The following is a 121,896-nucleotide window of genomic DNA, read 5'->3' on the forward strand; positions in this document are numbered from 1 at the left end:
GTTCCTGTAACCTCAATAAGGATTCTTTAAAATACAGCCAGCTTTCCTCGACTCCTTTCCCCGTCATGTTATTCTCCCAGGGGACCTTGCCCATCAGTTCCCTGAGGGAGTCGAAGTCTGCTTTTCTGAAGTCCAGGGTCTCTGTTCTACTGCTCTCCTTTCTTCCTTGTGTCAGGATCCTGAACTCGACCATCTCATGGTCACTGCCTCCCAGGTTCCCATCCACTATTGCTTCCTCTACTATTTCTTCTCTGTTTGTGAGCAGCAGGTCAAGAAGAGCTTTTTCCCTAGTTGGTTCCTCCAGCACTTGCACCAGGAAATTGTCCCCTACACTTTCCAGAAACTTCCTGGATTGTCTGTTAACATTTACATGAATTGTAAATGTAGTGATAGCACTCTCTTAATTTCTCTTTGAGGTTTGTGGTAAATCACCTGCAAATGGTGGGAGATAGGCAACTGCCTTTTGTTAATCCATATAGCTAATTACCGGTGATGTTTAGGAAATAGAAGATCACTTCAAAGACACTATTGTTCACTCAAGGACTGCATGTTATCAGGAGGATATCATAGCCTGCCAGTAATCTCTATAAAAATTCTTGGGACCCGATCCTTTCATCTCAAATGTGCTTATGCTTTATCAGGGGAAGCTTGAGCCACAAGATTGAGGTCTCTAGTTCCATTCTGGATCACCCTGATATTGCACATGGGACGGAACCTATGGACTAATTCTAAAAGAACTTTTTGCAACTGTAAAGCTCACCATCTCTACTATGAAACTGACCTAAAAACTCTATTTATACCCATATGTGTAATGACCTTTTTAACCAAAATTCGCTCTCTTTTCTTTTTAAATAATTGTTAGGTTAGTTAATAAGAATTGACTGTAAGCATGGGTAAGATCTGAAATATTTGGGTAAGATCTGAAATATTCATTAACCTGGAGGGTGTGTCCCATCCTTTGGGAATGGTAGAACTTTTTATACGATGAACAAGATTTTCAGTAATCCTCATCATATTTGACTTGACTGTCTGGGAGAAAGCCAAAGCCTGTATTGCTTTAAGGAAGCTGTTTTATTCCTGTCTTGGTAAATCTAAGTATTAAAATAACCATCAGTTTTGGGGACTGTCTGCCCCATTCTTTGCAGTTTGCCTTGATTGAGCAATCTCAGCATGCCCCCCCTCGAACCGCAGTCCCAATAGGATAAGAAGAAATGGGCTTAAGTTGCAAAAAGGGTATCTTAGGTTGGACATTAAGAAAAACTTCCTGTCAGGGTCGTTAAGCACTGGAACAAATTCCCTAAGGAGGTTGTGGAATCTCCATCATTGCGGATTTTTAAGAGCAGGTTAGACAAACACCTGTCAGGGATGGTCTAGAAAATACTTAGTCCTGCCTTGAGTGTGGTCTACTGGACTAGATGACCTATTGAGGTCCTTTCCAGTCCTACACTTCTATGATTCTATGATTAACACTTCCCTAAAATCAGTTATTCTTTTAAAATCCCCACCCCTAACACAATACACAAAACTAAGATACCAAATAAATAAAAAAAGGAATTTTTTAAAATTTAGTTCAGAAATAACCCCTGTTGGCAAGCCCCCATCCCCAATCCCTTGGCGAGAGCGTTAGGCGAGTGTGGCAAGCCCCTCCCTTCCGGCCAGATTTCCGGTCATAGTGCAGGAAGCCCCCAGCCCCGCTCCCTCGGCCGGAGTGTCGGGCAGAGCGTGGGAAGCCCCTGGTCCCGATCCCGATCCCCGGGACGGATCACCAGGCGGAGCATGGCGAAACCCCCGGCCCCTATCCCCCAGCTGGAGCACCGGGCGGAGCGTGGGAAGCCCCCGGCCAGAGCGCCAGGTGGAGCACGGCAAGCCCCTGGCCCTGCTCCCCCGGCCAGAGCTCGGCAAGCCCTGCTCTCCCAGCCAGAGGGCCAGGCGGAACGAGGCAAGCCCCTGGCCCTGATCCCCCAGCCAGAGCGCTGGGTGGAGTGCGGCAAGGCCCCCATCCCGCTTCCCCGGCAGGAGCACCAGGCGGAGCGCGGAAAGCCCCCGGCCTGGCTCCCCCGGCACTATATGTTTGCCCACCCCTGCACTATATATTTAAAAACTTCTGTTGCCTAAACTTCAGGTTTTCTCCCAGCAGTTTGGAGTACCATCTCCCTTTGTGGAATGTGTGAAATGATAGAAAAAGCTTGTGTTGCCTGGGCACTGATGGGAGCCCCTCACCCTGACCAAGTTAGTTTCAAAATTTTCTAAAATAAAAAAAATAGCTTTACATTTTCAACTTCCTGTTGTGCCAGAAATTATTTCACTGGGGTTAGCCAGGTTGTGTCCAGGGAGCTTCTGCCATCTGAATCATCCCTCTCACAATATACTGGAGTTCAGTTTGTAAAAGTATCATTTTATGTCCTTGTAATTTAATAAAGATTTTTTTCTGTGTTTCTGCAGCGAATTATTTGGGACGATAACCCGCTGTGTCTTGCCCTGTTCTACTGGCTGCAGTACCTCCACAGATCACGCACAGTGCAGTACAAGCCTGGGCCAACGAACCTTTGTGGACTGTTCCAAAAGGAAGTTTTTTGTGAGGAATTTCTGGTTGAAGTTCTGGAGACAGCCAACAAGTAGATCTAACACCAAAACCAGATGAACTTGTGGCTAAAGGAAAGGTATTGTGAGACGCAAGAGGAAAGGCTCAGACTGGCTTCACACCTCGAGGACAAGGTTTCAGTACAGGAACAGGCATTTAATTCACAGTTCCTGGAACAGGAATGGCTGCTAAGGGAGGAGGACAGAGCTCAGCAGAAAGAACTGTTCCTTTGCCCCATGCAGCCCTCCATATTTATCCCCTCCCTGTGGATGCTTCCACCCCTCCAGTAATTTCATAAGTGGTCATGTCATTGCATGGCACTAAAATTCCACACCTATCCCCAAGCACCCCCATCCCTCCTGGCAATCATTAATCCCCTGTACCACCTATCCCAACAAGAGCATTCATAAAGGTACTATTCCTCCTCTCCCACTGGGTCATGCAAATCCATAATGTGGGAGCACCAAGCACCAATCCTATTCAATTTATTCATAAATGATCTGGAGAAAGGGGTAAACAGTGAGGTGGCAAAGTTTGCAGATGACACTAAACTACTCAAGATAGTTAAGACCAAAGCAGATTGTGAAGAACTTCAAAAAGATCTCACAAAACTAAGTGATTGGGCAACAAAATGGCAAATGAAATTTAATGTGGATAAATGTAAAGTAATGCACATTGGAAAAAATAACCCCAACTATACATACAACATGATGGGGGCTAATTTAGCTACAAGGAGTCAGGAAAAAGATCTTGGAGTTATCGTGGATAGTTCTCTGAAGATGTCCACGCAGTGTGCAGAGGCGGTCAAAAAAGCAAACAGGATGTTAGGAATAATTAAAAAGGGGATAGAGAATAAGACTGAGAATATATTATTGCCCTTATATAAATCCATGGTACGCCCACATCTCGAATACTGTGTACAGATGAGGTCTCCTCACCTCAAAAAAGATATTCTAGCACTAGAAAAGGTTCAGAAAAGAGCAACTAAAATGATTAGGGGTTTAGAGAGGGTCCCATATGAGGAAAGATTAAAGAGGCTAGGACTCTTCAGTTTGGAAAAGAGGAGACTAAGGGGGGACATGATAGAGGTATATAAAATCATGAGTGATGTTGAGAAAGTGGATAAGGAAAAGTTATTTACTTATTCCCATAATACAAGAACTAGGGGTCACCAAATGAAATTAATAGGCAGCAGGTTTAAAACAAATAAAAGGAAGTTCTTCTTCACGCAGCGCACAGTCAACTTGTGGAACTCCTTACCTGAGGAGGTTGTGAAGGCTAGGACTATAACAATGTTTAAAAGGGGACTGGATAAATTCATGGTGGCTAAGTCCATAAATGGCTATTAGCCAGGATGGGTAAGAATGGTGTCCCTAGCCTCTGTTCGTCAGAGGATGGAGATGGATGGCAGGAGAGAGATCACTTGATCATTGCCTGTTAGGTTCACTCCCTCAGGGGCACCTGGCATTGGCCACTGTCGGTAGACAGATACTGGGCTAGATGGACCTTTGGTCTGACCCGGTACGGCCTTTCTTATGTTCTTATGTTATCCCTGACTCCTGTTGCCTGGGTGCATCCACCTCCAGCAGTTATAACTCCATTTTCTGGCCGAGCATACCCATTCAGCAGCCCCTCATTGGTCCATTCTGTGGGAAATGGCTCACCTTTGGCTTCACAAAGATTGTGGAGAGCACAGCAAATCACAGTAATGTAGACAGCATTGATGACAATTGAATCCAAACAGTTCTGTAGACCCTCTCCAAGGGGATTTTAATCTGCCAAAAGCACATTCGCTACCATTCCACACCTGCTGAGAGTGTAATTAAACCTTCATTTGCCTGGGTCTCTGAAAGCAGGGTTCAGTTCCATTGGCTGAGGCAAAAGTGTGTATGCAAGTTTCCCCAGAATAACAGTGGGGGACAGTAACTCTGTTTATGACAATGTCATTTTGTGGGAATAATGTCCCAGCTTGTCCATGAATGTAGACTCCCAATTGGTGATAAACTCTGGCATTGTGAACTATCTGAGTACAACCCACATTGACATTCATAATTGGTCTTCTATGGTCCATAAGGACTTGCATAACAATGGAGTTGTTGGCAGTTTATGTACTCACGTGTCCTTGAGGAGGACAAACTATGTGCACATAAGTCCCTCAATGGCACCAAGTGCACTTTGGAAACTCCATTCTCCCAAACCCAGAAATTATTTCTGTAACATCTTTTATTCCATCCACTTTGCGGTGAACCACATGCCTGATTGTCTCAGAAAACTCCATCACCACTTTACCCACAGTTGAGTTTCCAACTCCAAACTGATTTGCACCAGACCTGTAGCAGGTACACAGCTTCCAGACAGCTATAGAAACCTGCTTCTGTACCGGCAAGACTGGCATTGTGTGTTTGTCTTTATGCTGGAGGGTCAGGGTAAGCTACTCACAAAAGTCCAGAAATGTGGCTTTCTTCATGCAGAAGTTCTGGATCCACTCCTAGTCATCCCAGGTCTACTAGACAATGTGATCCCACCAGTCTGTGCTTATGAGTCTGTGCTTGTGGCCTTGCACCAGAAGCACCAGTGTACGCAGGGGACTCAGTGGCTGAACTGAGTGTCAAGAGAAGCATCAGCCACTTTCAGTTTGCCAAGTGAGGGTATGCCTCCTGCTCCATCATAAACTGTGTCAGGTGTCTTTGGTGGGTCAGAAAATTCTGCCAAAATCTCATGGAAGCACTTCCTGTTTCCTGACCCAGGAGTGAGACCGCAAGCAAGAGAAATTCATTAAAAGGTGCTCCTCCATGTTGCTGGCTCTGGTAGCTGGAAGCACACAGACCAAAATGACCACTCAGCAGGCTGTGTTGGTGGGCTGTTTAAACATCCTGAAACATGCAGGCTATGCAGTAGTAAAGTTTTCTGACAGTGCGCTACTGTCAAAGGACTTGAGGGACCACATTTCCAGCAGGTCCTTGGGAGTCCGGGATATGGCTGGTTTGAATCAGGTCTACTGCAGTGTGGATGCCAAAGACCCAGGTTCAAGTCGGGTTAGAAAATTCTTAATGTAGAGTTAACAATCAGTGTAAAAGTTCTAATCCAGAGTCAGCTGACTCAAGCCCCACTAATCCAGGGTTTACATAACAGTGTAGACATACCATACCCATACTGTCTTTTTAGGACATAGCTGTATTCATATTTCTGTGAAGAACAGACCACAGACTATTAGAACCAGATGAATCCAGTAAAAACCTGTTCTCAAACAATTCCCTGAATTAGAAACCAAAGTTAGATTTAGCCAGTTCTCAACTGCTTGTTCTTTTTGTTGGTACATGAAAGTGCAGTACACTCTGCAAGGAGATCCACTGGCAGAATCTGGCCTTTAGGTTTTGTCTACACTGGAGAAATGAGGTGTTTTAGCAAAGGTGTTCACTGTTATGCTTCAGTGAACACCTTTAAACATCACAAAGCATCTAGTGTACACAACGACAGTTGTGTTGACATTCATGTGACAATATGAGAGGGGTAGCCGTGTTAGTCTGGATCTGTAAAAGCAGCAAAGAATCCTGTGGCACCTTATAGACTAACAGACGTTTTGCAGCATGAGCTTTCGTGGGTGAATACCCACTTCGTCAGATGCAAGTGACAGTATGTGACACTTCAGTAATGATAGTTTAGGTGTGTGACTGATGAACACTTCTAAAATTAATCCTAAAAAATATTTTCCTAGTGCTTACAATCCAACACTGATGGAGCTAAATTCTCTGACAAACAAACCTCTCTGGATTTGTCCTCATTATTTACAAAGGTGAGTTTTTTTCTATAAACTGGAGTTGTGCCAGTTGGAAGCAACAGAGAAGGAGAAAGATCTGGGTGTATTAGTTGATCACAGGATGACTATGAGCCACAAATGTGATGCAGCTGTGAAAAAGGCTAATGGAATCCTAGGATGCATCAGAGAAGATATTTCCAGGAGCAATAAGGAACTGTTATTATCATTGTGCAAGGACCTGGTGAGACCTCATCTGGAATAATGTGTGCAGTTCTGGTCTCCCAAGTTTGAGAACATTTAATTCAAACTGGAACATGTGCAGAGAAGGGCTATGAGGTGATCAGAGGAATGGAAAACCTACCTTATGAGAAGAGACTCAAGGAATTTTGCTTATTTTTCTTAACCAAACAAAGGCTGAGGGGAGATATGACTGTTGTCTATAAATACATCAGAGGGATAAATACCAGGGAAGCAGAGGAGTTATTTCCATTAAGCACTAATATTGACTAAAGAACAAATGGATATAAACTGGCCATCAACAAGTTCGGTATTGAAATTACATGAAGGTTTCTAACAATCAGAGGAGTGAAGTTCTGGAATGACCTTCCAAAGGGAGAAATGGGGGCAAAAAACCTAACTGGCTTCAAGACTGAGCTTGAAAAGTTTATGGAGGGGATGGTATGACAAGGTTGCATACTATAGCATGTGGCCCAGCTGTGACTGCTAGTAGTAAATACTGTAATGATCTCAAAGGGGGATACGAAATAGGGAGGGCCCAGAGTTACTTCAGATAATTCTTTCCCAGGTGTCTGTCTGGTAGGTCTCACCCACATGATCAGGGTGTAACTGATTGCCATAATTGGAGTTAGGAAGGAATTTTCTATCAGATGAGGTGGCAGAGACCCTAAGGGTCAGGGAGGAGTTCACTTTCCTCTGCAGTTTGGAGTATGGGTCCCTTGCAGGTATAAACTAGAGTAAAGGGAGGATTCTCTTTTACTTGAAGTCTTTTAATCAAGATTTCAATACTTCAGTAACTCATCCAGAGGTTACGCATCTATTACAGGAGTGGGTGGGTGCAGTTCTGTGGCTGCAATGTGCAGAAGGTCAGAGTAGAAGGTCACGATGGTCCCTTCTGGACCTAAATTTTATGTATACGAATGAATGAAATGAATTTAAACCACGAAATATGCAAGGTGTTCACCCAGAAGTAAATCACGTTAGCTCTGTTATTAAATCTTTAGGTTTTATTGCATGAATATAAGAACTTTAAGTTAGTAAATACAGAAAGGAATTTTAAGATGTGAAACTATCCATTAATACATGCAGCAGCCTACACACCCATGTTTACCTACTATACAATGGTTTGTGCAAACAGCTTTGAAAAGTATCTACACATCTGTTATTTTCCTTTCATTTTCACTAATAGTCTGGGGCTATCACAGAGGATTTATTTATGAATTCTTAGAAACCAGATAAAGTTCTTCGACATTCTTTCATATTAATATAAAAGAAGAAATTATTCTGTATAATTTCCTCATACATGGTTGATCCATGCTCATTCTAATTAGTGGAAATACTTTAACTGAGTTCAGTAAGCATTCTGTCAGGCACATAGGGAAACTATGTCCGTGAATTTTGGGATTTCACTCTAAATGAACCAATGCACACAGGCATTCTTAACTTTGGCAGTTCCCTGATTCCTGAACGTATTATGATGCCATCTCATGTAACCCACAATAACAGTCTGTCTCTTTTTCTCCAGATCAGACCAGACAGAGAGGTTTATGAGTCTGCTATAGACTTCAAGCTGATTGTTGTAGTGCTTTATGTGAGACAGTAATGAATCCTGCGTTTAGATACAGGGATCCTGGGTTCAGTCCCCACAGATTGCCTTAGGTCATGTCTATGCTATAAAATTCAGTTGACCTAACTTACATCAGTATATGGCCATTGTGATAATGACATCACTTGTGCATTTCTACATGTTGCTCTTGGGTTGGTGGTTTGCGTCCTCAGGAGGTGCACTTGTATTGATTGCACTGATGGCTTCTGAGGGCCAGTAACAGTTGAGGTAAGCAACGCAGTGTCTACGCTAACACTTCATCGACCTAACTATATGGATATTGATTCTACACCTCTTGTGGAAGTGGAGTTATTAAATTGCTGGGGCAGTGACTTTGGTGGGATCAAAATTTTACTGCAGAGACTTACAGTTAGGTTGATGTAAGCTGCCCTGTGTTGACCTAACTGTGTTGTGTAGACCAGGTCTCTACAGTGCCGTCATTACAACTGAGCATCAGTGTGGGGTTGAGCTACTCTAACCAGTAGGAGTATATACATAACCCACGCTGAAACAGCATGGCTTTCTGTCCCCTTCCATTGACTACATTGTGTGCACAGTTATGAGTCTGGTACTGCCTCCGAGCACTGTAACTTGCACCTTGAGCCATTGTAGTCTATGCTTTCCAATCTATAAGTCTGGGATTCAGCCCCCCCTCAAGGGGCATTGTTATACTTAGCATTCATTTAATATAGATTTTTTCATGAAATAAAATTACAATTTCAGCAAAGTTTAAGATGGGGAAATACTTTAAAGAATTATATGACTATTCACTTCAGTCCTTAAATTAATTCAAAGCACAAAATATGCAAGGTGTTCACCCCGAAGTAAATCATGGTAGCTGTATTATATCGCCGTGTTATTCTGTGGGTTTTATTGTGTGAATGTGAGAACTTTAAACTAGTATATGCAGAAAGGAATTCTAGGGTGTGAAACTATCCATTAATGCATGAAGCAGCCTATACACCCATGTTTATCTACTGTACAATGGTTTGTGCAAACAGCTTTGTAAAGTACCTACAGATCTGATATTTCCCTTTCATTTTCACTAATAGCCTGGGGCTATCACAGAGGATTTATTTATGAATTCTTAGGCCTTGTCTACACTACAAGACTATTTCGAATCAACTTAGTTCGAATTTGTGGATTCGACCTTATGAAGTCAAATTTGTGTATCCATACTAAATACACTAATTTGAATTTCTGAGTCCACATTCACGGGGCCAGCGTCGACTTTGGAAGCGGTGCACTGTGGGAAGCTATCCCACAGTTCCCGCAGTCCCCGCTGCCCATTGGAATGCTGGGTAGAGCCCCCAATGCCTGCTGGGGGGAGAAATGTGTCGAGGGTGGTTTTGGGTAAGTGTCGTCATTGAACCGTCCATCACAACCTCCCTCCCTCCCTCCTTGAAAGCGCCTGCGGGCAATCTGTTCGTGCACTTTTCTGGTCAGTGACAGCGCGGACGCCACAGCACTGCAAGCATGGAGCCCGCTGCGATCATCGCCGTTTTCTCCTCCTCGCACTTTATCGTCCACCTCTTCCACAGTCAGCTGCTGAGAAATTGGGCTACTTTTCAATGGTGCTGCAAGCACTGGGGGACCATAGGGGACGTTTTACAAACATCAAAGTCGGGTGGCCGGGCAAGGTTCATGATGCGTGTGTTTTCAGGAACTGTGGGCTGCTCAGACGCCTGCAGGAAGGTAGTTTCTTCCCGGACCACGAAATAACTGTTGTGGATGTGCAGATGCCTATAGTCATCCTCGGGGACCCAGCCTGCCCGCTAATGCACTTGCTCATGAAGCCCTATACAGGCGCCTGGGACAGCGACAAGGAACTCTTCAAATACCAGCGAGCAGCAAGCAGCGTGACCTGTGACTGTTCAGTTTCTTTACAGAGAAGCTGAACCTGCCCCTGTTTCTTTACCCAGTTACTGTTGACTCTCCTCTTCGGTAACATACCCCGTTCACCCCGTTACCCCCACTTCCAGCACACGTGTAAAAATAAAATACATGTCCCATTATTACTTAACAAAGGTTTCTTTATTCATGACTTTTCGTGAAAGGGTTGAAACTGGGACGCAGGCTGTGCTGGGTAGGGTGTGCGGTGATGTAAAGACCGCCTCTAAACTCAAGGAATGACAGGCTCCTGCTCCTAGAGCGGTCCGCAGTGCCGGAATGCTTCTTTCAACGGAGCCTGCCATCCCTCTTTATGGAATTCTGTGTGCGGGCGGATATGTGACCTTGTGGTGGAGGAGGACGGATACAGATTCCTCAGCTGCGTGACTCTGCGGTCCAGGACAAGGACCGCTGTATAAGATCTGTAACCGCCCTCCCCGCTGCAAAGTCACATCTCCCCGCCCACACAGATCCTGGAAACCACCTCCAAAAACCGACCAGGGTGCCTACTGACTGCACCGTGTGTGTGACCCGCTGCTGATCCTGCCCCCGTGTCTGTACCCTGGGAAAGGTGACTGTCCTATGCAATTAACCACCCCCTTCCCCACGCCCCCCATTCAAACACAGTCTTCTTTGAAAAAACATAACGGAAACAGTAATTAACAGCAAAGCATTTTTATTAATTAAGTAGACAGTTAGGGGATGGGACTGGGATTGGGACTACTGTGAGTCTGGAAGTGAAGGACTTCGGCAAATGTAGGGTATGAGAGCTTTTGGGTACTTGAGCACTGTGCTGTGGTGCAGTGACAGTATTCACGTCCCCGGCCGCCCCTCCTCCTGATTATTTTCGGTGAGGGGGGTATGGGACTTTGTGGCAGGGGAGTGCGGTTGCAGATACACTGCAGGGTGTCTCTGTCCTCCTGCGGTCCTGCAGAACATCCACAAGGCGCCTGAGCGTGTCCGTTTGCTCCCTCACTAGTCCAAGCAGCGTTTCAGTCGCCTGCTTGTCTTCCTCACGCCACCTCTCCTCCCGTTCGCTGTGTGAGCGCTGGCACAGAGAGACGGTCTCCCTCCACTGGCTCTGCTGGTCCGCCTCTGCTAGGTAGCAGCCCATACATTCCTCGAACATCTTGTCCCTTGTCTTTGTCTTTCGCCGCCTAATCTTTGCCAGCCTCTGCGAGGGGGATGCTGTGGCAGGTCTGGAGACAGTGGAAGCTGTGAGATGGGAAACAGGGAGTGAATTCCTTGCAAAGATACATTTTTGCGAACAATTAACTGAGTCTAGGCTGTCTCTGTGAATTCTGGGTTGAGACCCATGTGCCTGCTGGGGCACAAATCATTTTCGCAGTGGATTCTGGGTAAATGTCGCCAGTCATTCCTTCCTCCAGGAAAGCAACGGCAGACAATCATTTCAAGCCCGTTTTCCCAGAATTGCCCTGGCATACGCCATAGGGTGGCAACCATGGACACTGTTTTGCCTTTTGTGTATGTCACCGTATGTGTACTAGATGCCTCTGACAGAGGCGGGCCAGCAGCGCTACACAGCAGCATGCTTTTGCTTTTGCATGACAGCAGAGATGGTTACCAGCCATATTGTACCATCTACCATACCATAAATTGGTAATAAGATGGTAATAAGATCAGCATGGTTACTTGTCCTTTTGCACTGCACCATTTGCTGCTGTCATAAGTGCCCCTGGCCGAGCAGCCAGGGGCGCAAAAGCAAAAATTGGGAATGACTCCCTGAGTCAATCCCTTCTTTTTGGTATCTAAAAATAGAATCAGTCCTGCCTAGATTATGGGCAAGTGTACTAGAGAACCACTGTAGCAGAGAGCACAGCTGCTCTGTGTCAGATCCTGCAGAAATTATGAGCTGTATGCTATTCACAGGGGGTGCTACTGCAACAACACCACCTGTTCATTCCGTTCTTACCCCAGCCTTCCTGGGCTACCATACCATTGTCCCCCCACTTGTGTGATGAAGTAATAAAGAATGCAGGAATAAGACACAGTGACTTGTTTGTGAGAAATGAGTGGAAGGCAGCCTCCAGCTGCAATGATAGTCCAGGCAGGACATTAAGGAGTGTGGATGAAGGAGCCCATCATCCCTCTGCTAGTCCAGGGGCAATTGAATCTTTTATTTACAATGAAGGGTGGGGGCTGATGGAGCTCAGCCCCCTGTTGCAATGATGAGGACGGTTACCAGCCATATTGCACCATCTGCCATCAAAAATTAGGGACAGGCGCCCTTGATCGACCTTACTGATGCTAGTCGGCATGGTTACCAGCCCTTTTACACTGCCCCATGTGCCAATAGGCTGATGATGAGGATGGATACCCATCTTTTTGTACCATCAGCCATCCATAGCGTGGGGGGAGCAAGGATGTTGGTGTTGAGTGCTGCACCATCGCGTCTATCTGCAGCATTCAGTAAAGATAGGGTGACATGTAAAAGAGTCAACAGAGGATTGTTTTCACTTCTGGTGGTGGGTGGGGTGTGTGCGCAAATTGCCGAACTATGCCCTGACCCACCGCAGACACTGTGTTTGACCCTAGAAGCATTTGGAGCTCATCCAAGAATGCAAATACTTTTCGGAGACAGCAGGAACTGTGGGATACCTTGCGTCCTCATTCCCCCCTCCCTCCATGAGCGTCCATTATATTCTTTGGCTTTCCGTTACGCTCGTCACGCAGCTGTGTGCTGAGTCTGTGCTATGCTGTCTGTCCGTAGATTTTTTAAAAATACTTTGGACCAGGCGTAAAATTACAGTAATTACCCTAATTAGATGCAGGAGTCTCCGAGCGAGATCCCCTGAGGAGGGTCACTGAAGGAGATAGAGAGCGCATGCTGCGTGAAAGCTAGACCAGGGCCTGATGCAGCCGTGCTCGGGGAGGCAGTGCTCCCTGAGTACCTCATGAAAGCCTTGCGCGGAAAACTGTGCTACCACGGAGCACCCAATAAGGCAGCTCTCCCCAGGAACCTCCTGCTGATGCTTTTCGATTAACGCAAGGAGAGCTTCGTGGAGATCTCCAAGGATGATTTCTGTTCTATCCCCATATCTAGAGAGACCTCCTTTTCACACAGTTAAGATTCCTGTTATATTAAGAATAAAAGTTAACATGGTTAAAGCACTTACCGACTGCTCCTTCCCCTGATTCAGGGTCCGGGTTAATGGCCGGGGAGGGTTGTTGGGGGATCTCCGTGACGGTGATGAATAGATCCTGGCTGTCGGGGAAACCAGCGTTGTAAGCGCTCTCGCCTGCCTCGTCCTCCACAAACCCTTCCTCATCTTCCCCGTCCGCGAACATCACCGAGGAACTGGCCGTCGACACTGTCCCATCGTCAGAGTCCACGGTCACTGGTGGGGCAGTGGTGGCAGGCTCCGTAGCGTCCGTTTGCCGCTTTGATTTTTTGGTAGCCTTGTCTGGGGTCCTTGATTTTCACGCGGCGCTGCGTTGCATCCCGCCTGTATCCTCTGTCTCTCATGGCTTTGGAGACCTTCTCGTAGGTCTTCGCATTCCCTGTTTTGGAGCGCAGCTCCGAAAGCACAGACTCCTCGCCCCACACACTGATCAGATCGAAGAGTTCCCAGTCAGTCTATGCTGGGTCCCTCTTTCTATTCACAGATAACATGAACTCCTCTGCTGGAGAGCTCTGCATCGTTGCAGGTGCTGCGGAGCTCGCCCCGATGTCCAGCCAGGACGTCAGATTCAAAGTGCCCAGGCAGGAAAATGAATTCAAATTTTCCCGGGTCATTTCCTGTGTGGCTGGTCAGAGAATCCAAGCTCGGACTGCTGTCCAGAGCGTCAACAGAGTGGTGCACTGTGGGATAGCTCCCGGAGCTACTAAGTTCGATTTGCATCCACACCTAGCCTAATTCGAGCTAGCCATGTCGAATTTAGTGTTACTCCACCTGTCGGGGTGGAGTACCAAATTCGAAATAAAGAGCCCTCTAGTTCGAATTAAATGGCTTCGTGGTGTGGACGGTTGAGCGGTTAGTTCGAATTAACGCTGCTAAATTCGAATTAAAGTCCTAGCGTAGACCAGGCCTTAGTCACCAGATAAAGTTCTTCCACATTCTTTCATATTAATATATTAAAAAAAGAATTATTCTATATAATTTCCTCATACATGGCTGGATTCATTCCTCATCCTAATTAGTGGAAATACTTTCACTGACCTCAGGAGGTATTGTATCAGGCACATATGGAAACTTAAATTGTCAAATAGATTTTGTGGTTATGGGGAAATTTTATTTCTCTGAACTGCTTATTTTTGCAAATGTATCTCTGGCAAAGCTGAAATAATTTGAAGAACAAAATGCTTGGGGAAAGAAATGTCACTTGTCTGTTTGTAAAGCATTCCCCTGAATGTGCAGGCAAAGCAATGTCATAGGAGTCAGATTAGCAGTGTTGGTGGCTGAAAAGGGGAACATGAGAATCAGTATAATGTCAATTAAAGTGAGGAGTTTAGTGTTGAACAGATTAATGTTTGGGTCACCTATAACAGAGATGATATTTGTCACAGTTCAGGACAATGACATCAGTATTCTCCCGCATGGTCCGCCAAGGACACCCACTTTCAGGCTCCCAGCTCCATACCCATTACCTCTCTTGGGTGGAAACATGCGTTTGTCTCCCTCCTGAATGGGTTTTTTCCACTCTGCACAGTTTCCTACTTTCAGTGTGATATCTCCAGCAAGCCAGACTGCTTAAGGAGGCCACTGTCTGTGTTTTGCTTTGTCTTTATGGGGTATAAAAAGTATAATTTTGAAATCTGACCCTAGTGAAGCAAATACACAGCAGCTTAAATTATGTCAGCCAATAGGTAAGAAGGCTTTTAGAAAGGTCAAAATGGATTTGAGGAGCAAATGGCAAAAAGTGACATAACAAATGAGATTCTTTAAGTCTTTCAGATGTGAGTCATTTGCAAAATAATTGTTCGGTCTTCTGGATCAGCCGGGGTAAAAGGAACAATTAAAGGAGAATAAGGACATTGTTGAGAAGCTAAAGGATTTCTTTGAATCCAACTTCATAATAGGACAGAGCCCTATACCAGCTCTATCACTTTCTGGCAATAAACATGAGGTACTCTCTGAGATTAAGGTTTCAGAAAAAGTAGAGATGCTTGAACAAATTCATAATTTCAGTTCCAATGAGCTCAGGGATGGGCCCAGATGGGCCATCCAATATTTACGAAGGAGATTATGTTTGATGTGGTTGAACTGCTATTAAAAATATCCAATCCCTCACTACAAACAGCTACTGTTTCAGTAGACTGGAGGGTGGCAAATGTTGTAACTATATACATAAAAGAGGTTCTAGTATTGATATGGGAAATGAGAGAGAAGCAAACATTAAATCTGCACCTGGCAAATTGGTGGAAGCAATTAAAATATATAATAAGAAAACACCTGGAAGATCATGGACTGATAGGATCTAACCAGCACAAATTCTGTAAAAGAAAACTGTGTCTCACTAACCTCTTTGAATGTGTCAAGAAATTAGTGGATAAGAAGTGTTTACAATAAACAAAATGTATTTAGATTTCCAAAAGTCTTTTCTCCAAGGTTCCTCATTAGAGGCTACTACAGAAATTATTTAGTCATGGGGCAGAGGCAAAGTATCATCAAGGATAGGGCCGCCCAGAGAATTCAGGGGGCCCCTTCTATAAAAAAATTGCAATACTATATTCTTCTGGGGGCCCTTGCGGGGCCCACGACAAATTGCCCCATTTGCTCCCCCCTCCCATGGGCGCCCCTGGGAAAAATAAACCTTCCGCATTTCGGCACAAACCCAGTTTTGAGAAAACTTTTTTACAAGGTATCACTGGTTCTCAGCATCAGCTAGTGATAAAAGGCACTAAAGCTCAACAAAAGGGTTCGACAAATATTTTCTGTCAAAACTTTTTCTGGATCGAAAACTGTGGGTTTTTAAAAAGCAGAAAAAAATCACGGACAATGTCTGCTTTCCTTCAAAATTTGTTGTGGTTTTTTTGATTGAAAAGCTGAAATTAGTCTGCCAAAACCTGAACATGGTTTGAGGTTTCAGAAGTGTGTGGCCAAATATTTGCTGCTTGCTGTGTTTGATTGTTTAAAGAAACAATAAAAAAATTCTGCTTAAAAAAAATCCAAAACTTTTGAACCACCTCAGCTTGTAACCAAACACCTGAGCCCATCCAGGCAGAGATTTTTCCAGGTTTCTGATACTCTGCTGGCTTCCTTCACTCATATCTGTCTCCATAACTTTGGGTTCATTTAGGTTAGAACATAAGAACAGCCATAGTGGGTCAAAGCAAAGGCCATCCTGCCCAGTATCCTGTCTACTGACAATGGCCAATGCCAAGTGCCCCAGAGGGAGTGAACCGATCAGGTAATGATCAAGTGATCTCGCTCCTGCCATCCATCTCCACTCTCTGAGAAACAGAGGCTAGGGACACCATTCCTTACCCATCCTGGCTAATAGCCATTAATGGACTTAATCTCCATGCATTTCTCTGTTTCCTAGAGACTGGCTCCATGGGGTCCCTCACAAACTGGAGACGGTTACTGTGGGTTTGTCTTTAGTATAGCTTATGTACATACTCCATGAACTGAGCATTTGAGCTTGTTCCAGAATCTGGGATGAGCCTATGTTGTCAAAACTGAAATGCTCAAAATAGCACATGCATGTGAATGGACACGGGGTGCTAAAATTAAATTAATCCAGGGGTTCTCAAACTGGAGGTCAGGACCCCTCAGGGGGTCACGAGGTTATTACTGGGGGTCGTGAGCTGTCAGCCTCCACCTCAAACCCCGCTTTGCCTCCAGAATTTATAATAGTGTTAAATATATAAAAAGTGTTTTCAATTTATAAGGGGGGGGTCGAACTCAGAGGTCTGCTATGTGAAAGGGTCACCAGGACAAAAGTTTGAGAATCACTGAATTAACTCCTCTGAAGCCTCAGGGAATGCAGGGGAAGGGGGTCTCCCTTGGCAGGGTTGGGAAGGAGGTAGGTGGTGTAGGATATTGCTCTTCTCATGTGATCCCTCCCCCAGTGGCTAATTTTAAATGAAGCTACCCTCCCCTGACATGAATCTCCCTATGGCACTGAAATTAAATATAGACTATAATTTGGCATTTGAGAAGTGAAAGGGATGGTAGCCCTAATGGAAAAGCTAACAGCTTGGCTCTTCTGCAAGCCTCACACTGCTGAATGAGCTTTAGGGTAGGGAAGGCTGTGCCTCCCCAAACAGCCTGGCCCTTTCCCCTATCCAACCTCCACCCACTTCCTGCCCCCGACTGCCTCCCTCAGAATCCCTGACCCATCCTGCTCCTTGTCCCCTCACCGTCCCCCAGAGACCCCCCCCACCACCACCCTGGGACCCCACCCCTGCTCCCTGTCTGCCCCAACCCCTATCCACCCCCTCCCGCTGAGTCCTGACAGACCAGCTCCCCCTGGAACGCACACAATCCAACCCCATTCCTGGCCCCTGACCGCCCCAACCTCTGCCCCCTCCCTGTGCCCTGACTGTCCCCAGGACTCCCTGCCCCTTAGCCAACCCCCTTGGCCCCAGCCTCTTACCCCCGGCTCCCCCTCACACGGAGCCTCAGCACGTCGCTGAACAGCTGCAGCGTGTCTCCGGTGCGGCCTGAGCTCCGCCCCGCTCAGAGCTGCGTGGTGAGGGGGTGGGGCTGTGAGCTCCAGGCCAAGCGGAGGGATCTGAGCTCAGGCTGGAGCTTGCAGCCCCGCCCCCTCACCACATGGCTTTGAGCGGGGCGGGGCTCAGGGGCCCCGCCGGAGGCGGGCTGCGGCGCTGTCTGAGATGCCGCTTGATGCGCTAAGGCTCCAGGAGAGGGGCGGAGACGGGAGCCTCAGCTGTTCTCTTGGGGGCCGCTGCGAAGCCCGAGGCAAATTCCCTCCCCCCCCAGGCGGCCCTGATCAAGGATCAAAACCTGGCTAGGAGAGAGAAAGTAAAAAGTAGGTCCATGTTTCCTCATGGCAAAAAGTTGAGAGTGGGATGACCAAGCTTCTGTAATAGGTCAAGTGTAGTTTAATGTGTTCACTAATTATCTGGAAAGTGGGCTGAATAGTAAGGTAACAACAGTTGCTGATGACACAAAGTTATTTAGATTAACCAGGAACAAAAAGAACTGTGAAGCATTTCAGAGATAATGAAACAAGCTGGGTGAATGGGCAACATGATGGCAAATAAAGTTCAGTGTTGATAAATGCAAACCAATACGCAAAGAGAAGGGACTGTGTTACCTGGAAAGTGTATGTTATGAGATGTTCTAGGATAGAGGTTGTTATTTTACAGTGGGGTATGTTGTTGGGTGAAGATCAAAAGAACTATATGCCATTGGGTGCCCAGAGACACAGAGACAGGGACTTCTGGGCAGAAGCTCTACCCAGGCGGCTTGTTTGGCACTTTAATTTTAAGGTTATTGTGTGGCTCCTGAAGACAGAGGGAGAAGTACTGCAGAGTGCGCTAGGTTGTGATCTAGAAGAAAAGCACTGGCTGAATTTTATCTGATTAGATTTCCCTAGATTTCCCTAGTGGAGTAAGGCACTCGAAAGTTAAGTCAACCCAGTTACATCACTCAGGAGTATAAAAAAATCCACATCCCTGTGCTACGTAGGTAAACCAACCTAATCCCCAGTGTAGACGGGGATGGATTCTTCCATTGACCTAACTACTGCCTCTCAGGGAGGTGGATTAACTAAGCCAACAAGCGCTGACCCACTGTAGGGTTTCCAGTGTAGACAAGCCCTGGAGAAGAAGAAGTGTTACTGATCACTATTGTTAAGGTTGTGTTATGTTTAGTCTGGTTCATTAAAAGCTTAGAGTCTTTTCAAACACAGGAGATGGAGGAGTAGTCAATCCATTAGTGGGGGGTTGTAAGAGATCTGCAGGGCCACTGGAGCAGAGTATGGCAAAGCAGTCAGGATCTCCTGATCTTCACAGGCAAGTGTCCTCAGAGGAACCTTAGAGGGGTGCAAAGGCTGTAATAGCAACCCAGAGACACCAGTGTGGAACAAGGTGTGTGTCCAAGAAGGGTCTGGTTGTGATGAATTTGTGCACTTTACAAGGGTGTAAATAAAATGTATCAGTTCAAGACAGGGACCTTCGCATCACTGCAGATGGCTAAATAAAGACCTTTGCTCAATGTGCAACTGTGTTCAAGAGGGTATAGATGGGAAGGCAGATTGAGAGCTTTGTTCTCTGTGTCTCATAACACAAGTGCTGCAGTAGCAGGTGCTGAGGTAGCTCAGTTGGGAGAGCCTGAAGATCTAAAGGTCCCTGCTTCAATCCCAGACTTCAGCAGGCTCTTTCATCCTGCTTTGTGCGGTGGTGGGCTGTTTCCTGGAAACACAGCAGAGCTTTTACCCAATGCCTGTCTGAGGATTGGTCTTGCTTTGAGCAAGGGGTTGGACTAGATGATCTCCTGAGGTCCCTTCCAACCCTGATATTCTATGATTACCTTTATGGGGGGTGGGGGTTAGGTTGGATATTGGGAAAAACTTTTTCACTTGGAGGATGGTGAAGCACTGGGATGGGTTACCTACGGAGGTGATGGAATCTCCTTCCTTAGAAGTTTTAAAGGTCAGCCTTGACAAAGCCCTGGCTGGGATGATTTAATTGGGGATTGGTTCTGCTTTGAGCAGGGGATTGGACTAGATGACCTCATGAGGGTCCCTTCCAACCCTGATATTCTATGATTCTAACAATGAGACAGTCAATGAAATTAAAAGGTGACACATTCTACAATGATAAACCATAATATTTTGTCATAAAACTAATGATTCGACTCTAGAATTCACGGCCACAGGAATCCATTGAGACCAAGATCTTACCAAGATTCAAAAAGGGATTGGGCATTTCAATAGATAACAAATATCCAGAGTTATCATAACATCCAGAGTTAACAACAATGCTGGAGGGGATATTGAACTTCCTGCTTTGGGGTTTAAATCAGCTTATCCCTCTTCTACCTACTGTGGGGTTCTTACACCTTTCTCTGATAGTGGCCACTGTCAGAGACAGGATATTGGAATAGGATCTCAAGTCTGATACAGTCTGGCAATTCCTGTGTTACTATGACAAAGCTGAATACTGGAATATCAGCTACAGATAATAATGCCTGCCTGGTAGTTCACCCCAAAATGCTCTGTATCACTTAGATCAAAGACATGGGAACAATAGCAAGAAAACTATATTGGAATGACATCCCCAAGTACGACCCATTAACAAATAAATTATTGCAAAATACCTGATTAAAAGCAGTAAAATGGTCTGTACTTACGCATTCACTTTGAATGGAATCTTATCCTCTAGCTCCTTCTAAAACCTGCAGCAACTGTCCAGTTCATAGATAATGTGAGAAAAATGGGGAGAAAGAGATCTTATAAAATGTGAGCCGTAGCATGTGGGTGGAATTTAAGCAAGCAAAGATGTTCAAGACAAAAAGGAGGAAATTCTGTTCTTGTTTACACTGATGTAACACGGGGGGTGGGGGGCTTGGCAATTTACCAGTTTTACTTTAAAGTACCACTCCTGTAAACAAACAGTACTTGTAAGCAAAACAAACATAGGATTATTTAAGAAAGAACATAGATTTAACTAGAAACACGAAAGAGTGGTGAATACAAATGTTCCCAATACTAGATAGATACATATGAACCAGTCCCTACATTTATTAGTAGTTATCTTTCCTAACTAATCAAGTAGGTTGCCCTCACTCTCAAAGTTCAGTCTGTTGCAGAGCTGGCTGGCTTCACAAAAACCAAGATCCAGTCACGAAAATACCCCTGCTCCACAAGTGGTTTCCTCACTGAATGGATCCAGAGCGCCTCTCCCCACTCTGTGTTATACTGAAATAGTCTGTTGTCTTTATTCATAGACAGAACCATGCTTTGTTGCAATGTTCCTTTTTTAACCTCCAAGTGGTTTCAGTTGTTTCCAGTTGTCTGTCATGATTTGCCATCGGAAAGTCTTGGGATGGATAAACGCTACACAAGCCTTGCATTGTCTCACTGCCTAACAAGGGAGGGTGACAAATTCCTCTTGCTGGAATGAGTAATCACTGAGACCCATTACCTCTGGTAACTAACTTTCATACCCAAGACCACAGAGCATACCTTCAACATAGTTATGCATTTCCTTAAATACTACCTGTACCTACATCTCACAATGATTGTGAATCCTGACAAGTTATGAGCTTTCTGCAGATACCATACCTGTTACTGCTTATAGATAAATACCCTGCAAAACAAGTGTCTGCTGGAGTGAGTTTATCAGGCCTCAGATTAGAGTTGTTTTCAGAGAACAGGGGACCCTTTGCCAAGGAGGAATGGGGTCACACAGTGTCCTGTCAAGGGAGCAAAATGGTGGAAATGACATGGGGGTAGGAAGACATGGGGCCACAGAGCCCCTGGCATGGGGGGAGGGGGTAGTCCGTGCAATAGAGGGGATGAGAGGATGGCTGCCAGGGAGTTGTGGGGGAATGGAGGGATATCAGAGTCCCATGTATGTGCAATGCACTCAGATGACATAAGATATGAACCGTGTGACCTGCTGGTATGGGTCATGGCAGAGCTCAGAGAGAAAAGGGTTTGGCACAGGTTTGGACTTGCTGAGATTCAACAGAGGTTTGCAGACTATCACACAGAGTAATCATGATGGAGAAAGACATGTGGAAACTGATGAAACCTTTGTAAATTCTCATGGCAAAGACTGGTCCAGCAGATATCAACTGTGTAGCACCGCCCACAGCTCTCTCCCCACACCTCCTTGCTCTCCTGCACACAGCTGTTCAAAGTTGATTCCTCACACCCAGCCCATTCCCCTCCTGCAACGCTAATTTCCCCCCATGAGTGTTCTGCAGTTCTGCTGACTCAGGAAAGGTAATTTTCTCCAGCACAAAGGTGATTATTGGCTCAGACACCAGGAGGAGAAAGACCAGGGCAGGTTGATCATCCCACACTGCAGGGGACATGGTTGGCCCTATAACATGGTAGGGAACGTGTTAATGAGTGTCTGTGACGCAGCATGTGAATCTGCAGTGACAACAATAGAAGCAGTGTAAAGGGGACCCTGTCTGGGCTGCCCCGCTCTTTGATTTACAGAGGAGCTTCATTATGTAGCCTAGTGTGCACTCAGACTAAACAGGACCAGGGAGGCATGAATCCCAAAGAGTTAATTCACACTAGAGAAATCAAACTGGTTTAAGCCCCTAGAAACATTTCCAGGAAACTTTGCATCCACCCACAAAGCCATGGCAAGTAATTTACAAAAGGTCTAATAACTGGTTAGAGCCGATGGCTTTCCAGCAGGTCTGATTGCTGCTTAAGTCTGGGTCAGTATGAACTGGTTTAGTAGTAGAGTGGAAGCAGAACAGCTGAAACAGTTCAAATATACTGGCACCATTCACCATCACAGGCAGCAATGATTTTAGCTGATTTCTCACTTCTGAGGGTAACAAAGGCAGAGAGGGCAGTGCTGCTGCTGGCGTCCTGATGCCGCGTGGGCCTGTATGTGCTATAATGTGTGCTGCAGTGGTGCCTGCTGATGTTATCTCTGACTGGCGTAGGAAAATGTCCTACCGTGGAGGAAGAAATAAGGCTGCCATCCCTAGAAACCTTCGGGAGAAGATTGCAGTGTACATCCATGAATGTTTCATTGAGATTTCTCAGGAGGATTCGAGGGACAGCCCTGCATACATAAGAAACTGTTCCCGCCTCTCCAACCCTGCCTAACTCTACAGGAGAATGAAAAGCTGATAACAATGCTACCTCTCTTTGTTGTACTCATACCTTCTAGTACAAGTACATTAATGTAATGTTGGTAGCTCTGTCCTGCTAAGTTGGGGTGCCATCCCTGTAATGGGAAATAAATTTACACACTTACCAAAGATCCTTCCACTACATTGGGATCACCCGTGAGTGACTGCTGGGACTAAGTGAAATGCAGTGGCATCTCAAATGGGTCCTGGCTCCTGGCATAGCTGGACTCCCCAGTTGCATGTCCCCCATCATCCTCCACTTCCTCCTCCACTTCCTCTGCATCCTCATCAGTAGTGTGGCTCGGGCTCTTTGGAGGTATCCACAGTGGTGGGGAGGGGGGCATTTCTCTTCCAAGTTGTCCCACCTAGCTAAAGAGGGGAGTTTGCTGCTTATCACTGGAGTGACTGTTGGCCTCCCTGGCATTCTGCTATGCCTGCTACAGTTCCTTTGCTTTCACACAGCACTGTTGTAGCCCTTCTCCTCCATCCCTTGTGCAATATGCTCATAGATGATGACATTTCTATGGCTGGCCCATAGATTACACAGCCTCTTCTCCCCACAGGCTCAGGAGATCCAGTATCTATTCCAAGCCAGAGCACCTCTGGAGCTTGTAGCTGCAATGGTCAGTTGGGCAGTTTCACCCAATGGTGGAGAGCTACTATGTGTGCTCACCAAGCTGGGCAATCAGGAAAAGCCATTTAAAATTTTTGCAGACTTAAAAGAGGAGTGGGTCCTTCAGTGTGTGTGACCCCCATGCAGTGGAGGTAACAATTGTGACCAGAGTGTACAGTGTTGGGCATCGTGGGACACCTGCTGGAGGACTGTAAGAGGTGACAGATAATCATAGAAGATTAGAGTTGGAAGAGACCTCAGGAGGTCATCTAGTCCAACCCCCTGCTCAAAGCAGGACCAACACCAACTAAATCATCCCAGCCAGGGCTTTGTCAAGGTGGGCCTTAAAAACACTCTAAGGATGGAGATTCCACCACCTCCCTAGGGAACCCATTCCAGTGCTTCACCACCTTTCTAGTGAAATTGTTTTTCCTAATATCCAACCCCACTGCAACTTGAGACCATTGCTCCTTGTTCTGTCAGTGCAGTGTCTTCACTCATGCCGCGTCAACCTCAGTATATTGATCATGGCTCAACACTGGGGAGCTGGTGTTACTATGTCGGCATAACAGGGTACTTATATCAATGGAAGACAAATGTACATGTTTGCACACACACAACTAGATTGATACAAGGTCGCTTATGTTGACCTAACTTTTTAGTGTAGAACATGCCCGAGATGGCCAAGAATATAGAAACTCCAATTCAGGATTAAGAGGAAACAGCTTTCCAGCCCTGCACTTTTGCCATGTGATCACTTCACCCAGGTTTCAAAAGTAATGGTGTGATGATGTTTGCAAAAACATTGTCAAGGAATGGTTTATTCTTGTAAAGATTTTAATTAGATAGTTAAATGCTATTGTAAATAAGGTACTAAAAGTTTCTTCTGTTAAACACCAGATTGTTTAGACCACATACAACTCCTGGAGAGGACGCATAAGCCAGCTTTGGTACCAGAGAGAAATGTTCATTAATATGCCTGTCTCAAGACTTTCAAAGGGAATTGGTGGGTTTATAACAAATACTAATATCTTAAATCACACTATATATAATGGAAGAAAAGGGAAGTTGATAGTAATAAATATAAATCAGAAGCTAAGAATTGTAGAAAATTAATAAGAAAAGCAAAGGGACACACAGCAAAATTTATGACCAGCAGAGTTAAGGACAATAAAAAGGAGATTTTAAAATATTAGGAACAAAAAGAATCCTGACACTAGTTCTAGTCCATTACTAGATGGAAATTGTAAAATTATTATTTTATTATTATGATGATTAATCATAATAATAATGATAATAACTCCTGATGTGGAGATTCAGAGGCCTGAATCTGGTTATGTAGCAATAAGGACAGCATAAGGGTGCTCCAGTACCTGATAGATTTCTGCTTCAGGAATCATGGATAAGGCTAATCTAGTCCTATGGGCTACAGGTGTCAACCCACTGACATCACCAGATTTTCAGCCACTCAGGCACTCTCCTTTGGGCTATATCAGCCCTGTCTTTGCCTTGCAGTTTAACAGTAGGGGCACCCCACTTCAAATTGTTCCCTGGTGATACTCAGCCCCTGACACTGGCTGCTCACTGAAATCCCAAAGCCTCTGCCCCCAAAGGAGCAGGGTACCACAGTTTACCAGTTTTACTTTGAACAACCACTCCTGTAAACACACAGTGCTTGTGAGCACTTAATAATAATATAAAAACAGATTTATTGAAGAAGGAATAGGATTTAACCAGAAACATGAGAAAGTGGTGGAAATAAATGGTTCCAATACAAAACAAAATAATAAAATGTGAACCTGGGCCTACAATTAGTAGTAGTTACCTTTCCTACCTAATAAACTAGGTTCCCCTCCCCCCAAGTTCAGTCTGTTGAAGTGCTGGCTGGCTTCACATAAACTAGGATCCAAACAGTCATGAAAATACCACTGCCCTACAAGCAGTTTCCTCACCGAATGGATCCAGAGTGGCTCTTCCCCCTATGTGTTACATGGAAACAGTCTTTGGTCTTTATTTGTAAACAGGACCATTCTCTGTCTGTTGCAATGTTCCTTATTTTAACCCCCCAGTGGTTTTGATTGCTTGCAATTGTCCCTGATAGTTTTTCATTGAAAATCCGGGGATGGATCAAGGCTAAACAACTGAGCATTGCATTACAGCACTGCCTAACCAGGGAGGGTGACAACTCCCTCCTGCTGGAATGAGCCATCACTGAGACATATTACCTCTGGTGACTAACTTCCACACCTAAGACCATACAGCATACTTTCAGCATAGTTACATGTTGAAAGTTAAATGTTGCCCATACATACATCTTGGAATGATGAAGTCCTTATGCACATAAAGGGTTAAAATCTATGTCTGGTGCATGTATCTCAAATGACATCAGAAGAGTGAAATTTGGGGGAAGCCCCGAGCCTCTGCCCCCTCCCCTGCCTGTGGGGCTGTATGTGGCTCCCAACTGATTTTCTCTGGGTCAATGGCACTTGATAGAAAAAAGGTTCCCCACCCCTGCTGTATAGGCTCCTTCCTTCCCCAAAGGTTCCTCAGGTCCTAATAAACCTGAATCCTTCCTTCCAACACCATCATCTCATCCACACATTGAAACCCTGCAGTTCTGCCTCTCTAATTGGCTCTGCAGGTGAAAATGGAAGCATATCAGAGATTTGTTTGATCGTATTAATGAAGCAATGAGACAGCTCTTCATGGTGGCTGATGCTTGGGTCTGGTGCCTGGGGTGTGCATTCTGGGTTGATTAGATAAATTGCTAAGCAGACTATATCTGCCAGCCGTATCCCTGCTGCCTTCATTGAAGGGGAGTTGAAGGGTTATTTCACCTGCTTCATTGCAGAGGCCTAGTTCTATGAGTGTTATTTGTGCTGCTGGCAGAGGGATTCAGAAAGATTTTTACTCCAATGATGTTCTAACTTTCTGCCTGTGCACTCCATCTGCTGAAATTCATCTTTGAAGCATTGTGGTCATCCCAGTTGGTGTGGAGGAGTGGGCAGCTTGTGACCAAGGCATCTGATAATGGACATCTGGTAATTGTGTTAAGTCATCAGCACTATGGCCTTGTAATTGTGGGGCTTGGGCTCTTAGGGTAATTTGAAAACCTAGAGAGTTCAGGAGTCTTCAGGGGTGACGGGCTTTGATTGTTTGCTGCTGAGGTGGGAAGGGTGGAAGGCTCTGACCTCTGCCTGGATGAGGAGGTGATCAGATCTGGAGTGTGGTACACTTACAAAAACTCAAATTTCCAGTCCTAGACTGAAGATATAATTGAATGTACATCTGCGGGAATGGGATAAGCTTTCGTGGGCTACAGCCCACTTCATCGGACACTGTAGCCCACAAAAGCTTATGCTCAAATAAATTTGTTAATCTCAAAGGTGCCACAGCTGCTACTCTGAAACCTGCGGGTATGGGGTTGGTCCAGAGATTGCCTGGGAGAGTCCCATGTGGACAATGAGATCAAGTACTGTAGTACCATCTGTATCGTGTAAATGAAGGTAGATGTGTCTGAGGACAAGGAATATGGGGAATTACAGTATCATACCATAGGTGCCGACTCCGTGGGTGTTGCAGGGCTGGAGCACCCATGGGGAAATATTGGTGGGTGCTCTGCACCCATCGACGGCTCTCTGCCTCCCCCAGCTCACCTCCGCCTCTGCTTCCTCCTCCCCCTTGAGTGCACTGCGGCTCCACTTCTCCCCCTAGCTCCCAGCGCTTGCCACCATGAAACAGCTGTTTTGAAAACAGATTGGGTTTTCAAAAGCACTGGTATAATGTCTGTCTAAGCTGAGATAAGGGAACTTTACAGGGTGGACCCCTTCCTGCACTCCCTTCTCCTGTGGGAGAGTTGCCGGATTGAAGCCTGTTTGACAATGTTTTTGTGATATTGAAATTCTTTAGATATGTGAGAGTTGTGTGAGGTTCACACAAAACTGAAAGTGATTCTAATTTTTTTGGGTGGCATTCACAAGGGGGAAATAGCCAAACACATCCAACATTTAGGTGACACAGGCATTCACAAGACACCTACTCAGCTGCTGCCTAACCCCTCAGGCACATACATTCCCTAGGCACCTAAGGTTACACCATTAAAGTGCCCAAGTGCCTAAACTTTGGCAGCTGGGCCTGCACTCAGACACCTGAGTCCTGACATTGCCCAAGCAGCTTGGCACTGAGTATATGCCCAATCCCCAGCAGGATTCATAAACTAGGTGGACTCCTGCCTAACCTGACTTTGGGGCCTGATCCAGCAGATGTGCTCAGATGAGGTGCCACCCTTATATGTCCTTAAAGTGTAGTACTTGCTTAAATATCCTGCTGAACTGGGACCTTGGGATCAGGGACAGTTGAACCCAAGTATCCCAGCTTTCAAGTTTGAAATGTCTTTTTGTTTCCAAGTTTTAGCTAATTAGACTGAAAAGTGCTTGAGGCCAAATAGAAAGGTGTGAGAGAATCCACAGGTTATAGTCAAATTTCCAAAATGTTAGGGTTTGCAAAGAAATTCTGCACCTACACACTCAGCACTCCATGAAAGGACTCCAGCTCCTTCCATGTCCCTGGCCAGCCCTGCCCCTATTTTTTTTTCTTTTTACTGAAACAGACACAAACCGAGAGGTGGAAGATTGTGTCTTGAGAACAACTCCTGCTGACTGAGATAGACAAGCAGATTCTGAAGATCCAGAATGAAAATAAATCACTAAACTCTCTGAAGAGATTTACTCTCTCAGGGAGCTGATCAGGGAGCTAGAGGGGAAGTATCAGAAGCCACTGAGTAAATTCCTGCAGATGAGACTGTGTTAGAAACATCCCAGATCTCAAAACAGGGAGAGGACAGCTTCTGAATTGTAGACACTGGAGTCTAGCAGTCAGAGATCGCAGTGTAGGCATGCCTGAAATGTGAATGACTATTGATCTTTGAAGGGTTACAGACACATAGATATTGGAGATGGAAATACCCCATTCAGCAAGGCCTTTTCCACCACATTAGCAAAATCCTTTACAGGATCTCCATGTGTGTGAGTGTCAGGTGGGACTGAGATTCCTTTACTTCATTTCATCCAGTTTTGCACATCATTGTCTCTTGCCCTCATTTTTCATCCATTTATTTTTCTGTCTCCCCCTAAATCTCCTTTATTCCCTATCACAGATCATTCCAACTTGTGTTCCCAGTTCTCTTCCCTGAGTTTATCCCTTCCCCTTGGACTTCCCCCTTAGTTTTTCCCTTCTCAGGATTGCTTTGTTTTCACTCTTTTCATCAGTTTCCCACCACCATAACCCTTTTCCCAGGCTTCTCTGTTTACTTTTGTTTTACTTCATTATTACCTGGGTTTTTCTTCTCTCCCCAAAATACCATGCAGCCAGCCAATCTTTAGTATCTAAAACTGAAGATTTTATTATGGAAGAAAAGAAAAGAAAAGAAAAGAAGAATGTTATTAAAGAAGTCAGATACATACGTTAGACTTCAGAGTCCATAAATCAGATTCTTAGCAGTGAGTTTGCTGACTATTAATTTTCCTCTGTAACACGTCCACAGCTTGGATGGGTCATTCAGTCCCCAGACTAGTTTTGTTCAACATCTTTATTAATGATCCGGATGATGTGATGGATTACACACAGCAAGTTCACAGACAAAACTAAGCTGGGGGGAGATGTATGTTGGAGGGTGACCTCCTGATGTCACCTCCTGAGATGACCTCCTGAGGTCCCTTCCAACCCTGAGATTCTATGATTCTATGATAGGGTCCAGAGATAAACTGGAAGATTGGGCTAAAAGAAATCTGATGAGGTTCAGCAAGTACAAGTGCAGAGTCCTGCAGTTAGAAAGGAAGAATCCCATGCACCGCTACAGGCTGGGGACCGACTGGCTAAACAGCACTTCTGCAGAAAAGGACCTGGGGATTACAGTGGACGAGAAGCTAGATATGAGTTAGCAGTGTGCCCTTGTACAGCTGATTGCTCTTGATGGGCCTTTGAACAGGCTAGATAGTGCTGATGCAAATCTGTCTAGGGGTGTCACCCAGAAACACAGCACAAGTTTGAAATACAGATATATCACACATTTGTAATTCACAGTACGTTGATGATACAAACATATAAACAAGATTATCACACTTGGCAAATCATAACATTTTCATTGATAAGGCATATCTGGTAAGATTCATTTTAAATTTATAACACTGGTATCAATAATATCATAAAGTGTCACAACATTCCTCCCCGCCCCACCTCCCAGCAGCTCCTCCTCAACATAGCATCCCTTCCCTGGTGACCAGGCTCCCTGCTGGTACAGAGCCTCCAGCTTCTCCCCAAAAATCCCATATCCTAATTAATTAGTTTGGTGTCCCTGCCACCCCCCACTTCTGCCCAGCTGGTAATTAGACCCCCAGATCCCACAGCACTTCTGTCCCTGACCTTCCATCAGTTCTTATCCTGCAGCCTCCACGTCTGGCCCTCAGGGTCCATCTGCTCCTCCAGCTGCTCCAGGGGTTCTTCAACCCCTCCCCCTTCCCATTCCTAGGGCTGCTGGGAGGGAGGGGGCAGGAGTGCCATAGAGATGAGGTATTGGTGGTTGGGGGGAGAGGTGTTCTCCAGGGTCAAAGAGATGAGCCAGGGGGTAGGTAGATGAGAGTCCTCCATGATCACAGACACTAGGATGACTTTGGCTTGAGAAGCCCATTTTTTATTCTCAGTGGGCTGTTCCCACCATGCCTCAGTGCCACTGTCTGACTTCCTGCGCCACAGAGGACAGTGACAAACAGGCTGAAAAATTCATTGGGTCAATGAGATTGGCTTCTCTACCTCAATCTCCCCCTGCTCTCTATGGTCTGACAGGTCAGACACCCCACAGAGGCTCCACGGTCATAGAAACTGCAGGGTAGAAAGTCTGCAGGAAGGCAGGAGACTTCCAGGGTCATAGGAAAAAGGAAGTGTGAGGCTAGAGAGGCTAATTTCACGTTCCCCTGAGTATATCTCCCCCCCTCCCCCTGCCCTCTCAGGTACTAAGTCTGATCTGGGATCCTCCCACCCAGAACCAGGGTCGGATTCTCTCGCCAGGGACCAAGGCCAGTGGGAAGGTGAACAGTGGGCTCTCGTCACCAGCATCGAAAAATGTCACCTGCCCCCTTTCACAGTCTAGACAAACCCGGATCCTCCTGGGGTCCCAGCTCACAGGCAGAGGGGTGCGAGGGGAAGTGAGAGCCTGGAACTGATCCCAGCACCGCTCCACAGCCCAGATTCCCTGCTCAGGGTTAGGGCTGATCCCTCCCTTCCTCTTCACAGACTCTCTGGCCACCCCCACAGCCCAGGATCCCCTATTACCCACCTCCACCCCCCAGCAATGTCTCCCTGAGGTGAATCCCTCACACCCCAACACACAGATCTCAGTGTCAAATCTCTCAGGATTGTTGGGCAGATCCTGTCGTGTGTCTTCCCATCTCACACTTTTCGAATCCTCAGACAGGACGAGTTGGGGATGAGCCGTTTTTGGATCCAGAGTCACATTCACTGGGGAGAGAGAGAATCAGAGCGTTAGGGGCAAAGCTCAGCTTCGGGGGAGGCTGGGACCTTTTCTCACACTCCGCAGCAGCTCTGTTCTTGCTTGGACAGTCCTGGATCTCAGGGAGCTGCCTCTGCCCTAGGCACCTGAGACTGAGCAGAGATGTCACTGCAGTTCCTCAGCATCAGCAATGGGAGCCACTTTTGCATCTTCTTATTTGGCTATCGAGCAGTGGATCCCAACATGGGGTTCGTGAACCCCTGGGGGTTCACAAAATGTTACAGGGGGTTCTCGGGGAAAAAAATCCCTAATGGCAGAGAGAGTTGTCCATAGGGACCCCGGGCAGCCTGGGGCCAGCAGCCCAGAGCATTGGGGACTTCCAAGAGCTAAGCAGATCAAAGCAAGCACACCTATCATACTGAGATTTAAACTTCAAGACTCCTTATGTGAAATAGAAAGGGAGGTGGATATTTTTTGTTGTTTTTAAAATTAAATAGTCTGCCAGTGTTATTTTTAAATTATTATGAAGAACAAGTTAAAGCTTTGTTGTCATGTGCATTGTTTGCCTGGAATGCTCAAGACCTTAAGGTTTGTGTAGGATAGGCAGCAGGTTTAAAACAAATAAAAGGAAGTTCTTCTTCACGCAGCGCACAGTCAACTTATGGAACTCCTTACCTGAGGAGGTTGTGAAGGCTAGGACTATAAGAGTGTTTAAAAGAGAGCTGGATAAATTCATGGTGGTGAAGTCCATAAATGGCTATTAGCCAGGATGGGTAAAGAATGATGTCCCTAGCAGGGGCGGCTCTAGGAATTTGGCCGCCCCAGGCAGTCATGCCTGCGGGAGGTGCACTGGAGCCGCGGGACCAGCGGACTTCCCGCAGGCATAACTGCGGAGGGTTCACTGGTCCCGTGGCTCCAGTGGACCTCCCGCAGCTGCAGAGGGTTCACTGGTCCCGCGGCTCTGGTGGAGCATCCGCAGGCATGCCTGCGGGAGGTCCACCCGAGCCGCGGGACCAGCGAACCCTCCGCAGTCATACCTGCGGGAGGTCCGATGGACGTGCGGCTCTGGTGGACCTCCCACAGGCATGACTGTGGAAGGTCCGCCGGACCTGCCTGCCGCCCTGCTGGCAAAATGCCGCCCCAAGCGTGCACTTGGCGCGCTGGGGTCTGGAGCCGGCCCTGGTCCCTAGCCTCTGTTTGTCAGAGGATGGAGATGGATGGCAGGAGAGAGATCACTTGATCATTGCCTGTTAGATTCACTCCCTCAGGGGCATCTGGCATTGGCCACTGTCGGTAGACAGATACTGGGCTAGATGGACCTTTGGTCTGACCCGGTACGGCCGTTCTTATGTTCATGCTGTTTCACATCTGATACTCCTTGATGTAACATAGGAGCCAGAAGCACCAGTATGGGTGGAGGGTGACAAGGGTCACATGCTGCCCCTACGTTGGCACGCGGGTCCCACCCCTTTTTTTCTGGCAGCCCCTGTGGGCCCCCCCCCACTATTCTGGCAATGACCCCCAGGTCCCGAGGTGTGTGGGGGATTTGCCCCTGCACCCCTTTTTTCTACTGATGCCTCTGATAGGAGCCTTGTCTTTTAACAGGCTTAATCAAAAGTGATACAAGCTACAAAAGTAGATCTTGGAAGAGTGTTGCCATTTTCATAATGTAATAAAAATACTGTAATGATAAATAATAATTAATAGTGTGTAATAAGCATGCCATACAAACAATTTTTAATTTCTAAGATCACTGCTTTTATAATTTATGCTGAGGTGAGGGAGAAAATCCCTGGAAATATCATTTTTAGGAGGGGGTTCACGAGGCTTGATATTTCAGTGAAAGGGGTTCATGGGTTGTTAAAATTTGGGACCCCTGCTGGAGCTCCCTTGTTCTGTAGCTGGGGCTGCTTCATTCCCAGTGGCAGAGACACAGCAAAGAAGGCACAAAAAGCTTTGAATTAGGAGGGTCCAGAGATGCAGGTGCCAGCTTTGAACCCCAAAGGGAAGCTCCCTCCCAAAATTGCATCCTCTACTCCCAGGCCACAGAGCAGAGATGAAGATGCAGCACTGGGGAAGAGTCAATGACTCCAGGCCAGTGAGCAGGAAGTGACATTGAGTGGGGCAGCCCCTTCCCCAAACCAGAGAGAAGGGAGGACTGCAGGTGGCAGCACTAGAGAGACACCATCTCCCCAACCCACAAAGCAGCTCCAGAGCCCAGCCCTGTCCAAAGGAAAGGTAGGATGCTGGAAAAGTGTCGGGGCAGAGTCTCCCGCCAGGTGAAAGGAAGAGGATGTGACAGACATGAGGAGAGAGATCTCTCCACTGATTACCCTGGATTGAATATTGGAAAGGCTTGTCAATGACAATACAAATTCTCAGATCACAATTAAGGGGTTCTGGAGCTGCACAGAGAGAATGCGTCTGGTTACTGGTGTCGGGGAGAGTTGTTTTCGGGGGAATTTTCTGTGAATTGAAGAAAAATCTCCCCCAGGGCTCACTCTTGGTGTGTGATCCCAGAGATCCTACCTTTCCTGCTCTAGCTCAGGTGGCAAAGAGTCTGGAGGGGAAAAGGGTCACAGATATTAGAGCACAGATATCACAGATATTAGAGCACAGATATTACAACACCAGCCCGGGGAGCTGCTTCTCTGCCCTGAGTGCCTGAGCCCAAGCAGAGATGCCCTGGCAGTTCCTCCCCCTGGCTGCTGGGAGCTGCTATGGGGCTGCAGAAACTGCCTATCTCCCCATTTCCCAGCTGCATCTCCCTGCTGGGGCTGCTTCCCTGAGGGTTAGAGAGGAAGGTCTGAACCTGAAGTTGCAGGGAGGGGAGTGGGAGGAGGGAGGCAACAGAGATAAACCCAGAGGTAGGTGTACACTGAGCCCATTCTCCCTGGCCTGGGAGAAGAGAAGGGGGTGGGGCATTGGGGAAGAACCACTGAAGACCAGAGAGTAGTAACCAGGAGGTGGCATTGGGAGGAGTAGCCCCTTCCCCAGCTCAGAGAGAAGGGAGGAGGTGGCAGCATCAGAGGGGGACTGTATCTCTAACACAGGAAGAAGGAACCAGCTCAAATGGGAGATCTCAGCCCAGCCAGCTGAAGAGAAAGGTGGAATGCTGGTGAGGAGCAATGGGAGACAGCCCCTCACATGGGGGAATGCAGAGGAATGTGGCAACCCTCTCCAGGGCTGGATGAACTTTTTGTGGACCCAGCGCCAAACATATTTATGGGTTCCCATTGGGGAAATAGGACATGTGATGGGGAGCAGTCTGCAGAGCGAGGGGCCGGTTGGGGGCAATGCAGCACAGTGGGAGCGGCCCCACTCAGCCCAGCACAAGGGCACTGTTTACAAACCCACAACTGCTAGACACACACTGGCCCACCCAGCCCTGCGCTGCCAGCATGCCCCTTCCACAGTGCCCCCCTGCCCAGTGCCCTGCCCTGATGCCCAGCACCCCCTCACCCAGACACCTTCTCCACAGATCCCTATGCCCAGTGCCCCAGGACCTGCTATGCCCAGCACCCCTTGCCCAGAGACTCCTCCCGCCAACCTCCCACCACAACTGCACAGCACCCTGCACACCATACCTGCTATCCAGATGCCCCACCCACAGATCCCCTAGAATCATAGAATATCAGGGCAGGAAGGGACCTCAGGAGGTCATTTGGTCCAACCCCCTGCTCAAAGCAGGACCAATTCCCAACTAAATCGTCCCAGCCAGGGCTTTATCAAGCTTGACCTTAAAAACTGCTAAGGAAGGAGATTCCACCTCCTCCCTAGGTAACCCATTCCAGTGCTTTACCACCCTCCTAGTGAAAAAGTTTTTCCTAATATCCAACCTAAACCTCCCCCACTGCAACTTGAGACCATTACTCCTTGTTCTGTCATTTCCTACCACTGAGAACAGTCTAGATCCATCCTCTTTGGAACCCCCTTTCAGGTAGTTGAAAGCAGCTATCAAATCCCCCCTCATTCTTCTCTTCTGCAGACTAAATAATCCCAGTTCTCTCAGCCTCTCCTCATAAATCATGTGCTTCAGCCTCCTAATCATTTTTGTTGCCCTCCACTGGACTCTTTCCAGTTTTTCCACATCCTTCTTGTAGTGTGGGGCCCATAAGTAGACACAGTACTCTGGGGAGGGATAGCTCAGTGGCTTGAGCATTGGCCTATTAAACCCAGCGTTGTGAGTTTAATCCTTGAGGATGCCATTTAGGGAGCTGGGGCAAAAATCTGTTATGGGATTGGTCCTGCTTTGAGTAGTGGGCTGGAGTAGATGACCTCCTGAGGTCTCTTCCAACCCTGATATTCTATGATGAATCCTCACCCTCACATCCCTCAGTCTGCTGGCAATGCTCCCTACTGTCCAGCTCCCTCATCACAGCTGTACAGTGCCCCATATTCCTGATCAGATTCTGTGCATAATATTTTAAAATTCTGCAATTTTTTTTTACAATAAATAAATGTGGAAGCTCCACCATGGCAGCGGGGAGCACAGGCCACTGGCTGCATGGAGGTGAGAGAATCCCCGGCAGCCTCCCCCACTTCCCGGGACAGGGACTTGGCGGTGAGGCTGCACCTGACCCTGACACAGCACAAGGGCCATGCCTGCCACAGAAACACCCTGGGACCCTGCCCCTTTTGCGCCAGGCACACCAGATGTGGACAGGGACACTCAGCCTGACAGCAGGATCCAAGTGCAGAGGGGCTCAGTGTGCGGGATCCAGATGGGGGTAAGAGGGTTCTGTGTGGGGCAGTCTGGGTGCAGGCAGCTCAGTGGGGGATCTGGATTCACAGAGTGGTTCCAGGTGCAGGGGCAATGGGAGTCTGCAGGGGGGACCAAGTGAAAGTGGTTGGAGCGCAGTGGGGGTGGAGGGTCTGGGTGCAGCGGGGGTGGGGATCTAGTTGTAGGTGGTTGGCACTCATTGGGGTGGTACAGATGCAGGGGAGGTGGGGCTTGTCAGCGTGAGGGTTTGATGGGCCTGCTTAACAGGGGAGCCCCAGCTGCTGCCAAGCGGATCTGCATGCTGGGCCCTCACTTCCTCCCTCCCCTTCTCTTCCCCATCCCATGCCCCTTTCCCACTGCTCCATCTCCTCCCCATCCCACCCCTTCCTTCCCCACTGCCTCTTTCCCTCTGCCCCCTTCTCTTCCCCATCCCATGCCCCTTCCCCACTGCTCCATCTCCTCTCCATCCCACCCCATTCCCTTCCTTCCCCACTGCCTCTTTCCCCCTGCCCCTGCTTTCCCCATCCCCTTCTCTTCCCCATCCACCACTCCATCTCCTCCCCATCCCACCCCATTCCCTTCCTTCCCCACTGCCTCTTTCCCCCTGCCCCTGCTTTCCCCATCCCCTTCTCTTCCCCATCCCATGCCCCTTCCCCACTGCTCCATCCCCTCCCCAGGCTTGGGGGCCAGGGGGAAACTGCACCCCAGCATGAGCCGGCGGAGCGGGCTGGGGCCAGGTCGCTCCACTTTATGCCACCCAGTGATTGCAGGGTGGGCCCGACCCCGTACTCATGGGGTGGCGAGAAGTAGAGTGACCCGGCCCCAACCCACTCCGCTTGGCTCCCGAACTTTTGGGGAGGGAGGAACTTCCCGCCAGCATGAGCTGGCGGAGCCGGCTGGGGCTGGGTCACTCCACCTCCCGCCGCCCAGTGAGTGCAGAGCGGGCCTGCCCCCTGCCTGCTGCAGTCCTCAGGAGGTTACTCAGGGGAAGAAGTGGAGCAGGGGCAGGGCTGGGGCAGACCAGGGGTGGGAAAAGGTGGGGCGGGGGAGGAGCAGGGGCAGGGGCAGCTTTCCTGGCGGGCTCAGCTGGCCAGGGGATCGGGATGGCTGGGGCCCCTTCTGACTCTGGGCCTGGCACCATGGCACCATGGTAAACCTGGTACTGACATCTCATCTGAATATTTCAAAGGCACATGGACATGTATGGAAATGCCAGGGTGAGCATTAATCATGTTCATTGGTCAGTGAGAGTGTTTCTTTTCATCGATGGGTGCATGGACTCAGTGCAAATGTTGCTGCCAAGATTGTTTGTGTGACTTCATCTTGGGATCTCCTCGGTATTTCATGCTTGTGTTTTTAATGTTTAGGGTTGTGTGTCATGGTCAGTGCTGGTTTGGTTTGTGCCTTTAGCTATTTGTTTATAAAACCGTTCTCATAATATTTTTTCTTTTAAATTAAAGTTCAGTAAGTTTAGCTACAAGTTCATGTTTTCACAGGATTTTTCTCTTCATTGAATGGTAATCTCCAAAATCTCACCTGGTCCCAGGGATTTCCCTCTTCTTGTCTCTACTTCAGAGGGCAGCACATCTGGAGAGGGAAAGGATAAAAGAGATGAGATTTCATGTTGTCATAGTTATAGCGACATCCCCTCTCTTAACTGTCATATCTCTGTTTTAATTATCAAAGAGAAACAGTTTCAGACAGAGACACCCCCAGATCTGTCTTTAAAAAGCTAATCTGAAACATTCTATTTTCTTTTTCATTCAGCCATCTCAAATCAACAGAACCAATATCCAATTAAGTTCTGTCTGTTACAGCTCCATTTTGTTTCTTAAAGCTGTCCCCTTACTCCATTTTGTTCTTGTTCTCCTCTGTGGCCGCCCCTCCCTGGCTGTTAAGTTGTTTACCAGGGCCTCTGCCCTTCTCAAAGGGAGGGCCCCCTAAGTTGTTTAACAAAAGCCATTGCCCTTCTCAAAGGGATGGCCACTTATGCTAAGTGGGACCACTGCCCTGTTCAAAGGGTTAGTCCTGTTATCACCTTGTTAAAACCTGGGCTTGGTGTAGGGTAGGCTCTGTCCAGAGCTGCAAGACCATTTGTGTTTTTAAGATCCTGGGCATGAGTCATACCTCTGGGCTCAGGACTAGTCCAAACATGCCTCTGTGGCTACCTGCAGTTTTTCCCTGCTTGCTCTCCTCCCTGTGAGAAGGGGAACCAATCAGAGTTACTGGCGGGAAGCTGCCAGGGTTTGCCTTTATAAACAGACATTTTTTGAACAGACTTCAGAAAGGTTCTTGCATTGCTGCCTGGTCTGATCAGCCAGGGGTTCTGGGGGTCCTTTCTCCGCTCTCGTTTTATTTTTGAGCGTACCCCCATTTTTGACCCCCCCCCCCCACGAAGAACGAATTGCTGCCTGAGAGATCTCCTGCCACTAGAAATAAGTTTGTGCTGCTGCTAAGTTCTGCTCCTGTGGGCTTTGCCTTGGACTGTTTTCAGCTCTATCCACTGCTGCAGTCACCGCCCCTTTTGGAGCTGTGTCCTGGACACACGCCACTCAGCCCTCTGGAACTATCCTTAGCATAAGGTGCACCCATTAAGTTAAGTTTAGCATTATACTTTGTAAGTTAGGCTTAGAGAATTGTTGCATTGTGTTTTAATTTGTGTAGTCTTGGTTAAGTTAGCTCATAGATAAGATTTTGCTGTGTTCTGTATAATTGTAATTGTCTGTCTTCCCACTGCAAACACCCCCCCCCCCAGCTTCTCTGTGTCTTTCTACCTTGTTACACTCTCTCTGCTGCTTAAGCTTGCAACCTGTTTGCTCTGTCTCACTACGTTTAAATCTCTAGCATAAAACCCCATTGGTTACTTTCTTCCTTTCTGGTACCCCTCACATTCTACATTTACACCACTGTGACACATTTTTACCTGGAATTGTTTGTTATTTAACACATTTTATCCATAACTGTTAGTTGGTTATATGCTGCTGTGACACACCTTTATACATAGAAATCACTAGCTACCTGTTACATTTATACCTCAGTGTTAACTGCTTACCCACTGTATTGTATCCTACTGTATTGTACCCCACTATTGAAACCCCCTTACTGTTCACCAAAAAAGAAACCCCTGCCCAATTGTCTACCTTAACAACCCATACCCCTCACTATTGAATTTTCCCTGTTTTGTATTTTCTTAATAAAGTTTATTTTGCACCCCACCTGTGTGGTAATTGTTCCCCAAGATCCCATATACCTGCTGGCAGGGACATGGCGTCACGAACAGGATCTTGGGGTAACAATTACTGCCATCCCTGTCCCTGGAAAGAGGCCAAGACCTCTGGGACAGAGGAAGACCAGACCAACCACCTACAATACCACTTGCTGCAAAGTAAACAGCAGCCTGAGGCCCTAGAATGGGTCTGTACTATTGGCAATGGCCAGAGCTCCAGGGTGTATACCACCCACCTGGGGCTCACTGATGTGGGGTGCCTCCTAACCTGCCACCCCACATTCAGGGCCAGCCCTGCTGATTCCAGCCTCCGGCCAGTCTGCACTAAGGCAGGAGAGCCAGCCGCAGATTCAGATCCCACCCGCCTCTGGAGAGAGGTGGGAAGGGTCATGAAAGCCTGCGGGGGGGCCCCATCTAAGCTCACCCCTGAACCTCGAATTTTGCAGGGGTCCCCCACCCACCAGATATTAACAGAACTGGTGCAAAAGCTGGATGAAATTCGAAAGCCCAAGAAACTGTGGCATGACATATATAAGCCCCAAAAGGTAGCCACAGTTACCTATGAGATCCTGGCTCAGGCCCTTGACAAACTAACTGTTTTCCATGGGGCCCTAATGACCTCGGCCAAGGAGGCCACTAGCCAGCCTAGCCAGGAGGGACCACCACTGACCCCAAGCCTGCCCAGTCCCAATAAATTCCCTGAAAAACCACCCCCATATACCCGCCCAGAGGCCTCATCTCCCCTCAAGAAAACCCCACTATACCCAGCCCTACCTTCAGCCCCTCTAGAAGCCCAAGCCCATGAACCTGCACCCACTGTCACCTCTGGTGAAGCCCTACCAGTATCCATCAGTCGTATAAAGATTGATGACCAGGGCAACACCACACAGGTGACAGAACTCCGGCCCCGCTCCAAAGCAGAGATGAAGGAGTTCATCTCAGACACCGCTAGGGGGGCCAATGAGCCACCACTACTGTGGCTAGGCCGCCTGGCTCTGGAAAATGGACAGGAGTTAGTGGATAGGGAAGTATCAGAGGGGTAGCCGTGTTAGTCTGGATCTGTAAAAGCAACAAAGAATCCTGTGGCACCTTATAGACTAACAGACGTTCTGCAGCATGAGCTTTCGTGGGTGAATACCCACTTCTTGCATCTGAAGAAGTGGGTATTCACCCACGAAAGCTCATGCTGCAGAACGTCTGTTAGTCTATAAGGTGCCACAGGATTCTTTGTTCCTGGATAGGGAAGAGGGCCTAGTATTAGCCAGGACCAGTAGCTGGTCCAGGGGTCTCTCAGGGAGCCTGGTGATATCTAACACTGCATGGCCCCTGACTGCCCCAGCCCTGGCCTTCCTCCATTTACAGCACTCCCTTCAAGGGATCCAAGTCCCCAGAGGAAGTGTCAAGGATATCCCTTCCCTGAGATGTGCCATCGCAGGGGGGTCCATCATGCTGTGGTCCCCTACCCAACACCCTCTCGGACTTACTCAGGCCCAGATTAACCAGGTCAATGCTTTCAGGCATGTTATTGACCCCACCGAGATACCCATAGCCGAAGCTGCCATTGACTTAGCCATGGATAGCAGTACCACCCCTGACACTGGGGCAGTTCTGTGGCTAAGGGGGTATGCTAGGCGCCCCATTGGGCGACTCTATGAAGCCCTCGAGAAAATAAGATGGCCCTCAGCCCAAGCTCTACCCATCAGTCCACCCCCACCGCACGCCAGTCCACCCCCACCACATACCAGTTCACAACCCAGGTCCCAGTACTCACAGCATTCATTTACAGAACGCAAAATTTTTGGGTTCTTATTGTACAAGGGCCTCACTAAGGAGGTTGTACGTAAGCTCAATAGTGAGCAGCAAAGAGCCTTGGCCATAGCTCTGGGATGGGAAGAGCGCCCAGAACCTTCCCAGCCAAAAAACGAATAACGGCCGGGTGCTTGGCGGCGGCCAGCACCCGGCCAGGGGACCCCCGTCCCTATTATCCGCTAGTTTTTGACAAGGGTCTTGTCATCCCCTTTTTGCTGGACACGGGGGCACAGGTATCCATTGTACCCCCTCACGTCCCTCACACTCCCACAGGACACACCATTTACGTGCAAGGCCTCAATAGCACAGAGCCCCGCTCAGAGGTAAAGGTACATGCACACATAAACCACACACCAATAACATTTCGGGCCCTAGTGGGACCCATGCCCCTCCTTGGGGTTCAGGAGCTACGGCGTTTTAAACTGGCCAAAGCTGTGCTCGATGCACTACCAGTCACCCTATCGGGTGCCAGTGCCCCCCACGAGCCTGAACTGCTCAACCCCACACCCTGGAAATACAGACCCATACCCACAGCCCCAGAAGGTCAACCACACATTGCCCAGCTCATTGAGACCCTGCTTAAAGATAATAAGATTCGGCGGGTGTCAGCGAGCAAATACTTGTCCAGTGCATGGGGAATCCCAAAACCACACAAGACCAATGAGTATAGAATGGTTATAGATTATCGCGCTGCTAACAAACACACACGGTCAGTAGCATTCGCTGCCAAATGGGATATCCCCACTATAGAACGCATCCTACTGGATGACACTAACCAATGGGCCTGTACAATAGACCTAAAAGATATGTTTTATCAAATCCCCCTCTATGACCCCAAGGGACTGTTAAACTTCGCTTACCAGGGAGCCCAGTATCAATGGCAAGCATGTCCCCAAGGGTACAAAAACTCACCTGCCTGTGCCAGCGAGGCCCTAACCCGCACGTTAGAAAAGGTACCATCCCTCCCCAACGTCCATGTCGTCTACTATGTGGATGACATTCTCATAACTGGTCCCACACCGACTGAAGTACAAAAGGTCACTGAACAGGTCCAGGACGCTTTATCCACCGATGGGTGGAACCTCAGTTTGTCTAAAAGTGTCCTCACTGCTACTTCTACCTTTCAGTTTTTAGGTTTTACTGTAGAGAAGGGACAGCTACGCCACTTAACTTACCACCCACTCACCAATTCTTTCCCCCTGGGGGTAGCTCCCCCCAGACGTGAAGTACAGCATGTGTTAGGTGTAATTAACTATCACAGACAGTTCCTCCCTGCTGCTTTGTTGCCACAACTATCTGTTTTACAGCGATATGCCAGGAACGTTAAAACCCCTTGGACACCAGAAGCCGAGCAGGCGGTGTCTTCCCTGGCTGCCTGGTTGGGCTCTGGGCCCACCTTGGCTCGGTGGAATCCCACCAATCCTATTGAGATTACCCTCACTGTGTCCTCAGACCATGTGGCTGCAACTGTGTCCCAAGAGAACCTTCCTGTCCACAATCTGGCTCGGAAGCTGTCAGGACCCGAATATCGTTATGGGCCTGTGGGCATTGCCATGCTTGCTGTCCAGTGTGCTCTCCCATGGGGTAAATCTGCCACAGGCACCCTAAGGGGGCCTCATGTGGAGCTTCTCCCATACCTCACCTTCACCCCGGCCCCCCAGTTCCAGGGAGCCCCTGCTACTTGGGAGCGACTTGTTTCCTCCTCCACCACAGCTCCCACTGAGCCGGGGGCTATTGGCCAACTAAGTGCCTATGCCCCTTGGATTGTATCTGATGGGGGCACATCGCCTTCTCCCCGAGCAGAAATGCTGTGTGCTACCTGTAATACCCTCAAAGTTAAACTCTTAGATTTTTGCAGCTCAGCTCAGAAGGCCGAAGCAGAAGGCGTCCTGTTGTCAGCCTCTCACATTGTGGCAGCCCGCCCGAAAACACGTGTGGTCCTGGGAGTGGACTCAAGCTACTGCGTGTCCATCCTGGTGGGAGAAGGACGGCCCACCGCTCATGAAGAAATATGGGCACAGGTTACTCAACTGGCAGCACAGTCCAAGCTGCCATGGTTTGTTACCCATTGTCCTTCACACAGGTCTGACAGTAACCCTCTTCATTCCAGCCTGGATCTACAACTCCGAGAATATAAATGTAACACATCCCAGGTTAACATTATCTCTTGCAGCGATCCCTTCATCACCTGGCTCCATAAAGAGTGGGGGCACCTGCCTGCCCGTGCCCTACATCAGCTGTTGACTGACCGAGGGAGACGAACATCGAGTGTGTCTAGGCAGCAGTGCACCCAAGCTGTCCAAGGGTGTCTGAGCTGCCAACAGGCACGAGTCACTAACAAGCCTGTCTATGCTCATGGTGCTTATAGCCCTGAGCACTTTAGCCCGGGTAAAACCTGGCAGATGGACCTCATTGGCCCCCTCCCGGGGGCAAAACAGTATCTAATGTGTTCTCCCCTCAGGCGATCTACTGCACCAGCTGTTTCTGTAGCCCTTCTCCAGGTAATTGCTGCCTGGGGGGCACCCGAAGAGATCCAGACCAATGGAGGGCCACCGTTCACCAGTAGAGCTATAGACCAGACGGTGTCCCAGTGGGGGGAATCAGTCGCCATGATTGCCGCCCCGCCTCGAGAAAACCCCCTGGTTGCCTGGTTGAGAGCCTACGCCCTACAGGAGGTCCTCATCGGGAACCTGTCAGATGTCCCCCCATCACACGATTGCGTTGCCTGTACAAGACCAGAGGCCTCAGAGGGAGGGTCCCCCTTCCTCTGGGAGTTCCTCCCCCTCACGAACCTGACTCCACAGCATCCAGCTTCAGCCGGCAACGACACAGACTGGGTTCATCGGCCTCTGTTCACGTGCCACACCACCAGTGACGCACTCACTATCCTAGCCAGCTACGCCAAGCAGAACCGTCTTCTGATCCAGACCAACCTACAGAAGGACTTTTGTGTTGCCTTAGAGGACCCTGATCCTCGCTTTAAGGGACAATGTTGCCTGCACCTTCAGCCTGGGTGGAACTACATCTCAGCCGTGGCTGACCAACTGTCCTCCTTCGCCATGCAGATTCGTAAGGAGCGTAAGCAGTGGGATCCTGGGCCCAGTCCATTGAGCAGTGGCTTATTACTGTTGTGTTTATTCTTATAGTCCTTTTTGTTGGGGATGGCAGTGGTCAAGCAGCTAATTCGTAAGGTTGTGTCAGCCCTGCCTTTGCAGGTGAGGTATTCCTCCATCCCCTTGGACAGCAGCAAACCACCACCTCCATACTACGAAGATGACGACTTGTAAAACACCTATTTTTTTTTCTCTTTTACCTTTTTTTTGGTCTTTGCATGGGACATCCCCCTCACAGCCCATTCGGGTCGGCCAGGGGGGCATGTCTGTTACAGCTCCATTTTGTTTCTTAAAGCTGTCCCCTTACTCCATTTTGTTCTTGTTCTCCTCTGTGGCCGCCCCTCCCTGGCTGTTAAGTTGTTTACCAGGGCCTCTGCCCTTCTCAAAGGGAGGGCCCCCTAAGTTGTTTAACAAAAGCCATTGCCCTTCTCAAAGGGATGGCCACTTATGCTAAGTGGGACCACTGCCCTGTTCAAAGGGTTAGTCCTGTTATCACCTTGTTAAAACCTGGGCTTGGTGTAGGGTAGGCTCTGTCCAGAGCTGCAAGACCATTTGTGTTTTTAAGATCCTGGGCATGAGTCATACCTCTGGGCTCAGGACTAGTCCAAACATGCCTCTGTGGCTACCTGCAGTTTTTCCCTGCTTGCTCTCCTCCCTGTGAGAAGGGGAACCAATCAGAGTTACTGGCGGGAAGCTGCCAGGGTTTGCCTTTATAAACAGACATTTTTTGAACAGACTTCAGAAAGGTTCTTGCATTGCTGCCTGGTCTGATCAGCCAGGGGTTCTGGGGGTCCTTTCTCCGCTCTCGTTTTATTTTTGAGCGTACCCCCGTTTTTGACCCCCCCCCCCACGAAGAACGAATTGCTGCCTGAGAGATCTCCTGATTATCAAGACTGTACCAAGCCTTCTGATGTTCTTGCTGCTTCTGCCTCTGTTGCTGCCTTGGGGGATGGTAAGAATCCCTCTGTGAAACTTTCTGTACTTTTATTTTATTATTTTAGCTGCTGGCTCTGTCTCCCCAGCACACAGACTCAAGCTAAACCTTGGTCTGTGTCTTAAAACCTCTCTTACACCCTGCCCCCTATCCTGGCTGCTGGCTCTGTCTCTCCAGCACACAGACTCAAGCTAAACCTTGGTCTGTGTTTTAAAACCTCTCTCTTAAACTCTGTGGCACTCTGCCACTAGAAATAAGTTTGTGCTGCTGCTAAGTTCTGCTCCTGTGGGCTTTGCCTTGGACTGTTTTCAGCTCTATCCACTGCTGCAGTCACCCCCCCCCCCTTTTGGAGCTGTGTCCTGGACACACGCCACTCAGCCCTCTGGAACTATCCTTAGCATAAGATGCACCCATTAAGTTAAGTTTAGCATTATACTTTGTAAGTTAGGCTTAGAGAATTGTTGCATTGTGTTTTAATTTGTGTAGTCTTGGTTACGGTCGCTCATAGATCAGCTTTTGCTGTGTTCTGTATCATTGGAATTGTCTGTCTTCCCACTGCAAACACCCCCCCCCCAGCTTCTCTGTGTCTTTCTCCCGTGTTACACTCTCTCTGCTGCTTAAGCTTGCAACCTGTTTGCTCTGTCTCACTACGTTTAAATCTCTAGCATAAAACCCCATTGGTTACTTTCTTCCTTTCTGGTACCCCTCACATTCTACATTTACACCACTGTGACACATTTTTACCTGGAATTGTTTGTTATTTAACACATTTTATCCATAACTGTTAGTTGGTTATATGCTGCTGTGACACACCTTTATACATAGAAATCACTAGCTACCTGTTACATTTATAACTCAGTGTTAACTGCTTACCCACTGTATTGTATCCTACTGTGTTGTACCCCACTATTGAAACCCCCTTACTGTTCACCAAAAAAGAAACCCCTGCCCAATTGTCTACCTTAACAACCCATACCCCTCACTATTGAATTTTCCCTGTTTTGTATTTTCTTAATAAAGTTTATTTTGCACCCCACCTGTGTGGTAATTGTTCCCCAAGATCCCATATACCTGCTGGCAGGGACAAGTTCAAGGCCACCCAAGGAGATATGATGTGGAAGACAGATTTCCTGTTCCCTCATCCTCCAGACCCCAGTTGGTTTGTCTCATTCTCCTTTTGCATTTTGTCATAAATTAGACAGATCTTCCAAAAGTTTTAGCATGAATGTAAGTTTACACACTTTGGCCTGTTTGAGATCTGGAATACTGAGACTTTTCAAGGCCCTAATCCTGCATTGTAAGCTTTTTGTGTCTATTTACTCAGTATCTGTACAGAGCTCAGCAAAGTGGGGCTCTCGTTCTTCATAGACTGAAATACAAACAACAAAATTATTTACAGGTGTGGAAATTGAGGCAGGGAGAGGATTGGCTCAATGGGCCTGATTCACCCCTGCAGTGGTAAAGAGACAGAAGGGAAGCAATTTGTGGGTCTCCTATTCTTGGTTTCAGGGGCTAGCGCAGACCTTGGGATAGGCTATAGAAGTCCTGAGGTCTAGCTACAGTTGCTCCTCTGTTTCACTGGCCCTTATATGGATTTGACAGGAGCAGAATATCAGAGGCACATATTTACCCTGGCCACACCCCTCTCTCCCTACTCCACACCTCTCTCCTCTGCCCTGCCCTCAACAACTCCACTTTCCTCGCTCTCCCAGGAACACTCCTCCTGCCTGTGTAACCCACACCTGCTTGGTGTAGTGCTCTGTCTCCCTCTAGTGGCACCTAGACCATCTAGAGATTGGTGAATCTGCTACATTCATGTGGCTTTTAGCTCATCCAATAGAGGCTCATACACTCAACTTGAGAAATCCCAGGTTTGATCCCGACGACCAGGGTCTGTCAACATTATACCTGCAGCTGCTGTGATGTAGGCACAAGAGGCTCCTGTGCCGGAGGGATTCTCCAAGGTGTGCACCTTCCCTACAGTCCCTTTGGCCCGCACAACCTGCCAGAGCACAATGACAGACTGGGTCCACATTTCAAAAGTGCCTTTAATTTAGGGTCTACATTTTGGGTGCCGATCTTTAGGCACTTAGAGTCTGGTTCTCAATGACATTGGGCACCTGCAGATCGTACTGACTGCAGCTGCAGCTGTGGATGCTAAACAGCACTGGAGCAAATGCCCTGAAGTTCTGTAGTTGGGAGAGAGAAACTGAGGCCCTACATTTTGCTGTATTTTTACATTAATGATTGTACCAAAGCTAATAGAGCGAATCAGTGTGAGAAATCCTCATGCCTGGGCTTCTGCAACGACATCTAAATAGTTTGTCTACTTTCCACTTTTTATTACATAGATATATAACCTAATTATGATCAAAGAGTCAGAGCTCAATGATACACCCTCATTTCCCCTCCTAGATCCCTTCTTGGTACCTTTGAATTTCCTCAGAGTCTCCATTACAGCAATATTTTTCTGGGCAAAATCATTTATTCTCTTTTCCAGCTCAGGAGAAATCTCCACTGGCTGCTGGAACTTCCCCTTCTCACACCTGGAGAGAGAGAGAATTTCACATTATTACATTTCATTTACTAACTCACTATAATTCCTTGCTACGGGAAGTTGCTGCTCTAAGGGTATGTCTACACTACGGGATTATTCCGATTTTACATAAACTGTTTTTTTAAAACAGATTGTATAAAGTCGAGTGCATGTGGCCACACTTAGCACATCATTTCAGCAGTGTGCATCCATGTACCAAGGCTAGCGTCGATTTCCGGAGCGTGCACTGTGGGTAGCTATCCCATAGCTATCCCATAGTTCCCGCAGTCTCCCCCGCCCACTGGAATTCTGGGTTGAGATCCCAATGCAAAAACAATGTCGCGGGTGATTCTGCGTAAATGTCGTCACTCAATCCTTCCTCCATGACAGCAACAGCAGACAATCATTTCCCACCCTTTTCCCCTGGATTGCCCTGGCAGACGCCATAGCATGGCAACCATGCAGCCCGTTTAGCCTTTTGTCACTGTCACCGTATGTGTACTGGATGCTGCTGACAGATGCGGTACTGCAGTGCTACACAGCAGCATTCATTTGCCTTTGCAAGGTAGCAGAGACGGTTACCAGCTATAGCACTGTCTGCAATTGCAAATTGGCAATGATGTTTATCAGTCCTTTTGCACCATTTGCAATTGGAAATTGGCAATGATGGTTATCAGTCCTTTTGTACCATCTGCTCCTGTCATGGGTGCTCCTGGCTGGCCTCGCTGAGGTTGGCCGGGGGTGCATGGACAAAAATGGGAATGACTCCCCAGGTCATTCCCTTCTTTATGTTTTGTCTAAAAATAGAGTCAGTCCTGCCTAGAATATGGGGCAAGTGTACTAGAGAACCAGAGAGCACAGCTGCTCCATGTCAGAGCCCCAGAGATCCTGCAGAAATTATGATGCCATTCTAGGGGGTGCCCCTGCAACAACCCCACCCATTGCTTCCCTCCTTCCCCAACTCTTCTGGGCTACCGTGGCAGTGTCCCCCCCATTTGTGTGATGAAGTAATAAAGAATGCAGGAATAAGAAACACTGACTTTTTAGTGAGATAAAATGATGGGGAGGCAGTGTCCTGCTGCTATGATAGTCCAGGCAGTACAGATTCTTCATTAGACATAAAAGGGAGGGGCTGATGGAGCTCATCCCCCAGTTGCTATGATGAGGACAGTTTTCAATCCTTTGGCACCGTCTGCCGAGAATGACCAGGAGTCATTCTCATTTTTGCCCAGGCACCCCCGGCCGACCTCACTGTGGCCGGCCAGGAGCACTCACGGGATGATGAGGACGGTTTTCCACCATTTTGTACCATCTGCCTTCAGGAAAGGAAGGGGAGGGGATGCTGCTGTTCAGCGCCACAGCACCATGTCTACCAGCAGCATGCAGTAGGCATACGGTGACATTGAAAAAACATTGAGAAATGATTTTTTCCCCTTTTCTTTCATGGCGGAGAGGGGGGGTAAATTGACGACATATACCCTGAACCACCCGGGAGAATGTTTTTGACCCTTCAGGCATTGGGAGCTCAGCCAAGAATGCAAATGCTTTTCGGAGACTGCAGGGACTGTGGGATAGCTGGAGTCCTCAGTCCCCCCTCCCTCCATGAGCATCCATTTCATTCTTTGGCTTTCCGTTACTCTTGTCACTCAGCACTGTGTTGAGTCCCTGCTGTGGCCTCTGCATTTTTTCAAATGCTTTGGCATTTCGTCTTCTGGAACGGAGCTCTGATAGAACAGATTTGTCTACCCATAAAGCGATCAGATCCAGTATCTCCCGTACAGCCTGTGCTGATCAGCGTTTCATGCTGGGCAAACAGGAAATGAAATTCAAAAGTTAGCGGGGCTTTTCCTGTCTACCTGGCCAGTGCATCGAGTTCAGATGGCTTTCCAGAGCAGTCACAATGGTGCACGGTGGGATACTGCCCGGAGGCCAATACTGTCGAATTGCGGCCACACTAACCCTAATCCAACATGGCAATACCGATTTCAGCGCTACTCCCCTTGTCGGGGAGGAGTACAGAAATCGGTTTTAAGAACCCTTTATATCGATATAAAGGGCTTTGTTGTGTGGACGGGTGCAGGGTTAAATCAGTTTAACGCTGCTAAATTCGGTATAAAAGCGTAGTGTAGACAAGGCCTAAGATGCCTGGAATTAAAATTCCTCCACTTCCCCCAGCCTCAGAGCAGGTGCAGAACAGGCCATGGCAGTACAACATTCCCCGCAAAGGCCCCATTCATATTCTTCAACTCTGGCCTGAAGAGAGCAGATCTGAGGATAAAAGAGGAATCAAGTTTTGATGGCCAGTTCTCTCCTTGGTCTCCATGCACTAATACTGGTATGTTTCCATCTCTCTTGTGTGCATAGTGTTATGGGACCTTTCTTCAGGAACTAGACTGAGACCTCAGTTCCTCCCAAACCAGCTCATTCCACACAGGTCTCCAAAGAGTCCTCAGGTGGTAAAGAGACTATTGATCACTGCTAACCGGTGCATGATTTTACCCAGTGCCCTGGGGTGAAAGAACCATATTCCATCCCCAGAATCCTGAGGCAGCCTGTCCCCCAATGATGTAGCATCTCTAGAAAATATTTCAGATACATTTTTCCCACAGAATAGATCATTCTAGAGGCTTGTATAACAGGATTTGAACCTCAGGATTAAAGTCATCAGAGAGATTTGTATCCAAATGTGACCCTGCACCACACATTTTGCTGTAGAGCCCTGGGGAGATGTGGTGTCCAAGCCCTTTCCCAACATCGTAAAGCACAAGGGGGAGTGATTGAGAATCACATACCTGCTCAAGGTGCTTTTGAAATCCTAGAGGGGAGAGAGACAGAAAAACAATCTCAGTACCACCTGCCACATTCTGGGGAAGCCAGAGAAGGGATTTTGCAAATATGGGAAAAGAGGCAGTGCCCTGGCCTCAGGGCCATGCACTGGCTGAGCTAATGTCACCTCTAACATAAATGAGTCTGTAACTCTTCAAAGAGCAACAATAATTCACATTTCAGGAATGCACACACTGAGTTACACTGTAATCTCTGACAGCTGGACTCCTGTGCCCATGATTCAGGAGCTGTCCTGTCCCTTTGCATGTATCTGGGATTTTTCTAACTCAGTCTCACCTGCAGGAATTCACTTGCTGGCTTCTGACACTTCCCCTCCAGCTCACTTATCAGCTCACTGAGATGGGAAATCTGCTCAGAGAATTTAGTGATATTTTCATTCTGTATCTTCCCAATCTCCTTGTCCAGCTTCTCCAGCTGGGCCAGCAGGAGTCGCTCTTGTTCCTCCAGGAACTGCCGCAGTTGGTGAAATTCAGACACAATCTTCTGCCTCTCGGTTTGCGTCTGTATCTGTTTAAAAAGAAAAGGAAAAAGCGGCAAGGGACATAGTCTAGGATACTTTCACAGAGTGCTGAGTATGCAGGAGAGTTTTTTTTTTTCAAACTCTAAAACATCTGATACTTGACTGTTTCCTGGGGTTTCTAGGGAGACTATTTTCTAACACTTTCCTATTTTGCCCTGACATCTCTTAATGGGATGTTTCCATGACATGGTCAGAACACTGTGTTATCAGAGGCCTGTGCCTATCGTGATCTAGAGCAGCAGAAGGCAGAACTCAGCACTCCATTGACAGATATGTTAGGGAGAAAAAAGAATTAAACAATGTGAGAAATGACTGCAGACTTGGGCAGACAACTCTGCATGACACATGTTCACCTTGAGGGGAGTTTTGTGAAAGCCACAAGGGCTAGAAATTAACTCATCAACTGGGATGGGAGCTTAGATTCTGCAGAATATGATGTTGTCCTGCTCAAGAGAGAGGGTTTCTCAGGCCCTGTCTATGTATGTGTGCGCACAGACATGAATCAAACACAGCGATCTGTGATCATGAAGAAACAGAAAGAAGCCCACATTCCCTGAGGCCACAGAGGAATCTGTCTCCAAACAGAGCTCCTACTGCAAGTCCCTGCATGTTAATAACAAAGGACACCTACCAAATACTCCTGGAATTTCTCCTCTCCAGTCACTTTAAATCCCAGGAGCTTTTCTCTCTCTTTCCTTAATGTCTTCAAATGGGCCTGGATCTTTTCCTGAAGAAACAGAAATGATATGTCTGTTTATATTTTGAGGGCTGAGAGTGTTTGCAGAGGGGTGGGTTGAGTTGTTTTTCCACCAGAGACGCTGTAGGTGACTGTTGGCCCTACTAGGTATGTGACAGCAGGAACAACAAGGAAATGAAACTAATTGAGACTGAGAGTGTTTTATATTCAGTCTTTGGAATTATTTGTCCTCTTTTCCCCTTGAGTTAAACCAGCAGGAAACTGGAGTCACATGGTGGTGAATCAATAAACCCATTTTTGAGATGGTTTAATTTACAAAGTGGTAAAAAATCCCAGAAGGCATCAGGGCTAGAAATATGGGCTGGGATTCTCAAAGGAGCCCAACTTCCATTGAACTTCAGCCCTGAACTTCTGGGGATGGCACTGGTTGGACAGAGCTGGTCTAAGCACTAGGACAAACTGCATTAGTCATGCTGATTTGTGTTAGAAATAGTTGGGGTTTGACAAAGTGCGGTCCTAAACACTCTCATTTGTAATGCCTTCTGGGTAGCTAGCCTACAAAGCAAAGTGCCCAGAAGCAGTGGATTTTGGGAGGTTCCAAAAGGCTTCATGGTGGGACTAATGGAAAACCTTGATTGGTCTTCTCACAAATACAATAAAACAGCTCAGACTGACACAGGTCAGCACCACCTAGTCGTCAGTTCTGCTGAAATTCAGTCTAATTTCAATGGTATTTGGCATGGACCTACGCTATCTGGAGCCCTTTTGTGTATGGACTCAAGGTCCAGGCAGTATTTAACTCAGTGAACCCCACTAATGTAGGCTGGCACCAAGGTTTAACCACTCAGGGAATAGGAATTCAGAATCCCAGTGGGAAACCTCAGTATCCTGATGAACTTGGGACCTTTCTCAAGGGTTCTTTTCTGGCCTTTCTTAATTACAGCCTAGTGGTTAGGGCACTGGTCTGGGACTTAGGAGATGTGGGGTATCTTCCTGGGTCTGCTGCTGGGTGACCCTGGGCTGCCCATCTCTGTGCTTCTGTTTCCCCTTCCCACTCTTTATCTGTCTTGTCTATTTAGTCTGAAAACTCCTCAGGGAAACCTGCACTGTGTTTTGTGATGCCTGATCTTTTTTGAGCTCTATAGTGGATACTGTGATGCAAATAATATTAACAATAATAAATATTGTGATACTGTGACAATGAGCCTACGAGGGTTAAACAGCCAGCAAGGTAAATGACCCAAATTCAGCCTTTAAAGAGATACAGAAATTGTAATCAGGGCCATTTCTTGTGGATAGTTATCAAAGCCATGTTAGCAGACCAGAATGTTTGAAATGCAAGTCTGTATTGTTAGAGAATTAGAAGTAAATACTAACTATATTTGTCTGTGCTTACCGTTAGCTGTTAGAAGCTTCACAATATGATTTTTATTAGCTGGTGGATACGAAACTTCTTTTCCTGTCTATTACTATGATCTATTGAGTCAGAGATCAAAGGGATGGGACCTCGGGGTGGAGTGCAAGCGGGACCATGGCCCAAGCATCTGCTTTCCCAAAGGCAGCAGATCAGCAGCTGTTTGGGGAGGCTTAGCCTCCTTTGGCCTATTATACCCACCGCCCATGCATTTAGATGAAAATTGGGTGTAATAACATCATTGTCTTTATTTCTCTTTAAAGTTTGTAGCAAACTATCTTTGAATAGTTAATAGCCTTACGCTAATCAATGCAACTAATTACCTGTGCATACATAGGAAATGGGAGGTTTTACATCAAAGGACAATGCACATCACTTATTCTTCACCCAAGGAATCCCTGCTGGGTTAACTGCTATCAAGAGGCTATGGTAGCCTGCCAGAGATCTATAAAAGACTCTAATGCCACAATCCTTTCATCTCTAGTCTGCTTGGACTTTACCATGGGAAGTTTTGAGTTGCAAGACTGGGCTACAGCTACAGCCTGGATTACCCTGGAAGAATGTAAACGCTCTACCGTGATTGCCTATTGAACTATAACCTTTGGAACTGATTCTGAAAGAACTTTTTATAAGTCAACAGCTCACCACCTCTACTATGAAACTGACCTAGGAACATCTGCATGTATAATGATCTTTAATCACAACACTCTGTCTTTTTTCTTTTTCAATTAATCTTAGATTGGTTAATAAGAATTGGCTATAAGCATGTATTTGGGTAAGATCTGAAATATTCATTGACCTGGTGGGTGATGTGTCTGATCCCTTGGGATTGGTAGAAGTTTCTTATATGATGAATAAAATCTTCAGTGATCCTCATCATATTTGACTTGGGTGTCTGGGTGGGAGCCCAAGGCTGGATTGCTTTAAGGGAACTGTATTTTTGGCTTCTGGGTAACCAGTAAGATATTGTAGAAGCTGTTTTGTTGCTGGATTGGTAAATCTAATTATTAGAAATAACCACTAGTTTTGAGGATCGTCTGCCCCATTCTTTGCAGTTTGCCCTGATTAAGCAATCTCAATGAGGTCCCCCCAGCAACCACGGTCACAGATACAAATCAGTAATAACAACAACAGCTTGTAACATCCCATTCTCCACTCTGAAGGCAACTCTCTCACATAGATTGCAGCTCATGTGATTTAAACCTCACTGGTCATTTAACAGTTCCAGTTGGGCTGTAAGATTCCTTATCTCACCAGTGGGAACTGGTTTCAAAATTGCTTCAAAGCTTCCCAGAGAAATGTTTCCCACATCTGTGATCTTTAATGCCTTTGTTTTTGCCTCTTTTGCCACCATGCCCTGTACATTTTTTTCAAATAATTTTTCATACACTGAAGGTTTTACAGAGCTGAATGATGCAGTTACCTCAATAGCTGTGATAGAGAAAAATTTAATGTGACCTCCAAGTTGTGATGAAATTAACCAGTAATTAAAATTCTATTAGAATTAATTAGACTGGACAGTGATTCCCTACCTTGTACTCCTGGGCAGCCTCGTCTATGGGAACCACAGTGTGAGCTTTGTGCGTCCGGGATCTGTCACACACCAAACAGATGGGGGTTTGATCCTCTTCACAGAACAGTTTGAGCGGCTCCTGGTGTTCCACACACACTCTCTCCCCTCCTGCATCCTTCATTACCTGTAAATTCAGTTGTTTGACTATTTTTAGGACATTTGCCAACTGCCTGTTTGGCTTGAGGTTTCTCTGTTGCACAGTTTCTCTGCACTGGGGGCAGGAGGCGGCTGTACCGGATCCCTCCCAGCACTGGGCGATGCAGGCTCGACAGAAATTGTGTCCGCAGTCTATAATCACTGGGTCTTTAAAATCCTCCGGACAGATGGGACAAGTAGCTTCATACTGGAGAATTCCCATGGGGTTCTCTGAAGCCATGGCTCCCTCTTGACAGTGTAACAGGGTTAGTTTCACTTTTATGAACTCAGAAATATGCCCCGCCTGCAACAATAACTGGGTGTTTCCCTTCCTGGAACTGACTCATGCTGTTTGCTGAGCTGGAAAGAGCCAGTTATTGACGTTCCAGCCTTCGAGGCTTTTATGAAAAATGTACCAATAAGGCTCTGATCTTGCAACTAACCCCTCTGCTGATGGGTCTCTGGAGCTTTACTTGGGCATCAGTGCCCAGCTGGGATGCTGAACTTGCAGGAGGAGGGTTTGTTTGTCTAAGGAGTGATACTAAAGCTGGAATCAGTGTTTCACAGACCTGATTTTCATTTACACTAAGGGCTGGTCTACTTTTGAAAATTAGGTTATCATAACTACATCACTCAGGGGTGTGGAAAATGGTGTAGTTAAGCCAATCTAAATCCCCATGTAGCCAGAATTTTCCCCATCAACCTCTTAGAATCATAGAATCTCAGGGTTGGAAGGGACCTCAGGAGGTCATTTAGTCCAACCCCCTGCTCAAAGCAGGACCAATCCATAACTAAATCATCCCAGCCAGGGCTTTGTCAAGCCTGACCTTAAAAACCTCCAAGGAAGGAGATTCCACCACCTCCCTAGGTAACCCATTCCAGTGCTTCAGCACCCTCCTAGTGAAAAAGTTTTTCCTAATATCCAACCTAAACCTCCCCCACTGCAACTTGAGACCATTACTCCTTGTTCTGTCATCTCCTACCACGGAGAACAGCCTAGTTCCATCCTCTTTGGAACCCCCTTTCAGGTAGTTGAAAGCAGCTATCAAATCCCCCCTCATTCTTCTCTTCTGCAGACTAAACAATCCCAGTTCCCTCACCCTCTCCTCATAAGTCATGTGCTCCAGCCCCCTAATCATTTTTGTTGCCCTCCGCTGGACTCTTTCCATTTTTTTCCTCATCCTTCTTGTAGTGTGGGGCCCAAAACTGGACACAGTACTCCTGATGAGGCCTCACCAATATCGAATAGAGGGGAATAATCACATTCCTCAATCTGCTGGCAGTGCCCCTGTTAGCCAAAAGGGCCCGATTCTCCCTGGAGCTTACCCAATTACGCCAAGGAAGCACGGAAACAGGAAGACAAGTACCATTAGCTTTATTGATCGATCAGCTGAACGGGTGTTCTCGTCCCGGCTAATGCCCGAGAGAGACACACCTTACATGGCCGGATGGGCTTACCTTTATACCCCGAAACAAACAACTTTGTTGACGTCTTATTTGCGTTACTTGGCTGACCCTATAGGTCCTGTAAATGTATCTATAGGGAATATTGAAGTACATAGAATACATATATCAGTCAAAAAGGAACAAGATATGCATAACTGTCACGGATACATCCATCATGATAAGGGTGCAGCTGTACGGATACATTTATTATTGTAAGGAAGACATAAGATATCCCCTTTAACCCCTTATACTATCATACTAACTACTCTTGGCTTCATGCATGAGAAGATGACCCATTAGGCTAACTGCTTTTGGCCATAAGCATGAAAAGACAGCTGCACATATGCTACGCCAAGCGTGGGCCTAGCTGATAAGCATGAACTAGTACAAACCAAGCATAAGCTGATAATAGCTGACACAGGCTTTTCTCTCTGCTTGCATTTTAAGGCCTTGATTTTACTTATGCTAAGGGCCTTGATTCTACCTATGCTAAGGGCCTAGTCTTGCTAACAGGCTTGTATTGGCCTATTTTTCTAACAGCTTTCCCCCCTTAAAGCATTTTAAGAGCTTAAACTTCCCCACTCCTCAGCTTCCTTTGGCCGATCCTCAGGCCGATATAAAGTCATTATTTGCTGATAGGTAACATGGGTAGCCAGTCATCGGACTATAGCGACCAAGCAGGGGGTAAAGCAAGCAAAGGTTACAAGGGTAACTATAACAAGCATAAAAAGCAAAAAGCCTTTACGAAGCCATCCCATTTGTGGCAACCAGGATGTGAACCAGTCTGTGTCCCACCCACCCCAGGTTTGGACTGGGACGTGGGCGAGTTTTCTCATTTCTTTGGTCAACTGTTTCACTGTTTGCCCATTGTCATCTATTTGCAGGCAGCAATTAGACTCATTAAGTTTTGCACAGAGGCCGCCTTCCTCTGCCAGCAAGTAATCAAGAGCTATATGATGTTGGAGGATGGCATTTCGCATTTGGGTTGACTGATCTGCCAGCAGATCTAACGCTGCAGCCGTCTGGTTGGTTAATATTTCCAAGATAGCTTGCAGCCTGATAATGCGGTTCAGATTGTAAATTGGTTCCCTGGCTCCCGTGACAAGCTCGGTGGGATTCCAGGTGGCAGGCCCATAATGTTTGATGATCCGCTCTGGGGGCCACTCCTGTGCTCCCCAGGCCTGGGAACTTCCGGCAGTTAAAGTGGAGTCCACAAACCGCTTTTCCCTAACGAGATCATCATACACTCTAATCCCTAGTGTGTTTCCCCGGTTTTGGGGCAGGAGAAAGAACAGTGGCCGAATATACCCCACATAGCATATCCCCGACCAATTTGGTGGCAGTCTGCGATAGGCATAAGAGCCACAGATCCAATAATGGCCCTTTAGGGCCCAGGTCCCATTAGCAAAAGGGCCATCCCAGGTATCGGGGTCCAAGGGTCGTTCATAGTATATGTGGTTGCCTGTTCCTAGGGGTCCTCCGAATGGCCCACCCATCACGGAGGACGGTACCCCATCAGGAGCACAGTATTCACATTTCCATGCTCCAGCTCCTGCTTTCCACACACACTTACAACCTGACCTGGGCCTGTCGGTATTAGACCAAAAGTGTCTGAAGTGAGTTACCCGAGTTCCATTAGAGTGCTGCCATGCCCATTGATACCACCGGATCACATGCTTTTTACTAGTGGTGTTATCACGTTGACAGGCTAGAAAGAGGGAATCAAAGAATCCATCCAGTCCCACTGCCTTACAACCCTCACCGGTATGGTGTTGGAAGGAACATCTTACCCCGCTACTATTGGTTAATTTCACATGGGTATGGTTCCATCGCCCTCGATATTTAGAGCAATCATAGGTGTGACAGCCAGGATGATGGTAGCAATCATATCCCCGGGATAGGGTCCAACTACATTTACTTTCCCCCACATACCGGCCCCCACGCCGGGTGCGATTAAGGCAAAAGATTTCCATGCCAGCGGAATAGAGCCGCCAAGGGCTACTATCTGTGGACCATTGCTCCGTGCCATTATGCACGATGCTGAGGTTACTCAGCAAGTATTTGGGCTGCACTGGCTGGGCTACCCAGGGCCATTCATCCAATTCCCCTGGGCCACCGCACACCCAGCAGTTAGTGAGGTTAAAGGAACGTGCAATTATCTCTCCTAACTGCAGAAACCTGTTTTTCCAACCATAAGAGCAAGCAAGGAAACAAAACAGAGACAGGAGGAACAACTTCATTGTTTCCTTCTTTTAAAGAGTTCCTTTAAGCCCTTCAGTCCTTAATACTTCCAGTTGGAGTCTTCACCTGTGACTCCCCGGGCGTCCGGAGCCGGGGTGAGCAGAGGGCTGTCGTCCCCTTTGGTTGAGGCGTCCTCTGGATCCGAGCTAACAAAGCGTTTAACTCGCGTGCAGTGTGTCCACTTGTCGCTTCCAAGAACCTTGACGGCAGCTTGGCTGATAAGCGAAACAGTATGTGGGCCGTCCCACCGGGCTGTGAGAGGATCACGCTTCCACTTCTTGATAAAGACCCGGTCACCGATCTGGAACGAATGCACGGGTCGATCCAAGGGAAGGGCCTGGAAGGGTGCTGCGTACCGGTGTAGCTGAAACAAGACAGATTGCAGCGCAGAGACCTGTTTCCACAAAGAGTCATTCCCTACCTCCCAGCTTACATTTTCCCGGAACCCGGGGATGAGTACTCGGGGAGGGAACCCGAAAACCAACTCAAAGGGTGAGAGTCTCAGACCCTTACGGGGGGCCCTTCGAATGCGAGTAAGCGCAAGCGGCAAGGCATCAGGCCACTTTAAACCAGACTCTATACAGAGCTTTGTTAAAGTATCTTTGAGAGTTCTGTTCATTGTTTCTACCTGGCCTGAGCTTTGTGGCCTCCAAAGAGTATGCAACTTCCACTGGATACCAAGGGCCTGCGCTACCTGTTGGACCACTTGAGAGATGAAGTGACTTCCCCGATCTGACTCAATTACCTCAGGGAGGTGGTATCTGGGAAGTATTTCATGTAGCAGGGCCTTAGTAACTGCTCGAGCCTGACAGTGTCGGGTAGGGAAACACTCCACCCACCCGGTAAGCTGGTCAACAAAAACAAGCAAGTATTTGTAGCCCTGGCAAGGGGGTACCTCAGCAAAATCCACTTGCCACCTTTGGAAGGGGTAGGCAGCCCAGGGTCGGCCTCCCAGCGGAACGGGGGGGCCGGATCCCTTCTGGTTAGTGCGCTGGCAAACAGAGCAATTATTGACAATTCTCTGGGCTTCTGTATGCATACCCACTGCTCTAAGGGATCGGGCAGCCAAGTCAACCATCGCCCCCGATCCTAAATGTCCCTCTTTATGCAGGGATTGAAGAATCTCCTGGAGCACCGGACGGGGTACAAATATTTCTCCCCCGGGTAGTTTCCACCACCCAGAGGGGGTTTGCTGGGCCCCTGCAGCTTGGGCGCAGGATACCTCCTCTGTCGTGTAACGGGGGACAGGAGTTTCGGCCTCAGTGTCCTGAACTAAAAGAAGCCACACAGTTCCCCTGCGTGCTGCCTCCTTCGCAGCCAGATCAGCCAAACGATTATACATGCGCTGCTCTGTATCAGGAGCTTTTCCATGTGCACGGACATGGATTACGGCGACCCGCAGGGGAAGCATTAAGGCTTCAAGCAACAACTTAGTAAGGGTCCCATGAGCAATTCTTTGGCCCGAGGCTGTAATGAAACCCCTTTCTTTCCACAAGGTCCCATGAGCATGCACTACCATGTACGCATAACAACTGTCAGTGTATAGATTTATGGTCTTCCCAGCCCCCAATCGAAGAGCCTCGATAAGAGCAACTAGTTCTGCTGCTTGAGCGGACAGAGAGGAGCTGAGTTTAAAGGGATACACCACCTCTGTGCTTTTAATTATTACAGCAGCCCCTGTGTACCGCTTCCCATCTAGTACATAACTAGAACCATCGACATATGCCTCGAGATCAGGGTTGGGCCAGGGCAAGTCTGAAAGATCGGGACGGGGTTTAGTCTCTTGCTGCAGGACTTCGACACAGTCATGGGTCGGATCAACAACACCACTGGGAGCCTGAGGGTCAGGCAGTAAAGTAGCTGGGTTGAGAGAACTGACTGTTTTAAAGGTGAGGTTCGGGGCTAGTAAAAGTCCCACCTCATATTTAGTATGCCGGCTGGGGTTCAGATGTCTATCCCCCGCCCCTGTTCCTAGTATCTGGGGTACTCCGTGAGGCACCACAACCTCAGTGTCCCCACCAAGGGTTAACTTTTCGGCTTCCTGTACGAGGAGAGCAGTTGCAGCAACAGCTCGCAAGCAAGCTGGCCATCCCCTGGCAACTGGATCTAAGACTCTGGAATAATAGCCGATGGGTCTCCAGGTCGGTCCTGACTTTTGACAGAGGACCCCAGACGCTACCCCGGCTCTTTCGTGGACATACAAAGTAAATGGTTTCCGTGGATCTGGGAGAGCCAGAGCAGGAGGCTGAATTAAAGCTCTTTTAAGCTCTTGAAATGCTTTCTCTTTGTCCTTAGTCCACTTCCAATGTAGCAGACCTTCTTTAGTAAGGGCTTCATATAGGGGTCTGGCTTTTCCCCCATAGTCAGGGATCCAGAGTCGGCAAAAGCCAGTCAGTCCCAGAAAAGCTCTTAATTCTCTGGGGTTCCGGGGCTGAGGGCTATCGAGTATAGCTTGGATTCTATCGTTACTTAAACTTCGACTCCCCTGACTAAGGCGGTACCCTAGGAAAGTGACCTGCTGTTTAACCAGTTGTGCTTTTTCCTTAGAGGCTTTGTATCCCTGTGCCCCCAGGAAGTTAAGGAGTTCTACAGTTTGTTCCTTACAAGTCTGCTCTGTCTCAGTACTTAAAAGTAAATCATCGCAGTACTGGACTACGTTGCACGCAGGGTGTCGAGCTAGGAAGGGAGCAAGGTCCCTCCGTAGCTGACTACCAAAAATTTCCGGTGCACAGGTAAGACCCTGCGGAACAACAGTCCAGAGGTATTGGGCTTTGTAATGGGTGTCGGGATCCTCCCACTCAAAGGCAAACAGCTTTTGAGATTCCTGATCAAGGGGGATAGAAAAGAAGGCGTCTTTTAAATCTATTACTGAGAACCAACCATGGCTTTTTGGTATCTGTCCTAGAATCGTGTGGGGGTTTGGGACAACAGGATAAGGCGCCTCTATTAGCTTATTGACCTGCCTTAGATCCTGCACGAGCCGGTATTGTCCATTGGGCTTAGGCACTCCCATTATTGGGGTGTTATACGGGGACGTGCCCTCCCTTAGCCACCCACATTGTACAAACTTTTGGATCAGAGGTTTTAACCCGATTTGAGTGGCTAACTTAAGGGGATACTGTCGGATTCGGACGGGGCAACTCCCTTCCTTAAGGGTGATGTGTACCGGCGAGGCATTTCTGGCACGGGCATGGCCTCCCTCCTCGGCCCAAACTCTGGCATTGATGCCTGGCAGACAAGCCTCGTCAACCCCGTGGTATGCTAGGGCAGGTTTCACAGCAGCATTAAGTAGGGCCATCTGATAGTTGGAAGCTTGTTGTTTTGGGAGCCTAACTTCCATAGTCCCATTAGTGAACGAGATCTCCGCCTGTAATTTAGTGAGGAGGTCTCGCCCTAGCAGCGCAATGGGGCAGGAAGGGCTGCAAACAAATTGATGGGATACTTGGCGGTCCCCTACTTTCACTAAGAGGGGGAGGGTTTTCTTTAGTGTAATGTGCTGCCCCTCTATTCCTTGGACCGTGACACACCCTTGGGCTCTGGCTCGTGGTGCCGTGTCGAGGGGTAGTAAACTAAGAGTAGCCCCTGTATCAATAAGGGCTGTAATTGGGCGGCCCTCTACCTTAATTTTTACCGTGGGATCCAGACTGGCGGGTTGTGCTGCCAGGAGGGGCCGTTGGGTCCCCCGGCCTCCCTATAGGGTAGCCCCTTCTCCCGTGCTACCATAGAAAACAGGCACGGGTGAAGTTCCATCCTTGTGTCCCTCTCCCCTAACCCGTCGGTGGGGGCATTCATTTCTCCAGTGTCCCTCTTCCTTACAGTAGGCACACTGATTCCGACCCAGCCGGGAGCCCTTTCCCCTTCCAATTGAGCCTGAGTGTCCTTTTCCCTTGCCCCCCTTTTCCTCTCTTCCTTCTCTCAGGGCCATAGCCAGTACGCGAGCCCCTTTCCTCTGCTCCTTGTCATCCCTGCGGTCATAAACCTTCACCGCAATCCCGAGGAGCTCTTCTATATTTTTGCCTGCAGCTCCATCTAGCTTCTGTAATTTCCTTCTGATATCCTCATAGGACTGTCCAATGAAAAGGGGGATTAATACCTGCTTTCCATTGGGGGTCTCTGGATCGAGGTCAGTATACCTCTTACAGGTATCGCACAAGCGCTCATAAAAAGCGGCTGGATTTTCATTTTTCTCTTGTCTCACATTATACAATTTAGCCCAATTTGTGGTTTTCCGAATACAGCGTTTCATTCCCTGTACCACTGCCACGGCATAGTCATGGTGTTTTGTTATGTCTGGATCCGCTGTATGTCCCCAGTCGGGTGGCACAGTAGGGAGTCGTCCAGCCAACTCCTCTTCCCGCACCCCCGACTCCCGTAAACACTTACGGGCTTGGGAGAAAACTAAGCGTCTCTCCTCTGCAGTAAGAAGGGTATTTAGGGCAACCCTCATATCCCCCCAGGTGGGCTTATGGGCTGTAACCAAGGTCTCAAAAACGGCAGTCAGCGGGGCAGGGTCTTCCGTAAACGGGGGATTCTGGTGTTTCCAGTTATACAGATCGCTGGTGGTGAAGGGGACATATACCATAGTCAGGACACCAGTACCCCCATCACCGCCAGGAAGCATAGTCTCCCGTAAAGGGCACTGAAAAACTGAGGCACCCCCACCCGAGAAGTCCCCAAAAGGGGCAACAAACGTGGAGCTCCCTGTCCCCTGCGCCTTGAGACCTGTCCTAGGATTCTGTTTAACTCGGTCTGCCACTGAGTCACTCTTATCAGAGTGCTCTAAAACAGACGGCTCATCCCCTAGCTCTATGGCCGAGTCTATCCCTACAGCCTCCTGTGTGTCAGGCAAGGGTTTTACCACTACGGCCGAGGCTTCCTCCTTCGGGGGAGGGGAATTGAGAGCGGGAGCCTGTGGAGCTGCTGCAGCTGCCAAAATCGGGAGACCAGGATATACAGGAGGAGGAAGCATTGGGTCAGGGGCAGAAGGAAGCACGGCAGGCGGACGGGGTGTATCATAAGGGGGACAGGGCTTTTTAACAGGGGCACGGGCTAATAAGGCTCTAATAGCTTGTGCTCTGCAGTCCCGTAGCCATGGGGGGGGGTTGGCCACGAGATCCTGCCAAATATCTATATAGGGGTATTGATCCCAATGCCCGTCCCGAGTAACAACGTTATGTGTAGCCTGCACTGTTTCCAGTTTGAGTGTTCCCCCTGCGGGCCACCCCACCCCAAACGTTGGCCATTCTAAGGTACAGAATTTTTCCAGATTATCTTTACACAGTACCATTCCATAATCTGCTTGGCGTCTAAACTCCGGCCAATTTTCTAACATACATCCTAGGGGTGTCCGAGTAGACATGCTTTGTCCGGACCCCATTACACCTAGATATCAGCCTGGTCACGGGTTCGGCCAACTCCCCTTGCTTTCAAGATATTCCGGTCCCGGGGGAAATTCCCCTCGCGAAAGTCTTGGGGCGGCTAGAGTTGGCTTAAGTCCTAGACCAGGCTAGTGCAACCGCGGTTTCCAAGTTGTCAGTACAATGTAAAACACAAGTATTGCTATCAAAAACAAACACAAGAGGGTAGTATTTACATTCCAATATTCATTCAGCACGGTCCACGAGTCAGTGGAGTTAGTAAAGTTATACATTTGCCGTGCCTGAACCTAGGTACCTTAGTCAGAAAACTTTTACCCACACACCTTCCTATCTGTGGGTTCCTTTACCATTAGGGGCCCAGTGTCCCAACCCTCACTCTTCGGGGGCGTTAATCCTCAAACCCAAGAGGTAAACGCACTTACCGCGCCCGGAGTGGCCGCGTCCGGCAGGTGGACTCCCCTCTTCTGGTACTGTCTTGCTTCCGTGTCGGCTGGAGTTCTCTGTGGAGGGGGTGTAGCCGTCCCGGTCGATTGTGGCGACCCGGAGCTCGAGCAAACCAATAGCTCGAGGTGGCCACTCTCCTGAGCCGTCCTCGGCCGCCGGTCAACGCCCCCAACAGGGAGAGAAGTCCCGGCGTGGAGTCGCCATTTGTTAGCCAAAAGGGCCCGATTCTCCCTGGAGCTTACCCAATTACGCCAAGGAAGCACAGAAACAGGAAGACAAGTACCATTAGCTTTATTGATCGATCAGCTGAACGGGTGTTCTCGTCCCGGCTAATGCCCGAGAGAGACACACCTTACATGGCCGGATGGGCTTACCTTTATACCCCGAAACAAACAACTTTGTTGACGTCTTATTTGCGTTACTTGGCTGACCCTATAGGTCCTGTAAATGTATCTATAGGGAATATTGAAGTACATAGAATACATATATCAGTCAAAAAGGAACAAGATATGCATAACTGTCACGGATACATCCATCATGATAAGGGTGCAGCTGTACGGATACATTTATTATTGTAAGGAAGACATAAGATATCCCCTTTAACCCCTTATACTATCATACTAACTACTCTTGGCTTCATGCATGAGAAGATGACCCATTAGGCTAACTGCTTTTGGCCATAAGCATGAAAAGACAGCTGCACATATGCTACGCCAAGCGTGGGCCTAGCTGATAAGCATGAACTAGTACAAACCAAGCATAAGCTGATAATAGCTGACACAGGCTTTTCTCTCTGCTTGCATTTTAAGGCCTTGATTTTACTTATGCTAAGGGCCTTGATTCTACCTATGCTAAGGGCCTAGTCTTGCTAACAGGCTTGTATTGGCCTATTTTTCTAACACCCCTACTTATACAGCCCCAAATGCCATTAGTCTTCTTGGCAGCAAGGGCACACTGTTGACTCACATCCAGCTTCTCATCTACTGTAACCCCTAGGTCCTTTTCTGCAGAACTGCTGCCTAGCCATTTGGTCCCTAGTCTGTCGCAGTGTGTGGGATTTTTACATCCTAAATGCAGGCCTCTGCACTTGTCTGTAGTAAGAGGCGGCCCTAAGATATAAACCTTGGTATCAGAGGCCCGGTATGAGGCCTGAGGCCTGAACTAAAGTAATGGTCAAGACTTTGCTAACATAAAGCAAAGTTAAGCTGTGAGCCAGAGGCAGGCCCTGCTCACTGAAGCTGGCAAGGAAAGGGCTGATGCTGCAAGAAAATACGTACCTAAAAGGTACTGAACACTAAATATCAGAACATTCACATACTTGCACATTCCACACAGATAACAAAGAACAGGCTGGCCCATCCCAATGACAGGGGCAAAAGGGTAATATGATGGATAGAGTTGTTTTGATCGAACCAACATGTACAAGGTGAGAGGCGGCACCTTACTACGTAAAGGGGTTGTACCTTGCTGCGTAGAGGGGTTGCACCTCATACGTCAGGAGTGATGTGTAACTTGTTTGTACCTGTGTATAAGAATGTATCCCTGGGGCGGTGTCTTTGTCCGGCGTAGGGGGCAGTGGAAAGTCCCGCCACTGACTGAGCCAAGTCCATTGACCGTGGGTACATATTTGTAGTATGCTCGGTAGACTAAGTAATCTGCGGAGAACTACTACTGTATCCAATAAGGCAATATACCTGGTCGACGTGCCTTCGTACCTTACTAGACTCTGTGGTCATTGGGGGTTCTCTTCGGGTCTGCTGTGTCCGCTATCTGTGCAGAGCTGGGGCAGCACACAGAGGGAACACACGCACGCAGCCGAGTGATACCAACAAGGAGAGGACAGAGCACCACACCGGTAGCATCTGACAACACCTCTGACAACAAACATCTCTTGCTAGCTGCAACTCCAAGTGTGATTTGGCCTTCCTGATTTCACTCTGCATGCCTGAGCAATATTTTTATACTCCTCCCCAGTCATTTGTCCAATCTTCCACTTCTTGTAAGCTTCTTTTTTGTGTTTAAGATCAGCAAGGATTTCACTGTTAAGCCAAGCTGGTCACCTGCCGTATTTACTATTCTTTCTACACATCGGGATGGTTTGTTCCTGCAACCGCCATAAGGATTCTTAAAATACAGCCAGCTCTCCTGGACTCCTTTCCCCATCACATTATTCACACCGTAGCCCCCTGACCAGTCATGAAACTGTTTTTCAAAGCTTCTCTGATGCGCACTGTGCACTGCTGTGCTCTTCTAATCGCCCTGGTGTCTGGCTGCTTGTAATCAGCGGCCAGGCAATTTGCCTCAACCTCTCCACTCCACCATAAACGTCTCCCCCTTACCCTCACAGATATTGTGGAGCACACAGCAAGCACTAATAACGATGGGAATATTGGTTTCACTGAGGTCTGAGTCAGTAAACTGCGCCAGCGCACTTTTAAATGTCCAAAGGCACATTCTACCACCATTCTGCACTTGCTTAGCCTATGGTTGAACAGCTCCTGACTACTGTCCAGGCTGCCTGTGTATGGCTTCATGAGCCATGGCATTAAGGGGTAGGCTGGGTCCCCAAGGATAATATAGGCATTTCAACATCCCCAATGGTTATTTTCTGGTCTGGGAAGAAAGTCCCTTGCTCCAGCCATTGACACAGACCAGAGTTCCTAAAGATGTGAGCGTCATGAACCCTTCCTGGCCATCCCACGTTGATGTTGGTGAAACGTCCCTTGTGATCCACCAGTGCTTGCAGCGCCATTGAAAAGTATCCCTTTCGGTTTATGTACTGGCTGCCTTGGTGCTCCGGTCCCAAGATAGGGATATGCGTTCAGTTTACCGCCCCACCACAGTTAGGGAATCCCGCTGCAGCAAAGACATCCACTATGGCCTGCACATTTCCCAGAGTCACTACCCTTGATAGTATCAGAGGGGTAGCCGTGTTAGTCTGGATCTGTAAAAGCAGCAAAGAGTCTTGTGGCACCTTATAGACTAACAGACATTTTGGAGCATGAGCTTTCGTGGGTGAATACCCACTTCATCGGATGCATGCAATGTTTGTTAGTCTATAAGGTGCCAAAAGACTCTTTGCTGCTTTTAATCTTGACAGCAGCAGGTCAAAGATCGCTTTGGCTACTTGGATCACAGCAGCCCCCACAGTAGATTTGCCCACTCCAAATTGATTCCTGACTGACCAGTAGCTGTCTGGCATTGCAAGCTTCCACAGGGCTATCGCCACTCACTTGTGAATTGTGAGGGCTGCTCTCATCTTGGTATTCTTGCGCTTCAGGGCAGGGGAAAGCAAGTCACAAAGTTTCATGAAAGTTCCCTTACGCATGAGAAAGTTTTGCAGCCACTGGGATTCATCCCAGACCTGCAACACTCTGCGGTCCCACCAGTCTTTGCTTTTTTTCCAGGCCCAGAATCGGCATTCCTGAGAAGTCTGTGTCCATGTCCTTATCACTCTCGTGACTGCCTTGCCGTCGCTGCCATTGCCTCCTCACCTGCCTTTGCAGGTTCCGGTTCTGTATATACTGAAGGATAATGCGAGTGCTGTTTACAGTGCTCATAACTGCCACGGCAATCTGAGCGAGCTCCATGCTTTGGCATCTGCGTGGAAAAAAGGTGCGAAACAATTGCCTGCAGTTGCTCTCACGGAGGGAGGGGTGACTCATGACTGTAGCTATCCCACAGTTCCTGCAGTCTCTGCCAACCATTTAAATTCTGGGTTGAGTTCCCAATGCCCGATAGGTCAAAAACATTGGTGCGGGTGGTTCTGGGTACATGTCGTCAGCCTCCCGCTCCACCCCCCCCCATGAAAGCAATGGGAAAAAATTGGTTCTCACCTGTTTTTCACTGTCCCCATATGTCTCCTGGGTGCTGCTGGCAGACGCGGTACTGCAGTGCTACACAGCAGCATCCCCTTGCCTTGTAAATGGAAGACGGTACAGTATGTTCTTAAATAACGTGTCATGATTTGGATGTGGTGTTACAGATCCCAAGTTTCTAACTGCAACAAATGATAATTTTTTTTACATTTAGTTTGCCATTTGATTCTTTCTCCTCCATGTTTTTTAATACAATGTGGGCAATACCAATTCTGATCTCTGATTAATTCTGGTACTTCTTTCAGTTGTAAGAATTATAAGGTATTATTAATACATTATTATTAATTACATATTCACCATATACTGAACAAATAATTTCTTTTCCAAAATAATGATTTTTTCTGATTATTATTATTATATTTCATCAATTGATTAAACTTATTTTGAGTTTAATTAAACAATTTGGTTATTTCATGCATATTATACACCATAAATGATTTTTCAGTTGCTAAGCCATAAATTCCCTTTAACAGTGGGTTAATTTGTTAATGTCTTCCTGAATCACATAATTGATATGCTTTTTGATTCTTTCAATATTAACCTTATTCCAAATTGACATTTCTGTGCCAAATAAACCTGTGATACTATTCAAAACTCCAAAAGAATTAATTCCTTGTTTTCTTCTAGAAACATCAATGTTAGTTTGTATCTTGATACCTAAATTGGAAATATTCTGTACTCATTGATAAGTGGTAATCTTATCTACGAGGAGTACTGAAAAAAAAAAGATGCAACCTTAGTATTCTTACAGTAACTAAATTTACTTATTTGCCAAGTAGCTACATTTAACACAACAGGGATATGAATAAATTGTACTTAATTCCTCTGGTATAGGTGTAGCAGTGAGACCACTAGCAAGGCCATCTTGTGGAAATGGATATTCCATAGGATCCTGTGAATCATAGTTCTTGCCCACTACTATTGCCTGTACCTTTACTTTAAAATATTTATTAATTAATTTTATACTACCCAAAGACTTAATTTGGATACAAGCTTCATATTTTCCTTCATTTTCATAACCTAGGTTATATATGGTCAATGTGCCACCTTTTTTTTAATTGAGCTTTGACATTTGGTTTTGTTTTTCATGATTCATATGGGATTCCCCTACTTATTGGTGAAGATTTACCTTCACTTGTAATATATGTTTTATCCTTCTCTCCCCTCCACCCCCCAGATTTCTTAACTGAAGGAGAAATTTTTCTCCTTTCTAAACCACAAAAGGCATTTGCTCATTTTCTTTTATGTCGGACTCAAGAACAAGTTTCTTACCAATTACTCTTTTCACCTTTTGATAAAAATTGTTATGAATAGTTGGAAGAAGCATTAGCCTAAAATTTTTGGAAAATAATTCATATACCTTCCTCCACATCTCTGGACCTCCAGTGGAAAATTTTTCCACAATACAAATCTTCACTTATCCTTTAATACAAAATGTAATTCCAATTTATACAGACTTGACATGTGACTCTGTAACTTATGTATTGCCAAAGTTGTACTATTAGTCAACTAGATAAACAACATTTTATCCCAAATCTTATGTATAAATTGTCCTTGTGCTGGTTGATAATTGCATTCAAAGAAAATGTCAGTTGAAAGGTGTGGTATTCCTTTTAGTCCTTGATCTTGTTTTTATTTGTTATTGCACCCAGATCACTGTTATCATTGCATTTGGAGTTTTAATAGGCAAGTTTGAGTTTAGTTCCAACATAACATTCTGATTTACCTCGATTATTCTTGTTTCTTCTTGCACTGGAACAGTCTGTTGTTTGGTTTGAAGTGCAGTATTAAGGCAATAATACCACATCAGTGTTAAGACATGCATTTGTTTTCTTTTCCCCTGCTACTGGGCTGGCTATCTCTGATCCTTTGCTTCCTCTTTTGTAGTCAGTGTTTCTGGTTCCTCTGCCTGTGGAGAAATAGTTCTTTTCCGGTACAACTTTAATTCTATTATGCTAATCTCTTTACTGATCTTTTCTATCTATCTTTCTTTCTTTTTGTGTGTGTATGTTATGCTGAATCTCTATACAGACGAACCGAGTCTATCCAGAATATAGTGTGGCCTGTTCATTGGTTACATAAATTGTATTCTGGTACAGCATATAATAGGAGCATAACCTGATCTCCAATTTAATTTGGTAAAAGTATTTTCTTTTTGGCTTTTATCAAAATAGGCTTTTGCCTTCTGTTTGGATTTTCCCACTTTAACAGCTACCTGCAAGTGAATCTGATTCAAAAGTTTTTGTAATGCTTGCAGAGAGGTTTCCAATTTAACTCGCTCTGGCTGTGTGCCACTGGTAACCACAAAAGATGCTCTGGCATTCACATCATTCACCAAATCATCACCTCAAAGGTAGGTTATATGATCTGTTGAAAAGCAGCTGGAGTTGCCCTGAGTGTCATTTAAATGATTGGAATCAGGGTGTCCCAATTACATCGATTGGCATCTACCAGTTTCCGCAGCATTAGTTTGATGGTGCGATTTGTTTGTTCTTCCATCCCTGACAATTGAGGCCGTTAGGGAATACACAATTTTGTTGCACTTTCAACAACTGTAAACATGTTTGGAACATTCGTCCAGTAAAATGTGTTCTTCTGTCAGACTCTACCTTAGTGAGGCGTTTCCAATGACAGAAGACTTGCTCCAACAAGATCTTTGTTGTGGCTAAAGCTGCACTTGCCTTAAGGGAAAATAACGTCACCCACTGAGAATGGATCGCTAACAACAAGAAAGTATTGGTTTTCCCTGATCATAGTGGGACGGGTTCTCCCAGGGGTGCCACCTGGAACTGGGGTACTGCTGAGTCCCCCTGACCCACCAGCCTGGGCTCCCTTTACACTGTGACCAGCCTGCCAAGCCCTCTCCCAAGCTCCAGCCTGCACTTTCACCAGCACACATACAGGTAGGGACACACCCTGGAGTGTGGGAGCTGTTCTGTGCTGGGAGCCCAGTGGGAGGGGTGGCATCCAGTTCCCTGCCCTTCACTTCACCTGCTGAGAGACCAAAGACTTGGGATTTGTTCATTGAAGTGAAGTTCACTCTGGGTGTCTCTGATGGAATCTCTCCAACTTCCTTGTGCCCTGGGCTTCACTTCTGACAAAGACTCTAATCAGCCATCAATCCGCTGCCTTTTAGGGAGTCATTAGTGAGTGTTCTACTCTCATGTTAGCATACAAATAATTAAAACACATGATATTTGTTATTATATCCTCAGAGACCCATCAATATCATTCTTCCCTCAGATGAGCTGTAATATCTTGGGATTCAGCCTCAGACTCTGCAACAGAACCTGGCTCTTTTCCACTGTTCAGGAAAGTAACTTTACAACAAGACATTTAAACATACAAACATGTAGGGCCCAGTTCCACAAGCTGCTGAGCACCCACAATTCATATCAAAGAGACTCAGGACCGAGCCCCTCCCTGAGTCTGGCCCAAATTGCAAAATAACAGGCAGGTCTTGGAAATCTGAGCCAGTGATGTTATGAAGAGAGCTCCATGCTATGGAGGCATTTAAAAAAATAAATAGGAGACACCGAATCACTCAACACACGTGGTGGAATAAAAGTGATTGTGTCTTTAAATATCATTTACATCTAATCTGGGTCCACACACACTAACATGCCTTAATCCAAGTCCTGTGATTGTTGTCTGGAGTCACTAGAGGGCTGAGTTAAGGTGATGCATGGTAGGCAGAAATGCTGTCCCACCACAAGTCATAGAGTCATAGACTTTAAGGTCAGGAGGGACCATTATGATCATCTAGTCTGACCTTCTGTACAATGATGCAGGCCACAGAATTTCACCCACCGACTCCTGTAATAAACCCCATAGCTACTGAAGTCTTCAAATCATGGTTTAAAGATTTCAAGGTGCAGAGAATCCTACAGCAAGTGACCCATGCCCCATGCTGCAGAGGAAGGTGAAAACCCCCCAGGGCCTCTGCCAATCTGCCCTGGAAGAAAATTCCTTCCCGACCCCAAATATGGCGATCAGCTAAACCTTGAGCATGTGGGCAAGACTCACCAGCCAGACACCCAGGAAAGAAGTGTTTTCAGCTCTAACATAGCAAAAGACAATACACATGATCTGGTTACTTGTCACTGCTCACCACTGCACAATGGCCACTCCCTTCTACTGCCTTGCAGAATGAATGTATAGAATAGAAATAATATGGTTATCATTACCCCACACTGAGGCCAGGAAGAGAACCCCCATGTCCTGAGCTCTAATATTCTAAGCTATCTAGTAGGCCCTTGTGTAATCCAGTGTCAATGTGTCTGTCAAATCCCGCTCCAGTGGTTGGTCCTCACACATAATAGCAATTCTTCTTGTCTTGTTCCAGTGGTGGAGATGAGTGTGGGGAACCAGAGAGGTCATAATACAAACTCTGTTGCTGTGGGAGTGGTAATTGTGTGCCTCCATTTGGTATATATCTTAGTTTTCTTTTTAAATAGTTTATTTAATTCACACAATCATTAAAACCATTATGGGCTGGTGATTGTGGTATGATGAGCCATAAAACCCAAGTGTCCCACACTGCAAATATCTGCCACATATTTTGTTTGCTGGTGTCACACTGGCAGGTTTGGTGGTTGAGAGTTGAAGTGACCCAACCAGCTCTCTCCAGAGCACAGCTGAACAATTCCTGACATACCCCTTATATAAAGCTCATGGCACAGAATGCAGGCTGGATAGCAACATAGTACAGTAAAGCTCAGGATATCATCAGATTGGCACACACACATACCCCCCCCCTCATTGCTGTGGGGGTGACACAACCATTGGGGGTGAGGGGGAATCCCATGTCTGCCTTCAAAATTACAACTGGGAAATAAAAAGGAAATAAACAAGGAAAAAATATGCTTTGTTTCTCTTAAGTAAATGTCAGGCTCAAAAGTTGCTGAGAAGGAATTTTCATAACCAGTCTGAATTTCAGCACCATTTTATAAATCTTCACATCCCTCTTGTGTTCTCTTTTCTTCACTCCTTTTCTATCCAGTTCTACACATCGTTTTTTATAGCACGTTTTCCATCCATTTCTCTGTGTCTCCTTAGTTCTTCTCTAGTCACATTCACAGATCATTCCACCTCAGGTTCCCAGTTCTCTCCCCTGAGTTTTTCCTATCCTCTTTCTGTGTCCTCTGAGCATTTTCCCTTCTCAGGATTGTTTTGCTTTCACTCTTCATTTCATTTTCCGCCACTTTCCTCAGGCTTCTCCCTTTACTGACAATCTACCCCTTCCCCTCCTCGTATATCTACTCCTTCTGCAGCTAGAAGAGTTTTTCACACACACCCTTCCCATCTCTTTTGCTCCTGGCAGGGAGATGAGGTTTGGGAGGACTGCTCCACAGTCAGAGAGATGAGTGAGGGGTTAGTTAGATGACAGTCCTCCAAGGTCACAGACACTAGGATGACTGTGGCTAGAAAAGCCTATTTTTTCATTTCCATTGGCCTAGTCTCCCACGTTTCCGTGATACTCGGTGACCCAGGATCCCCAGAATCCTCCTGGACCATAGAGAACAATGAGAAACAGATTGGACAATCTCTGGGGTGATGAGATTGGCTTCTCCCTGATCCCTGTGGTTTGACAGTCCAGACCTGAGAGCCCATGGAGCATCCAGGGTCCTTGAGACTGCATTGCAGAAAGTCTTGAGGAAGAGAGAAGTCCTCCAGGGTCATGGTAACTAGGGTGTGTGAGGCTAAAGAGGATGATTTCAGGGTCCCCAATGGCTATTCCCCCTGTAACTGAAATATTCTGAGCTGGGATCCCCATACCCAGAGCCAGGGACGGATTCTCTCCCCAGTGAAGGAGGCTGGTGGGAAAGTGAAGATTGGGGCCTCCTTATCAACATCAAAAAATGTCACCTGCCCCTTCTCATAGTCTAGAAAAACCTGGATCCTTTTGGGGACCCAGCTCAGGGGCAGTGGGGTCTCCATAGATGTGAGAGCTTTGAACTGATCCCCCCACTGCCCCACAGCCCAGATCCCCCCCTGAGGGTTACGGCTGATCCCTCCCTTTCTCCTTACAGATTCTCTGACGACTCCCACAGCCCAGTGTCCCTCATCCTCCACCTCCACCTCCCAGGAATGTTTCCCTGAGGTGAACCCCTCACAGCCCAGCACACAGAGCTCAGTGTCAAATCTCTCAGGATTGTCTGGTAGATCTTGCCGTGTGTCTCCCCATCTCACACTTTTCTGATCATCAGACAGGACTAGGACGGGATGAGCCGTGTCTGGATCTAGAGTCACATTTACTGATGAGAGAGAGAGAGAGAATCAGATTATTAGGGGCAGAGCTCAGTCCTGGTCCATTTCTCACACTTCCCAGTCAGCCCTGTTCTGTCTGGGATCCTGGATCCCAGAGAGCTGCCTCTGTGCTGAGTGCATGAGCTTCAGCAGAGATGTCACTGCAGTTCTTCAGCTGAGGTAGTTTTGGAAAGTACAAAAGGAACCACTTTTGTACTTTCTAATTTGGCTATAGATGCTGCAGTTCTCTGTTCCATAGCTGGGGCTGCTTCATTCCCAGCATCAGAGACACAGCAAAGAAGGCACCAGAAGCTTTTTATTAGGAAGGAGAATAGGAGGCAGATACCAACTCTGAACCCCAAAAGGAAGCTTCCTCTCCTCAATGCATCCTCCACTCCCAGGCCAAAGAGAAGAGGTGAAGATGCAGCACTGGGGAAGAGCCAGTGGTTCAAGGCCAGGATGTAGGAGGTGCCATTGGGTGGGGCAGCCCCTTTCCTGCCCAGAGAGATAAGAGGGCTGCAGGTGACAGCGCTAGAGAGACACCATCTCCCCAACCCACACAGCAGCTGAGCCCAACCCTGCCCAAAGGAAAGGTAGGATGCTGGAGAAGAGCTGGGGGATGTGACAGCCAGGAGCAGGGAGATCTCTCCACTGACTGCCTTGAATTAGACGGCTTGTTGATGTCAATACAAATGACCAGGTCACAATTAAGGTGGTTCAGGGGCTGGGCAGTGAGAATATGTCCGGTTATTGGTATGGAGGAGAGTTGTTTCCATAGCAATTTTTTGTTAGTTGAAGGAAAATCTCCTGCAGAGCTCCCCCTTGGTGTGTGATCCCAGAGATTCCCCCTGAGGAGAAAGGTGGGATGCAGGGGAAGAACAATGGGAAAGAGCCCCTCACACAGGGGAAAGGAGAGGAATGTCACAACCCTCTGAATTAAATATTTCAAAGGCATCTGGATGTGTCTGGAAACATCAGGGTAAGTGTGTGTTGGTCAGTGAGACTGTTTCTGGTCATCAGTGGGTGCATGGATGGATGCACCATTGAAATTGGTATCAGGATTGTTTGTGTGACTTCAGCATGGGATCTTCTTAGTATTTCATGTTTGCATGTTATTTTTAGAACCATGTGTCATGGTCAGTGTTGGTTTGGTTTGTAACTGTAGCTGCATTTTCATGAAAATATTTTCATATGTGTTTTCTCTTAATGGAATGATAATCTCCCCCTGAAATCTCACCTGGTCTGAAGGATCGTAGTAATTCCCCTCTTTCTGTCTCCAGTTTGCAGCCCAGAGTGTCTGGAGAGGGAAAGTAGATAGGAGATGAGATTTCAGGCTGTCATATCCATAATGGCAGTCCTACTTTTAACTGACATAACTATGTTTTAATTATATGAGAAAAACAGTTGGAGAGAGATCAGCAGTATATGGGGAGGCTAAACAGCTCTGGAGCACGTGCCCTGCAGTCCTGTACTTGAGAGAGAGAAACTGAGGTACTCCAAATTTTGCTATATTTTTACCTTAATGATGTTACCAAAGCTCATAGAGTGAATCAGGGTAATACACCCTTGCTGATAGATCCCTGACATATCTGCTCAATTCAGCTATTTCCCCCTTTTATTAAATAGATTATGAACCAATTGGCCAGAGACCATCTCCTCCCACAGTTGAAGACCCAAATACTGATTTCTCCTCCTTCTCCCTTCTGCGTACCTTTGAACTTTCTCAGAGTCTCCGCTACAGCAATATTTTTCTGGGAGAAATCACTGAGTCTCTTTTCCAGCTCAGGAGAAATCTCCACTGGCTGCTGGAACTTCCCCTTCTCACACCTGGACAGAGAGAATTTCACATTGTTACATTTCATTCACTGACTCATTATAATTCATTGCTACTGGGGAAGCTAATGCTTTATGGGGCCTGGAGTTAGAATTCCCCCACTTCTCTCAACCTCAGAGCAGATGCAGCATAGGCCATGTCTGTTCAACCTTTCCCCAAAGACCCCAGTTATGTTCTTCACTCTGGCCTGAACAGAGCAGATCTGCAGATAAAAAGGGAATTGAGTCTCCATGACCAATTCACTCCTTCGTCTCCATGCGCTAATCCTGGTTGCTAACACGGCTGCTACTCTTAATCCTGGTATGTTCTCATGTTTCTTGCGTACATAGTGTTATGGGATCTTTCTTTCAGGAACAAGACTGAGACCTCAGACTTCCCCCGACCCTTCGATACCAGCTCATTTCACACAGGTCTCCAACAGTCCCCAGAGGGAAAAGATGCTTGGACACTGCTGACAAGGGCATGATTGTAACTAGTGCCCTAGAGGTGAAAGGCCTGTATTGCATTCCCAGAACTGTGAGGCAACCAGTCCCTCAATGATGTCACATCTTCAGGAACTACTTTAGGTCAATCTTTCCCACTGAATAGATAATTCCAGAGTCCTTTATAAAAGAGTGAGAACCTCAGGATTAAGTTCACCACCAAGATTTGTTTCCAAAATGTGACCCTGCCTCACATTTTGCTGTAGAGCCCAGGGGAAATGTGCAGGCAACATGCTCCCCAAGCCCTTTCATAGGATAGTGAAACATAAGAGAGAGAGAAAGAGCCACGTACCTGCTCAAGGTGCTTCTGAAATCCTAGAGGGGAGAGAGACAGAAAAACAACCTTAGTCCCACATGCCATGATTGCCACACATCAGGGATTGCAGGGAAGGGATTTTTCAGCTGAGGAAAAGAGGCACTGCCCTGGCTCTGGAGCCATGGTTCTGCTGACTTAATGTCATCTCTGACATAAATGAGTCTGTAATTCTTCAAAGAGCATCCGTAATTCACTTTCAGCAATGCATACACTGAGTTACACTGTTCACTTTCAGCAATGCATACACTGAGTTACACTGTGATCTCTGACTGCTGGACTCCAGTGCCCAGGGGCGGCATGCCGCGGGGGGTGCTCTGCTGGTCGCTGGGAGGGCGTCAGGCAGGGCTCCGCTTCGGTGGAACCGTGGGACCAGCAGACCCTCCGCAGGCATGCCTGCGGGAGGTCCACCGGAGTCCCTGGACCGGCAGAGCGCCCCCCACAGCATGCCACCCTGCTTGGGGCGGCGAAATGTCTAGAGCTGTCCTGTTCCTTTGCATGGATTTGGGATTTTTCTAACTCAGTCTCACCTGCAGGAATTCATTTGCCGGCTTCTGACACTTCCCCTCCAGCTCACTGATTTGGTCACTGAGACAGGAAATCTCCTCAGAGAGTTTAGTGACATTGTCATTCTGTATCTTCAAAATCTCCTTTTCCAGGTTTTCTAGCCTGGCCAGCAGGAGTCGCTCTTGTTTCTGCAGGAACTGTTGCAGTTGCTGAAATTCAGATACAATCTTCTGCCTCTCGGTTTGTGTCTGAATCTGGTTGGGTTTTTTTAAGGAAAGGAGAGGTAAGGGTTAGAGAGAGAGTCTATGGTCCTTTCTTGGAGTTCTGAGTGTGCAGGAGAGAGAATTTCTTTGCAAACTCTAAGATGTCTAACACTTGCCTATACTCTGTGGATACTAAGGAAAGGATTTTCTAACACCATCCCATTTGGCCCTAATATCTCTTGATGGGATGTTTCCAACTCTGACATGGTTGGCACACTGTTATTAGAGGCCTGTGCCTATCCTGATCCAGAGCAGCAGCAGGCAGGACTCAGCACTACATTGACAGAGATGCCAGGAGAGAAAAAGAAATAAACAACCCAAGAAATGCCTGCAGACATGGGCAGTGAGCACTGTACGGGATACGGTCTGCTCACCTTGGGAGTTTTGTGAAAGCCACAAGGGCTAGAAATGAACTGATTAATTGGAATGAGTTAGATTGTCTTAGATTCTGCAGAATATGATGTTGAAGAGGGTTTCTCAGGGCCAGTGTATGTGTATGTGTGTGTACAGACACACAACTCTAACACAACCACCCATGGTCATGGAGAAACAGAAAGAAGTCCACATTCCCCAAGGCCACAGAGGAAACTGCCTACAAACAGATGTCCCACTCCAAGTCCCTGCAGGTTAGTCACAATGGGAACCTACCAGATACGTCTGACTTTTTCCCTCTCCAGTCTCTTTAAATCCCAGCAGCTTTTCTCTCTCTTCCCTCAGACTCTCCAAATGGGCCTGGATCTTTTCCTGAAGAGACAAAACAATTTGAGTGGTCTGAGCTTGAGAGTGTTTGTGGAGGAGGGTGTTTGTCCACCCCAAATCCAAGACAGTTGGCCCTGCTAGGTTTATGACATCAGAGATACCAAGGAAATGAAATCTCATTAATGGAGACTGGGAGAGTTGTACATTCAGACTGTTAAACATTATTTGTCCTCTTTCTTCATTGAGTTAAACCATCATGAAAATGGATTCACATGGTAGTATAAGAATAAAATTTTCTTAAAAAGTGATACAGATCCCAGACAAATATAGGGGTTAGAAACATGTGCTGGGATTTTCAAAGGAGCCCAACTCCCACTGAATTTCAACCCTTAACCCCTGGAGATTCTACAGGTTGGACAGAACTGAACTAACTGAAAGGGGAGCGCTGGCTCGTTACTAAAACTCAGGGTTAGTTTTTTGGTTGGCTATCTCCCAGCACCAAAAGAAAGGGGAAGGGTCGATGGGAAATCAGGACCTGGTCCCTGAGACTGCCAGTCCCCAGGGGAAATGGGGAGAGGCCAATGCTCCAGGTCAGTCTATTTGACAGGGCGGGCAGGCTAATCAGGGAGTCAGGAGGCCAGGGGGCTCCCGTCCTCCGAGCGAGCTGGAATTGCCTGGCTCAGACAGAGTGGGGCTGAGCTAAGTAAGGAGAAGGGGCCTGAGCTGAGCTGGGAGCAGAGTCATGCCAGCCAGAGAACCAGAGAAGCAGCCCTGGGAGCTGGTCAGTGCTGGGAGCAGGACTGCAGCAACAAAAGCCACAGAAGCAGCCCCGAGAGCAGTCCTGTGCTGGGAGAACTGAAACAACTAGGGTAACCAGATGTCTCGATTTTATAGGGACAGTCCTGATTTTTGGGTCTTTTTCTCATATAGTCTCCTATTATCTCTCACCCCCTGTCCTGATATTTCACACTTGCTGTCTGGTCGCCCTAGAAACAACCAGAGCCAGAGGGGCCAGAGAAGCAGCCCCTGGGGCTGGAGGCAGAGCAGCATCAGTGCTGAGGCAGAGTGGAGCTGGAGCTGGAGCAGTCCGGAGCCAGGTGCGGTGAGCAGCCATCTGGATAGAGTGAGGGGGACCCTGGGCCACAGGCTCAGTGCAGGGAGACCCCACCATCCAAGAGACCTTGCAGGCCAGACTTTGAGGGGGACGGGGGCTGATGCTGGGAAGAAGGGTCCTGCCACCTAGAGCCTGAGGGCATGTGGCCAGCACCAGAGCAAGTGTCCGACCTGCAGCATCCCTGCAGCACAGCCAGGGCCTAAGAAGGAGGCCTGGGATGTGTGAGGAACAGACTCTGAACTGCCCTTGCATTCCAGAGATTGCTGGTTGTGATGTCTCTGTGGCCTGATCTACACTACAAGTTTATGTCAAATTTAGCAGCGTTAAATCGAATTAACCCTGCACCCGTCCACACAACGAAGCCCTTTACTTCGATATAAAGGGCCCTTAAAATCGATTTCCGATGAGGGGAGTAGCGCTGAAATCAACATTGCCATTTCGAATTAGGATTAGTGTGGCCGCAATTCAACGGTATTGGCCTCCGGGAGCTATCCCACAGTGCACCATTGTGACGGCTCTGGACAGCAATCTGAACTCGGATGCACTGGCCAGGTAGACAGGAAAAGCCCTGCAAACTTTTGAATTTTATTTCCTGTTTGCCCAGCATGGAGCACTGATCAGCACAGGTGACCATGCAGTCCCAGAATCAAAAAAGAGCTCCAGCATGGACTGTACGGGAGATACTGAATCTGATCTCTGTATGGGGAGATGAATCTGTCCTATCAGAACTCGGTTCCAAAAGACGGAATGCCAAAACATTTGAAAAAATCTCCAAGGCCGTGATGGACAGAGGCCAAAACAGGGACTTAACAGAGTGCAGCCTGAAACTTAAGGAGCTGAGAGACAAGTGTACCAGAAAGCAATAGAATCAAATGGATGCTCATGGAGGGAGGGGCGACTGATGACTGTAGCTATCCCACAGTTCCTGCACTCTCCAAAGACCATTTGAATTCTGGGCTGAGCTCCCAAAGCCTGAAGGGTCAAAAACATTGTCGCGGGTGGTTCAAGGTATATGTCATCAGCCCCTCCACGCCCCCCGCCCTGTGAAAGCAAAGGGAAAAAAATCGTTTCTCGCCTTTTTTTCAATGTCACCGTATGTCTACTGGATGCTGCTGGCAGACACGGTGCTGCAGCGCTACACAGCAGCATCCCCTTGCCTTGCCTTGCCGACAGCAGATGGTACAGTAGGACTGGTAGCTGTCATTGTTGTCCCATGGGTGCTCCTGGATGACCTCAGTGAGGTCAGTTGGGGGCACCTGGGCAAAAATGGGAATGACTCCAGGTCATTCTCTTCTTTAAGCTTTGTCTAAGGGAGATTCAGTCCTGCCTGGAATATCATGCTAGCTGGAGGCTTCTGCCTCAGGCTGCTCTCACAGTCAGCAGCACTGTGTGGTCACGCCTACCTCAGCCTACCCGTTGCTACCAGGGCTCACAATCAGATACTTAGACCTCTACATTTTGCTGCAAATAAAAAAACTAAGCTGTTGTTTAGAACTGTCCCCCAACATACATATTCTGGGACATTTTGTATTTTACCAGTCTCAACCAAAGGCCCACACACAAATGGAGATTCAGTCCTGCCTGTGCTTCTATCCTAGTGCTTATCACAGATTCCCATGTTCAGCTATAGGCTGAGCAAGTGCAGAATGGTGGTTCACTCTACTTCGCAGTAAGCCAACCGCCCTCCCCTCCTCCCTTTGATCTCTGCTTGCAGAGGCAATAAAGTCAGTGTTGTTTCAAATTCATGCATTCTTTATTACTTCATCACATAAATGGGGGGATAACTGCCACGGTAGCCCAGGAGGGGTGGGGGAGAAGGGAAGCAATGACTGGGATTGTTGCAGGGGCACCCCCTAGAATGGCATGCAGCTCATCATTTCTGCGGGATGTCTGGGGCTCTGACCTGAAGCAGCCATTTGCCTCTCTGGTTCTTTAGTAGGCTTGCCTGATATTCTAGGCAGGACTGACTCTCCATTAGACAAAACTTAAAGAAGAGAATGACCTGGGGAGTCATTCCCATTTTTGTCCAGGCTCCTCCAGCCGACCTCACTGAGGCCGGCCAGGAGCACCCATGACAGCAGCAGATGGTACAGTATGACTGGCAACTATCATTGTCAACTTGCAAAGCAGCAGACGGTACAGTATGGCTGGCAACCGTCTTTGCTAACTTGCAAAGGCAAGGGGATGCTGCTGTGTAGCACTGCAGTACCGCATCTGTCAGCGGCATCCAGTAGACATACGGTGTCAGTGAAAAAAGGCTGAATGGGCTCCATGGTTACCGTGCTATGGCATTTGCCTGGGCAATCCAGGGAAAAGGGTGCAAAATGATTGTCTGCCGTTGCTTTCACGGAGGGAGGATTGACTGGCGACATTTACCCATAACCACCTGCGACAAATTTTTGGCCCCATCAGGCATTGGGATCTTAACCCAGAATTCCAATGGGCAGGGGAGACTGTGGGAACTATGGGATAACTATGGGATAGCTACCCAAAGTGCAACACTCCGGAAGTCGATTCTAGCCTCGGTACATGGACACACACCACCAAATTAATGTGCTTAGTGTGGCTGTGTGCACTTGACTTTATACAATCTGTTTCCAAAAATCAATTTATCTAAAATCAGAATAATCCTGTAGTGTAGACATACCCTGTGTAACAAAAAGGGGTGATGTGTTTTCCTTTAACCTTTCCCATTTTTCCTTATGTTTTTAATTGATTGTTGTTTAATAAATTGTATTTGCCTTGAACTATATGTAATGATCAGTGGGTCAGGGAAGTGTCCAGGCAGAGAGAGCACCCTGGAGTGTGGACACCCTAGCCCCTGCGCTAAGTGACCACAACAAGGTTGTGGGTTGAGCCCCCAGGAATCCTGGGTCCAGTGTTGTTGGGCTTACACGGACTCTGCCACACAGGAGAGTGGAAGGGGAGCCCTTGAGGTCAGGCAGGCCTCTGGGTAAAGGAAGGGGGAGCGAGGACTCAGATCCTTTCGCTAGCCCACTTCACCGGGGTAGTGTATACGCCAGGAAAGCTCCCCACAATAGCAGGCCCATTTCCCTGCTTACATAAGCACGAGGGCAAACCCTCTTTGACAGGTTGTTTTTTCTCTGGAGCCCTTTTGTGGGTGGACTCAAGGTGCTCGCGGTCCACACAGTGTTTAGCACAGTGACCTCTTCTAGCTCAGACCATCATCGGAGTTAAACCCCCATGGAGCAGCACGGGAGTTCAGATTCCCAGTGGGAAACCTCATCTCCCTGCTGGGCCTGGGACCTTTATCAACGAGTTTTGCACTCCTAATGGCCACAGTTCATTACTGGCAAGTGCTGGTAGGCCATAAAAATGGTCTAGTGCAGTGGCTTTCAACCTTTCCAGACTACTGTACCCCTTTCAGGTATCTGATTTACCTTGCATAGCCCCTAGTTTCGCCTCACAATTTGCTTACAAAATCAGACATAAAAGTACAAAAGTGTCACTGCACACTGTTACTGAAAGTTTGCTTATTTTCTCATTTTTACCATATAATTATAAAATAAATCAATTAGACTATAAATATTGTACTTACGGTATATTTCAGCATATAGTAAACAGTGCAGTATAAACAATTCATTGTCTATATGAAATTTTAATTTGTACTGACTTTGCTTGTGCTTTTTATGAAGCCTGTTATAAAACTAAGCAAATATCTAGATGAGTTGATGTGCCCCTTGAACAACCTCTGCACAGCGACAGGGCTACACGTACCCCTGGTTGAGAACTACTGGTCTAGCGATTAGGGCTCTGAGTCTTGGGAGAGGTGGGTTCTATTTCCACTTCTGACACTGACCTGCTGAGTGACCTTGGGCAAGTCACTGCCCCTCTCCGTGCCTATGTTTCCTCTCCCACCCTTTCTCTGTCTTGTCTAGCTAGACTGTAAACTGCTCAGAGAAGGGATTGTCCCTCCCTGGGTTTTGTGCAGAGCCCAGTACAATGGAAGTCAGATCTTGTTTGGGGTTTTTAGGGGCTACTTTTATGTAAATAACAGTAATAAACACTGTGATTCTTTTATGTAAATAACAGTAATAAACACTGTGATTCTTTTATGTAAATAACAGTAATAAACACTGGGATTCAAATCAGAAACAATAACAACAGCTTGTAACCCCTCCTTTTCCATTCTGAAGGCAACAATCTATCAGAGACTGGCCTGCAGCTCATGTAATTTAAACCTTACTGATCATTCAACAGCTTCAGTTGAGTTGGAACTAGATTTGAAATAGCTTCAGCTCCCCAGAGAAATGTTTCCCACAACCATAATCTTTAATATCTTCATTTTTGCCTCTTTTGCCATATTGCCCTGTACATTTCTTTCAATGCCATTTTTCATACAATTAAGGTGTGACAGAGTTGAATGACATGGTTACATCGGTAGCTGTAGTAGGGAAAAATCAAGTATAACTGGCAAGTTGTGGTGAAATAACTTGAAATTAAAATTCTATTTAGAATGAAATAGACTGGACAGAGGTGCCCTACCTTGTTCTCCTGGGCAGGCCTCTAAGGGTACCATGGTGTGAGCCCAGAATCTGTCACATATCACACACCTGGGGGCTTAATCCTCTTCACAGAACAGCTGAGAGACTCTAGGTGCTCCCCACACCCCTTCTCCCTTCCTGCTCCCTTTGCTGCCTGTAAACTCAGCCAGTCGGCTATTCGTAGGACATTCTGAGGGGTCAGCAAACTTGTGGACAAGGGGGATCCAGTGGATATAGTGTATTTAGATTTCCAGAAAGCCTTTGACAAGGTCCCTCACCAAAGGTTCTTATGTAAATTAAGCTGTCATGGGATAAGAGGGAAGGTCCTTTCATGGATTGAGAACTGGTTAAAGGACAGGGAGCAAAGGGTAGGAATAAATGGTAAATTTTCAGAATGGAGAGGGGTAACTAGTGGTGTTCCCCAAGGGTCAGTCCTAGGACCAGTCCTATTCACCTTATTCATAAATGATCTGGAGAAAGGGGTAAACAGTGAGGTGGCAAAGTTTGCGGATGATACAAAACTACTCAAAATAGTTAAGACCAAAGCAGACTGTGAAGAACTTAAAAAAGATCTCACAAAACTAAGTGATTGGGCAAAAAAATGGCAAATGAAATGTAATGTGGATAAATGTAAAGTAATGCACATTGGAAAAAATAACCCCAACTATACATACAATATGATGGGGGCTAATTTAGCTACAACTAATCAGGAAAGAGATATTGGAGTCATCGTGGATAGTTCTCTGAAGACATTCACGCAGTGCACAGCGGCAGTCAAAAAAATGAAGAGGATGTTAGGAATAATTTAAAAAGGGATAGAGAATAAGGCGGAGAATATCATAATGCCCTTATATAAATCCATGGTACGCCCACATCTTGACTACTCCTTATCTCAAAAAAGATACACTGGCTTCAGAAAAGGTTCAGAGAAGGGCAACTAAAATGATTAGGGGTTTGGAATGGATCCCATATGAGGAGAGATTAAAGAGACTAGGACTTTTCAGCTTGGAAAAAAGGAGACTAAGGGGGGATATGATAAAGGTATATATAATCATGAGTGGTGTAGAGAAAGTGAATAAGGAAAAGTTATTTACTTGTTCCCATAATATAAGAACTAGGGGCCACCAAATAAAATTAATGGGCAGCAGGTTTAAAACAAATAAAAGGAAGTTCTTCTTCACGCAGCGCACAGTCAACTTGTGGAACTCCTTTACCTGAGGAGGTTCTGAAGGCTAGGACTATAACAGGGTTTAAATGAGAACTAGATAAATTTATAGAGGTTAAATCCATTAATGGCTATTAGCCAGGATGGGTAAGGAATGGTGTCCCAAGCCTTTGTTTGTCAGAGGGTGGAGATGGATGGCAGGAGAGAGATCACTTGATCATTACCTATTAGGTTCACTCCCTCTGGGGCATCTGGCATTGGCCACTGTCAGTAGACAGGATACTGGGCTGGATGGACCTTTGGTCTGACCCAGTACGGCCGTTCTTATGTTCTCTGCTGACCAGTTTCTCTGCACTGAGGACAACATAGACTGTATCTGATGTCTCCCAGCACTGTGTGAGAGCTCACTGGTAACATTACAGCTCTTGAGGCTTTTCAGAAAAGTGTCCCAATAGGACTTTGGTCCCACAATCAGTCCCTGTGCTGGTGTTGAGGGATGCAGGGCTTCCCACAGCAGCCTGGTCTCCCTGGATGGCTCTTATCATGGCCTGGCTCCAGCTTCTGGCCTGGCCAGGGGGTGGGGCCTTGGGGGAAAGAGTTGGTGCAGAAGGCTCCGGCAAGAGGACCATTGGGAAGAGGCTGGGGATGATAAGCTGCTCACTTTATCACCATGCCACCAACACTCCACACCTGCCCAAGGCTACTACGCCCATGTTAAAAAGGGGATGGGCATGGCCGTTTGGGGGAGGGGGCACGATCTAAAGGGGAGGACACTTGACCACCCCCGATTCTCCTCTGCCCAGCCTGGATCCATCACGCTCTCCCCCCCACATTAACTGCAGGGGGGGTGTCTTTCCTTCTCCTGCTGTGCTACCCCCTGGGACTTTCAGGAGGAGGGGTGTTAGCTCCTGGGCCCGGGTGGGGCAGGCTGCTGTGAGAAGCCACTGGTCCCACCCCTTCTGCTCCCCACCCAGGCCTAGCTGCCAGGTACAGGGGATGAGCATGCCAGGAGCACAGGCAGGGGGCAGATAGAGCCCCTCTTCTCCCCGCCCCCAGCACCCCAGGCAGGCCAATTTGGGGGGGGCGGGGCACTTGATCCGGCATGCCCACCAAAAAGCATTGCCTCTGGCCCTCTCACTTTTGAAAGTGAGGGGTCCATGGGCCTCTTGGCCCCCCCTGGTTCCAGCACCCCTGCCTGTGATGCTGAGCCTGCAGGGGCAGGGACTATGTGTTTAAGGAGTGATATTAAATTTAAATGCTAAAAAGGTGGTTAATCTGGAATGAGTGTTTTAAATGCCCGATTCTCATTTACACTAATGCTGCTCTTGGCAGAAATCACAAATTTCAAGGGGAGGCAAGGGGTATTGCTACTGCCTGCCTCTGCCAAAGGAGTATTTTTATTTATTTATTTATTTATTTGGGGGAAATGCAATCTGAGCACAGCCAAAAATTCAGAAAGTGCCAAACTGTTTTTGAAAAGTAAATAAATTACACATCCAAATGCTTGCTGTGGAGGTGTGTGGAGGGGAGTTGTTAGGGAGAAGAGGAGCGAGGGATGGGGATAAATGGGAATAGGTAGTAGGGGTGGGGTAACTCACTGTTGCCTGTTCAATGTAAAATGTCGACAGCCCCTGTACAGTGTGTTTTATACAGAGAGAACAAAGGAGTCACGCTGCTCCCAGCTGGCTTCCTACCTCCCCTTGGTGTGTGTTTATCTGGATCGATTGTTAGCTTTTTCCTGGAAGCAGAGTGGGAGTTAGAGCAGCCCCTGAAGTCAATGATCCAGCCAGGCCCCGGGAGGAGCAGGCTCCACCGAAGGTGGAAAGATGTCCTACAGCCATCTCTGCCCTCCCTGTCTGATCCTGCGCTGTGCTCAGCTCAGCCGGGATGGAGAGTAAATGGCTCTGGTCTATTTAATGCACCACGTGAACAGAACCCATGTTTCAGACAGGGAGAGCAAATGGGACATGCTGCTCCCTCCCAGTTTGCCTCCCACCTTCTCTTTGTCTCTACTCAGTTTAATAGATTAAAAGCTCTTTGGGGGCAGGGACTGCCAAGCTGCCAGCACAGATTTGTGTATCGTGTATATTTTCTTGCTGAGGCCACTGATCTCTTTCCTTCCTGCCACACACAGGCTGGGGAGAGGTGGACCCCAGAACAGTAGTACTGGAAGTGAACACACCCATTGAGATCCATGGGACAGTTCCCTCTTCTCAGAGCTTTTGTCTCAGGCTCTCTACAGACTCAGGCGCATGTCACTGTGTCGGTTCTGCTTGGGCCACATTTTCAAAGTTTTCTTTTCAATCCTATGGGCTAGAAAGTTACTTTTTGGTTCCTGAATTTTTTATAATGAAACCTGAGGGTCACTTTTAACCAGGTGGCTCCAGAGATGGGTCTCTAGGTAAGAGGTCTTAAGTCCACTCCTGAACTTATGTTCCATACAACAGTGAGGGCTGCTGTGCTTACCATGAATGTGACTGCCCTGCTGGCAGTGCCTGGCCTGTAAGGGGTGTGGTGGGAGCAGCCAGTCTTTCAGAATTGCCAGGGGGTGCTTGACTCCTGCTCAGCCCGAGGCCCTTCCCCCACTCCACCCCTACTGCCAAGCCCCAACACGTCTCTTCCCACCCCTGCTCTATCCTGCCCTGCCTCTTCTTGGCCTCTCCCCCGAACACCCCCCCACCCTTGCTCCTTGCCCTCTCCCCAGTGCTTACTGCATGCCACTGAACAGCTGATAGTGGTGAGGAGGAGGTGCTGGGGGGAGGGGGAGGAGCTGATTGACGGGGCCCATCAGCAGGTGGGATGTGCTGGGGGGCAAGAGCTAATCTGGGGGGCTGCTGGTGGGTGCTGAACACCCACTATTTTTTTCCCATGAGTGTTCCAGCCCCGGAGCACCCACAGAGTCAGTGCCTATGGGAGAAGCCCATTCCCTCCATTCCTGGCCTGGCAGCAGCACAAACACCTCCAGCTGCAATCCTGTGTGTGAGGAAAGTGCCCACATCTCTCTAATGAACAGTGTGGCGTTGACAGGCTGGGGCAGCATCGGTGGCCAGGGCTCCCTGCACCTGTCCAGAAGGAGGGGGTCATGCAATGGAGAGATTTAGGTAGAGCAAGAGACAGAAAATCTGGGAAAGTGGGAGAGTCTGTGGATGTGAGAGGCTTAGTCAGAAAAGGGAAGGATTGAATTAACCAGGATCCAAACTGTTTCCTACCTTGTATTTCTGGGCAGCCTCCTCCATGAGAATCATTGTGTGAGCACCATGCTCTGGGGATCGCTCACAAACCACACACAAGGCTTCCCCGTCCTCTTCACAGAACAGATCCAGGGTTTTATTGTGTCTCTTACACAGTTTCTCTTTTCCTGGTTTTAAATCCATGTGTTTAATTTTGTCGACTATATTCGCTAGCTGCCAGTTGGGCCGGAGAGACCCTTTCTGGATGAGGGCTCTGCAGTTGGGGCAGCACACAGGGTCATAGTCCCCCTTTGCCCATGTCTCATAGTACTGAGTGATGCAGACTCGGCAGAAGTTATGCCCACAGTGTATGGACACTGGGTCTGTCAGATACTTCAGGCAGATGGGACATTTGATTTCATCTTGAATTTCCTCTACAGGTGTCACTGAGGCCATGGCTGCTCGGCTCTCTTGGCTTCTGTTCTCTCTGCCTCCTGCTCTGCATCAGAAATGGTTTTGCTGGTAATGGGAGGTCCCTGTTGCACCTTGTATCAGCTGCCTACAGGAGCAGAGTGAGGTGAAGGAAAAGGAGAGGCTGGGAGGAGGAGCTGGAGGAACATAAAAAAAGAAGGAAGAAGGAATTAAGTGACACAAAGAATGGGGGCAGTGGGATGGGAAGAAGCAGAAAGGGAATGAAAGGAAAAGTGAGGAAGGAAACAAACAAATGAATGAAAAATCTTAAACTAAGGCTTTGTCTACACAGTAAGCACCCAGGGGTAAGGAGGGACTGCACCTGTCTGATTAGCCCAAGCCACCACCTTTGCTGGCACAGATGCACTGCTATTGTTAGTGTGCTAACAGTATGCCTACCCAAGCTGAGAATCACACCCTCCCACCCCAACATGCTGTGTAGACATACCCTCAATCAAACCAGGACATTCTTCATTCATAATAAGGATGTCAACAAACACTTGCACTGAAATAAGAATAGGTGGGAACTAAACCCAGTTGGGTTATTTTAGTGAATTTATTTGTCTTGGTGAACATCTAGCCACCCACCTGGGACCAGCTACAGGGGCTCCCGGGGTTAAGGTCACAGGCAGCTTGTGTGCTCGTGATACCACAAAAAAACCTCAGTAACTCATTAATCAGGAGCAACCCTTGAACTGAAAGGTGATTTTATGGTGAATTGTTTAAGCTTTATTACTTTACAATCTAAAGTTTACAATCCAGGCCAGTCAAAACACCAGAGAAGACCTAGAAAGAAGATTTTAGTTTTGAACTTTGTAAAACTCCACATACAGAAGAGAAATCAACAATCCTTCACCTCTACCGACTTTCAGCTGCCTCTGTGTCTTCCCATCATGTTTTCTCCGTGGACCAATACTGAGCTCATGATCACTCTATGGACTGGATTTGCTGGGGGCAAACAGGAGTCAGGGATCCTGAGTTTGGGTTGTCTGACTGCAGGGAGAGGAGTGTCAGCTCGGGGAGAAGGGGAGTATTTGGTACAGAAAGCTGGATATGCTGAAGTCTATAACTTGCAACAGTCTATTCTCCTGCACGGGTTCTTTGCCTGTGGTCCCTTGCAAATGTTTTCCATCAACTCATTTGCCACCACAGGTCTAGATTCTGACTTGAATTATACTGTTGCTACTTTGACCTGAGCTGTTAGCCAGTATTTGGGGCCTGCTAGGTTGTTTCAATTGGGAGGAGAAATTACAAATCAGGTTTTCCTTTGGTGGAATCTTTTTTATTTACAAAGTCTGTCCACAAAGTCCTGTTTCCTGAACACAGTAGTTTCCTGAACACAATAGAAACAAAGAGCAGCAAACAGTTTCCTTACCCAGAAATCCAAGTCTGCCTTTCCAGGGTACCATGTGCCTGAAGCAAGCTCTGTCTCTCAGTTTCCTCCCAAGATGACCACACTCACTAGCGCTCTCTTGGCTTTCTGCTTCTCACACACACACAGCTGTCAGCTTCTATGTTTTCAGTTAGTTCCAGGCAAAGCCCTCTTAAGTCTGGTCTACTCTCAAAACTTAGACCAACCCAGTTACATCACTCATTGCTGCAAAACATTCCATGCCCTGAGTGCCATGGCTAGATCAACCTCTCCCTGGTTAGGTGGGTTAACTACAGTGGTGGAAAAACTCCTGTTAATGATTCCAGAAGCATCTGCACTAGAGCGCTACCGCAGCATAAAGGCTGCAGTATAGACATACCCTTATTCTTTCTGGTCTACACCTAAAATGTAGGTTGACTTAGCTACATTGATCAGGGCTGTGAAAAATTTCACATTGTGTGTGACATATTTAGGTCACTCTAACCCTCTGAGAAGACACAGCTAGGTCAATGGCAGAATTCTGCTGCCAGCCTAGCTACTTCCTCTTGGAGAGGTAGATTAACTATTTCAATGGAGAAACCACTTCGATTGATGTAGGAAGTGTCTATGCTACAATGGCACAGTGCTGTTGTAGCTGTTGTAGTGTAGACACACCCTTAGACTGCGATCCACAAAACACAGCCAGGGGCAGCAGGTTTGTAGAAATTTTGGTGGTGCCCAGAATGCCCAGAGCCCGCCCCCCTCCAACTCCTCCCCGCACCTGCCTAAGGCCCTGGGAGGGAGTTTGGGTGGGGGGAGGAGGTCTAGGGTGCAGGCCCTGGGCTGGGGCAGGGGATTGGGGTGCAGGACGGGTGAGAGGTTGGGCTCTGGGATGGAGTTTGGTGGGGGCAGGCGATGTGATGTTATTGACATAATCTGGGACCATATAGAACATGGTTGCAACCAAAGTCCTGTAATCAGGGCCGCAGTCATGCTCATGGGGAGGTCCACGCCCCCGGATGAGACGGACCCTGCGCAGGGCATGACCGCGGAGGGTCCTCACGGAGCCCGCCCAGGCATGCCTGGCGGATGCACCGAGGAGCAGAAGAACCAGCACCCCGCCGCAGACACTTCTGCCCGGCTGCGGGACCGGGAAGAATTTCTAGAGCCGCCCCTGCCTGTAATGGCACCAAATCTTATGTAAAGAGGTCATATAAGGTGTCTAAGACCAGGTTATAGGTTGCTGGTTATGATTATGCCATCTGTATGCATGTGTCATTTTGTAGTTAAAGTTATGAGTATTGGCTCTATACTGTCTGTATTTCAAACTTATGCTGTGCTTCTTGGTGACACCCCAGACAAGTTGGTGTTAGCTCTGCCTAGCCTGCTTGATGGCCCATTAAGGACTATCAGCTACACAATTGACCCATGGAGAGAAGGCAGATATGCCTTGTAACTCAGCAAAGTATGCAGAAACTTGCCCATGTGATTCCAGACTCCATTTTGCTGTAATTTTCCACAGTAAGAACAAAGAGGTGTTCTTACACCTGGAAAAGACTATAAAAGGCTGATGCCTCATCTCCATCTCGTCTTCAGTCCTGCTTTTTACCTCTGGAGGGACTTTGCTACAAACTGAAGCTCTGAACAAAGGACTGAATAACCCATCCCAGCGGGGGATACATCCAGAGACTTGATTTGAACCTGCAGTTTATTTCATCACTGCTACAAGCCTGAACCAAGAACTTTGCCGTTACTGTATGAAATTGATTCCATTTAACCAATTCTAGTTCTCATCTATATTTTTTTCCTTTTATGAATAAAATTTTAGATTTTAGATTCTAAAGGATTGGCAACAGCGTGATTTGTGGGTAAGATCTGATTTGTATATTGACCTGGGTCTGGGCCTTGATTCTTTAGGATTGAGAGAACCTTTTTCTTTTAATTGGGGTGTTGGTTTTCATAACAATTCATCCCCAGGATGAGTGGCACTGGGGGTGATACTGGAAAAATGGAGTGTCTAAGGGAATTGCTTGTGTGACTTGTGATTAGCCAGTGGGGTGAGACCAAAGTCCTCTTTGTCTGTCTGGTTTGGTTTACCTTAGAGGTGGAAAAACCCCAGCCTTGGTTGTAACAGCTCTGTTTTAAGTGATTTGTCCTGAATTGGCACTCTCAGTTGGGTCCCACCAGAACCGCATCATTACAGGGGTTCTGGGGTGCAGGCTCTGGGATGGAGTTTGGGTGCTGGGTGCAGGCTCCTGGCTGGGGCAGGGGGTGGGTGTTCAGGAGGGGGTGAGGGGTGCTGGCTCTGGGCGGGCGTGGGGGCCAGGAGAGGGTGGTGGGAAGGGGGTGAGGGTGCAGGCTCTGGGATGGAGTTTGGGTGCAGGGTGCAGGCTCCAGGCTAGGGCAGGGGGTGGGTGTGCAGGAGGGGGTGAGGGGTGCAGGCTCTGGGACAGAGTTTGGGGATGGGAGGGGGTGCAGAGGGAGGGGGTGCAGGCTCTGGGCCAGGGCAAGGGCTGGAGGTATAGGAGGGGGTGAGAGCTGCAGGGAGTTTGGGGGCAGGAGGGGCTGTGGAGAGAGGGGGTGAAGGTTCTGGGGGGAGTTTGGGGGTCAGAAGGGGGCTGTGGGAAAGAGGTGGGGGTGCAAGCTCGGGGGCGGGTGCTGTGGCACTTCCCCAGGGCTCCTAGGCAGGGTGGGCCGAGGGTCTCCACACACTGCTACCCACAGGCACTGCCTGTTATTGACACTTCTGCTTCACAGTGTTTGTGCACAGCCCTCACTCACAGCACCAGCCATGGTGACCCTGGATTGCCAAGGTCAGAGAAATGAAAAGAGAATTATTCAGTTGCATGAAACTATGAGTATAGGGCAGTGGCATGGAATACTGGAACCATTTTCCAAAGTCAGTGGTGATTTTAGCTATTTCACTCTGAGTGTAACAAAGGAACAGAGCCAGAGGCAGATGAAGGTTTCCTAGGGACCTGGGCCAGAGCAAGTGGGGGTCCCCTCCCCACCCTTTCCACCTGCAATCCTGCCCCCATTCTACCCCTTCTGCTTGCGACCCCACCCACTGACCCACCTCTTTCTGCCCCTTCCCCAGGGCCCATCCCTCTTCCACCCAGGGTTTCCCACATTCTGCCCCCCACTTCAGCCCCCTCCATCCATTTGCTCCTTTCTGCCCCCCTCCCATGGCCGCAAGACCAGAGAAGCTCTATCCCCCACCATGCCCCAGTGCTGCAGGAGGGAGTAAAAGCTCCTCCAGTCCCGGGGCTGCAAGGGGGTCCTGGGGCTTCCTTTGTCATTTCCCCGCACTTCTGTGGAGGACGAGGACCAGGGCACTGGAGCTTCTCCTGCCTCATCCACCCTGCACTTTTGCCAGAGAGTGGGGTTGGGCACTGGGGCTTCCCCCATCCCATGGCTTCTGCCGGGGATGGTATCAAGGTGCTGGGGCTTTCCCTGCTCGCCTGCCCACCCACCCGCAGAAATTTTTGGGAATCCCCCTGGGCACAAGCCCCATTGTCCCAGTGGCTAATTGAGCACTGCAGAAAGCATAGCTGCTGCTGTTGTCCTGGAGCCGCCCAGGCCCGTATGCCACTAAGCCTGTTTGCTGCAATGGTGCCTGCTGAACATATCGCCAAATGGCATGGGAATGTGTCCTACTACAGAGGAAGAAATAAGGCTGCCATCCCTAGAAACATTCAGAGGACCTTCATGAAAGGTTCATTGAGAACTCTCAGGAGGATGCAAGGGACATCCCCGTGTACATAAACAAACTGCTCTGCATGGCTCCCCTGCCAAACTCTGCAGGGGGATGAAAAGCAGATAACATCTCTACCTTTTCCAGTACAAGTAAATTAATGAAAAAAGTCAATATCTGTGTCCTGTTAAGTTGGAGGCACCATCAATTTAATGTGAAATATATTTACATGCTTACTGAGGTTCCTTCCCCTGCATGGGGCTCACCTGTGCTTGACTGCTGGGACTGATTGAACTGTGGTGGAGTTTTGAACCAGTCCTGTCTCATGGTGTAGCTGAACACCCCCTCTCCCTCCAATTGCATGTCCCCCATCCTCATCCATACAGTTCATGGTAGGGCCTGTGACTCAGGCTCCTTGGAGGTATCCATGGTGGTGGCAGGGTCTCCTCCAACTATTTCATGCATCTGAGGCCTGGTCTACACTACGCGCTTAAACTGAATTTAGCAGTGTTAAACCGATTTAACCCTGCACCCGTCTACACAATGAGGCCCTTTACTTCGATATAAAGGGCTCTTTAAACTGATTTCTGTACTCCTCCTTGATGAGAGGAGTAGCACTGAAATCAGTATTGCCATGTCGGATTAGGGTTAGTGTGGCCGCAAATCGACGGTATTGGCCTCTGGGTGGTATCCCACAGTGCACCATTGTGACCGCTCTGGACAGCAATCTGAACTTGGATGCACTGGCCAGGTAGACAGGAAAAGCCCCGTGAACTTTTGAATTTCATTTCCTGTTTGCCCAGCGTGGAGCTCTGATCAGCATGGGTGGCGATGCAGTCCCAAATCCAAAAAGAGCTCCAGCACGGACCGTATGGGAGATACTGGATCTGACCGCTGTATGGGGAGACAAATCTGTTCTATCAGAGCTCCATTCCAGAAGACGAAATGACAAAGCATTTGAAAAAATCTCCAGGCTATGATAGACAGATGCCACAGCAGGGACTCAGCACAGTGCTGCGTGAGAAGTGTAACGGAAAGCCAAAGAATCAAATGGACGCTCATGGAGGTAGGGAGGGGGTACTTGTAGGAACGTTACACTTCTTAAGCGCTAAGGGGGTAGGAAAACCGCCCCCAGATTTAGAGCGGCTGAAGTGGTTCCCACACCCCCACACTTCCGATCAGGAGACACACAGATAAAGCGCCGACCAGGTGCCTACCACTGGAGTACACAGTGCATAAGGCACCAATCAGGGAAGGGGGCGAAGTAGTTGGATTATGTTAACACCAGGCCTCAGATGCATGAAATAGAATGATTTATGTAACCATTATAATAAAAGACGTGGAAAACCCCCGCTTGGGGCACTCCACTGGAACAGACTGACTGACTTGGCTTCATTCATTGCTACATCTGGTGACCCCGACGTGATACCCCCTGCTCACCGGCTGGAACAGCCTTCGATGCATCGACCCTCGCTAAATAGCCCCGTTTCGTGAGTATGGGAGGGGAATTGTCAGCTCAGCAGAAGGTTCATGCGAAAGAGCTGCAGGATATCATACGACAGACTGGCAGGCCAGTTTCCCTGGGTCAGTTAGAAAAGCTATTAGCTGAAATCAATCGCCAATGTCCTTGGTACCCGGATCACGGGTCACTGTCAGTAGATGATTGGATAAAGATAGGGGCGACACTGCATGCGGAGCCTAGAGCCGCGGTGCAGTGGCTCCTGCTTTGGCAGCGATGTACAGAGGCTCTGGATTCAATCAGGGTTGGAGCGTCATCCAGGGCTATCCTTCTCACCCCCGCGCCTTCGGCCCCCCCTCCTTACCCTCGGATCTTGCCCCTTTGAGGCGGCACCAAGAGGGGTACCCGAATGCCATGATGCATGTCCGGGTACGGATGGCTCTTCACAGCCGAATTATCGGCTGTCCCCTTTTCAGGCAATGTTACAGAGGGAGACGGAGGAGGGAGGACAGAGCTCCGAAGAGATTAGGGAGTTATTGGCTGCGTTCCCAGTGACACATCGCCCAGGCAACGCAGCGGGGGAAGCTGAAGGGGAGATCACAGCCCTCCCCTATTCTGTTCTCCGAGAGGTGAGACGAGCGGCTACTGAGTCTGGATTGGAATCCACCTTTACCCGAGGCATGTTAGAAGGGATTGCTAATGGGTATAGCATGCTCCCCCAAGATTGGAAGGATCCTTGTAGGATGCTTTTAAGCCCCGCGCAGTATGTTATTTGGGATAGTGAATTTCAAAAGGAAGCATTACAACAGAGGCAGGCATTGGGGGGGCCTATACTCCCGAGCAATTGTATGGAGCAGGACAGTTCGCCGCTATACGAGAGCAGGCAGATAATCCTGATGCCCAGTGGGAATTAATGAGGGAACTCGCTTATCGGTATCCCCCTTGAGGGACTGGTAGATACTGGAGCTGACGTTACAGTCATCTCCGCTTGGTAGTGGCCGTCCACCTGGGACAAATTTGAAGTGCCAGCCATTTGGGGAGTGGGCGGATTGCAGGCTGCTCAACAAAGCACCCGATGGATTGCTATAACTCCGAGAGAAGGGGGAAAGGAGATTTTCCTTAAGCCCTATATCATGGGTATTGCTGTATCCCTACTGGGGAAGAGACTTGTTAAGCAAATCTGGATCACATCTTACTATTTATGACTGAGGCCGGTGCTGTTAGTGCTTGGCCAAGTTTTGCCGCTTTTGCTTGGGTGTAGTTAGGCCCCCCTTTTTTTTGGTTGTCCGCCAAGTTTGAGCAGTTGGAGGTGTCCTTGACTGAAGCTAGTGTTTACTTTTAGATTTTTTCAGTTAACCCATTCTGTTCTTTTCGGATACCATTCATGTCTGAGTTTACTGCCCTTCCCCTTGTATGGCTAATCAGTACCCCTGTGTGGGTGGAACAGTGGCCACTGCCCCAGGAGAAGCTTTTTGCATTGTGTCACTTATGTGAGGAACAATACCAGGCGGGCCATGTGGAAAAATCCACTAGCCCCTGGAATTCGCCGGTTTTTGTTATCAAGTGAAAATTTGGTAAATGGCGAATGCTCCATGATTTTAGAGCGATTAACGCCTGCATTTAACCCATGGGACCCCTGCAGTGTGGAACCCCAAATTCCAGTTTTATCCCATATGATTATTAGCTTATGATAATAGGTTTTAAAGATTGTTTTTTTAATGATTTTTCCTTGTTTTAAAGATAGGGAGCTTATTTTCCCCGGGGAGGTGGTGGTGGTTTTTATTTAATTTTTTGGACCCCTGCCCCCGGGCACGATGGGGCTAATCCTCCCTCGTTTCCATGCCAGAAAATATGGCATTTAGATAGTCCCCAGGGTAATAGATAGTGATTATGTGGGAAGAATTTATGTTCAGATTTGGGCTCATATGCCAAAACAGCAGCACCAAGGGGACTCATGGGCCCAGATGGTGATCCTTCCCTTCCCTTTTTGGTTAACATATTTTGCTATTGCCTGGCCGAGTCCTGCCGTTTTCATTGCAGCTTTTCTTGGCTGTTTGCCAAGTTCCCCTTCTTCTTGGCTGTTCGCCAAGCCCTCCCTTTCTCTTGGCTGTCTGCCAAGTTTCAGTTGCAAGTGGTGTCCTTGACTGAAGCTAGTGTTTACTTTTAGATTTTTTAGTTAACCCATTCTGTTCCTTTTGGATTCCATTGATAGTTGTGCATTTTTTTATTAAAACGCTAAATTTTTAGTGAAGCATTTTAAGATCCCCCTAATTCAGGCCCAATGTATTGTTTGAACCTGTAATTATTGTGCAAGTCTTCATCATTGCCCCGAACTGGGTGTTAATCCCCGCGGTTTTTACTCCAATCAAATTTGGCAAATGGATGTCACGCTTTATCCCCCCTTTTTTTTTTCTGGAAATATTTACATGTTACCATTGATACCTACTCTCATTACATTTGGGCCACCCCCCAACGGGACGAATAGGCCAAACATGTAATTAATCATGTTCTTGCTGCGGTGGCCGTTATGGGCCGCCCCCGACAGATAAACACCGATAATGGCCCCGCCTACATTTTTCACAGATTTGCGGATTTTTGCACGCAGTGGCAAATTAACCACGTTTTTGGCATTCCGTACAATTCCACTGGTCAAGCCATTGTGGAACGGACCAATCGTACACTTAAAGAGTACCTGAAAAAGCAAAATAAAACAGTGGGGGATGATGGGCCAACCATGGGAGCCAAGCAAAATTAATTAGAGATAGTATTGTTTATCTTAAATACTTTAAATGCCTTTCAGAATTTTATTGTCACTGAAACACATTTTAAGATGGAAACCCCGCTCCCATGCCCATCTGTCAAATATAGGCAGAGCCCAGACCCTAATCGGTATGGCCCCGTTCCATTGAGAACCTGGGGACGGGGGCATGCCGCTGTGCTTACTCCCACAGGTCCGTTGTGGGTCCCTGCCAAAAATGTGTGCGCATGTGGCACGATGACGGGCGCGTCAACGCCTCAATAACCCTATACCCAACTTCAATCTGCCTAACCGAGACCTTTCCAGTGTGCCGAGCCACAAAGACGGCACCAAAGGTTACCTGGGGGCAGGTGAAATGACTGGCGCAGCAGGCTCAGCAAACGCTGGAGAATAACAAAGCCAAGCCTACCCCCGAGAATTTTACTGTTGCTATCTTTGCTTGTTTGATTGCTAATTCTTTTACCATATTGTTGTGTTGTTTTTGTGTGTTACAGGCTAGGGCCGAACCCGAATTGCATAACCGTATGTGTTATAATATATGGGCTTGACTTGTGATCCTTGCCAATCAATCCTCCTTTTGTTTACAGCAGGCCCCTGAGATGTATGGCCTGTTGGGCACCTGCCTGGTCCCAGTATGTAAGGCATGCTGCCATGCACATGCAACGGGGATGTTTAATTTTATAAATGCCATATTAGATAATAGAGCGGTAATTGATTATCTGCTATTGCTTAGCCATGTGGGTTGTGAAGAGGTATATGACATGTGTTGTTTTAATCTGACAGACAATTCTAAACGGATTCAAGCACACATAGATAACCTCCAAGAATTGGCACAACACATTCAGCAGTACAGGAACCCATCATGGTGGGATGACCTTTGGGCGTGGCTGCCATCCATGGGATGGGTCCGAACTGTTTTGCAATATGCTTTGATTGTTATCGCCTGCTAGATTGGTTTTTGTTGCTTTGCTCAGTGTATTCCTAATAATATTAGGATGTGCTATACACCCTGTCGGCGCAAACCCCTGCCTACATTCCAAGCCGTCATGTATGCCCATAGAATCATGAAACATGCGGATCAGGCACGGGTCGACAAAACAGAAAAGGAGGGGATGTAGGAACGTTACACTTCTTAAGCGCTAAGGGGGTAGGAAAACCGCCCCCGGATTTAGAGCGGCTGAAGTGGTTCCCACACCCCCACACTTCCGATCAGGAGACACACAGATAAAGCGCCGACCAGGTGCATACCACTGGAGTACACAGTGCATAAGGCACCAATCAGGAGGGGCTAAGTAGTTGGATTATGTTAGCACATGCGCATAATAGAATGATTTATGTAACCATTATAATAAAGGTGGAAAACCGCCTGGGGGCACCTCCACGGAGGACGGAAACCCCCGCTTGGGGCACTCCACCGGAACAGACTGACTGACTTGGCTTCATTCATTGCTACAGGTACTGAGGACTCCAGCTATCCCACAGTCCCCGCAGTCTCCGAAAAGCATTTACTTTCTTGGCTGAGCTCCAAATGCCTGAAGGGTCAAAAACATTTTCCCGGGTGTTTCAGGGTGTATATCGTCAATTTACACCCTTCCCCCTCCCCCGAAAGAAAAGGAAAAAAAATCGTTTCTCACCTTTTTTCAATGTCACCCTATGTCTACTGCATGCTGCTGGTAGAAGGGGTGCTGCAGCGCTGAACACCAGCATCCTCTTCTCGGTAGCAGAAGGTACAATGTGATTGCTATCCATCATCATCAGCAGCCCGTGAATGCTCCTGGCTAGCCTCGGTAAGGTCGGCTGGGGGCACCTGGGTAAAAATGGGAATGACTCCTGCTCATTCCTGGGAGACGGTACAGAAGGTTTGGTAACCGTACTCATCATAGCAAATCATCATAGCAACTGGAGGCTGAGCTCCATTGGAGAGAGGAGAGACACTATGTATAACAACAGGGGCCCTGTTGGTTTGTGGGAGGATGGCAGGCAGCTGGGCCTGCTCAGAGGAGGGAGCAGGGTCAAATGATTGACCAGGGAAAGTCTGAGAAGAAGAGCTAGCATGAGATGCTTTCTCCCGGAAAGGGAGAAGCCAGTTTGGAGCCAGCCACAGAAAGAGCAGGACTGGCTGTGTGGGGGCTGGTGAGTCTCAGGCCTGCATGAAGGCAACACCCCTCAGCTTGGGCCTTTCCCACTCCAAGGTGATTCCCAGTTTAGAGAGCTTTGTAGGGAAATCTCCCCCACCCCAGCCCAGCCGAGTTAGCCCTCCAGCTCCTCAGGTGAGATCATGCCATGGCTCCACATTTTTGCTCTAGTCCAGGGCTGCTGCTGGGAGTATGTCAGTGCACTGGAGTAGGAGGCTAAAGCTTGGATTTCTAGTAGAGTTATTGTACTCTGCACCTTTAGCCCTGCATCTCTTTGTGGGAGAGGAAATCCTGGGACCAGAAGCAGTCTGACTCCTGCATGAAGGGAACACCTGCCAGCAGTGATCATCAGCCCCTCTGCAGTGACTGAGGAGTCCAGAGTCACCTCTGAACCTGAGGATCCATTGCAGAGTTGTGAGTGTGCCATCCTTTAGTTAGCTGGTCAGAGAAATAGTTGGGAGACCCCCCTGAACTGTGTTCCCAAACCAGGGAGTAAGGGTTTGGGGATTTTATTACCTGATGCCTATTAAACCTGCAGAGGGACTTATCACCTCATGCCACTTGTGAGTCTTTTGGGCTGCACTGACCCCAGTCAGCCAAGTTGCTAACTGCTGTACAGAAGATATTGTGGTCACAGATCATCAAGGACCCTACAAAGTATGCAAAAAAGGGACACTAATAGGAATAGTGCGACCTGATTTTCACTTCTATCTTTCAAAGTCACATATCTCTCTTGTTGTCCTGATCAAGCTATAATGAAAGGGAAGATTTCCTCACTCCCCTGTGGCTCTCTGTTGAGCTCTTCTCTGCATGGTTACATCATTTTCCTCATTTGTCTACCTGTTCACAAGGCAGGAATTCCCACTGCTTCCATGTGAAGGGACTGAAATCTGTGCAGTGTGGATCCTTCCACATAAGAATTATTGAGTATCTGGTGGCCCCTACAGTGCTTCACTCCCTACTCAGGTCCTCACTGAAACCAATGTATACGCTACAAAATTTACTGATTGTTGCCAATTAATGTCAACAATGGGTGGTGCTGTACAGCGAGTCCTGGGAATGATTTAACTTCTTCCATACTGTTTCTCTAACTATTGTTAAAACCATGGCTAACTCCTGTGGTTAGCATTGGATACCTTTTTAATAATAAAACAAGCTCTGAGGCACTGAAAGGGCCTACGTCATGATAAATCTATACAAAATGGGCCTAGAGCCACATGGAGGAAAGTGACATACTGTCCCAACTGCTTATTTGACAGCAGCTACTTCACATTAGTAACATGAAACGGACAAGGGAACATCATCAGCTAAGTATGGTGTCAAGAAAATCTATAGTCTGTATTGGATCATCTCTCAAAGAGGGCAGAATTAAGGCTGTGTTGCCATGTACATTAACTCTACATTTCCTGGTTTTACAGAAATTTTAATGTTGATGAACCTGACATCCTGAAAGGGCTGAATCTGTCACTGGGGAACCTTACACCAGTGTTAATAACAGGAAGTTTGGGGGGGTTGTTTGATTTAATTTCTAGTTTTGTTAATTGAAAACTGCCCAAGTGAGGAAAGTGACCTGGATGCAGGGAGCCCTGATGTCGCTCCTACCCCCCCTAGGGGTATGTAGAGGAATCATAGAAGATTAGGGTTGGAAGGGACCTCAGAAGGTCATCTAGTCCGACTACCTGCTCAAAGCAGGACCAATCCCCAGACAGATTTTTACCCCAGTTCCCTAAATGCCCCCCTCAAAGATTGAACTCACAACCCTGGGTTTAGCAGGCCAAGGCTCAAACCACTGAGCTATCCCTCCCCCCATAACATTTGAGGGGGGAGCAATCAGCAGTGCCAGCTGCTCTATTTCCCCATGTGGGTGCAGGAGGGCGGTGCAGGGGTTTGGGCAAAGTGCAGGAGTTAGGGGCACAGCGCAGCACAAAGTAAAGGTGGTAATACACCATACACCATGCTGCAGTTTCTGACACTACAAGCCCTGGTCCTAGAGAGGCTGCCCAGGACCAGGAGCTGCAGGTGACAAGTTTCTGGATGACACTGCATCTGTGTGTGATTCACTCTGGTAACAGACTGGCACAGGGAGCAGTTTGTCAGAGACGGTCTCTTGTCTCCACACCAGGCTCACTGGCTACTAGCCCTGGGACTGAGCTACAAGCTCTGCTCCCCTAGCTTGGGCCATGGAGCTGTCACTGGTCAGTGCTTTGCCACCAAGTTTTTTGGTGATGGGCAGGGCCAAATGAACCCATCGCTGAGCTCTAGGAAAAGCCCCTCATGTCACCCCTGCCCCAGGGTTCCCCTCTTCCCTTCCCCGGCTGAATCCCCTATGCATACCCTCACTGAAGCTCCTTGCCAGGTGTGGGCACTGAAGCTCCTGCTGGTCTGGTTCAGGTACTGGTGCTCTGCTGCTCAGGACTGGCCTCAGTGTCCCACTCCCCATTGTGAAGAGTGAGTGAGTGGCATTGTGACATAGGTGGCAGCCCCACTTAGCCAATTTTGTCCTGGTACCCCTGCTTCATAAAATGGATCATAGGCCTGGGCCTAACCTGAGTGGGCAGTGCACGGCCAGTGCAAGGATGTTTCACGCCCTAGGCGAAACTTCCACCTTGCATCCTCCCCCGTCCCTGAGCCCCCGCCCTGAGCCCGCCCCCCCACCAGGGCAGCTCCCTCCCTCCACCCTGAGGTGCCCCCCCCGTGGCAGCTCCCCACCCCCCACCCTGAGGCACCAGCTCACCCCTGCTCCACCTCCACCCCAAGCACACCGTTGCTGCTTCACTTCTTCCACCTCCCTAGGCTTGCGGGGCCTAAGCTGATTGGGAGGCAGGAGAAGTGAAGCAGGGACGGCATGCTCAGGGAGGAGGTGGGGCAGGGGTGAGCAGGGGCGGGGAGTTCCCCTGCGGGCTATCTCCCCCCCCTTACTTGCTGCAGACAGCCCTCCCCGCACTCCACTGCCCCAGCTCCCTCCCTTCCTAAATGCCGGCAGCAGCTGCCAAAGAAAATGCCACCTCCCAAATCCTAACGCCCTAGGTCGCCTAAATGGTTGTACCACTGCTGCTGTGGGGCAGGCAACTGAGCCCATCTCTCTATCTCTCTCATTCATATACACACACACACACTTGCCTTGTTTACCCATCCTTAATACTCCACCTGTCCCTCCAGGGAGAGGGTCTGATGGGGAGCGTGTGGGGAGTTGATTCAGTAGCTGTTGTGTCTTTCCAAGGGGTCTGGTCCTTGCTCAGAGAGAGGAGACTGCCATCGATCTGTCTCTGTTTTCTGTCCTGGGTCACAAGCTGCTGCCTCAGCCACTGGGATCTGGGAGCCAGAACTGAGCAGCTGCTGCTCCCTCAACCGTATCTGTGCTGGGGAGACCCCTCCATTAAAGTCCCCACAGTGCCCTGCCCAGGTGGGGACTTTGACTGTGCTGTAGAGAAAGCAGGAGAATGATTCTGCAGTTCGTTGGTTGGGGCACCCACCTACCTGAGAGGGTCCAGTCCCCTTTCCCAATGACTCTTTGATGACTCACCCAAAGTTAGTGCAGTGTCATTGGAGCCATTTATTTCCCAGGAGATTAGTGAGACAAGATAGGTGAGGTAATGTCTTTTTTTGAACCAACTTCTGTTGGTAAGAGAGACAAGCATTGGAGGTTCTCTGAGCTCTTCTTCAGGTGAGATATTACCTTACCCAAAGTGTGAAAGGGTCAACTGGAGAACTCGAATGATCTAGGATTGGCAGCCTTGTTTCTCCCTCTGAGGTAGTGTTGCCTGCACGCTCTAGGGGCACCCACTGTTACCCTTCTGTGGGCTCAAGGCATAACACTGTTAATTTAGGCACCCAGCCTTACCCTTCTGTGGGCTCAGGGCATAACCTTACACTCTGCAGGTTTGTGGGATCTTTTACTAGTAAATAGTACACAATAATATTCTACTTAATCTCTATTTATTAACAATTACCAAAACAGAATGCCCACATTAGGCATACAATGCTCACCACTCCTAATAAGGCAGACAAACTTTTCCTTCTGGCCAGTCAGGATCGGGTCATCTGGGGACTCTAGCTTCTGCACGGTGTGATTGGCAACGTGTTGAGTTCTGGCAGCTCTGATCTTGGGGCTGTGTCCTGGAGTTGGTTCCAAAAAACTTCCTTTTGGACCCAAGTTTATATAGTGAAAGTTGAGTCTTACTTAGCTATACCTTTGACCAATCCTAACATATCGAGAAACAATTCTTTACCCAATCATACCCCACTACCTTAGTTGATTTAAACCTTGCAAAATTAGTTACCGGTATGTAACAGACAGAAACAATCAAAGAACCAGACAGAAACCATACAGATAAACAACAGAGCAGTAGGAACCATAAAAGCAAAGCAAGAAAGTAGATATTTCACTCACAACTGTTGATAAGTGGTTTCCTGCCAGACAGAATGTCATCAAACTAAGTTTTCTTTAAACATCTTAAGATCTGTTTCTTTATCTGGTGATGGTGGGTACTATTAGGGCAGGATCAACTTCTTAACAGCCCAATATTACATTATCTTAATGTAATCTAGATGGAATGTCAGGATGTAACTTTCTGCTTCTTCACTCATGGGTGCTGTTCTCCTAATATGGCTGCAGAAAAAGGCCTCAGACCTTACAGTAGGACACTTTCCCACTCCAGTCAGTGATACCTTGGCAGGCACCACTGCAGTGCACAGGCTAGCAGCATGCGGGCCCACATGGTTTCAAGACATCAGCAGCCACTGTGTTCTCTGTCCCTTTGTTAAACTCAGGAAAAAGATATAAGCTAAAATCACACATCCCTGTGGAAAACGGTGCCAGGATTCAGTGCCAGTGCCCTATACTCATAGTCTCATACAACTGAACAATTCCCTCCTCATGCCCTACCTGTCTCCTCCCCGCCCCCGGTTAGCAAGACTCACTGGGACTGGTGAGTTGTGCTGTGCATAAGTGTTCTGCAGCTGAAGTATCAATACACATGGTTTCTTTAAAACTGAGGGGAGCCAGGGACAGGAGTTTAGATCCTTAACTTTCACTCTGTGTTGTGATGATACTGACAAAGATACCTCTGTGTTTTATTAGTAGCTGTTGCTGATGCAGCCTTGTGGGGTTCCCCCTTCACACCCATGAAATGCCTGAGCCAGTTAAGAGGAGAAGGAAGGGGACTCAGGATGACTCCTTTAGAGAGATCCTGCAAGCCAGTGCTGCATCAGACTCTGAGCAGAGGGCCTAGAAAGGTGACTACTGCAGACTGTATAGTGAAGGAAAGAGCAGCTAGGAGAAATGCCCAGGAGTTCCAGCAGGAAAAGCAGAGGGAGATGAATCAGGACATAATGGAGCTGTTCTGGCAGCAAAAACAGAAGCTGCAGATTCTTGTAGACCTACAATTTCAATGAGCCCTGGCTCACCTCCCTTTGTAATCCATGAAAAATTCCATTTTGGCACCTCTTATATCCTCCATCCAATATTGCACATAGCATCTGGGGCTGCACCCCTCCCCCTCCCACTCCACTCCACTCCACTCCACGGGACAGTAAAGACAACCACAATGTCACATACACTGACATGTGGGAACCAAGGTTGCTGTATGGTTAGTTAAAATAGCCATGAATGGTCTTTCCCCTTGTTTAATTCTTCTCCTTTAATTTATTTCAGAAGTTTTTTATTGCATTTGTTCTGTAATTGCACATAGCTTCTATGCACTGGTTTTGATACACAATAAAAGTCTATGTCTGAGAGAATAATGTTGTCTTTGTTATTTCATAACATGAAATAGAATGCTAAGCACTACTCATTATTGCACAGAGCAATGGAACTCATGGGCTCAGTGACAAACACAGTGCAATAATTAGAAAAGTACAGATGGAACAGCCAAATAGGTGTATTAGGAAGCAGTGTTGTAATTGTCAATGTACAACAAGCCCCATGCAATTCCTAACAGCCCCACAAACTTCATTTTATCTGTTTCAGGTTAGTAACCTATGTGGGGAACAGCTGAAAGTCCATGTGGCAGCTACTCAGGAGCCCCTGTGGAATGTGCTGGGATCTCAGCCTGGTTCATAGCAGGATGGAAGTTCTTGCATCCATTTCTGCTGAACAGATCATCATGTAAGCTGCGTTGTCTCCCTCACCCTCCCAGTTTGTGAGAACCTTGGAAGAAGAATCCCAGTCGCTCCCATTGCTAGGCACCTCCTAGGCCGGTGAGCAGCCCTGCTCCAGGGCTCTGAACCAGACAGTCACAACAGGAAAAGCTCTAGATTTTCTTTGAGTCTTCAGTGTTGTTTTACAAATCCCTCCTTGTGGGTTTTAGATTTTTCCATACGTAAGAAGCAACCCTGTATTTTCAGTCAAATTGACTTTATTTGAGACCCCAGTGAAACAAGAAGGCAGAACGGTAAGGTCTGCATGAGAGCAGTCTGCACTGTGTCCCCTGGAACAGGCTGGACACCAGCATGGCAGCAGGGAGGCCTGACCATTCTCTTTTGACATGTTTCATCCAGCTCTAGATACAAGTCACAGCGGACCAGATTTTACAGGCCTCAGCCACCACAACTGGAGCTGGCTTTTCCAAACAGCTCTTCTCCCATTTAGCACCCAATGAAGCAGCCAGTTAGTTCTCAATGAGACCTGCTGGGAGGTGGAAACTTCTGGCTAAACTCTTTTGAAAATCTGGCCTCATTTAGATGCCTAATGGGAGCTAAAATAATTCCAGCCCCAATTCTGGGGGCTGATTTTGATCTATTTGTGCAGCAGAGTATTTTAGTCTCCAGAATCAGAGATGAAGCATTAGGCCCCAGATCCTCAAAGGTATTTAGGCACCTCCCACTGCAATAGAATAGTAGGTAAGCACCTACGTACCTTTGAGGACCTGGGCCCATGTCACTGTTACAATGGATTCAACAATTATTGGGGAAAGTGAGAGCTGGTTTCTTCCCTGGAACAAGACAGGCCTCTGGATGAGGGGCCTGAGCCCTGGGGATTCCCCCTACAGCTATGTAAGCAGCTTCCCCCTCACTCTCTGGCAGTCTGCCATGGTCCCACTGAATACCAGAGACAGACAGGAGAGGCCTGCTGCAATATCGGTATAATAACCACCATCTTGGTCAGCACACTGGGCATTGAACCAGGACTCTCTAAACCCAGATACCTGAGTCACTGCAGCATGAGCTAAGCAGCCAGCCTCTACAGCCAGCTACTGTAACAGAGTCACATCCTCTGCAGCTCTGACCAAGAGGGGGGCATGTGACATGTACTGATCAGTGGGTTACACTGGCAGGGACTTTCCTGGCCTGTCTGCAGTTTTGATGTCTCCACAGGAACATGGGAATCGTTCAGGATCAGAAAGGGCAGAGATTAGAGAAGCTCGTTTCATAGGTGCTGATGGGGTATTCTGATATCCTCCCCCAAACTCTGGACATCTCAGGGACACAGTCTGAGCTGGGAGTTTACACCAAAAAGAAAGAAGACAGGACGAATTCTTTGCCCAGTGAAAGAGGCTGGTGGGAACGCAAAGATCAGGGCCTTGGTATCAGCATCATAAAATGTCACCTGCCCTCCTTCATAGTCCAGATAGACCCCGATCTTTCTGGGGCTCCGACTCAGGGACAAGTTGGTAATAGGGGAGGTGAAGGCTTGGTAATAGGGCCCCAACTGCTCTATAGCCCAGACCCCCGCTTTGGGCTTCCAGCTGACCTTTCCCATTCTCTTCACGGACTCTCTGGCGACCCCTAGACGCATGTTCCCCTCCCCCTTCAACTCCACCTCCCAGTAATGTCTGCCCGAGGTGAATGCCTCACAGCCCAGGGCAGGGAGAAACGATACATCTTCTACTCTGAAATTGTTGTATGGATTCTGCCATCTCATGCTTTTCTGATCCTCAGACATGATGAGCCAGGGATTTCCCGTGTCTGGATCCAGCGTCACATTTTCTGGAGAGAGAATGAGAGAGAAAATCAGAGTATCAGAGGCAGAGCTCAGCCCTGGGGGAGGGGTTGAGCGTGCCAGTGACAGAATCTGCCCCAGCTGGAGAGTGACTCAGGGAATCTCCTTCCTCCAGGATTTACCCAGCTCTGAATTGAGGCAGCTCTGAGATCTCATCAAAGTGCAGGGGAGAGTCACTCCCCTGGCAAGGATGGGTCAGTGACAACAAAAGGATTGGCCATGCCAGGTCTATGACTCCAAATCTTTTCCATCCTGCACCCATTGCTTCCTGTCTGACAGTGCATAGTGCACCCTGATCCTTCGTGGCGCTCGCCTCCACACAAAGTGTTGGAAGTCCAACTTCCCCTGGAATAGTGATGTGGGGCTTGATGCTCAAAAGGAATTAGGCACCTAAGTCTCAGTTTTGGTTCCACGGCACTGCCCCAAATTCCCTGTCAAATGCTGTAGACACCTAAAGTCACGTAGCACCTACATTTTTCAAAGTAAAAGATCCTTAGCTACCTAGTTTCTGCTGCTCCTGTGAGAGAACCTGTTCAACTTCTTTCTCCCCGTCAAAGAGAGAGGTGGACTTGAACCTGGGTCTCCGAGCTCCCATGCAAGTGCACCAGCCCCTGGGCTAAAAGTTATAAAGCAGCTACTGCTGACACCAGCCAGAGTTGGAATGGTGTCAGCTCCAGTAGGTAGCCTCTGCGCACACCTACTGGATCAGGCCCCGCATGTGAGTTAGGCAGCGGAATGCTTCTCTTCCCTCTCTCTGAGAATAGCTCTGGGGCTGAGGGAGGAGACGGGCAGCTGGAGGCCCACACGGGGACAGCAATGTGCACACCTAGAGATGGAAACACAGTGACGAGGGGACGTTTACTCTGAAAAATGTAGGCGAGTGACTTTAGGCGCCTAACTTCAAGGAGGTTCCCTGCAGCCTGGACTTCGCTTATCTCTGTGAGGGGGTGGGGCTTAGGACACTCCCCCTCTCATCAGCCTCCCCCAGGGGCTAGCCTACGCACCTGGCTTTGGAGCATGGCATTCTTAGGCACCCATCTCTCTCCATTCACTGCATAGGAGCCTCAGTGCCCAAGCCAGGCTTTGGGAATTGCAGGGCTTTTTCCCCAAGCACCTAAAAGTTTGCCATTGTGATGCTGAACTGAGCTTTGGACCCTCTCAGGCATCTTTCCCCATGTCTGGCTCAGCAAAGGGGAATGAAGGACCACAGATGCAGGGCCCCATCATGCTAGAGCCCATCAGAGAAGTCAAGCACTCCTGTTCAGGAGAGAATTTAAGCAGGTGCTTAAATGAAGCAGGCCATTTCCTGAATAAGGCTGGACTGAAGCATGGGTTTCAGTGTTTTCCTGACTCAGTCCTGAATCAGTGCTTGGAGCTCCAGGGCCTGTCAGCCCAACAGGTGACCACAGCTATGCTGATGCCTAAACTGCCTGAGCTGATGAAGTCGGTCTTGGGGAGCCTCAGGAGGAAACCCTAGGAATATTTAAGGACATTCATCCTCAATGCCTAGAAAAGTACATAACCCCCAAGGGGAGGGATAGCTCAGTGGTTTGCACATTGGCCTGCTAAATCCAGCACTGTGAGCTCAGTCCTTGAGAGGGCCACTGAGGGATCTAGGACAAAATCAGTACTTGATCTTGCTAGTGAAGGTAGGGGGCTGGACTCAATGACCTTTCAGGGGCCCTTCCAGTTCTAGGAGATAAATATAAATATATATATATATAAAACCATGGCAGGCCCCATGGAATGTAATGGGAGGTTGCAAGTACCTGGAGTGTCATATGAGGTTTGCAGAAGCTTGGGGGAGGGGCTAGAGGAGGGGACCTTCACTCTGTGTAGGAGTCTGTGCTGGGGGGTGCACTTGTGTCCTGTCAATGAGCTGTGAATTTTCATTAGTAGCCTAGCAAATTTCCTAAGGTTCCTCAGAGCCATAGTTCAGCTCAGCTCGGGCTACCATTTCCATTTCAACTTTTAAAACAGGGCAGCAATGTTCAGAAGTTTGATTCTGTGGTTCAGATTTTGACTAGAGGAATCTGGCCAGCTGAATTTTAATCTCTTCCCACCATCCACTCTCAAGAGGGCATCTTGCCAAAAAGTGTTAGATTAATTGGATGAATTTCCTAATTGGGCTGATTATCTTGTGTTTGTTTTTAATTAGAGCTAGCTGAAAAGTGTCTGGTGCACATGATATTGTTTCCTACTTTGTGCTTTATTGAATTTTTATGCTTATTTTTCTACCAGAAAATCCAGGGAGACACAAATCATTATTATTTATCCTCACTTCAGGATAACATTCACATGCAACTGTCCCCACTCCCCATTGCCCCCAGGAATTACCTTTGTCCAGCCTCCATTCTGACACCAGAGTCTCTAGAGGATGAAAAAGGTGAGAGAGAGAGAGGAGATCTCAGGATTTGATCAGTAGGTAACATTCGTTTTGTGATATAATATAACTTTGGGGGGAGACGCAGACAGAGCTATCCTTATTAGTAATTGTTTGTTAATTATTACGTCTCATGTGGTCAGGCCTGAGGACCCCAATAGGGAATTAGGGCCCTTTTGTATCAGGCTTTGTGTGAACAGTTCCCTGCCCAAGAGAGCTCAGAACGTAGGAATCTGGACAATACATAGCAGCTGAGTACACTGACAAACAGGATCATATTCATGGAGGGGTGGTGGCCCAGACCCCTTCACTAACATTCAAAGAAGCTACTCTGTTGAATTCTATAGACATTACCAAGCCCCTGTCTCCTGACATCAAATAGCTGGACAGCACTGTCAGTGCAGAGATCAGGGTGGGCTAGCTGATGGTACCACCCACACAGTATGGTTTCCTGTCACCTTCGAGTGGTGGCTGAGCCACATACAGAGATTGATGATCCTGCTACAACAGCAGCGAAGAAAGCTGGATCTCTCAGCTCAAACTGCAGAGGCTCGTTCTATCAGCTCCAGAGGCGCCACATTTAATCCCCACTGCCAGGCTGCCCAGGGGTGTTGTGTCATCAGCATCTGATTGTTCCCCTCCCCCTTGCACACCTTTTTTCTTTACACTGTCAAGTCTGGACAGTCTTTCCCCTCCGCTGCCTGGCTGGTCACTGAAACTTTCTCCTGTTGCCTCCCTCACTGTCCCCTCACTTCAGCCAGACTCCACACCTGCTCCCCATGCTACCCAACTCCCCTCTCTCTTCTCCTTTCCCTCTGACCCCCGCAGCATCCCCCTTTCATCTCTCAGTTTAGTTAATTCTCCCCCAATGCAACCTCACTTCAGAGAGATGAGAAACAGACAGGAAAACCCTGGTGGCAATCTGAGGACATTTGCAGCCCATCACTGTCAGCCTGCTTGTATGTTATCCCTCTTTCCCATCTCTGCTCTTTGAGCTTGGGCAGGTCACTGCCACCGGCCACCCTTTGTCTGTTGTGCCTAGTAAGACTGGAAGCTCTTTGGGGCAGGGATTGTCTCTTGCTGTGTGTATGCACACCGGGGCCCTGATCTTGGCAGGAGTCCCCAGGTGTTATAAAAATACTACAATGCCTACTAATCAAGATGCTACAGCTTCCCTCCATCTACCCACTCACTCAGAGTGACAGCACATTTTCCATGACATCTTCAGTTCCAGCAGGTGAAGGCAAACTGCTCCCAAGTCTCTCTGAGCTGATATTAAAGTATCTGGGTGAAATCCTGGTCCCATTATAATCAGTAGAAGCTTTGCCATTGACTTCAACAGAACCAAGATTTAACCTTCTGTGTCCTGCTGTAACCAGCACAGAATATTATCAGACAGTAACAAATGGTAAACTAACCATGGGGGCAGATCGTTTTTCATCGCCACAAACACATCTTTACCTGCAGCTCTTGTCTTCACTTTTGCTTGTGACTCACAAACATTTAACATAGGAAAGCCCCAGATTTTTTTACCTTTGAAGTTCTTCAGAATGTTGTGCAGAATTCTGGTCTTTTCAGAGAAATCCCAGCTGCCCCATTTAAATTCAGGAGAAAGACTCACTGGATTCTCAAATGTCCTCTGTCTGCCTCTAGAGAAAGTGACCCACAAAATTCAGCACGATTGGATTGTTCAATTGAAATACATCAAAGCTTGAGGAGACACCTTGCACCAGTCTCTTGCTTGTGAGATCAAAAGGAGAAAGGTTGGAAGTAAGAATCCCCTGCACGCTCATACAGTTGCAGTCCCTGATCTTTCCTAGTGAGTAGTTGTTCTCCAAACTATCTCTAGAAATCCATCTCTAAAAGACTTTTTTTTAAATTGTGTTTGTGGGTAAAATTAAAAAAAATGTACCTAAGCAATTTTCAAAATTACAATTTTCTTTTCATTTGTTATGGGATTTGTTCCCCCATTCGCTCCTTTCACTCTCCTTTTTTAATCTTATACCACTGAATCCATAGGCGCTGACTTCCCCTCTTTCCCGTGGGTGCTCGATCCCCCCTCGCCCCCGCCCCCACTCCACCCCTTCCATGAGGCCTCGCCCCTGCCCCGCCTCTTTCCCACCTCCATTCCAACCCCTTCCCCAAAGTCCCCGCCCCAACTCCACCCAGTCCCTGCCAATATTCCAACTCCTTCCCCAAATCCCCGCCCCGGCCCCTGAGTGCACCACGTTCCTGCTCCTTCCCCCCCTCCCAAAGTGTGCTAACTCTGCCAAACAGGTGTTTGGCGCTGGCTGGGCAGGAAACGCTGGGGAGGTAGGCAGAGGAGCAGGGATGTGGCATGCTCAGGGAGGGAGAAGGAAGTGGGGCGGGGGGTATGGGGAGCTTGGCTGCCGGTGGGTGAAGAGCACCCACTAATTTTCCCCCAGGGGTGCTCCAGCTGAATGCAATTTGCTGAATGATGTCTAGGTTTTTTGGCATGTGTTTTCCTCCCCTGTTTTATTTTATTTTCCATTTGCCAATCTAGTTTTTCTAATCTTCCTCAGCTTTGGAAAAGCTACAAGAAAAATGATACTCTGTAGCTCTTTCAAAGTTTGGAGAGTTTTGAAATCCAAAATGAGAGGCCATTTTAAGATGAAGCACACTTTTTAGTGGACTAATTTCCTGCATGAAGAAATTTAGCCAGCTGAACTTTCTGGTGTCTGGCATGGAAGACAGCTGGGAAGCAGCAAGATGCAAGGAGGAGGCATTTTAAGGGGATGTGCATGTACCCACTAAACAGTGAGCAGGGGGGTAGTTTCCACAACAATCTGATGGGGCTCCCCCGTGATACCAGGGTTCCCATTTGCCCCAGGGAGGAGAGGTGGGCTCAGGCGGGGACAGATTCTGAGTCTCAGGCCTGGCCCAGCTGTTCCTTTCACTCTAGCACTGACTCATCTCTGTCGGTGAGGGAATCTCCCTGCACTATGCTGAGATCTCAGAGCTGCTCCCCAGTCACAGCTGGGTAAATTCTGGAGGAAGGAGATTCCCTGAATCACTCTCCAGCTGGGGCAGATTCAGTCACTGACATTATCAAACCCTCCCGCAGAGTGGGTTTGCCCCTTGTCTTATTCTCTGTCTCTCCCCGCAGACACGTACTGGGGACAACAAAGGAGAGAACAAGAACAGGAGAGAGGTTAAAAGTTAAAAATTAGAGAACCAGGCGGGGACACTGAGCAGAAAACTCCAGCCAGTGCCTGCTGCTCTCCGTCTCCCCGGTGAATGCAACTCTGGATCCAGACACAGCTCAGCCTACGCTTACTGTATCTAAGGAGGATGGGAAAGGTGTGAGACAGGGAAGCAAACTGCAGGATCTGAGCAACAATCCCCAAAGATTCCTGTCCGATTCCACTAGCTCTGCCACTCTGTAACACTGCCCAAGGTGGAGAAGTTTTGAAAAGTATCATCAAAGGGAAAAAGGAAAGAAAAACTGAGAAATGAACAAAACAGTCACAACCTTGGACATCATTTGTTTTATGGCACTAAGTTATGAAAAAGAAAAAAAGAAATAAAAGGAGAGAAGATACGGGTGGGGGTAAATTCCAGTGTTTTTAACTGAAAATCAGTTGTGTGGAAAATATTCAAGAGTAAAAAAATATTTTGTGTCACACCCTGCAAAATGGAAACATCCTCATGGGGGAGCAAGCAGCAGCCACTTACCCACTCAAGGTGCTTTTGACATCCTAGAGGGAGAGAGAGAGAAAAAAGGGAGCTCAGGCCCATGTTCTGGAGGGGACCCCCTTGGTATCACTAGTTGAGCTGCACATGCCATTCTCTGTAGCTAGCAGCTTTTGAAAGTCCTAGTGAGCATCTAGCTGCACATTCAAATGACTAAATACCTTTACAAATTTGGCCCCTGCTGTCCAAACCCCTTCCAGAGTCGACAAGAAGGAGGCAGAGTGAGAAGGAGCCATGTACTCGCTCCAGGCACTTGAGATGTCCTAGAAAGGAGAGAGAGAGAGAGAGAGAGAACCCAGTCCCACATGCTACTCACTGGGGACCCCTCCTGCTCAGAGGGGACTCACTTGGCCATCACTAGCTATCTGCAGTTCCCTGTAGCTAGAAGCTTCTGAAAGTCCCACTAAGCACCATCTGCACAGCTATAGGCTAAATACTGTTATAGCCTGGGTTAAACCTCACTGGAGCTGGTAAATGCAACTGCCACCCATCCTTTGAGACAACTGCATGGGAGATGCAAGATCTTAGGAACGTGGAAACTTGAAAAGATGATTATATGGAGCTGTGCAATGAGATTACTCATAAGCTTTTGTACCTGTAAATGTTCTCTGTATCTTTGTGAGCCAGAGATTGTATTCTGCCTCTATGGGGAGGGTAACCGAGCTCCCCCCAGGAACTAAAATCAATGGGGGCTAATTCCTTTCCATCCTGGGACGGGTTAACCACTCCAGAGATGTCCCACCTCTGGGGTAAACTGCACAGACTGGTTCAGACCAGGTTCAAGAGGCCCAGCAGACCAAAAAAAAAAAAAAAAAAGCTTGTGGTATAAAGGGGCAGCCTGAACTGGTTGAGAGTGTCCCTAATTTTGATCCAAAAACTGACATGACATTGCAGCCAAGAGGGCAAACCCCTGCTAGAAAGGCTGGATGTTGCCAAGGTCTCCCCGTAATAGATGGGTGAGTATAGGCACGTTGTTTCCTCTGTCTGAAAATAAATGTACTGCACTGGGTGCAAGCCGGCTGGTCACAGGTAACCCTGTCATTGTCCCCTGAGAGGGTGCGAAGTGCAGTGCTGGACTAAGGCCAGACCTGCTGGGGTAGATGCAATGAATTACAAGGGGACTGCAAGCCTAAACCCCTGGTCTGGAGAGAGAGGAACATGGGTTCCAGCCCAGAGAGAGGTGATGGCTGGAGGCCTGAGACCCAAAGGCTGCCCTAGAGGAGGCCACGGGAGGGACGGAGGTGCCGTTAACCCTGGAACTGTGACAAGTCATAGGAAGTCACTAAACTCCTTTATGGAAGCAGGAAGCTGAAATGAGAGGGGCCTCCAACCACAGAGGAGCACGTGTCCCCACCCAAAACAAAGACAAATGTGAGGCCACTCAGGAATTGGAACAATACAAGTGGAAGGGATTCACTGGGGATATTTTGGGTAGAGGGGTGCGTGTGTGTGTGAGTGAGAAGCAACAGACACACCGCACAGAGAGACAGAGAAGGAAGCTCCGGACACAGCCTGAACAAGTACTGGGGACATGGCCCTCAGGAGCCTAGGAGCCCCAGCTTTTGAGTCTGAGTGCTGGCTAAGAGAGGATTGGAGTTGTGAGCGAGGAAACTGTCTCCTGTTGTTGGATTCTCCCCCCCGCTCCCCACCCCCATCCCCGGGGAAGCAGGACTTTGTACATATTTTATAAATAAACAGGATTGCATCAAAGGAATACCTGACTCTATCTCCAGTTTCTGTTTCCAGCAGGAACAACACTACAAGACCCTAAATTGGCCAGCCACTAGGGCCAAAAGAGGTAACAGTACCTTTGTAAATCTGGCCCCTAGTGTCCAAGCTCCTTCCAGAACCGTGGAGAATGAGGGGGAGTGAGAAGGAGCCTCGTACATGCTCAAGGTGCTTCTGACGTCCTAGAGGGGCGAGAGAGAACAGGGAGCTCAGTCCCACACGCTGCACTCCTGCTCTGGGGCAGACTCACTTTGACACCCCCAGTCTGAGTTCCAGCCCAAGTCCCCTGCAGCCAGTAACTTTACACATAGTTGGCAGCTTCATTTCATTTTAATATCTTAGTTCCTTGGATTCCTGTTCTCCGTGTGACGTTTGACCTTGCGGTGAACTTTTCTCCAAAAATGCTTCAAGAGGCCCCTCCCACACTCGTCAGTGGTGTGTGCATATCTCTCAGGGGGGTGAATGAGAGCTACCCACATGCAGGGGGCTGGAATGCAGAGTCCAAGGGATGTTTCATTTCTAGGATTTTACTATCAGGGAGAATCTGGGTGACAACAAGGAACCCAGGAACCAGGAGTTACTTCAATTCAGCGTGCTGCAGAATGGAGGATGGGATCAGAGAATGCAGCAGTTTAAGGCTATTAGCTTCCAGGAATACCCATTTTGTGGGAGAAGAAATCTTGCAATTAAAAATTGCACATGTGGAAGAAGGTTGGCCACCCTGAAGAGACTGGGCCACAAACACCTGTCCAATTTTATGCAGGACAACTGTGAATCTGTTACTCTTCATTCAGAAAATAAAACAGTTTACTTGACTATGAAAATCCTGGATGCCAATACCATTTTAAGAGACCCTCCTTCCCTGTGCAGGGAGCTGGGGTGTCTCTAATTCCACAGTCTCACCTGCAGGAATTCACTCGCTGGCTGCTGGCACTTCCCCTCCAGCTCACTGATCAGGTGGTCAAGACGGGATATTTCTTCTGTGATTTTGGCAATATAGTTGTTCTGCCTCTTTAAAATGTCCTTGTTTATCTCATCCAGCTGGGCAAGCAGGAGTCGCTGTTTTTCCTCCAGTAACTGGCGCACTTGCTGAAATTCGGACACAATCCTCTGCCTCTGGGTTTCTGCCTGTTTCTGCCATAAGCAAATGTGAAAGAAGGAGAGGGCAGTTGAGGAGAAGGAAGAATCATGAAATTCAACAAAGCCCTTTGTGTGCAGTGAGCAGCATTTCATTCAATCCCTGACAACTCAACACGTGGCATAGAAAGAGGAGATTTTTCTGTAGCCTCCCAGCTGGCCAAACTGGTCATAAAGGTTGGAGGGTTTTTTTTTGTTTTTTTTTTCCAGTTTTCAGACTTAACCCTCTGACTCCTTTATTACTGGCCTCCTGAAAACCAAATCCTTCCAATAACAGGAAAATTGACAAGAGGGTGGAAACCCAAAACTGTTTGTGACACAGAGTCAGGTGTGACAGATTTCCCAACTCAGACAAATTCCAAATTGTCAATTCTTTGTTTTGACTTTTTAGATTGAAGAAATCTGGTTTAAAATGACTTTTCATTTTAAATTTAAGCTAATTTAGATTGAAGGTTTTTTTTTTAAATGGGGGAAAAGGTCAAAATTGAAATGAAATGTTTCAAAATTACTGAGTCAAAACACATTTGATTGACCCAAAATGGGAAAAAATATTTGTTGGTTCATGATCAACTCCTCCTCCTCCCTCCCAGTGCCTCCTGCACGCTAGGGAACAGCTGTTCAACAGTGTGCAGGCGGCGCTGGGAGAGGAGTGGGGATGAGTGAGCTTGGAGGAGGGGGTAGAAAGAAACAGGGAAGATGAGGGGCAGGGGTGAAAAGGGAGTGGGAAGAGATGGGGTGGGAGTGGGGCCTTGGGGTAAGGGGTGGAGTGGGGGCAGGGCCTGGGACTGAGAGGAGGGCTTGGGAGTCCACAAAAATTTTTAAATCAAAATGAGGGTCCTCGAGTTGCCAAAGTGTGAGAACTGCTGCATCAGTGAGTAAGAGCACTTACTAGCAGCTTCTGGGTTTTCATTTCCCCACTCCGTTTAAAACCCAGAACCTCATCTCGCTCTTGCTTCAAAAACTCCAGTTGTCTCTGAATGTGAACCTAGGGACAAAAAAGTTATTTTGCTTTGGTTGCATTTTAGGTTCCCTTGTTTCCAGTTTTATTTATATTTTCAAGGGTAGATCACATCAGTAACAACAATTTTGATACATTAGCAAAAAGTGGATAAAAATGGCAAATGAAGCTGGCCTACTGGCACGTTCAGCAAAGTCCATACAATCCTAAAGAACTCAAGAGTATGCAAAAATATATAGGTTGAGATTTTGAAAGCAGTGCAAGGGACACAAGGCTACATTCCCAGGGGGGACTTAGGTATTGCAATTCTGAGCATTGTAGCACCTAACTTTTAGATACCTAGAAAGCCAGTGGACTCCACAAACTCCACATCATCCCTACACAATGCATGGGGAAAAACAGGCACCTAAGCATGGGATTCACAAAAGCCAACATGCTAGGTGGGGAGGCATCTAAGGTAGCCAGTGGGAGATGCCAAGGACAGGGGTGTATCCTAAGCTCCACCTCTCTCAGGGATTTCAGTGCCTAAGCCTTGGACTACACTACGAATTTCTGTCAGTATAACTGCATCACTCAGGGCTGTCGAAAATCCACACCCTGAGTGACGCAGTTACACTGACCGAACTCCCACTGTACACAGCGCTACGTCGATGAGAGGGCTTCTCCCATTGATGCAGTTATGGCCCCTCAGGGATGTAGAGTGCCTACACCTTTGGGAGAAGCTCTCCTGTTGGCGTAGGTAGAGTCTTCACTAAGCGCTACAGAGGCGCAGCTGCACCACTGCAGTGCTCTAAGTGTAGAAGCAGCAAAGAATCCTGTGGCACCTTATAGACTAACAGACGTTTTGCAGCATGAGCTTTCGTGGGTGAATACCCACTTCGTCGGATGCAAGAGTGGAAATTTCCAGGGGCAGGTAAATATAAGTAAGCAAGAAGCAAGCTAGAGATAATGAGGTTAGATCAATCATGGAGGATGAGGCCCTGTTCTAGCAGTTGAGGTGTGAAAACCAAGGGAGGAGAAACTGGTTCTGTAGTTGGCAAGCCATTCACAGTCTTTGTTTAATCCTAAACTGATGGTGTTAAATTTGCAGATGAACTGAAGCTCAGCAGTTTCTCTTAGAAGTCTGGTCCTAAAGTTTTTTTGCTGGAGGATGGCCACCTTGAGATCTGCTATTGTGTGGCCAGGGAGGTTGAAGTGTTCTCCTACAGGTTTTTGTATATTGCCATTCCTAATATCTGATTTGTGTCCATTTATCCTTTTCCTTAGAGACTGTCCAGTTTGGCCGATGTACATAGCAGAAGGGCATTGCTGGCATATGATGGCATATATTACATAGGTGGACGTGCAGGTGAATGAGCCGGTGATGGTGTGGCTGATCTGGTTAGGTCCTGTGATGGTGTTGCTGGTGTAGATATGTGGGCAGAGTTGGCATCAAGGTTTGTTGCATGGATTGGTTCCTGAGCTAGAGTTACTATGGTGCGGTGTGCAGTTACTGGTGAGAATATGCTTCAGGTTGGCAGGTTGTCTGTGGGCGAGGACTGGCCTGCCACCCAAGGCCTGTGAAAGTGTGGGATCATTGTCCAAGATGGGTTGTAGATCCCTGATGATGCATTGGAGGGGCTTTAGCTGGGGACTGTATGTGATGGCCAGTGGAGTCCTGTTGGTTTCTTTCTTGGGTTTGTCTTGCAGAACCAGAGTAACACGGCTACCTCTCTGATATCTAAGTGTAGACAAGCCCTGAGGCCCAGGTGCCTGAAGGCACCTCCCTCTGCCTAGGAATCTCAGTGGCAAGCCCTCTTTTGCAGTCAGGTGTGTAAGCAGATTCTTGCAAGAATAGTGGTAGTGCCTGCTTCACTCCTCACTAAACACCTGAGAGGGGAGGAGGACGATGCCATCCCTTCTAAACTCATAGGCTGCCATTTCTTACTAAAAATTGCATATCCTCTCAGTTAATCAATTGGCACTTTTATCAGTTGAGTTCACAAGTTTGGTGGGGAAACTTATCTGCAGCCTTAGCCTGGAATCGTCTGCCTAATTTGAGGACGTGGGGCTGGTCTACATTGCAAAGTATGGTTGGCTTAACTATGCTGTTCTATTGACCTAGCTACCCTCTCTCAGGGAGGTAGATTTACAAGAGCTCCTTCCACCACTGCAGGAAGTGTCTACACTACAGCAGCACAGCTGTATCACTTCGCGATTCTCGTGCTGATATACCCTTGCTCTGTGCAGTAGCTTCCTCTGTGCAGCTCTGAAGGTGACACCATTACCTAAATTGTCCTTAAGAGCTTGTGGATCAAATCTCACTTTACATTGAACAACTTCAATTCTCTAGAGAGGTTCCCCTCCCCGTCACACACACCAGTGAGAAATGGATTGGAAAGGGCCTCTGAATCCTACACTTTCTGCCTATTTTGCCACTTTACAGTACAACTTTCCCTTCTATAGCATCGTTTGCATATGCAATGCAGTTGGGGGACAGTAACCATCAGAGCAAAGGAAGAGAAATATGTGTGCAAAAAATCCAGAGCTACAGAGATTTCTTACCTTGTAATTTTGGGCAGCTTCTTCTATGGGAACCACAGTGTGAGCTCTGTGATCCCAGGAGTCTCTGCAGATCGAACAAATTAGATTTTGATCCTCTTCACAGAAGAGTTTCAGAGCCTCCTGATGTTTCTCACACTCTCTCTCCCCTCCTGAATCTTTTGCTGCCTGTAAACTCAGCTGTTTGGCTATTTCCACAACATTTGCCAGCACTCTGTTTGGCTTGAAGTTTCTGTGCTGAACAATTTTCCTGCACTGAGGGCAGGAGAAGTTTGTATCTGACTTCCTCCAGTACTGGGTGATGCAGGCTCGGCAGAAATTGTGCCCACAGCGTATAGACACTGGATCTTCAAAATAGTCCAGACAGATGGAACAAGTAGCTTCATCTTTGAGGCTTTCCACGGGGTTCTCTGCAGCCATAGCTCCCCAGTACAGTGTAACAGGGTAACGTTCACTTTCCTGTGCTCAAAAATATGTCCCTCCTACAGCAGCAACTGGGAGTTTCCCTTCCTGGAACTGACTCATGTTTATTTTGCTGAATCCAGTGGAAAAAAATTTTGCTGCGTCTGACTACAGACATGTTATTACAGTCACATCCAAAACCATGGCTAAGCTGGAGTTAAAGTGGATCACTTACTTTTTTGATCAGTTACTTATTAGAAATATTTGGAAAATTTTCTCAGGCATGCTATACAAAGTATGCAAATACTCTGCTGCTAACCCAATCAGGCATAATACTGTCCCATCCCCCACCAGCCTTATTTGGCATACTTTGTATGTAAGAAGAGGAGAAAAGGTTGTTGGAATTACTGAACAGGACCAAAATCAGACATCTGAAATCCACACAGTGGAGCTGACCAGAAAATGGAATTTCTCTTCTGTGGGAAATTCTCATTCTTCAAAATTTGTGTTTGTTTCACAATGGGACAAAAATCAATGTTTGACATTTTCAGTCAAAATGAAACATTTTTGATATCTTCAAACCAAAGGTTGGGGTTTTTTTAAGTCAGCTTGAAATAAAACATTTCATTTCAAATGTCAATAACCAAACATTCCATTTTGAATGATTTCCACTTAAAATTACATTGTGGAAATGTCAATTTAAAAAATAATCATTTTGAATTAGCATTTTGAATCAAACAATTTCCAAATGTTGATACTGAACTCAACTCAGATATGTTTAGTTATGATTATTATTTATTATTTGTATTACTGTAGCATCATTGTATGAAAATGCATTTTTTGGTCTCTGAATCTATTCTCTGAATTCAGGTTGTACACGATGAACAATTCATCTGAAAAAGAAAAAAATAAAATAGCAAGAGTCTAAATGTTTTGTTTGGACCATTTCAAGGTAGTTTGTTTCAGGGTCAGCCCCTGAACCAAAAAAAAAACATTATTCACTCAGCTTTGGTTTGCAGTATCTGGGCCACAGATGGAGTGCTGTCTGAAAAAAGAGAA

General features: G+C 47.7%; 3 protein-coding genes across 3 annotated transcripts; all 3 read right to left on the reverse strand.

Annotated features, from left to right (window-relative positions):
• Nucleotides 1–29,934: 29,934 nt before the first annotated feature.
• On the reverse strand, nucleotides 29,935–54,873 carry LOC120383249 (zinc finger protein RFP-like). The gene is made up of 7 exons (XM_039501116.1): nucleotides 54,304–54,873; nucleotides 51,292–51,387; nucleotides 50,417–50,647; nucleotides 50,086–50,108; nucleotides 47,188–47,303; nucleotides 37,212–37,262; nucleotides 29,935–30,960 (listed from the first exon to the last, which is right to left on the reverse strand). Exons 1-7 carry the CDS (start codon nucleotides 54,718–54,720, stop codon nucleotides 30,449–30,451), a joined length of 1,446 nt encoding a protein of 481 aa, XP_039357050.1. The 5' UTR covers nucleotides 54,721–54,873; the 3' UTR covers nucleotides 29,935–30,448.
• Nucleotides 54,874–72,662: 17,789 nt separating this feature from the next.
• On the reverse strand, nucleotides 72,663–88,850 carry LOC120383244 (tripartite motif-containing protein 10-like). Its single transcript, XM_039501110.1, has 7 exons — nucleotides 88,207–88,850; nucleotides 78,163–78,258; nucleotides 77,275–77,505; nucleotides 76,724–76,746; nucleotides 75,827–75,942; nucleotides 75,353–75,412; nucleotides 72,663–74,123 (listed from the first exon to the last, which is right to left on the reverse strand). The coding sequence occupies exons 1-7, from the start codon at nucleotides 88,621–88,623 to the stop codon at nucleotides 73,600–73,602; spliced, it is 1,467 nt and encodes a 488-aa protein (XP_039357044.1). The 5' UTR covers nucleotides 88,624–88,850; the 3' UTR covers nucleotides 72,663–73,599.
• A 15,123-nt stretch (nucleotides 88,851–103,973) lies between these two features.
• LOC120383125 (E3 ubiquitin-protein ligase TRIM11-like) lies at nucleotides 103,974–120,915 on the reverse strand. Its single transcript, XM_039500750.1, has 9 exons — nucleotides 120,439–120,915; nucleotides 117,826–117,921; nucleotides 116,703–116,933; nucleotides 115,880–115,981; nucleotides 114,233–114,334; nucleotides 114,054–114,076; nucleotides 111,891–112,006; nucleotides 110,312–110,344; nucleotides 103,974–107,961 (listed from the first exon to the last, which is right to left on the reverse strand). Exons 1-9 carry the CDS (start codon nucleotides 120,853–120,855, stop codon nucleotides 107,453–107,455), a joined length of 1,629 nt encoding a protein of 542 aa, XP_039356684.1. The 5' UTR covers nucleotides 120,856–120,915; the 3' UTR covers nucleotides 103,974–107,452.
• Nucleotides 120,916–121,896: the final 981 nt, after the last annotated feature.

Source organism: Mauremys reevesii, linkage group 15 (genome assembly GCF_016161935.1).
Source record: "Mauremys reevesii isolate NIE-2019 linkage group 15, ASM1616193v1, whole genome shotgun sequence".
In the NCBI taxonomy this organism is placed as follows: domain Eukaryota; kingdom Metazoa; phylum Chordata; order Testudines; family Geoemydidae; genus Mauremys; species Mauremys reevesii.

Coding starts and splice junctions, on each gene's coding strand:
- LOC120383244 (XM_039501110.1), bottom strand. CDS start 88,623: ATGGCCTCAGTGACACCTGTAGAGGAAATTCAAGATGAAATCAAATGT. Junction 75,943..76,723: donor TTCAGAAGCACCTTGAGCAG/GTACGTGGCTCT, acceptor CTCTCTGTCCAG/GTGTGAGAAGGGGAAGTTCC. Junction 74,124..75,352: donor ACTACGATCCTTCAGACCAG/GTGAGATTTCAG, acceptor CTCTCTCATCAG/TAAATGTGACTCTAGATCCA.
- LOC120383125 (XM_039500750.1), bottom strand. CDS start 120,855: ATGGCTGCAGAGAACCCCGTGGAAAGCCTCAAAGATGAAGCTACTTGT. Junction 116,934..117,825: donor TGAAAACCCAGAAGCTGCTA/GTAAGTGCTCTT, acceptor TGCTTATGGCAG/AAACAGGCAGAAACCCAGAG. Junction 107,962..110,311: donor AGAATGGAGGCTGGACAAAG/GTAATTCCTGGG, acceptor TTCTCTCTCCAG/AAAATGTGACGCTGGATCCA.
- LOC120383249 (XM_039501116.1), bottom strand. CDS start 54,720: ATGGCTTCAGAGAACCCCATGGGAATTCTCCAGTATGAAGCTACTTGT. Junction 50,109..50,416: donor CAGCAAGTGAATTCCTGCAG/GTGAGACTGAGT, acceptor TCTCCCCTCTAG/GATTTCAAAAGCACCTTGAG. Junction 30,961..37,211: donor AGGGAAATCCCTGGGACCAG/GTGAGATTTTGG, acceptor CTCTCTCCCCAG/TGAATGTGACTCTGGATCCA.